This window comes from Eublepharis macularius, chromosome 5 (genome assembly GCF_028583425.1).
Source record: "Eublepharis macularius isolate TG4126 chromosome 5, MPM_Emac_v1.0, whole genome shotgun sequence".
NCBI classification, from domain to species: domain Eukaryota; kingdom Metazoa; phylum Chordata; class Lepidosauria; order Squamata; family Eublepharidae; genus Eublepharis; species Eublepharis macularius.
Genome location: NC_072794.1, coordinates 31,932,540 through 32,076,718, shown reverse-complemented (window position 1 = coordinate 32,076,718; position 144,179 = coordinate 31,932,540). Strand labels below are relative to the sequence as shown.

General features: G+C 42.9%; 3 protein-coding genes across 3 annotated transcripts; 2 read left to right on the top strand and 1 right to left on the bottom strand.

Annotated features, from left to right (window-relative positions):
- Positions 1–19,031: 19,031 nt before the first annotated feature.
- On the top strand, positions 19,032–25,086 carry APOBEC4 (apolipoprotein B mRNA editing enzyme catalytic polypeptide like 4). Its single transcript, XM_054979347.1, has 2 exons — positions 19,032–19,167; positions 21,751–25,086. Exon 2 carries the CDS (start codon positions 21,787–21,789, stop codon positions 22,774–22,776), a length of 990 nt encoding a protein of 329 aa, XP_054835322.1. The 5' UTR covers positions 19,032–19,167; positions 21,751–21,786; the 3' UTR covers positions 22,777–25,086.
- Positions 25,087–25,990: 904 nt separating this feature from the next.
- Positions 25,991–119,264, bottom strand: LOC129330308 (adenylate cyclase type 10-like). Its single transcript, XM_054980342.1, has 32 exons — positions 119,108–119,264; positions 116,527–116,631; positions 114,574–114,612; positions 112,193–112,336; positions 111,056–111,261; positions 108,531–108,630; positions 106,398–106,486; positions 104,893–105,084; positions 101,691–101,812; positions 99,718–99,794; positions 97,838–98,027; positions 91,228–91,283; positions 89,456–89,609; positions 88,181–88,373; positions 85,404–85,490; positions 83,109–83,392; positions 80,024–80,160; positions 76,383–76,505; positions 73,611–73,892; positions 72,461–72,796; positions 57,818–57,866; positions 54,445–54,673; positions 52,595–52,702; positions 49,338–49,513; positions 41,671–41,830; positions 39,563–39,767; positions 37,285–37,381; positions 33,578–33,693; positions 32,821–32,938; positions 30,856–31,051; positions 28,905–29,087; positions 25,991–26,193 (listed from the first exon to the last, which is right to left on the bottom strand). Exons 1-32 carry the CDS (start codon positions 119,262–119,264, stop codon positions 26,011–26,013), a joined length of 4,893 nt encoding a protein of 1,630 aa, XP_054836317.1. The 3' UTR covers positions 25,991–26,010.
- A 12,315-nt stretch (positions 119,265–131,579) lies between these two features.
- ARPC5 (actin related protein 2/3 complex subunit 5) lies at positions 131,580–138,312 on the top strand. The gene is made up of 4 exons (XM_054981844.1): positions 131,580–131,855; positions 133,579–133,650; positions 134,776–134,952; positions 136,978–138,312. Exons 1-4 carry the CDS (start codon positions 131,712–131,714, stop codon positions 137,038–137,040), a joined length of 456 nt encoding a protein of 151 aa, XP_054837819.1. The 5' UTR covers positions 131,580–131,711; the 3' UTR covers positions 137,041–138,312.
- Positions 138,313–144,179: the final 5,867 nt, after the last annotated feature.

Genomic DNA, 144,179 nt, shown 5'->3' with positions numbered 1-144,179 from the left:
AGGAAGCATAGTTTTAAAAGACAGCTGGTGGAGACCGCTTCTCACAGGGTTTGTTCATTTCATCTTCACCTCCCTGAAGGCTCTGTCAATTCCATCTCTCTACAACACAGTAGTTTTTAAAAAGACAGAGCCAGTGGAGATGGCTCCTCAGAGGGTTTGTTAATTTCATCTTCACCTTCTCCAGGGGTCTGTCAATTTCACCTCCCCTTGGGGAAGGCAAAGATGAAATTAACAAACCCTCTGAGGAGTGATCTCCGGCAGCTCTGTCTTTTTAAACTATGCTTTCCAGCTAACATTGCATCTCCCTGCACTTGAGCATCCCAGTGTAAGATGTCTTGTGTAGAGAGACTCATAGTGACCAGCCTAATGTCATCATGTAAAACTCATGATATGAACACAGCTTTCCCTGTCCTAATCTAGCGCACCAGACACACTGGCTCTCGTAACAAGGGGCTGGTGCTTCTTATTCTAGTGCCAAGTTACAAACAGCAAATTAGCCTGAGAATTTGCCCAAGGAGGAAGAAAAAGGGGAACAAAAGGAATGAGCGCTCCCCATTTCCTTACCATGATTAGGAACAGGGAGGGACGGAGAGAGACGTAGCTGGTCTCACCAAACAGCTGTTTGATAGGTTCTCCTTCCTTTAAATTTTAAAGGGCCATTATTTCCTATGGGAGGACCTGGCCTCTGAAATCTTCCCGCACATGAAATAATGTCATTTTACTATTTAAGGAGACTGGAGGCCTCTGACTAACAAATGATTTGGGAGGCCTGGCCTTGGAGGCTAGGTTTGCCACCCATAGAAGATCATGGAGCCATTATTTCCTATAGACAGTAGAGAGGCCTGGTCTACAACCCATAAGAAATAATGGGATCATTCTTTCTTATAGTTAGACCTGGCCTCTCTACACCCACAGGAAATAATGACTCCATTATTTCCTATAGGTGGTAGACCCAGCCTTAGAGGCCAGGTCTACCTGATTGGCTGTTATTTGAAGTGGAGAGGTCTCTAGTCCATTTAAATTTTAAAGGAACATTATTATCTATGGGGGGGGTAGATTTTCCCATAGAAAATGATTTCCCATAGAAAATAATGGCCTTTTATATTTAAAAAAGAGGGAGACACAGCAAAAATAGTTGTTTGGTGGACGAGCTTCCCCTCTCTCCCCTCGCTCTCTCTAACTCAGAACACTCCCAAAGGTCTAGGAGGTACATTTTTATTGCTCCCTAAATTTGGGACTGTTTGGGGTTATTTCAGATATCCCAGAGCCGACCCAAGATAGCTAATTACAAGTTTATTTTCAGCTTGGTATATCCAAGTTCACACCCCTAGATCAAAGCTATTATCTGTATTTTCAAAGGGAAGCCGATGAAATATAAGACAGGAAAAAGCACGCTCCCGCTTCTGCAAATCCACTCCTCTTTAACATCCCACCAGAAGACAGATACAAGCGACTGAACAGACCTCTTTGTTTAAAATATTATAAAGCAGCGCCAGAGAACTCTGTGCCTGTCCCAAGCACAGGAGTGCAGAGTCAGCACTGAGGAGGGGACCAAACATTAATAGCACTGTATGCAAGCAAGTTCATCTTACACCAGCTTAGTGAACCTTATGTTGTGTTGGGCTGTGATCCAACCCCAGCATTTCCTGGTGATGCAGAGGAGCAGGATGCCTTAAGAAGTTTGATGCGCCTTGGAATGAGACAACAAGCATCCATCCCTCGCGGTGCAAAGGAACCACCAGTCTGCATATTAAAGGGTTAAAACATCCCCTATGACCGCAAATCATGCTCAGGAAAGTACCCAGACTGCCAAATATGCGTCCTTCCTCCTTCTTCTACAATGTTATTTCCATTTCTGTATCCTTCCCTTTCCTTCCTTTTAGCAGATTGATTTGCATGTACAAAAAGGAGTTATGCATCTATAAACAAACAAAAAAATCTCCATGCACTGCAAAGTAAACACACACATAAGGAGCTGCAATGTACAACTGCCTAGAAGGAATAAAGACTGCATATTTGGTACACAGTGGTGGCCAGGACACTAATTCTATTTATACACACATGCATAATACATACAGAAAAGGGAATCCGTCTGCTCACAAAAAGGTTTGAAGTAGAGATGTTCTGATCCTCAATTCGATCTGGCCACATTCAAAGCCAGGGCTGCAGCAAACAGGATCGGCAAGCTTCAGAGCCTTAACAGAAAGCGGGCTTGCAGCTGCAGTACCTTAGCGAGGAGGAAGATTTAAGAGCTACTGATCCTCCGGCTCTGGGGGCATCACCTGGTCAGGTACAAAGTTGCACAGTTAAGCAAGGGTAAGAGCATTCTTTGAAGCTTTGACATTGGGTTCTAGCGCACAGCCGAGGGTAAATCAGGCTGGCCTTTGATATATTCTCAGGTCCCCCAGGGACAAAACCTGTGCCATGCAGAACAAGAAAGAAATGGAATGAAATTTTGTCCAGTCGATAAAGCCAGCATCATTACACTTGAAAACGTGTGAAGATGCCTTAATTCATTTGCTCAGGGCCCAACTACACATGCAGGTTTTTCATGAAATGAACCTGGGTTTCCAGGACCCAACTCGGGTTCCTCACAACCACACAGCAGCTGCAGGGAAGGGCTTTTAAAAAATAAAGGAGAACCAAATGGGTTTGGAATGCCACCAGACGGGGGGGGGGGGGAACTACTCCTGCCTCCTCCCCAAGCTGTTTTCCCACACAGAAACAGTGCTGAGGGGGGAGTTTGCCCCCATTTTTGCTACTCCACATACACAGAATATGCCACACTGAGCAGCAAAAATGTGGGGAAATGGCTGGGGCGGGGAGGCAGGAGCCTTTCCTCCCCTGTTGTGGCATTTCCCTGCAGTTGTTGAGTGAGGGTGGGAGACCCAGACCAGAACAAACTCATTAAAAATCTGAATGTATTGTTTGGCTGTAAGCCCCCTCTTTTAAATATTTATTTCATGTCCCTTGCTTCACTAGAAAGCTCAGAGAAGCATACATGGGGTACCATGTTCCCTCCCACCACTGATCACAAACACTTGGCCCGAACAATGCCCCAACATTCAGTGCCCCCAACTGTGGCATCATCCCATTTCCCAGCACCCCTGCCCCCCCCCCCCGATTCCACTTCACTGGCTGTCACGCGCAGGGGGCAGGGAAATGCTGAACTCAATGATGTCACATCAAGAGTTTATTTTGTTAGTAATGTATGATAAATAAGTAAATAAGTAAAGCAAAGCAATTCAGAGAGCACAGCGTAGAGTTTCTGCATGTGTGCTGATGAGGCAATAAACTCATACAGAGTCCACTTACATCAGGAAAGAAAATAAGAGTCCTTTTATTTAGGAACACCACTCAGAAGAGGAAAGAGGAGAGATAGAACGGAGGGGACTTCCCCCGTACGATTTTGATGTGGGGGAAAGACCTGAGGAGAGAGGGGGGAACTCCTCCCCCCACCACCACGGAAGCATTCTGAGGTCATTTGGGCTCTCCTTTATTTTTTAAAAGCCATTTACTTTTTAACTGTTGTGACATGTGGAGATGAGGTTTGGCAACAGTAATGTTTCCCCTCTGTCTAGGGTTGCCAAGTCCCCTGGGGTCCAAAGCTGGGAATGGGGGGTGTCTGTGGGACATACTGGGGGGGGGCACTCACTGTGCGTGCATGTGAAGCTGATTTTGGCCGACTTTAAGGACTATATCCCTACATGGGGGCCTTCCCTTTGTCGTCGTGCTGGGAATGATGTCATTCCTGGCACAAGAACAAAGGATCTGATTCTGCACTATGCGAGAGCACGCTTCAGAGCTCCCAGGCCCATTCCCCACACCTTTTCCCCCTGCTAGCCAGGTAAGAGGCAGTGGTGTGTAGAGGCTGGGAGTGGGGAATCCCCTGCTCCCACTGGGAGACTGGGAACCCTACCTGTAACACCTCTCTTTAACAAAGCCAAAGTATGTGCATCTCTTCACACTCACACAGAGTCAGCTTTGCCTCCCTCTGGACCCTCCCACATCTTCCCCTACTTGATATGTAAGCTCTTCAGGGCAGGGGCCTCTTGTTTGCTTGTTGGTACCATCCTAAGCAGAGTTACACCCTACTAAGCCCATAGTCTTTGGTGGATTTAGAAGGGTAGGGCTTTTTTTCAGCAGGAACGTGGTGGAGCGGAGTTCCGGCACCTCTTGAAAATGGTCACATGGCTGGTGGTCCCGCCCCCTGATCTCCAGACAGAAGGGAGTTTAGATTGCCTTCCACACCCAGCTGGGCGGGGACACCGGCCATGTGACCATTTTTGCTGAGGGCAATTTAAACTTTTAAAAACTCCCCCCTTGTTCCAGCTGACTCAAAGTGATGTCATTGTGCAGGCCTGGGAGCGTGCGTGCACTTTGCATGCGCACATGTGGTACCAGGGGCACCACCTTCCACCAGGAGTTGCCCCCTGTGCTGGCAACCCACTGAGTTCCCACCACCTCTTTTCCCAGAAAAAAAGCCCTGTAGAAGGGTATGTCTCCATTTAGGATTCACTGTATGTTAATCTATAAAACTCCATGTACACTGACTGCAGTAAACATTAATAATAACTAATAATAATAACTTATGATTACAGAGGTGTTCTGCTGAGGTAGCAGAAATCATGACGTGCCCAGTGCAGCAGCTCCATCCAGTGCTTTTATCCACATTCTTCCTCTCTGACCATATGCAGAAAATCTCTCTCTAATTAATATATTCAGCCAAATCAGTCCATGAAGTGACATTATCTGAAATAACAACCTAATCAAAATGGAAAATACCATTTGAAGGAAAAAAGCAATGCTCACTCTCTTTGCTTTCTGGTAATTAGCCCATCTGAAATGCCATGGTTTCCCCCACAAAAATAACACTTGGCTACAAAAAAAAGCTAAAGTGCAGATTATTTTTGGTTCACATTTTCAAAAGCAGAGATCCAAAGAAAAACAGCATTATCATCTTGATTGGTGACTGCATTTTACAAAAATTTAAATATATAAACTGGAAAGATAAAATCTCAGAATATATGGCAATGGCAAAGGTGATGAATTATATAAAGAGAACTCATTAAAGCATTTGAAAAGAAATGGAAAACTTATTTTGCCTGTTATAGATTAAAAACTGAAAATAAATAAGATAAATTAGCTTTGTAAATTTGGTTATGAATTTTGAATATTAGAGATTGTAGAGATGTTGTTTGCTTTAAGCTTCAAAGTATGGAGATGGTGTATAGATAAATAAGTTACCTATTTTGAACAATATAATATAACTACTAGAATATAATTTATTATAGCCAGTAGGTTATGCATTCCATATATAAATATTAAGATAAATGTAATAGATAAATAAAGTGTATAGATAAAAAGTTACTTAATTTGATTAATATAACATAATTAGTAGAATATAATCTATAACAATCTATTATAGTTAGTAATGAAATCTTTTTAGGATATATTATGTCATAATTTGAATGTGATGTATAAAAGCAATAAAATTACTGTATTGTAATGTATTTTAATAGTCTTCGTAAGAGGTATCTTAACCTTTTTCATTATAACAATCTTGTATTCTTTTAATTATAATAATTTAAAAATATATACATATAATGTTTTAAAAATTATAATTAATATTAGCTAATGTTGAATAATTTTTTCATCAAATCAACCAAATTATATAATTTACTAATTATTGGTTGATTTAATAATGAGGTCTTATTTGTGTTGTATATCTGGAAACTATATTTCAAATGTTATATGGTCATTGTATTTTGACAGTTCTTGTAACAGATAATCTTCAATTTTCTCTTTTTAATTTTTGTTTCCCTTTCCCCTTTTCTTTCTGTACCCCTTTAGCTGTTCTAAAAATATATACATTTGAATGCTACTCAGGTCTTTTCTGCATGGGGCTTTTTCATCGGTTCTGGCCCCATATTGCATCAATTTCTCTCCGGAGTTCCGCATGCATGGTCAAAACACCCGATTCAGTCTCAAAACTGCTTCCCAAACTTCTTCACATTCTGCATGGAGAAAGGCTGCATCTGCTGCAGAATCTGTCTTTCGTTGGCTTTTCTGCGGCTTTTCTCCCTGAGCACGTGCCCGGTCTTTCATTCTCCCCTTTATCACCCGGCATCCTGATTGATTGAACAGTAACCAATCCCATTTTTTAAAAAAACAACATTGCAACATTGTTGTTGTTGTTTTTAAAAAACTCTTGCAACTGATTGGGGGGGGGGGCGGATTCTTTAATATGGCTAACAGGAAAACTCTGCAGACAGCCCTGAATCCCTCATATTTTAAAGTTTCCCTCCAGAACACCTCAGCCGAGCAACACAGAGAAATGTCATTGTTTGTTATGTGCTGCACGCTAACCTTGGCAGTAAGAAGTAAATCATCTTCTGACCAACACAAGATATGTAGGATGACATTTTGTACAGGAATCGCTGTGTTTCCTGTACTTTTTAGTTCATTCTTTTTGGCTTAAAAACAACAACACTGATGTTTAAAATAAAACCAAAAAATCTTCACAAGTTTCTTCAGCTGATCAAGTGACAAAACTGACGTGCCCTCTTTCCCCAGAAAGCCCACAGAAGAAATGGGGCATCTTTATAGTGCAGAAAAAATAAACAGACACTACTTTGGTTCAACTTGCTCAAGTGTAGAATTACAGCACTCCAGACTGGATCCAATCCTCACAGATCAAATGCCTCATTCCAGTACACATTGATTGACCTGTTATCATAAAATGTCTGAACAGGAAAGCCAGGTGCCGTTTCCCCCACACAAATTGTGCAAGGCTTATTCACAACCATTTGGTATCATTTTGGGGATTGCTGAATTGGTCTTAAATCAATTGTAGATCACAGTTAATTGGTTCCTTTAATAAAATCCTCCCAAGAAGAAAGAAGGAAATGTGCATCACCATTTTCTACATATGCAAAGCTTTATGAGAACACAACCTCACTTACACTGACTCTTCATTTTTGTTTTATCATTTGCCTCATTATGTACCAAAGAGCAATGAGAGAATACTCTTAAGGGTACCAAAGAGCATTAACTCTCAACAGGGAACAGGATAGAAGGTATGTACAAAAATCAGATAATCAGCAGCAAGAGGAGATTCTTAGTTAGTTAGAAGCACCCACTAGAAGATCCAAATTATTTCTCTATCACCTCCCACTCGTTGAACATTGTCACTTTCCTGAACTCAGACAGGTATTACATGACTAAAACAGAGATTTCCAGCCACCGGGAGAACATCTCACTTTCCTAAGCTCCTACCTAATGTTTAATTAACTGGCCACCCTGGACTACCATCAGTTTAATGGGTGATGGGGGCGACTTCCCAGCATCTTTAACAAAATAACCTAAACGAGCTCTGACATATGCAAACTCTCTCCCTTCGCGACCCAATCAAGCCTGGCTATGCACAATTTACAATTCTTCCAAGAACAAAGTTGTTACATTTGGACTGAAAGTAGGACACTGACAAATTATGCAGCAAATTGCCAGTGATTCCAAAAATAACACACATTATACTCCCTACTGGTAACATGTATGAAGCTGCCCAGTAAAAACCCTCTAACTTAACTTTAGATGAATTTTAGATTAATTGACAAACCACTGAGTACAAGGCTATTTTCTTGAAAAGTAAACGGAACTGTATGGAATTCCAGCATAAAGAGTCCTAAGATTTAAATACTGATGAGTACTATCTATCAGCAATGCAGAGAATAAAAGGAAGGAAGTAAATTGACAGAATAGAGCTCAACCAGCAGTTCTTCAAAATGTAGTCCAAGGACCAGTGTGATGCAAATACCAGACAAAAATGCTGAGAAGCCTGAAACCTCTTAAAATGTCTGCCGCATGCAGAAAATATTTTTTTAAAAAAAGATTAAGCTGCAACTGCTTATGCTGCTTAAGGTAATGCAACTTTTCCTCAAAAATGTCAAAGCAATCTCTTTCTATATGGACTCTTGTCCCTAAGTATCCCCCCACAATTACCCAGCTCACCAGAGGAGAGTGAGAAAGACCTGCGACTGCGAGCACAGATTTCATTTGGATTTCCACCTAGCCCAGACTCATGATTTAGAGGCTGCTGTTCTATCACAGCTGAATTTTAGTTCAGAAGGTGTGCCAGTGGCCTCCCCATGATGATCTGAAGGTAAAACATGATGGAGTCCATGAAGAATGACTGAACCAGGAACAATAGTTTAATGAAGTATAAAAACCATCAAGCTAGGCTGGGAGCGGCACATCCAAAAACAGGATGACTTAGTAATGAAATGGCAAAAATTTTAACTCTACTGTGACTTTGACCTAGAAGACTGGACTTCAAGCTGTGATTTTAGGAATCTTTCAAGCCTTTGAGATATTCCCAACCCTCCACATTATGGAGTCCACAGGTTGAGTCCAGAGTATGGAGGTCAGTAAAAGATTCCCCCCTTCTTCCCTCCCCTCCCTTTTTCTTGAGAGGTGGTGGGGAATCTGAATGTGTGTGAAAGACAGAGGGCTTGCCCCACTTGCTTCCCCTGTCTCTTACCTATCTTCAGTAGCTGCCACTACTCAAGGTCCACCCTTTCTTTCTCTATCAATGGAGGAGGGAAGGTTGAAGCTCCCAACAGAATCCAAATAAGGCACCATATGCACAAGAACTGAGGAGAACATGTGACTCTAGACTCAACCTGTATACTCCATAATGTCTTTGCTAGAAGACAGCTTGCTCACCATTATTGCTCTTCCTTTGCAATGCATCGCCTCAGGGGTATGTTGGGCACATTTTTGGGTCCAGCCTTGATTCGCCCATGCAAATGTATCTTAGAACACATCCAGAATTTTCTGCAATCCAGAAATTCCTCAGCAATCCCTTCATTCGTTCGTTTGTTTGTTCGTTCGTTTATCTTATATTTATATGAACTTTGGCACTATGACCATCATAGCTTTCTGTGATTAAACTTCTCGTTCACGCACAAGTCAAGTTCTCTTGCTAGACCACCTTGATGTTTTGCCCAATGTTCATCTTTGAACACACTGCTGAGCCACTTTGTGCCTGTGCAGTCGTCACATGTGCTACGGAGTCATGGCCAGGCCATACACTGGTAAATAAACAACATTCATAAGTTTATGTGTTTCAGCTTACAGCCACTTTGGTATTTGTGTACTCATTGGACTAAATCTTGATCACTTGAGGAAGCAGCCAACATTGTGTTGGTGCATGAATCTTCTTACTTTTCAATGCTAATGTTGCAATCAAGGAATACGGTGGGGGAAATTGTCAAGAGACAACTTTTTCTTATTCAACTAAAAGTTTTAAAATCAAGATGTGAGTGGAGGGGAAGAAAATACAGCTCCTTCCTATGATGCAGTGCAAGAAAGTGCATGCTTGAGTTTATACAGATCCAGATAGCTTAGCAGCTATTAACCAACCCTGAGTGATGCTGCCATAAAGAACACAGGGCCCGAAACTGGGCGATGCATTGTTACTGCCGCTAGAGGTGCCATTACTGTGGGTCTGTCAGTGGACCTCTGACATTGGTATGCATAGGGTACAGAAGCCCTGCCCAACATACTGGGATTTTCCTGGCCCAGAGACAGTTGACACCAGACAGCCAATACCATCTCTCTGATATAAAGTTCCCAGATTTATTGCAATCCTTTCATTTGGATCATTTGTTCATGGAGCCATCAATTTATCTCTATATAGTGCCAGACTGCTGATCTTGATCTCTGTGCGAGTAGTTCCCTCCTGACCTTATTGCCCCAGGGTATTTTATCCACCTTATCTCAGAGCTAAACCTAAACGAGAGAGGTGGAAAGAAAAAACTCTGACTGGGAGAAGAGGGAACCGCAATTGAGAAGGCCAAGAACAAATTTTCCAAATAAAGCTAAGATATTAAATATACGGTTAGCTTAAGGTAACACTCTGCTCCTTTCTTCACTTACTCACACTTGTCAATGAAGTACTCATAATGTAACATAGAAACATTAAATCTCCAATTGTTTGACAGTCATATGACACTCCTGGACTTTGAACTCTGTTAATTACCCACATGAAACCACGCATAAATCTACTGAAGCTCATTTGAGCACTACGAATTCTCAACCCACAGACTTCAAAAGTAATCAAAGAAAGGACTTCCCTATACAGTCTGCCACGCCAGCAGAATCAAACAAAAGTTCCTTCCTTGCATGCAGAAATGTATGCATATATTATTTGGACTTGCTTACCAAACATAAAGTGGCCTCCATTTAGCTAATGAAAGGAGGTGGTACTGTCACACTTTGAGGAGCTAAAATTATACTTCAGATAAACTTTCACCTAGTTCTATATAAACCCTTAATCTAATTATATTCTTTCATGGAAAAAGAAATCTTTTAAAATCACATTATCCCCACTTTAAGCAACTAAACCCCAGCTTGAGAATTCTTGCATTCTGGAATAATACACAGAGTGGAAAGGCATGATTGCTTCCATGTCTAGCGTGGTGCAGCAGTTATACTGTCAGTCTAGACCTGGATTCAAACACCTGCTTGAGGGCCAATCTTACATTACATTTTTCCTTGGTATATCATCAAATCGGGTCAGCAGATGTGTTTGGGAAGTCCATGCCTCCCAGGTGCAGGTGTGACTGATTCAGATGGTGCGCCAAAAATGGGTGCTTAGCCTCCCCAGGCCATTTTCCTGAGCTGAAACACCCCCAGGTGAAACTTCTACCCCCCCCCCACAGGGGCTCCATTAGGAACAGATAGGTTTCCTTTTAAGAAATTAACAGATTTGTCAATTAAAAGTAGTTGTTCACTTCATTTACAGTCTACTTTTCTCAATGAAGGCAAATTAAGCAGTGAGCAAAGTACAAAATAGGATAAAACAATTCAGCCCAACGCAAAGATTCTTAATCTTACTATATAATTGAGTAAGCGTACTTTAGACAACTCACTTTACCACCTGCTGCACCATCAGAAGGCGCTGCCATGGAGGGAAGCATAGGCAAGGCATCATGTCCCTCCAGAAAACAGGAAGCCCAGGCCGGGAACAGGATGGTAGCAGGCAGTAATGCCTCTTTGGCGCTTTCACCCAGCTGGAATTAAGAGCAAAGCAGGTGGCAATGCCCTCCCCTGCCTTAACGAAGCTGGCATTAGGAGCAGGTGGCAATGCCCACCTCCACCTTAACCCAGCTAGTATTAGAAGTGGAGCAGGTGGCAGTGCCCTCCCCTGCCTTAACCCATCTGGTATTAGGAGTGGAGCAGGTGGCAATGCCCACCCCACCTTAACCCAGCTGGTGTTAGGAGCGGAGAAGGTGGCAATGCCCACCTCCTAATTAACCCAGCTGGTATTAGGAGCGGAGTAGGTGGTGATCCCTGCCTTAACCCAGCTGGTATAAGGAGCAGAGCAGGTGGCAATGCCTTCTCCTACTTTAACCCAGCCAATATTAGTGGCAGAGCTGGTGGCAATGCCCAACGCAATATCAGCCCAATGCAAAGATTCTTAATCTTACTATATAATTGAGCAAGGGTACTTTAGACAACTCACTTTACCACCTGCTGCACCACCAGAAGGCGCTGCCATGGAGGGAAGCATAGGCAAGGCATCATGTCCCTCCAGAAAACAGGAAGCCCAGGCCGGGAACAGGATGGTAGCAGGCAGTAATGCCTCTTTGGCGCTTTCACCCAGCTGGAATTAAGAGTGAAGCAGGTGGCAATGCCCTCCCCTGCCTTAACGAAGCTGGCATTAGGAGTGGAGCAGGTGGCAATGCCCACCCCCACCTTAACCCAGCTAGTATTAGAAGTGGAGCAGGTGGCAGTGCCCTCCCCTGCCTTAACCCATCTGGTATTAGGAGTGGAGCAGGTGGCAATGCCCACCCCACCTTAACCCAGCTGGTGTTAGGAGCGGAGCAGGTGGCAATGCCCACCTCCTAATTAACCCAGCTGGTATTAGGAGCGGAGTAGGTGGTGATGCCCTTCCCTGCCTTAACCCAGCTGGTATAAGGAGCAGAGCAGGTGGCAATGCCTTCTCCTACTTTAACCCAGCCGATATTAGTGGCAGAGCTGGTGGCAATGCCCAATGCAATATCAGCCCAACGCAAAGATTCTTAATCTTACTATATAATTGAGTAAGCGTACTTTAGACAACTCACTTTACCACCTGCTGCACCACCAGAAGGCGCTGCCATGGAGGGAAGCATAAGCAAGGCATCATGTCCCTCCAGAAAACAGGAAGCCCAGGCCGGGAACAGGATTAGGAGAGGATCAGGTGGCAATGCCCTCCCCTGCCTTAACCCAGCTGATATTAGTGGCAGAGCTGGTGGCAATGCCCAGCCTGCCTTAACCCAGCTGGTGTTAGGAGCGGAGCAGGTGGCAATGCCCTCCCTTGCCTTAACCCAGCTGGTATTAGTGGCAGAGCTGGTGGCAATGCCCACCCCCACCTTAACCCAGCTGGTATAAGGAGCAGAGCAAGTGGCAATGCCTTCTCCTACCTTAACCCAGCTGATATTAGGAGAGGAGCAGGTGGCAATGCCCTCCCCTGCCTTAACCCAGCTGATATTAGTGGCAGAGCTGGTGGCAATGCCCAGCCTGCCTTAACCCAGCTGGTGTTAGGAGCGGAGCAGGTGGCAATGCCCTCCCCTGCCTTAACCCAGCTGGTATTAGTGGCAGAGCTGGTGGCAATGCCCACTCCCACCTTAACCCAGCTAGTATTAGGAGTGGAGCAAGTGGCAATACCCTCCCCTGCCTTAAACCAGTTGGTACTAGTGGCAGAGCAGGTGGCAATGCATAGCCCCCACGTTAACTGAGCTGGTATTATTAGCGGAGCAGGTGGCAATGCCCTCCCCAGCCTTAACCCAGCTGGTATTAGTGGCAGAGCAGGTGGCAATGCCCTCCCCTGCCTGAACCCAGCTGGTATTAGTGGCAGAGCAAAAGGCAATGCCCCCCTGCCACTTTAACCCAGCTGGTATTAGGATAGGAACGGCCAATAAAGAATCGACATTCCAAGCCGATCCCATCAAGAGCAATCCGGCTTCCTGACAAATCCAATCAACCCGCCTGGCACTCCTTCCCTTCCTTTTGTCCCGTCCCCAAGGTTGTCTCAGTCACACAATTAGCCTCTAAAGTGGTCCATCAAATTCCTAACATTAACCCATCATATCTTTTGTTAAAACATCCTGAGAACCATTCCAAGGCAGCCCCAAAGGGCCCCTGCCTCAGGACATATTTTCAGCTATTTAAGCAGGCTCTGCCTGACACAAAGCGCGCCTACCCTTCCCCGATCCAGATAGACCATCTGCGTGTATAGTGCGGGCATTATACATTGCTCTCCCCCATCCTCGCTGCTGGAATCTCTGCTTCTTGCTGTGATCAGGTAATGTATCGCCCCTCTCTCTCTTGGGCATCGATCTTAAATGGGAACCTGCTAATGCAAATGTCTCTTTAACCCTTTCCAACTGTTGTTTCTGAGTTCTTGTATGTTCAGTGTATGTAAGTGTTATATTAGGCTTACTCAACACCTTTAGTAAACATTATTTATTTGAGTATTGGCCTCCTCTTTCTTATTTGAGTAATCTGGAAGACTGACTCTGGTATACATTGGCTAAGGATCTGCACTAGCTCTGACTGAACTGTTTGCTAATTTCCCCTCAAAAGACAGTTCTGGTAACAGATTTTTCTCCCATTATAGATACTAATTTTACATACTTCGCACCTATGTGCTATCAACCTAATTAGAACATGTATTATAGCCAACTTCCTGACCCTCCAATTTGCAATACTCCTCCTACCCTCTGCCTGGACTTTAAAGACTCTTACCTTTATCTACTCCATGTATCTGATGAAGGAAGCTTTGACTCTCAAAAGCTCAAACCCTGGAAATCTAGTTGGTCTCTAAGGTGCTGCTGGACCTGAATCTTGCTCTTTGATTATAGACCAACACGGCTACCTACCCAGGACATCAAGTGGCACTGCAAATGGGTAAAAATATGCAGTCCCATAGTATCACTACTACTATTTGCTTCAATAATAACACATCATTCTTTTCTGCTGCAAAATAACTGTTATGCATTGCAGTACAAAGAAGATGGCTAAACTGGTTTCTCCATTGCATGCAGCAACATCTTGTTGCAAAACAGTTTCACAGGCTTTGATGTGGGAGGCTCATGCAAAGTTATATTCAGCTAACTGGGTGGCCTCAGGTCTATTTTGAAGCAAAGTTGCATCCTTTGTTGTCAAAAAGGCTACAACTGCAGATTGGGTTCAAATACTGAAGTTCTCTCTGCTTGTACGACAGATGTCTCTGTTTTTCTAGTAGGATGTTTTTCAAAAATTATATTTAGGCATGTCCATGGTTAGTTCATAAGACATCACAACTTACAGTAGTAAGAACATATGAAATGCCCACACTCGATGAGACCAAAAGAGCGTCATATCCGGCACTGTGTCTCTGATAACATTCTCATCTCTGGGCTTGGAAATTCTTGGAGACTTGGAAATGGAGCTTGGGGAGGGAGCTTGAGATTTAGGGAGGAAGCTCAGCTAGAACTAAATGCTAGTTTCTGCCCTCCACAGCTGCCATTGATAGAATTGATTTCTATCAGTTGCAATTCTGGAAGAATGCCAAGTCTCACCTAGAGGTTGGCAACTCTAGTTTCCAGGGATAACCAACTAGATGTTCTCTAGGAAGTTCAGAAGCAGAGCAGCATGGAGACGGGCAGCTTTTTCTGTTTGCTTTTTCTGTCTGGTAATCAAAGCTACAATGCCCCTTGTAATAAATACTTAAAGGGAGCGTTGCCAACTATCCCCTAGTAATTAGTGGGTGTTAGGGGGTGGGGTGGACTTGTGGGAGTTTGTTTCATCTCTTTCATTTTTAATCATTAATTCCCAAAGGGGCTGTTTTGTTATTGGATTCTTTCCTATGGCTTTGTTTTGTTACTGCGTTTTTCATTACTGCTGTTTCATTTTCCTAATTCTATTTCATGATTATTTCCCATTGGGTTCAGTGGGTAAGAACTCATCCCCCCTCTTTTTTGGGTCTGTCTGTATCTTCCTGGTTTTCCATCTGAACTGGACAAACCTCAGGGGGGCTGCACTAGGACCTCTACACTGCCAAATATCAGACAGACAGAATAAAGGGTGACACCTTTTTGAGGCAGCAAAAGATACCCATGTTTAATGTTAAAGTCAATGGGAGAATTGATAGGCATAGAAAACAGAAACACATAAAGCCGCTTGAGGAATTGGCACTGCAGCCACTGAGCTTGAAGAACCGCAGCTTAAGCTTGCTGGGAAGACTTCCGTTGCTAGGTAGACTGCTACAACTGTTGGCTGCTGCTGCTTTTTCAAACTCACCCCTTCCTCTCCTTCTCCCCTCTCCCAGATCTGCACATTCCCCACCATGCTGCACATTCTTCTCGCCAGAGCTAGGAGATCCCCTGCCAGTCATGATTTACTGTGTTTGTGCACAAATGTCAGATAAGATACTGTAAAGTGTGTATAAAATGTATTTAATTATATTACTGGACTGTAATAAATTACAGAGTTCTTGAGTTCAGCATTTTAGCCAGTAATCCAGTGGTTTTCAAAGTTGTGTTGATAGGAATCTTGAAGGTTCTTAAAAAGATACGAGACATTTCTTGATAATAAGGATGAGTAGCAGTGGACAATCTCCATAAAAGACTGTCGGGAGGTGGGCTTTGCTTGTTTCACTGTTCACCTTGCAGAGTCGGAAAGTTGCAGGGGAACCACAGTGTGGGAAATGGCCTTTTGGGCCCATTGGTCGAGCAGCTACACTCCAACACTCTTAGGACCGCTTCTCCTGACAGTCTGCAGAAGAAGACCTCTCCCCTCCCCAAGTTCTGCAAGAGCCCTGCAGCTTGCTTAAGAGACTCTGCAGTGCTTTCATTCAAGTTGTGACCTTATTGAACTCAAGCTCACATGTCACCTGGTCCTCCTGGGATCTACAGGCAATTAGGGCAAGAAGTTTGAAAACTTCTGCATTAAGACCATTACCTAATACTTACACTGGGCTTTGGAGACTAAAAGCACCACATGAAAGCCCTGGATTATCAGCCATAGAGGCATACTCATTCAGGACTTCTTTCCCCCACCCCACTAGAGTCACAAAATGCTTCAAAGGCTTGACCTTTTAAAAAAAGATTGTGCAAATAACATAAATGTAATTTTTACACTTGCAACTGGGCTTCCTTTCCCCCCCCCAAAAAAAGTTAACAACCCCAAAACCCACTAGATTATCAGTTTTGTGATGCTGAGCACCTTCCTTGCCAGGCTTGTTCCTTTGACACACAGCTCCTTGTTCAGGGAATAGCATCTGTAGCGAGCAAAATCAAAAAGTGTCCAGTAGCACCTTTAAGACTAACCAATTTTATTGTAGCATAAGCTTTCGAGAATCAAGTTCTCTTCATCAGATGCCTGATCCAAACTGGTTTGGATCATCGAGCAAGAAGCGGACTCTCTGTCTGCACTTGCCAGTTCGTTTGGACTCTGCTCCTTGGCCAGCTCCCTTCTTGAAAAGCTGGCAAACGGCTAGGTTCAACGAGAACACCACACTGGAAGAGCTGAAGCGCAGGGCCCTTCTCATCTTCAGGCCCTGCTGGCTTTCAGGGATGTAGCTGGCACAGGAGCAAGAGACTGGCACAGCAGGCGGTACAAAGCATAGGCGAACTGAAAAGCAGCACCGACGACTGAGAGTCAGTTGGGCTCCCATTCATCACATGTATGTACTTTGTCCCAAAGAAGAGGCACTGGAAGATATGTTGCCTACCGCTTTGAAAAAAAATTCCTGGTCTTTTAAAATATGAGTAAGTACAGCTCAGGACACTCTTTTGGGTCATCTTGCACAACCAGGATCTTTACATATTCTTGCTGCCATCTTGTGGTGATTTGGGCAGATATTTTATAAGAGATCACCATTCCATATTTTGTCTCACTGCTTAGTAACGGAGCAAGATTTGGGTCTAGTAGCACCTTAAAGACCAACTAGATTTGCAGAGTACGAGCTTTCAAGAGTCAAAGCTCGCTTCATCAGATATGAAATCTAGTTAGCCTTTAAAGTACTACTGGACCCGAATTTTGTTCTTCTACTATAGATCAACACAGCTACCTGTCTGAAACAGCTTAATAATAGAATTCTAAATATGTTTGGAAAAGGTTTGTCATTATTTGCCTACAAAAGCAAAAAAGAGAATCATGGGAAGCAAGAGCCAAGGGAAAAACATGCTGTGATCAACTTACTCAAACAAAACAGATTAAGCTATGATATAACAATAAAGAATCATTACAATCATTTATGAAGTGTCATTTATAGTCAATTATTCTAGAATGCACACAAAAATAATAATTACTGAGCACAAAAGTCATTGAGGCATCAACAGAATACACAGAACATATTTAAATCATATTGGTAAACCAGCCCAGTAGCGTAGGACGAATACAGTCATAAATTTCTAAAGTGCATAGATTTAATGGCTGGTAACTTCCATTATAAATTAGTATTCTTTAATAGCAGCAATCCCGAGGTGCTAGTGCCTGTATAAAGTGTCTGTGCTACTCAGAGTGAATTACATGTAGATATAGCTATACATTTCATACAAAGAGATAAGATGCAATCCAATTTAGAGAAGGGATATATCTTCCGGATTTCTCCACTTGTGAGCTACAACAGGACCCGTTTCACAAGTCTTCCTCAGGGTAGTCACAAGAACAGTAATCCAAAGCAATTATTTATATAAAGTCATATTGATGCTCAGGTTGCTCACATGGAGTCTCTAGTAAGGCATTATTATATCACAGCTTAATCTGTTGTTTGAGTAACGGCACGTTTTTCCCTTGGCTATTTTTTGCCTACAGCCTGTACCGAGATTTTTGGTACTGCAGCTCAGTGATGGTGTATCTACTTTGTATATACAAAAGGTCCCTGGTTCAATCCCTAGTTTCTCCAGTTAAAAATGGTTAAGTAGTAGATGATATGAAAGATTTCTGCTGGAGAGCCATGGCACGTCAAAGCAGACAGTACTGATGTATTGTTGAAGGCTTTCACGGTCGGAGAACAATGGTTGTTGTGGGTTTTCTGGGCTGTATTGCCATGGTCTTGGCATTGTAGTTCCTGACGTTTCGCCAGCAGCTGTGGCTGGCATCTTCAGAGGTGTAGCACCAAAAGACAGAGATCTCTCAGTGTCTACAGCCCGGAAAACCCACAACAACCATCAGACAGTACTGACTTAGATAGACAAATGGGATAACTCTGGATAAGGAACCTTCATATGATAATAGCTCTTTGAGGTTTCAGTTTGGACAAACAGCTTGCGGCATCCCTACTGTTGTCCTGCTCCCTTTTCTTCATTATCAGAACAACTTTACTTCTCCCCACATGATTTTGCATGCAAAATGACTCTAGTGAAGTAGAAGTACCCCCTCCCTCCAATACCTGATTTCATTGTCAAACAACAGTTACAGTTAGATGTGTGGGTTCCTAAGATGTGAAAGGGTTTAAAGGTAAGAACTGGCACTTTTAATTGAACCCAGAAATATATATGTGATCAGTGAAGCAGTTTTAAAGCAGCAATTATACAATCATATCAAAGTGCTCTTCTCTAAGTTAGTTTTGTGGAAATGTACCAGTCTCATACCTCTGCTGACATTTATGTCTGCTATCTTGATTGCTTTAATTTCTCCACTTTTTAAAAAAAAATCCCACCTTTTTCTTCTCTTTCTTTTTTTGTATCCTGCACTGTCATAATTCAGGCAGTGACACATTGCTTATTTTCTTCTAGAGCATCATGTACACTGGACATTACACTCAATAGTGTAATAACTGTAATTACATTTTAAACAGGAACACAGGAGCTGATCTCACCAGCCTTTCAGAGCATAAACAAGGCCGAGTCTTCTGTTTGTAGGTAGGTATCCTAGCACTTGAATGTTGACAAAGCCATGTCTCCTTTGAGCCACTGAAATTGCCACACCCCAGCAATGGCAATATATATATAAAGAGAACGAACCACAACCATCTATGCTAGAGGCTATCTGAGGAAGAGAAATAACTGATTTTCTCTTAAAATAAGTAATTGTTGAAAAAAGAAACAGAGGAACTGGCAACAGAAGACAGCCAACAACGTACCACTGAATAACTGCTCACTGCTGGCAATCTGACCTAGAGATCCATCAACGGTAAATATAACTGAAGAATCTAACAGTATGCTCCATTTTTGCAAGTATAATTTCTGGTAGGAAATGTGGCTAGGGTTGTAACTTAGAGTGGCATAGCATTTTTGAGGCCAAGCCATTTTTGAGCAATGGACAGGCATGTGTGTTAGGGCTGCCAGCCTCCAGGTGAGGCCTGGAGATCCTCCAAAATTACAACTGATCTCTAGACTAGAGGGCTCAGAAAGCTAGAAGCTGTGACTGACCCAAGGTCACCCAGCTGGCTTCAAGTGGAGTAGTGAGGAATCAAACCTGGGCCGTTTCCACACTACTCACCTTCATCCGGAACGCTGTGGAACGTCGTGAAAAAATGTGGAAGATGTCATGCAAAACTCACGTGAGAAGACGCTATCTTCTGCGGTTTTTTCGCGATGTTCCACAGCCTTCCGGATGAAGGTGAGTAGTGTGGAAATAGCCCCAGTTCTCTAGATTAGAGTCCCATGCTCTTAACCACTACACCAAACTGGCTCTCAAGTAAAACTCTCCCCAACACCAGCACCACCTTTAATATTAGGGCAGCCGCATCACCCTAGAGAATTAGTCCAGAGGAAAAGCATTAAAATTCCCCGATGCAACCTGCAGTATAACAGGGAGGGCAGATCAGAGGAATTCCTAAAGCCCATGCATTTCCCTCTCTTGGCTAGAAAAGGAGTTCCGTACTGTCCCAGAGGTGCAAGAAGGATGCCTTGCTAATTGCTCTGGAAATCAAGAAAAAGGTAGATTTCAGCTTGAGTGTACAATGAAATTTGTCCCAGGTTTTAAACCCAGGGAAAAACTTGTACTGCAGGTATCAAATGTTCAGAAAACCCTACTAATCCAAGAAGATGTGGAGTTTTGAGGTTGCCACATCTGGCCCATGGGCTGAATGTCTCTGGGAGCACGCAGAGTTTTCCATCCCTGGAAATAAGTTTTGTACTAAAGGACTTAATGCATAGTTTACCTGCGCACACATAGGGTATTCATGTGAAAGAGAGAAGGGAGCATTTCCTCAGTTTGTTTTCTCAGTATTTGTTTTACCATTTAATACAAATAATCATAAGAATGATTGCATCAAGAATTTAATGTATATCAAAATAAAAAATTTTACTGTGTGGGATCCATTCTCTCCCCACTTCCCAGAAATTCAGAAGGATTTTTTAGGGTCTTTGGGTATTTTTAAGATGGTGGTTGCTACAGGTACATGGAGATGTGGTCCATGTCTAAAGACTGAAGTGAGTGTAATTTGCAAATATTTATAGCAGTGTACACATGAGGCCCTCATTTTTGTTGCAATGTCAACTTTTGACAATGTTTTCTTGTTATATATGTCAGTCACAAAGTCTAGAGAGCTAGTAATCATGCCAATCGAACATTTATTCGTCCAGGTATTAAACCTAACGTTAGGGTGATTTATAAAGGGGGAAAGTACCCAGCATTTGGGGCCAGGTGTTTTCTCCAACTATCCCATGCTTGGAGTGGCTAAAGTTCAAAGAGTTTTTTTTATCAAACATATACTCTGTCTTGATTGTTTATGCTGTATACTCTCTTGGATAAAGTTAAAATAAACAACAGAAAAATAATGAAAAGAACCATAAAATACAAGGCACTGCAAAATTATTTCAAAATATCTTATAGTAATAGCCAGTCCAGCAGTAACATACTCAGAAGTATGATCTTTAAAATATAGTTAAAAGCAGCGAGTGAGAAACTTGTCCAGGTATGCTTGTAAAACTGGAATCCAGAGCCTTACTTTCAGTCTGCCTCGGGGAGGCAGTAGCTCTACAGCCTTGAACTACCTGAGAACCTGAGATGAGATGGCAGATAGAGGTAGTCACTCACCTGAAAAAGAGATTCTTGGCTTTTATTTTGGGATGCATGCCAGCTGAGGCACACACATGTAGTTTAACTAATGCAACATGATGCCAACTAGCTTACATACTCCTCCCATTCAGAGATTGCAAAGAGAGAGCCATTTTAGTCTGTTACAGCAAATGAAAACAAAAATCCAGCAGCACTTTAAATACTAATAACATTTATTTCAATTTGGGCTTTCATGAGTCACTGCTGACTTCCTCAGATATTTGAAGGAAAATCAAAACAGAGGTCATTCAAAGCTCAAGGCTGCCACTGTGTAATGTGCATGCACATGCCTTCAGAAAAACCAATGGCGCAAGCATGTGCACTGCACAACCCCTCCATATCATGCCTTAATGCACATTTTTGCTACACCATGTGGCAATGGAGTTGTTGCAGTGACTGGCCACAAGGAAAAAATTACCATTAAAATTTTGTTGGGTGGACACCTTAATAACTCTCTCGGGTAATGCCTGTTTTACAGATTTAAGCCTTTTATGGCTTCCATCTAAGGAAATTTGGAACTGTGGTTCTATGAAAAGGCTAGAATTCTCCAACAAAAATCCTCATTGTAGATCCCGGAGATCTTGAGTGGAAACCATGCCTACTTACATTGGCTTCAAACTGGTTGAATTTTGTAAAAAAGATGCAGCCTGAATTTCAAAGCTTTCAAGTAATGAGGACAAAACTGACCGAGAGCCTCTTTTTGTTTTTCAGGACTGCCAAACTAAGCAACTTGGGATTCCTGGCAGTATGGACTTAGGAAGGGCAACATTTTGCCAAGAATACCTTGCACCTAAAGGTACAGTAGTGAAACCCTATTACTGGCTAACAATGGGCCAAAGCTGTACCAAGTGCCCCTATCACCTGCGGACAGGTGAAGAAGCAAGAGTCTCTTACATAGAATTTCACAAAGCCTTTGGATTCCCATATGGGCCCATGCGGGACCCAAACAACCACCTTATCTTTTATGAACTGAGGCACTTCTCAGGCAACTTAATTCAAAAGGGCCATGCTACAAACTGCACAGAGTATGACATTCATCCAGAATCAATGTTATTTGAGACGGGCAGTTATCTCGACTCCAAGCTACAGGGCTACAAGAATGCCAAGTATATCATCCTTTATTCAAACTACTCCCCTTGTAATGAGGCTGAGCATGGCTGCATAAGCAAAATTTACGATTTCTTGACTAAATATCCAGATGTCACTCTCTGTGTTTACTTCTCACAGCTGTATCACACGGAAGAGGATTTCCCAGTCTCTGCATGGAACTGTGACGCTTTACAGAGCCTTGCCAGTATGTGGCCTCGCGTGAGCCTCAGTCCATTGTGTGGCAGCCTTTGGCACACCCTGCTCCGCAATTTTGTGGCTGTTATGCCTCAGGGATCTTTTTACCACCCAATTTTGCCAGCAAGAGCATTGGCTGATAGACAAAATGCACAGCGATTTAACAGCATCACTGGGAAGACATTTCCTTTTATGACCCTCTTGCCTCAGCCAATGCCTTGGAACTCAACTGCCAGGCCTAATATACAACAGTACCATTTTTTCAGTCCGTGGTCTCAGCTTCCACCAAACATGACCAATGGCAGACTGCCACAAATGTTGATGCCACCACCCCATTCAACACCTTCCATTAACATTTCTCACCCTTCCGTAAAGCAACCGTTGTATCCCAAATTGACTGTAAGGCACTTAAGAATGCCAGCCAAAATATTAGATGAAGCCAAAGATCCATAAGGCATTCCGAAAAGGAAATCCATTTGTGAGGAAAGAATTCCTGAACAACTTCCAGTTAGCAGGTCTGCAGAACATAAAGACCACAGGAAGAAAAAGAATTAAATGCACCTCACCTAAAAGTCTAACACAGGCATAACCAATTAAGTCAGCGCTAATAGGCCACACAAGAAATATACAATAAGCAGGAGGCCTTGTGCTAATTTGCCAGTGAGAAACAGATATTATTGTCATGTGCACTGCAGATGTCATGCGAACAGAGATCAACCAGCAGCAGCTGGCAGAACCAAGGCCAGGCATTCATTTGGCATCCCTACTGTTGGCACACGGGCATCAATTGCCAACAGTAGGCAGGGTAGCCAAGGAAAACTCTTATTTTGTCAACCCAAAGGGTCCAGCGAATTACATTAACTGCCAGCAGCAGAGAGGGAGCCAACCCTCCATTTTCTGTTTACAACCGTTGTCCCCATGAGACTTGTACCTTTACAACAATTTTATACCGATTCGCACAATTTTGATTCTTGAGCATGCTCACGGGAAATTGAGGTAGACCTTTGATAAATAAAGCCATTGTAAATAGACATGCTGCTTAGTGGTAGAGCAGCTGCTTCGAACACAGAAGGTCTTGTGATCAATCTCAGAGATCTCCAGTTAGAAGGATCAGGTAGCAGGTGATGTGAAAGATCTCCACCTGAGATACTGGAGAGCCCCTGCCAGTCACGGTAGACAGTACTGACCTTGGGTAGACCACAGGTCTGATTCAGTATAAAGCAGCTTCTGGTATATGTTTCTGTCACCTGAAACAGAATCAAGAGGAGCTCAGAAACTGAGATCTAACAAGCAGTTAAATTTTCTTTTCTGTGGTTTCCACTTTTTCAGCTTTTGCCAGATATTGCTTATCAGTTCTCAAACTGAAATTGTGGAATAGACTTTCAAATGCCAGCAGTACACAGTGCATCAGACACTATAGACTAAGCGAATTCCCCCAATCTCTGTGGTAAAACTCTGTAGAGATTGGGGGGAAATTCTAAAGTGTCGTGGATATAGTTACTAGAATTGGTGTAGCCTTGTCTGCAATGCCATTTCCACCAGTCCATTTTCTCACACAGCAAGCCAATGGAGATGGGAAGTTGAGCACTCTTAATAGTGCTCTGTTGGGTACTCATGCATATAGATATGCTAACAGGTAACTGGATTAGGTGCCACCATTGTTAACAAGAACTGTCATCGCCTAGAGAGGGCCCCAATAATCGAGCATATTTGTCCAGGCCCATCCCCTCTGCACAAATGCCCATGGGGAACTTTTAAGAGGGGTATATATTTGAGATTTAAACAGAATTCATAGGCAGCAGCTACTGTAGAAGCAACATCTACTGGACAGGGGATACCTCACTGAAGCATCCATTCTCTGGTAGTTTCAGCACCCAGATGTTCTGATTTTCATGGCCTGCCATGCCAGAATTACTTCCTTTTCATGGTTTTGTACAGGTAAGTAACTCCTACCCTAGCTAATTGATCCACAGCCTGATTGTACAAGGCCTCTGGAGTATCAGTGGTGCATTCAAGCACATATCCTAGAAACACCTATATGCTTGGTTATCAATACGCTGCCATCGTTCCTGACTCCACAATGGTTGGTTGTGTAAAGTAAACGCTTCTCATTTCCATTTAGGAAACTATGTCATGAGGCCTTTGTACAGGAATCTATGTGTAATTAAATTTATTTACTTACTTACTTAATTTATACCCTGCCTTTATCCCCAGTGTGGACTCAAAGTGGCTTATATTGTTCTCCTCTCCACCATTTTATCTTCAACACAGTGATGTAGGCTATGCTGAGAGTGTGTGATTCGCCCAAGGTCACCCAGCAAGCTTCTGTGGCAGGGGGAGATTCAAACTTGGGTCTCTCAGATTCTAGACCAACCCTCTAGCCACTACATCACTGGCTTTTCCTGTTTTATTTTTCTCTCTGTTTTATTGGAAGAAGAAAGACTGAATCCCCCTCATAGGGACAACAAGGTGGCACATACCTGTAACTGTTGTTCATTGCCGTGTCTTCTGTGCAGTCCCACACTGATGACTGTGGAGGTGCAGGCCTGCCACATGGAGAAGGTTTTTCTACATTAAAAGTTTCTGGAGGGGGCGCCTCCTCCCGTTGGAATACGCAATATGTTCTTTCCCCACCTTAGTGTCATATGATTTGAACAGAGAGTGCCCCTCTTTCTCTCAGTTTCTCCTGAGATGCTGCAAGCCATCAATGTAACTTATTTAACAATAGAAAGCTCACAATGGGGCAGGAAGGAGGGAATGTGTACCTGGTGGGGTGAAGCTCTTTGTTGAAATAAATAAAACTGCTTTCCCAAATGCTGATTCCTTTCTTGTATTAACATCAACAGAATAGCGTCTGATAAGGGAGTCCAGGGAAGATTAGAAAGGAGTTGTAGAGAGGAACACTTGAAGGACTGTTGAGAGCCTCTGCTCTCATTGAATGAGCATGCAGCTGACAGGGACAAGAAACACCCGCTTGTTCATAGCATAAATGTATGGTAGAAACAATCCACTCAGATAATGTTTGTGAAGAAATGTGGTTATCCTTATGTGGGCCTGAATGACAAACAGTTAGATGTCCATTGCCTCAGCCACTCTGCACTCTGAAGGGAAGGAGGAGGGATAACAGTCTGCCACTGTACTGCAGCTGCGGCATTGCTGTGCCTGGAGGAGTCAGCCAGCTGCCCTCCCCTTCCCATCTGCGTGTGCAAAGACAAGGTGCAACATAGGACTCAATCCCCCCGTCTTGGAGGACCTGGGATAAAACTTGGGCCCATCCATCCACAGGAACTGCATGAATGAGTACAGAAGGCTAATGGGAAACAGTGTAAATTTGTTCACTTGCACAAACTCAGGTAACTCATCTTGTGTAGTTCCACTCCCTGACAAGGCAGGAAATGAGTGACTCTACCCAGGAGACAGAAAGTCTAGAAAAACTTTAGTCCTGCCTCCTTGATTGACTGATGGGAATCACCCAAGCCATGCCTTACACCTCAGAGGTAGAAATAGTAATCCATATTAAGGGGGCGGGGGGAATAGTTAATAGGTGTGCAGATTAGCTATTATTTAATAACCATAGGGTAAACCAAGCGTGGTTATCTGGCATCTTTATTTGTAGGTTGTAGGCCAATTGCTTGTAAATCTGAAGGTCTCTGAGGGGATATTTTTGGTCTGAAGAATGCTTCAGAACTAGTCATCATTCGTTATTATGAATGAACTGTTACTTTCCTGCTCTGGCAACTTCAGTAGGTACCTGTTTCTTTCATACACCTCAAGATCTTTATCTGACATTCCTTCTTTCCACACAGGAAAATCTGGAGCTGTCTTTAACCACTCATCTTCCATGGCAGTTTCTCCAGTGAACCACCACTCCTAGGAGAAATGAGGAGATGGGCAACTGATCAAAATAAGACTGAATTGAACCAATCTTGAATGTTTTTACAGAATGGAAGCCAAGGTCTCCATCTGTTTTTGTGCGCTGTGCTATTGATATTTATTTCTTTACTTACTTGATTTATAGCTCAACTTTCTTGCTGAGCAAGGAGGATTACCTAGTAAAAATTAATGCAATAGGAACAGCATGATGCTTATAACAAATAATGCCGTAACAAATGGATTATGAAAGTGGTTGACTAGGAAAACTGTATAACTAGGAGCAAAGTAAACAAAACTGCCTAATATTTCACAGACAATAAAACAGGATTGTGAGGTAGCAAGCTCATGTACTGAAAGAGGTGGGTGTGAAGCTCTCAAAGTGAGAGCCGAAACAGACGAGACGAGTTCCCTCAATTCAACCTGGGTTGAATTGCCTCAAGGTTTGATGGGAAATGTAGGCATTTCTCCTTCCTGTTGTTCAGAGGAGGAGAGGGGAGGAGGAGGGCTCCTCTCACCTGGCCGCTGCGGTTCCCAAGCGCGAGGAACTCGAGGAGCCTGGAAAGTGGCGGGGGATGCTCTTAGGCTGGGGCGCGGTGGCGCTCTTGCTGCAGCCGCCCCCACCCCCCACCCCAGCCTCTTCCTCTTGTCCTCCTTCCTCTCGGCTTCCTTCTCCAGCGGTGAGAGAGGCAGCAGTGGCGAGCGGCTGCCGCGCCCCAGCCTAAGAGCATCCCCCCGCCACTTTCCAGGCTCCTCGAGTCCCTCGCGCTTGGGAACAGCGGTGGCCGGGCGAGAGGAGCCCTCCTCCTCTAAGTGATGGGAAGGAGAAATGCCTACATTTCCCATCAAACCTTGAGGCAATTCAACCCAGGTTGAATTGAGGGAACTCGTCTCGTCTGTTTCGGCTCTGAGAGACCGTGAAGGACCACAGGTGTTTAGTTTCTCATTGACATTCATTCAGAGGTACTTATAAAAAAGCAAGGAGCTCTCTACCAATGTCCCTGCTGAAGTACATCAGGACTGTGGCAAGGAAAAACAGCACACTGGTGGAGAAAGTCATGCTAGGTAAAGGGCACTGAACAGTCATGCACTCAAGATACAGTGTGATAGCCCCTACCCACCCACAAAAGAAGGGTTGTGTGAGGATATTGCCAGGTCCCTGCTGAAGCCTGAATGACTATACAAATAATAACATTTTGAGTGCGTTAAAATTATGAAACTTTATGAATGGAGGGAATCCACACTGTCCTCATTCCACAGGAAGAAGTGCTGCATGCTAAAAATGAAGCACCAGGGAGGTGAAAAAGGTTAACAAGGGGCTACAGCCCTACTTGGAATATCTTTGGAAACCCAATAAGGAAGAGGAAAGTTTAAAATGTTTCAGTCCCAACTGGTGGCCAAAATGTAATCAATAGCACAAGAGGCAGAATCTTGGAATAAAGATACAAATTTTGGGTATACTGCTGAATTGTTGCATCAATACATTACTATAGTGCAGAAGCTGGGACCATTTTTTTAAAGTGTGGTGTCAGAAAAAGCAATATAGACACAAATTTGTATGCAATTTTTAAACAGGTGTAAATTGCAGAAGTCACTTAACAGAGGTGTCTTAACTTTTGTGCAGACAAATTGCAGAGGTGATGTCAATCAACTAGACCCCAGTACGTAGCTCCTGGCACCTAACAATTGTGTCTTCTATAACCTCAATAGAAAACCTTACCCACTTTGTGCTGCTCACAGGGCAATCTGCACAGCAAAAATGGCAAGGGGAAAAACCATAAAAACATATTACCTTGCCAATAAATTAGAAGGGTATTCCCCAACAATGGGGTCCCTGGCAGCAAAGGAGCAAAATAAGAGCAGGACATGGACTGTCACAGTTTGTGACAAGGCCAAATAGTCCATGCCTCTGATCACAGCATCTAGGAGCTGGCACCAGTTAATTGAGGAAAACATAATTGGAATGTATTACATGACAACATGAAGCATTTGCACTAAAACAAAAGACAAAGAAAAGTAAGGTATGTCTAGTGATCTACATGAAAGTCGTAGCAGTTTGACAAATTTATTTTGCGAATACCAAGAGCCACCTCAACACACACCCTCACAGCAGGGCCCTCACACAGCAGGGGCAGCTCCTGCGATGGCACTAACTTCCAGAATAATGCACCCAAGCACACCACAAAGACTACAATACACAAAACTAGATCACCTAGACCTAAAATAGGCCTTTTCACCTGTCCTCTTTAAAAAGTAAGGAGCACTCAAAATAACACTCATTTTTCTGTCTCAGGGGGAGTACTAATATGACTAGTTCAATTAATAATAATATTCTATTTATATAACATTTGATTTTATATTGCCCTTCAGAACAACTTAACACCCACTCAGAGTGGTTTACGAAGTATACTATTCCCACAACAATCACCCTGCAAGGTGGGTGAGGCTGAGAGAGCTCTGGAAGAGCTGAGACTAACCCAAGGTCACCCACTGGCTTCAAGTAGAGGAGCAGGGAATCAAACCTGGTTCTCCCGATTAGAGTCCTGCTGCTGCTCATAACCACTACACCAAACTGGATCTCCCCTGAGAGGTGGGGAAGATCTTGGGTCTGAGCCCACAAAGCAACACAGATGTGAAAAAGAATTGTAGGAAACTGTGAATGGCGGACAAGGCAACAGACTATTCAGATCGATGAATTCTCAAGACTTTACCTGGCTAATTGTCAGCCAAGATCTCTCCAGACAGTTTTCACAACAGTATTTGGTTGCCATATCAAGAAAAGCTTGGCTCTCTTCATCGTTCCCAAACAACAGTAGGACATAGGCCTTCAGGTGGTAAACCCTAGGATAGTAGACTGGGCTTGTGGAGCACTGGGTCATCGCCTGCTCCAGGTTCTAATAAGAGATCCAAAGAGAGTTGTGTTAGGCAGAGTCATGACTGACCAAAGGCATGTTGAAAGTGAAGGACAACACAACATCTCTTTGCACCTAGCACACCAGTACTATAGAGGGGGCACTAGAGCTCTCAAGGTGGCCAAGTCAATTTCTTCTGACTGCTTTCCTCTTGTCTGTTCACTGCTGACCCTTCATTACTTAAATTGCTGTCCTGAAGGACTTCCTACCTTCTGGCTGCCTCTCTTCCTTGTGCCTTCTCTCTCTCCAGCCTCCAAGAGGGAAACATATGCTCTAGATAGACTACCAATTAGGGGTGTGCATACACAAAATCCTGAGTAGCAAAAATCATGAACCTCCCCCCCCTGTTTTTGAGCATTTCTTGTGACTCTCCAGAACAGAAACACTAGTCTTGACTGCTTGGTAGTCATAGAAACCCTCCCACACAAATTTCATGCTCCCCCCCCCCAAGTTCCAGTGTTTACCCGCAGGAGCTTGCATTTCACTTTGAATTATGTCCCGAATTTCTCCCTTCCAATCAGATCTTTGCAAGAGAGGAGTCAGTTACAGTACAGACTGCAAACTGGAGAGAGGGGAAAACTTGAGAGTGTGTCCAAAAGAACCTTCCCTCTTGCTTTCTGAGGCCTTTCTTTGGGTTGTTAGTCACTTAACTGTCTCTCTGCAAGTCTCTCTGAGTCTTGCTTGCAATTGCCAGGTCTGGCCAGGTTGGTTCTGCAGCGACAACTTGCTTAGTTCTGTTGTGGTACCACATTAGCCCTGGGTTCAGTCTGGCTTCTGTGAGTGACACTAGTTCTGTTGGACTAAGTTGTAAATGTCCCTGACTTTCGGTTGGTTCTACTGATTTTATGTGGTTTGATATTGGTTCTGCAGTGATTGTCTGGTTTGAGGTGGGTTCTGTTGGGCCTGTCAAATTTGCCCCAGGTTCTACTTGGTTTCTGTGAGTGACACTGGTTCTTCTCAGCTTGCAAAAGTGTCCATGGCTTGTTTTGGTTGCTGGGATTCTTTGGATTGGCATAGATGCTGCTGGGATTCTCGGGTTTGATGTTGGCTCAGTTGGGTTTCGTTGGTTGCATTTGGGATGGAGAGGCTTTTGGCCAGAGTTTGCTCATGTGTGTTTGGCTAAGGCATCTTTGCCCTGGAAAACACTGGATTCCCTCCCTCCCTGTAGGAAACAATGGAGTGTTTGGGGGGGCATGTTGTTCAGGGGCTCCTAGGATTGGACTCCATGGTCCAATTGACTTGAAACTAGGAGGGTCTGTAGTGAACAGGAAGGACTAGTTTCCTGGAAATTTTGGTGGATTCTGCTGGAAAATTGGCTTCCCTGGCCCTCAAATCATTTCCTCCACAGGGAATAATGGAGCTGAATATATTTGGATTCCTGAATAAAACCTGAATCTGGATACTATACTGGTATTGTTGGGTGCAAATGTTTGGAGCACAGGTATTTATTGACTTCCCAATAATCAAATAAAAAAACCCCTTTTTAGTGCACACCCTTAGCAAGAACATCTGAGGAAACCCTATCATTGCAGAAACAGAAGTAGAACTGGTGGTGGGCCTCCATCTATGACTTGAGCAAATTACCATAGGCTCGAGCAAATTGCCAATGCAGAATGACAAATAACTCTACAGGTGAGCCCTCTCCCCACGCCTGTGAATCAGGACCTTTCCCTGACCTTTACTTCCTCAGACTAATGGGCTTTGGGCCTCTCAAGGACAAATACACTCCATGCCTTCCCATGCTCTTCACCTTTCCCATTTTGTTGCGTAGCTCACGGACTCGGTCAGGCCTCTCTCCCATATATTTTTGCAACAACAGAGTTTCGGACTCCAGAAACTTGCAGAATCCATAATTAGCAGTGAGCGAGGTGCTTGTTCTCCTCACCAGCCTTTTCACTTGTTCGAACGGCTCTTTGAAGTGATCCCATAAATGAAGTCGTGCAAACCTTTATTTCAAAGACAAACCCACATGCATCCCATTTTAGGCAGCTGAAGACTGGTCCTTTCTCTTTCTAAATACGCAATATGGAATCCAAGTGTTTTGGCCCTAAGTCTATGCGAGATTTGCCAGTCTGCAAGCACCACCAGCCACCCTCATATTGGCAAGGAGTCCCAGTGGGCACCTTCCAGTAACAGGGACAATGAGCCAAACTAACTGTTACAGCAGTCATGAATCAGACCTGTGGCTGCCAACACCATTTTAGGGAAGAATTTGGGCATTTAAAAATACCATGAGAGCCTGCAAGCTCAGTGGCACCAGCATTTAAAAAAGGTTACTGGGGAGGGGGAGATCACCTGGTCCTGCTGCATCACCTTTGCAGCTTTTCAAAATGGCCAAATTCTTTTCTAAAACTGTGTTGGCAGCCACAGGTCAGACTTGTGGCTGCCATAACAGCTAACTTAATTGTTCAAAATGTAGAACTTAAAACATGAATTTGGATGCATTTTATTCCAAATTTGTTGAGATTTTACTTTTGGTAAATGAAAGATTCCCCTCCACCCTCAGAAACTTGTTAGTGGTGGGAAAGGAGAGACTGGGCATCACTTGATGGGCAGGAGCTATGGGGTGAGATTTAGAGAAGCACTAAATATATCCAGGCTCTATTTAGTTTCTTGCCCTTCAGCAGAAATAGTCTACCTGATTTCTCTGCTACCCGTCCAACCCAGATTTCAATGAAACTCAAGTTACTCAAGGTTCTTGGAATGTACAAGTATGCAAGCTAGGGGACAAAAAATAAATCATGGGGAGGGATAGGATAAACAATCTGGAAATTCTCCATTCATCCATAAATCTCCCCTAGAGAATGCACTAAATTTTCAGGGAAATACACATGCTATTTTTCCCTCTCGTTTCTTTTTTTTAACTGGCTTGTTTATTTAGATTTATATGCTGCTTTTTTTCCCCAGTGGAGACCCAAAGCAGCTTACAATATAATTCTCCCCTTGTAATAACAACCCTGTGGGGTAGGTTAGGCTGAGATATACTGTGACTGGATTACCCAGCAAGCTTCTTGACTCTCGAAAGCTCACATCCTGGAAATCTCGTTGGTCTCTAAGGTGCTACTGGACCTGAATGCTCTTCTACTAAAGACTTACACAGATGCTCCCCTGAAATTGATTCAAAGCTGTGTCTCTCAGATCCTAGTCTTAAACACTACACCACACCAGCTCTCTCAGCTGCTCTCAATGTCCCGTGTCTCTTGGAGCACATACAGGTCTCATCAGGTCAAGAGGTTTTTGTTGTTGTTGTTGTTGTTGTTGTTGTTGTTGTTTTGAGGATGTGTTCTTTTCCCCCTTTTGATTGACTTGATTTTTCCCCCTGTATAGCTGGGACTCCCTCAACTGTGATAGCTCTATGACTGTCACTGGAATGGAAGATCCAGTGTTCCAGAGAAGACTGCTGCAGACCAAGGCTAATAGGTTGTAGGTCTGAGCTCCAGTAAGCCTTGGCTCAAGCATGCCACAAAAAATGAGATACTCCAAATCACCCCTGTCATTCAAATTCTTCAGTACAACATGGCTGCACCTGCTTGCTACCATTTTAACAGCCCAGTCACAATATTCTTTGTGCTCAAACAAGTGGGCTTTGTGCCTTAATTCAGAACATTTTGAAGCATGGCCTTTTGAGCCCATGAGCTACCTACATCTACAACGTTCGGCTGGCAACAGCAGTTTTGGACTCAGATGGGAAACACAGGGTGCTATGACATATTACCAAATGGCCATAGAAGAATACAGGCTGAGCATGATGCCGTTTTGAGACAGAAGGATGCAGTTTCCTTCATTGGCAAGAACAAAGTCCAGGCAGTATGCAAACGGCTTATATGAAAAACCTGCAAAAAACCCACAAACTTGCATTAGTCCAAATAACAAAAGGCCCAAAAGTTATATGAGAATACTTAGTAAAAGGGCTGAGTGGAGCTCACTGTGGACTGTGAAACACTGGACTTATGTCCACCCCCCCCCCTCACGTTCACATGTTTATCATAATGGCGCTGACTTTTTAGAGCAGGTAATCCCAGAGGACTGCTCAATGAATGAAGGAAAATATATTCACCACAAGCCAACATTCAGTTGAGGTGGGGTAATCATGCCACACCAGTACACACCCAAAAGGATTGTGCTGTAATAGCAACCAAAGCTCCTACCATTTCTATAAACCAGCACTTGAAAAAACTGGGATGACGTCTAGAAAAGAAAACAGCTTGGGAGAAATTCTATCTGCACACTCAGAAATTAATAAATGAGCTTATGGTATCAAGGGCTAGAGTGGAAGTATCCTAGACCGTAAGAGGCAGATGAATTCTACTTATCACATCTGCAACTTGAAAACTATTCCCTTGAGTACATGCTTCGTCTCCTTCCACCAGTTCCTTCCACAGATACTCTTTGATGGCCCCATCTTCCAGTTTAACTATTTGTTGCATCTACCTTGTGTGCTCAGGCATGTTGAGAGAAGCACCCAGACTTACTAGCATAAAGTATGAGATCCATGCATCCAGAAACAAAGCAGGCCTTCCCAATAATATTGTCACCTCGAAAAGAGAACTCTTCCAACCAACTCAGCACTTGCACAGATTGAGTGTATCTAAAGTGGAGCAAAGAAAAAATAACAGCGTCTGTGCGCAATTACGGTAGGATCCCGGAAGGGGTGGTTATATTTGTTGAGAATATCTTCAAGTTGTGCATCATCTCAACTATGGCAGCCCCGTATCTACTTCATATATAGATCATGTATGGCTTTGCTTTTCTTTGATTATAGAAGTTGAGGTGGCCCGTGTAGGGTTTACAGAAGGTCTCCCCTGCAGGAATGGATCAGATACTGAACCTTAAGCAACACAAGTGGCGTTGCACTAGAGGAAAGCATTTTTCCCTTCTTCCCTCTTGATGGGCCTAAAGGAACACTTGTGGGGGGGGGGGCACAAATTAGTAATCCACAGCAGGATGGGGAAATCAGCAAAGGTCACCTTTTCCTCCTCCGCAAATGGAAAAGCTGTCCTGTTGGAGAAGTTGCTGCTGTACTGATGGAACACCACCATCAGATCCAAGCTTTATTGTAAGCAGTTATATCCTTCTACATTCAATTCAACTCAGTGGGCTTAGAAGAGTGTAACTATACTTAGGATAACACTGTTAGTTTCAGCAAAGTTCCTGCATCATGTCCCCTCCTCCAGCTCTACCCTGGACTCAAAGATCACCATAGCAGAGATCTTCATATGGATAGGGGTTTGGTTTATCATAGTAGACTGTCCAACTAGTTTTTGCCTAAATGGTTTGAACACAAAACCTAAGCTGGCCAGTATGTTTGTTCTTATTACAAGTGTCTTTTCCCCCTTTTTTCTCATCCACTTGAACCACAGTCTGTTTATTCACAGTAACAGCATGGAATGTACAGGCAATTTAATCCTCACATAATAAAAGAATCCAAGAGTTTTATATATGAAAGTTACATTTTTGTTCCTGAAAACACAGGCAGTACCCGACTACTTAATACCAATGAGCCGTGCCACGATTGCATTTTTCCACGCAAAGTGCAGGTTGACTCTGAGAGCTAAACCACACGAGACGAATTACACGAGGACGCTCAAGTGAAGGAAGACACAGTGTTAGCTGGAAAGCATAGTTTGAATTTCATTTCTCTCTACAGAGCCTACTAGATTGTTCCTCAGAGGGTTTATTAATTTCACCTCTTTACAAAGCCAGCAAAGATCTTTCCTCAAATGGTTTGTTAATTTCCTCTTTGCCTACCGTAAGGCTCTGACAATTATTAACACTGGCCAGCCTCTGCTCCCTGCCACCACTCACTTGGCCTGCAATGGGGGGAAAGCCTCAGGAAATGGGCCTGGGGGGCAAGAAACCTCCTGGGCCAGTGCGCAGGGGGCGTGCTCCCCATGGACACTATGACAGCACTTCAGTGAGTGATGTCATTGCACGTTACAGTGGGCATGCTCCCACCCTCCACAGGGACCCAAATTGGTCCCGGTGAAGGGTGGGAGCATGCCTGCTGCCAGGCACAATGACGTCACTCTTGGAAGTGACATCATCAGGCCACAAATGCACAAGAGAGAGAAGTGTCAAAAGGTGAGTGCCAGGAGGTAAGGGGACCTGGCAACCATAGCTCCAGTTGGTGAGGTAGCGAGGGAGTAGTTACCACTGAAGATGAGGGTAGGTCTGGGTTTATGCTCTAAGCCAGATACAGCCTACCTTTCTTGCTGAAACTCAAAGCAGATGACAAAATTTAAAACAATGCAATGGTAACAGTACAAGACAAATACTAAACAGTATAATAAGAATGGATTACAAAGTTAGAAAACAACGCAGTAAAAAGAAAGGTTCCTTAAGAAGATCAGCAGTGACATGGACAGCTTGGTCAAGAGCTTGCTTATCTCTACCAGCCTCCCCCTGCAAACGAAAAGCTCCACATGTGTGTTTGAGTCGAGAGCATTCCCAGGATGAAAAGATACTTCTGCCATTTGGGAGCGATTGCAAAACTCAAAGAGACCATTTCATTCCTCATTTCCTTGGCTTGAAATAGATATATCCTGCTCCCTCAATGTAAAATTCACAAAGTGGTTCAAAAATGAGAGTTTATAACAACACACACCAAGTGGTATCAACATCAATGCAAAACTATTTAAGAAGAAAATTAGAGTTGTATTACAAATAATAAACAACAAATGGGACATAGCAGTTAAATTTATATTCATAAAGTACAGATATAACTATCTTCCTAAATGTTAAGAATCAATAGGTCTAAAACTGGGGTGGGATTGGGGGAATACCACAACTCTGGGGGGATTGGGGGGATACCCAATTCTGTCATCCTGGAAGATTCTCCAGTTCTCGGAAGAATAAAACTTTCTTTGCCCAGTGCATGAAGTTCCATAAATGTAATGACTGACAAGTTCCAAAGGTTCAGTGCCAAAGGTGAAAAGTCCCTCTCTCTGGTATTCCCTTACCTCAGAGTGGGGGCATGTGAAGCAAAGCCTCAGTAGATAATATTGCAAGTGGGCAGGAACAGATGGGATGAGACAATCCTTCTGCTATCTGTTCCAAGACTGTGAGGGCATTATAGGTAATAACCAGCACTTTGTTTGTTTGTTGCGTTATGTGCCATCAAGTCGTCTCTGACCTATGGCGACCGTATGAATTAAAGACCTCCAAAACGTTCTCTCTCTAACAGACCTACTCAGATCCTGCAAACTGGAGGACGTGGCTTCTTTTACTGAGTCAAGCCACCTCGTTTTAGGTCTTCCTCTTTTCCTGCTGCCCTCCACTTTTCCCAGCATTATTGACTTTTCCAGAGAATCTTATCTTCTCATGACCAAAGTACAATAGCTTTAGTCTTGTCATTTTAGCTTCTAAGGAGAATTCAGGCTTGATTTGATCTAGTACCTATTTATTTGTCTTTTTGGCTGTCAATGGTATCCGCAAAACTCTCCTCCAGCACCACAATTCAAATGAATCATTTTTTTCCCTGTCAGCTTTCTTTACCATCCAACTTTCATGTCCATAAATGGCAATGGGGAATACCATAGTTTGGATTATCTTGGTTCCCAGAAAGACATCTTTATTTTTAAGGATCTTATCTAGCTCCCTCACAGCTGCTCTTCCAAGTCTCAATCTTCTTCTGATTTCTTCCTTGCAGTCTCCCTGTTGGTTGATGATTGAGCCAAGGAATAGAAAATCTTGAACAATTTTGATTTCCTCATTGTCAATTTTAAAATTGTGTAATTCCTCGGTAGTCATGGGAGGTATCTAAAAAAAGTGTAATTCCCACAAGGCAGTGCAAAAATATACATTTGTCATTAAGAGTCTCCAAGTTTGGCAGCAATAAAAGATCACTGGGAGATGTCTAGCAAATTTAACTCTACTCAAATGTGTGTTTATAGAATGTGTCAAAGAGCAAATAGGGAGGTTTCTTGTCTTTTTTGCCTGATTGATCATGTGCTAACTGCTCAGACACAGTTCGTCAAATGTTCAACTGCTGGTTGCAGCTGGCGAACAGACCCTGAGCCAAACTGGCAGGTGATCAAGCATTCCAAGGCAGAACGTTCATGGCAAACACACCAGGATTCCACAGTAGAAAAGGTGATGGGAAAAGGGTTCTCTGAAGGTAGAAAGCTTGGAAATCACTACATAGAGTTAAATATAAGACGATATAACAAAAGCAACGTACCTGGCGCTGAGAAAAAGAGCAGTGAAAAGGTTGAAGAGGATACTACAGTTGAGTTTAGATTTCTTGGTCTGTTCACAAATTTCATGCGCTCGATAGCCTGCAAAGAAAGGAAATGCATGAGTTATTGGCAAAACTAGTCAATGACAGATTACAGAGACTGAGTTTATCTTTTGACCTTAAAGCAAATGGAATATTCTTCTGCATGTAAACTGATTAAATCCAAAATGTTACACTTCGATAAATGGAGCATCAGCTGTAGAGCACCTGGATCTCCCTACATCTTTGTACTACCTGGGTGTCCCTAATCCAAAGATTTTACCTGCATACTGTAAATTTCTAACCATTCCCAAATACAGAATACTTTTTACTAAGGCCAGATTAAATGTTCTGCCACTAGGGGAGTTAGCATGCAGACAGGTTTTTAAGGATTCTCTTTTCTAACCATTTTTGTGACTGTAAATCAGGAAATCTAGATACTATTTGGCACCTTTTTACGGACTCTAAGAAGTATGTACTCTCCAGAGATAAATTGATCTCAGTACAGATCCAGAAGTGGGGACGTATTTTGAAACGAGAAGTAGTTGCAAAGCTTTTAGCTGATATCGACCCGAGTGTAACTCATGCTGTGGCATAATTTTTATCTATGGTTCTTAACTATTTTTTCTCTTAATGACATATTCTATACTCTGTATTTAGCATTTTTGGTTATTTGGTCAACCATTACTTTTTATATATATCAGGTTTTATTGGGTTTTTAGTAAACAGGGAAGGGTTACAACAAGACACAAACATTTAGCAAATTCATATACAAGACATATATCCATCAATCCAAATACAAAAAGCCACTAAATAAGTAATTAACGTCCCATATACCTTCAAGTTTCCCTTTTATTTTCTATAGTCATTATTTAATTTCTATGCTTTTTAATCTACTTACTCTATTCCTTATGTCATTTCTAATAATCCTTTCTTTTGTGTATATTGTAGATAGATCACCTTTCCCATCTTTTGCATTTTAGCCAGAGATATTAATCCCTTAGTCATTCCAGGAGTAGGAGATGGAAATAGTAGAATAAAATATATCAGAAAACAATGGTATACATCAATATATAAAGGGAGCATTTTTGTGCTAATTTCCCCTCTTTCTTACATCTGTTCTGGCCAAGCCTTCCAAACTTGTGTACTTGGGTTTTCATAGTAATAAGGGTGGGGAGGCCAAATCAATATTTGGTTTAAAGACAATTTTATATTCTATAGGAAATATCTCTTTCCTCTATTTTGTTCCAGCCAAACTTATTTACTTGTGTTTTCATATTGATGAGGCTGGAATGGCCACATAACTATATGGGTAAAACACAGTTTTACATTTTAGAAAGAGTAGCTCCTTCATCTGTTTTGTCTTAACCATCTGCACTTATTTACTTGGGTTCTCATAATCATGAAGTTGAGAAGAGCAGATAGTCGTTTATCTTAACCACTCATTTATATTCTAGAGAGAAGGGCTATAATTTAAGAATAGTTAAAAAGCTCCATGGGCCCAGTTATCACATTATCACTATCCCTTTGACGGTAGATATTCAAAATCTATTATAATATAGAGCCTCTAAAACTTTCATTAAATCTGTATTGTATATCATTAAACATATAGAGGAAATCTAGGTCATAATCTGTGTTTCTCCTTCCTAATCTGAGTTTTATCCTTGTTTTTTTTTCTTTCTTCCTATAAACTGGAACATCCAGTCCTTATTCCACCTGCACTGCCAAAGGTGGATTTCTTTATCTTCCAGCCAATTCTGATGAGGGTCGATAATAATGTTGTCACTTCTCCCTTTATTTTTCTGCTTTAAAATCCGCTGCACTCTTTTTTCCCCTTTCAGTAGTAGAATGCTAGGTTCTCTCTTTGCAGGTCTGCTTTGTGGCTCCGCCCCTTTATTGCTACTGCCTTGTATCTTCAAGAAGACATACTGGTACAGTTGTCCATTTTGTAGATTATATTTTTTCTCATTTCGCTCTATTTTTCTTTCAGTTAGATCTGTCTCTTTAGAGATGTCTTCTGTACTGTAATTTTTTGTCTTACTTTTATCCATTTCTACTCCAGTTATTTGGTTAACCATTATTATTGAACTAGATCATTTTGTAGTTTGAATTACTGAACCTGTCTATTTATGACCTGTTGGTCTGTGAGCATGAAATAAAGGACTTGGACTAACAGTAAGGCATGAAAGGGTCTCTCCTGATTGCATAGACACAATTGTTAGGTGTTGTCTGGCTAACTTACTCAGCTTGCTTGCCAAAAGCAGGTTCCCCAAACAAAGCTTCATGTAGGCCAAGGAGGCCACCACCTTAGCTAAGATAAACAGTTCTCTTCCAACAACTCCAAGGTGCAAACTACGTTTGATGGCCATTTCCTCGTATTTCATCCATTCCTGTTGACAGCCAATCAGCTGACAGCAGAGTGAGAACTCCATGTACGAGGAGATTATCTGTGAAATGAGAAAATAAGGGATGTTTGTTGTTTATTTAGAAATCTCTGTCAGGGAACACTCACCCCTGAATTAAAAAGAGGCATCATAAACTGGCAGCCATGGAGTTTATATGACAGCAAATGAGCGAAAAGTAATGCTTATGCTTTTTAAATTGTGTGATCAGGATCTATGCAGAAGAAAACATGTATGCTATAACGTCTGAATGGTGGCAGAAGTACTCTTTAAAAGATTTCTATGCTACCTCTCCAGAGTACCTGCTTGAGGAGACTTACAGAGTAAAACATTATGATGGATAGCAGGGATAGAGGGTGTCTTCTGGGGAAAAATTTCTTTGATGAAAGGTTCCCTGAAAAGGACATTGTAATGACTGCCACCACTCAGAGTCATCCTGAGACCATCTAGATAGACCCACTGAGAAGATATCCTACTAGCTCAGTACTAGACCAATAACAAGGGGTAAACCCTAGAAAATACCTTCTAGCAAGCTATGTAGCATCTGTGCTGTCTAGGATGCAGGGAAGAGATTAAGAGAAACATGCCAAAGAAATATACTGTACTAAACAAAGCCAAAAATGGCTTTATATAAAAAGATTTATTATAAAAGTGGCAGGAGGGGAGGAAAGGGGTGGTTGGAATCGAAAAGGGATTGAAAAGGGGGGACAAACACAAAACAGGAAAAAGCACACAGATTTGCAGAAAAAAAGCAATAAAGTTGATCTAACTCAACTAAGTACACATTATCTAGGCTGTCATAAGTTCCTCAGAGCATGTAGATTCCCTGCAGCACCAAGAGATGGAGGAGTCTGTAACCCCTGCCCACCATTCTCAGGGTCACTCTATTTCACACTTTTCCAAATAAAGACAAGGAAAGATCCAGAGCTCCCAGATATTTATGGGTAATGGAATCTAACTTAAGACAGCCTCCTCTGTAAGACTGACTAGATGAGTTAGTCAATCCAAGGTAAACAGGTATCTCTGATGTCATAGGCTACTGTTACCAACCAGAAAATTACCAAAATGCTAATCCCACATGCCAAGTACCTGTTACTGACTCTGAACTTCCATGACAAATATTGCATTTGGCCTAAACTGGTTGGTTGGTCCTTTGTTTAAAAAGGATTAAGTTTGGTAAGCTGGCCCAATGTAGAATGGGAATGAAGGAGTTATTCTAAATAACCCCAAGAGTCCAGGATTCCAGATGCTTTAGGTGGCCCTCTTCAGTCATACTGAATTTAAGGGGGTTTGTCACAATAATCAAAACATCAAACACCATAGAAGCCATTAACAATTACTAAACTATTTAAAACACCGCCATTCAAAATCCAACCCGAGAACAGAAATAGCATTAAAAAGCTTCAAACAGGTCTTATTAAACAATCTGCAGGCTACAAGCAGACTATAGAAAAGGATCATTCTCTTAATTAAAAATTCATACTTGAAATATTAATTCATTTGGAGCTAAGTACATACTTGTTTGGGTCTTTACAGTAGCCCTCTACACATGATATCCCCATGCACCGAATGCATGCGCACAGAGCAGCAGTGGCCACAAGCATGCTGGCCCCACCCCCTGCCTCCACACAATCGCTGGCGTTTGAGCATGGCACCTACGCATGGAAGTGCCGTATGTAGAAGGTGAGTTATTAATGTGGATAAGAATTCTCACCTCGTCAATAATCATAAATTGGAAGAGGGAAACAAATCTACCCTTTCACCTTTCTTTAACCATCCTGGTTGTGTATGTGACTTGGTAGAAAACAGATGTCTGATCCCCATCAAACAGTCTAGAATACATGCCTTCAGACATTGCCAGGTACTTGTTTTCCCTGTGACAAAAATAAAACAAGACACGGGCAAGGAAACCCCTGGAGCCAGAGGGCTTTAGTTATGATGGACATACCTGGGCCTCGTCCTGAGACTCCTCTGCGCAGTTTACTGTCATGAGAGCTGCCAAGTGGGCGAATTTCTTACTGTTTGTAGCAGGATCCAGGCTAAAGACCTGCCAGAGTATGGAGAGGCAGCGGCCTTCCTGGTAAAGAAGAGCTAATCTCTTCTCTCTGCTGCAAAAGATACCACAAGATAATCACTGTTATTTCCTAGTGGAATTGTCACCCCGGAGGAATTACATGAAATATATTAGTGGGGGTTTGGTGGGCAAGGAAAAAATGTAGAAATATCAGCTCAACATATATAACCCTTCCCTCCCAGACATTAATCACAGAGAGCTAAGCTACAAGAGATGAGTTACACAAGGATGCAAATGTGAAGGGAGTTGCAAAGTTAGCTGAGAAGCTGAGTTTTAAAAGAGATCGGAAGGCTTTGTCAATTTCCCCTCTCTACAGAGCCAGCAAAGATGGCTCCTCAGAGGGTTTGCTAATCTCCTCTTTGCCTCCTGAAGGCTCTGTCAGTTTCACCTCTCCTACTAGGAGGCAAAGAGGAAATATACAAACCCTCTGAGGAGTGATCTTTGCTGGCTCTGTAGAGAGGGGAAATTGACAAAGCCTTCCGATCTCTTTTAAAACTCAGCTTCTCAGCTAACTTTGCAACTCCCTTCACATTTGCATCCTTGTGTAATTCATCTCTTCTACTTTAGCTCTTAGTTAAAGGCATTTGATACTTGCATACAGTTATATACCTATGATTTTATTTACTTATTAAGATTATTTCCATGCTGCCTTTCCATAAACCTGTTTAAGGCAGCTTATAAGATAAAACAATAAAAACATAACTCCATAAAAGTAACTGCAATTGAAAATCAAATAAAACCTCATTGTTAAAAATCCAACTAGTGCATAAAAATAGCCTAAAACATATAGTCAAAACAAGTATCAGAAATGCTTTAAAGGCAAAGCAGACCATAAAACAAGTTTAAAAGATCAACCTCTTAATTAGAAGTCTGGGTGAAAAGTTGTGGGGCCTAAAAGATTGGAGGGGAGGTGGCCAGACTAGCCCCAAGGATAAAGATATTCCATAGATGAGGTGCCATCACTGAAAAGGCCCTGTCTCTGGCCACCACCCACCTTACATCCTCATAAGCAAGACAGAAAGAGCACACAGATCTCTCCGTCCCAAACCTGGTCTGGGAGCAAAGCCAAGAGACATTGTTATGGCATTTGCAAGAGAGAAAACAAGAGACATTGTTTATAAAACGCTAAAAAGCCAGAAGGACCTACAGTTTAATGGCTCTAAAGTGATAATAAGACAGGACCTTTCTCCAGAGACACTGCAGCAAAGAGCATTGCTAAAACCTTATACTCAAAGACTCTTTGACAGTGGAATATTGTTTACATGGGGATACCCAGTGGTAATTTTGGTATTTAGAGAAGGTAAACTCTTACGTGCAAAAAACCCAGAAGAGGCAAGGAGAATGATGGAGAGACTGGGAATTAGTACGGCGTCATTAGAACCAGAAAACACGGAGGATCAAGAAGCTGAGCAACAGGAAGCTTTTGATATTACTACAACTAGCACCGAAGAAGAAGAAGGGGGGTCAAGCCAGTCATTACAAAGCAAGCCAAAACGCTTGAGAAAAGACACTAGTCGCTCTTAGGTTACATCTGGTACTTCATAATAAGGTTTTGTTTGAAGATATAGCACTGATGTTAATCTATTTTTGATTTTTTTCATTGTGAATGGATAAAATATGAAATAAGTAAGGTGGCTTCTATTGAAACATGCTTAAACTAAATAATAAGGGAGGAGGGGATGGGAACGTGACCCTCAAATAAGCAACGAAGAGGTCAGGAGGCGTATGTCACTTGTATACCCCTTAGGGGATGCTCTTCGAGAAGGGGGAAGGGGAATGGGGGTGACCATCAAAGTAAGAAAGGACAGAAATGAGCACACATATATTAAATTTACAAAAGAGAATGGTTGAGATAATTAAATTACTTTCTTTGAATATAAATGGATTGGCTTCAGATCTAAAGAGGTACAGATTAAAAAATTTGATCAAAAAACAGGGAATAAATATAGTATGCCTACAGGAAACACATAAAGGCAAAAAAGATAAGAAACCTTTGCTGAATTCCCCATTATGGGAAACAAAGGTGGAGGCAAGAGGAACTAAAAAGGCAAGAGGGGTAGCTATCCTTGTACACTCAGGTTTAAAGATACAAGTATTAGATCAAATATTTGATTCAGAAGGGAGATATGTTTTTTTGAAATTCAAGCTGAACAACAGGAAGTTCACAATAGCTTCTATATACGCACCAAATACAGGTCAAGTAAGGTTTTTAAACAAGGTATTTCAGAAATTACAGAATTTCTACGAAGGGGAATTGGTTGTAGCAGGAGATGTTAATTATGACTTTAAGAAAAGTAAAACTTTGAAACTTAAGAAATGGAAATTGAAGGACGCATTTACTTATGGAGGGAAAACACCACAACCTACATATTTTTCTAATAAATCTAAGACCTTTTCATATATAGACTATATTTTGATAAAGGAAACAAATGAGACGGAGGTGGTGAAAACAATAACTGAACCTATATGGATTTCGGATCATGCCCCTTTGATAGCACAATTCAAATTAAGCGAAGACCAGAAAGAAAATATGTGGAAATATAAGGCTAATATGCCGTTAACAGAGAAGGATCGTATGGATTTAAGAAGAGATATAGAGCTCTATTTTAGAGAAAATAGGAACTCAGTTACAGAAGAATTGCTCTGGGATGCTGCTAAAGCAGTCATAAGAGGAGTTTATATTGCTAAAGAAATTAGAATTAGAAGGGAAAACAATAAGGAAAGAAGCAGGAAAGTAAGTGAAATTATACAAAAACAAAAAGAATTGCAGGAAAATTACAGTAGACAGACTCAAGAACTCCTAAAAAAACTTAAAAAAGAACTAGAGAATTTAGACTCTTTATCTATGTGGAAGAAAGAAATATTAGTGAAAAATGAATATCACAGAATCAATATAAATACAATGAAAAGAATGGCCAATTACTTAAAGACAAGGAAGGAAAAGCAAAAAATTGGATGCATCAAGGGGGGGTGGGGATAAACAGCTTTTTAAGAATACTCAGATAAGAGAGGAATTTGCTAGATTTTATCAACAGTTATTTAAATCTGGAGAAAATCAAAAATTTGATGAACGGTTAGAAAACAATTTAACGACAGAACAGAGGGAGAGCCTGAATAAAGATATCACACGACAGGAAATAGCAGAAGTATTAAAGGGTCTAAAAAATAGAAAATCCCCTGGTTTAGACAGATTTACTGCAGAATATTATAAAGAAATGGCGGAGTTACTGATACCAGAAATGCAAAGATTATTTAACTATATATTAAAAGAAGGTAAAATGCCAGATTCATGGAAGAAAGCTGAGATCCTTCCAATTCTAAAACCCCAGAGAGACCCTTTAGATACAAATTCTTATAGGCCAATTAGTTTATTGAATCAAGATTACAAAATATTCGCAAAAGTTCTAGCTAATAGATTGGAAAAACATTTACCAAAACTAGTTAAGGAAGATCAATATGGTTTTGTCAAGAATAGATCTATAGCCCATCCATTGAGAAATATATTAAATGTTTTGTTTGGTAAAGAAAAGAAAACCCTAGCTCTGCTAAAATTAGATGTTTATAAGGCGTTTGACACCTTAAATCATAATTATTTAATGCAGGTATTGGAGAAATTTGGTTTTACTGGACCGTTCCTAAATACTATAAGGGAAATTTATAGGGGTGGTAAAGCAGTTATTAGAATAAACGATAGACATACTAGAGAAATTTCAATCCAGAGAGGAGTAAAGCAAGGTTGCCCATTATCCCCGATGCTATTTGCGTTAGCAATGGAACCCCTAGCAGACAGGATTCGAAATAGTGGTAGAATTCAGGGATTTCAAATAGGTAAGGAAGAACTTAAGTTAAATCTTTTTGCAGATGATATTCTGCTGACAATAAGTAATCCACTACAGGCAATAAGAGAACTGCTAGTTATTTTAGAAGATTTCAAGTCAAGCTCGGGGCTTGGTGTCAATATTAAGAAATCTGAAATAATGTTTCTTAACGTAGATAGGGAAACTAAAAGAGAGATATTAGTTCTAACGGGGATGAATTCAGGAGTAAGTAAAATTAAATATTTAGGAGTATATCTTACTAGAAACATAGAGAAGCTACAAAAAATCAATTATAATAAGGTCTGGACAAAGATAACAAAGAAATTGAAGGATTGGAAGAATAAACATTTGAGTATTTTAGGGAAAATTAGAGCAGTTAAAATGTTTATATTACCCAAGATGTTATATCTACTTCAGGTACTCCCAATAGAACTGGACCAGAAAGATATAGGGAAATGGGATGAAAATATTAAAAATTGGGTGTTCGGCCGGAAAAAAGCAAGAATCTCAAAAAAATTGGTATATATGCCCCAAGATGATTTAGGATGGGGACTCCCACATTTGCAAGCTTATTATGATACATTTCAGTTGAAAGCATTGATGGAGCTAGAATGGAGGAAAGGGGATAAGTGGGTAAGATTAGAATCTGCAATCAATAAGGGAGCAGGTAGTTATGGAATTTATACTAGAGATCTGCAAAAGGAGATAAGACAAGCAAAAGGCCCAAGAAAAATAGCCTTGATTGCTTGGAAGAGGTGGAAAACGGCTATGATGCCACAGAACTCAAAATGGACTCCACTTAAGTATATCTGGGAGAAGGAGATGAACCCGAAATTTTGGGAAGATCTTAAGGCAGAAGGTATAACTAGAGTGAATGACATGTACAATGGTCAAGGGGATTTGTTACCACTTCAGGAATTGAATCAAAAATTGGGGGAAAGATATTGGTTAAATTTAATGGGGTTACACCAGTTAATTAAACAAGACAAATATAAACAAGCTATTAAAAGGGAAGACAATAATATAGAACACGCATTATATGTGGATGAAATAAAGAAAGGGCTGGCAGGGAAAATTTACCTTGAATTGGTGAGGGATAAGGAGTTTATGTTTAGAACTCTAAAAAATAAATGGAATAAAGAAAAACAAATAACTTCTGAGGAGGTTAATAAGTTAATGGTCAATTTGAAGGCAATTAAGCTAGAAAAGTATAGAGAACTTGAAAGGAAGATTATCATGAAGTGGTATAGAACTCCTGCCCAATTGGCATACATGCTTAAAGGGATGAAACCTAACTGCTGGCATTGCAATGCAAAAGAAGGGTGGTACTCCCACCTATGGTGGGAGTGTCCAAAGGTCATAGATTTCTGGGACAAGGTACGGGGAAAAATAGCATTGGTATGTAAGGTCAACCTCAATATGGATGTAGATCTAATATTCATGGGTGTATTGGAAAACACTAGAATTGAGAAACAAAACCAGGATATTTTCAAAGCGATGATACTAGCTGCACATGCAGTGATTGCATACGGTTGGAAGGAGAAGTTAAAATGGACCTTAGAAAGATGGAATGATTACTTGTATGAATATATTCAATCGGATATGTTGGAATGTTTAAAAAAAGATAAGGCATGGGATGGGAAAATGGAGGAGATAAAAGAGAAATGGTCTGTATATTTTCAATGGGTATATAATGGAGAAGCCAATACAACTATATTTGGAAAATTGAAAAAAATGTGCTCGTGGCTAAAAATTTAATTTGTAGTTATAGGATGGTCACCTTGCGGGGGGGAGGGTTACAAAAGGGGTAAAAGATGTATCATAGGAGAACTGTGACTGTATTGAAATGTAATAATAAGTGATGCATCAATAAAAAAAAAAGAAAAAAAAACATCCTCATAAGCAAGACTGATTGATTGATTGTTTACCGTCAATGACCATTAAGAAACATCAACAAAAGGTTACAACAATCCTAAATTCTAATATATAAGAAATCAGATATAGTGAATACCTCATAAAATTTAAAATTTACTAAAAGGGAAGGAGCAATAGGTCTCTATGTGTGATCTTGGCCATTTTCACACATCTTTAGAACAGTGCAACACTCACCGAATGCTGGCAGCTTCATCGTGCAATTTCTGACGTCACCCGGATGCAGGCAGTTACAATGGCACCCCAAAAACAGAATCATGACGGGGTGACGTCAGAATTCACATGACGAAGTCACCAGTGTTCAGTGAGTGTTGCACTGTTTTAAAGACGTGGAAATAGCCCTTGTTTGCTGACACAAGCAAGATTTTAACTAGAGTGTCTCCCAAACTACTAGGTTCTAGTCCAGCAGCATCTTAAAGACCAACAAGATTTTCAGGAGATAAATTTTTAAGAGCTTATACCCTGAAAATCTTGTTCATTTTTAAGATGTTACTAGACTTGAATCTTGCTGTTCTACTGCAGGCCCCCATGGCTACCACAGGAAATGATCCCAACCTGCTGTGGTTTTCAATGGCATTTCCACATGACTTTATCCTGCTTCCTTTCTACCTCCATAGTTTTCTTTATTGCTTTGTAAACCTGCTTTAGTATTTTTTTAAAGAAAAATTGTACTTGAAACAGGTACTGTCTCGTTGTGGACAGAAAGGTGCAGCTTTTCAGATATCCCTTCCCACATCAGCCATTTTCCTGTATCCCCCTTGTCCCTGTGATTTCTCGCTCTCCCTACCAGTGGCGGGCTTTTTGCCAGTTTTTTAACATTGCTAGCTGATATATCAGTATATAGCCTTCTAACACTATATCAACAAATCAGCTACTGATTTTTTAAAAGTCACCAAAAATCTCAAAGGCATCACAGTGGGGGAATGGCGGGCATGAGAAGAAACTTGGAGAACACTTATATGCAGACGATCCCCATTGCTGTTGCCAACGCAGATTTTGCAGCTGCGATGAGAGCACCCAGGGAATTATCTCCACGTGGAAGCAACCACTGGGTTACATTCTCACGTTTGGCCTGGTTTGTGGCCCATCCAGACCGTATAGCTCAATATATGAGGTGCTGGTTTTGACACAGAATAGCAGTGTTTCTCAAAATTGTGAATTCCCTTCCTCTTGAACGTACTCTGCCTTCTGTCCTATGAGTCTCACCAATAAACACGTAAAGATCTGCGTATAAAATTGTGTGTGAGCAGCCCTGTGCATAAGCAGCCCACTGCAGCTTGTGTGAGGAGGCGTGGCATTAATCCAATAATGGCATTAGAATAAAACATCCTCCAAATGGCACAAACAGGGAAACATTACCACAAAACAGTACTCTTGATGGCTCCCCTTCTTTCCAGACTGCTGATGGAAAGCAGGGCAGTAAACGTACAGTAACTCCCAAGAAAACAATGCAAATTAATAAAGATCCTCTGCCAGGGAATCTTCAACCCATCCAGTTCTCATCTCTGGAATTTTGCTCTTCCCTCCCCTGAGTCTTGCCTCTTCCTTGGAGAAGAGGAAGTTGGCTGCCATGCTAAACCTCAACTGAGGGGAAGGAGAATCTAATCAGATTAATATGCTGCTGAGAGAGAAAGGGAGGGAAGTGATATAATCCCGTGACTGGAAGTTTTGGTGGTTTTTGTAGAAAAGGCCATCTATCCCACCCAGGCTTGAGTTCTAGAAGCAGGATTGAATAGTGCATGAGATCCTTTTGAACTCCATGAACTCTAAAAAAGTTCATTGGCATCCTACCCATCAGACATTTGCCAAGAATTCTGCTTCTTCTGATGCGACATGTGTTTAGAAGTTTCCACCATGGACATGAAAAAGGCTCCAACTATGGTCAGCGGGAAACTTCTGTTTAACAACTCCAAAGCTTTCTTCACCAGTCGTTTTGCTAAATTAATCTGACCCATATTGTAAGAGACCTACAGAGACATGTGAGGGACAAAAAGGACAATGATCAGAACATAATCAGGCTAGTATACTGACGTTCCTCAACCAGAGATAGTCTGGTTCGTAAAGAGGTGTGTAAGTGTATGGATTTGGGTCCAGTGATCAGCCTTTTTTTTTTGATGTTCAATGAGGACCCCCTCCTTCCTTTTTCAGGAGCAGAAAAGCAGGCTGGATCTAATCCATTGTGTGCGCGTACAAGTCAAGAAGAAGGTAGGCCACCATATAATATATTTGTTATTTTTTCATTTTAAAACTCTTTGCCCTTTTTATCTCCTGCTTTAGAATATGAAGCCACCACTACCATAATCCAGACTAGTACTGCGTGCCACAACTAGAGTTGCCATGCTGAGACTAGCAACTGGATTTATCAGTCTCAGCTAGGATTTCCGACTTTTAAACTAGTCCCTGAGGCTGTCCCTTTAATACCAGTTTTGTAAGAAGTGAAGGACTTTACGCTGCCCTTCTCCACACCTTCCATTGCAGGAGCAGGGAGGGAAGTCCCTGAGAGTTGCAATCTGCATATCACAGGGCTACCTCCAGTAGGAAGGTGGAATGCACAGGCCCTGACCTCTCTATCTCTCTGTCTCTGTTGCATGTTCCACTCTGAAACCTGAGACAAGGAACAATGTAAAGTCCTTCATTTCTTACAAATTTCCTCTGCAAGAAATTATCAGTTGATATTGTTTTTAAATTCATGCCATGTAAATTCATTCAATCTCTATTAAAGGGACAGGACATTCCCCCCCCCTCCTTCCTTCCATCCTGCAGAGCCTGCCTTTACTTCAGTAAGGAAAAGAAGAGTTCTTTTATTTTAGGAACACATAAGACAGGAAAGAGAAGAGAGAGAATCCAATTCATTTGTCTAAGAGCCAAGTTACAAGTGATGCCTGACACAGGTTGGACACTTGTCAGCTTCCTTCAAGTTTTGATGGGAAATGTAGGCATCCTAGTCTTGCAGCTTGGCTCTCCAACTGCTGTCCAATGGACTTTTCAACTGTCACTTGTCCAACATTCCACCAAGCTGCCTACATTTCCCGCCAAAACTTGAGGGAAGCTGACAAGTGTCCAACCTGTGTCAGGCATCACTTGTAGTTTGGCTCTAAGATAAGATGCCAGTGGCAGGAAAATGATTGCCATGGGGGTGGGCAGGACCAGGAAAATCCCATGCACGCAGCAGGCTTTGCAGGGATTTCTCTCAAAACTCTGGATCAAAGCAGATTTGGGAAAGATTGAAGAAAAGCCAGGGCAATCCCAGAATTGCATGAATGCACCACATTGCTTTTGGAAGTAGGGGGGAAAAGACTCCCTCCAGTATTGAACCCTGGGCAAATAACCCATGTGGGGAAAGGCTTTAATAGGCAGAGGAGAGGAGAAAGGTGGAATCTCTCTGCTCTGATTCTTTGTAGGATGCTTGCTTATGTTAAAAATTAATTGAAAATATTTTAATGAATATTTTTAAATTTTGTTTTTCTATTTTTATTATTTTAAATTGCAGTTGTAATTTGTATTATAAGTGGAAATAAATTCTAAGAATTAAAGAGTAGGCGTATGCGCTTCGGGTTTCTGATTCAGGTTTTTAACCTGAATCGGGCCTGATCCTAAATGATTCGGTATTTCCAAATTGGCCCCAGCATTGCTGAGCTACCAAAGCAAAGCTTTCCAAAGTGCTTCAGAGGGCTTTGGAAAGCTTTGGGTAGAGCGGCAACAGCCACAGCACTTTTCTTGCTGTTTATAAACAGCAAGAAAAGAGCTGCTTTCAAGCTTCCCGTCACCTTTTTTTTACCCGTTGGGAGGGTGAGGAGGGGGTTCCCTTCTCTCTTCTCCCATTGGGTAAAAAAAGGTGGCGGGAAGCTTGAAAGCAGCACTCTTCTTGCTGTTTGCAAACAGCAAGAAAAGTGCTGCTTTGAGCCCCCTCCTCCCTCCTCTGGGCAAAAAAAGACGGTGGGAAGCTTGAAAGCAGCACCCTATTGCAGCTGAGCTATTATCAGTGGCTGGATCGGCAATGAGCAAAGCACACAAGCCTGTCCCTGTGTGGAAACCACCTAAGAAGACATGAAGCAAGCTGCTTACTCTTTAAGCTGCAAAGGGCCATTCCTCCCAAAGCACTTTAAGAATCAGCAAGTGTTTTTACTTATGTGTAGAACTGGGGCTTATGGCTCAGAAGTAGAGCATCTTGCTTTGCATGCAGAAGGACCCAGGTTCCGTCTGAAGGTTGCCAACTCTGGATTGGGAAAGTCCTGAAGACTTGGGGGTGGTGCTTGGGAAGGGCAGAGTTGGTGGGGGGAGCTCAATAGGGGTATGATGTTATGGAGTCCACCCTCTGAAACCACCACTTTCTTTCTCCAAGATAACTGATCGCTGTTGTATGGAGATGAGGTGTAATCCCAGGAGAACTCCAGGCCCAATGTGGAGGTTGGTAACTCTATTCAATCTAAAGTACTGTATATCTGGTTAAAAGGATAGGGCAGGATGTGATGTGAAAGACCTGAGACCCTGAAGAGATGCTGTCAGTCAAAACAGCCAATACTGACTTTGATAGACCAACAGTGCCATGCCCTTTTGAGCTGATTAGTTTAGAATGGTGTGGTTCTGCTTAGGATGGCACTGGAAGGATATATACAGGACTGTGCTCACCACCACCCCAGTTTGGTGTAGTGGTTAAGAGCAGCAGGATTCTAATCTGTAGAGCCAGGTTTGATTCCCCTCTCCTCTGCTAGAAGCCAGCTGGGTGACCTTGGGTCAGTCACAGCTCTTTCAAAGCTCTCTCAGCCCCACCCACCAAACATGGTGATAATAATAACACACTTTGTATCCTGCTTTGAGTGTGGCATTAAGTTGTCCTGACGGGCGGTATATAAATCAAATATTATCATTTCCATCCAGTATGTTTGCTTACCTAACCAAAGCTCAGTTTCTACAAGAACTTGTATGGGACTTGCTTCTGACAGCAAGGAGGCAACACAAGGATGGGCTTGCTGGAGAGGGGAATAACAGCTGGAAGTATCCAGAGGGTGCCACATATCACAGTATTAACTAATACATTGGTTTCTTACCTCACCCTTGAGACAGTACAAAACAGACATCTCAAACTGGTTAATGATTTTCTGCTTGGGGTCCAAGGATTTCAACAAGCACTCTGCTGTACTCAGGTAGGTAAAGGCCTTAAAGAATACCACAGAATAGAGAATTTACTTTTTGTAACTTTCTTTGTCAAATCATGAAACCAAAAATTATGGCAGCTCATCAGGGCCTGGATAAAATCCAAAGTACATCTAGAGATGGCGTATATATGTGTGTTGCCCAGGCTTTCTCAGTTCCCACTGGGAGTAAGGGAACCCCTGCAGCCAGCTGCTGCTACTCATCGGGGTGGCAGGAGAAAATGTGGCAATTGGCAGCATCCTGATGTGTTGACATCACTCTCCATGAGCCCAGAAGTGATAGCAGCTTGTTGCCAGCGATACTGTAGTAAGTTTTGCCCCAAATGCTAGAGTGCCCCCAGCAACACACTGATGTCATTTCCAGGCACACAGAGAGTGATATCAGTGCATCACTGGCAATGTCATGTCACCAGCAAGATTCCCCCCCCCCCACACACACACATTGTAAATCTGTCTCTGGTTGACAGTCTTGTTTGTTTGTTTGAATTTATATTCCGCTCTCTCCGCAAGCGGGCCAAGAACAGATCGCAGTAATATAATACACACCAGCCTTGTGCTGGCAACATTATTGAGAACAGAATGCAGTGGGATTTGGCAGGGCTGGGCGGGGAGTAGAGCCTAGTGGCTCGGTATTGTGATAGAAAAAGAGTAGTATTGGCTGGATTTGTGGCTGGGCATTGACCAGGTCCATCTTTTCTAAAGTGAACCACTCTCCCTTGCAAACAACCTCTCTGCTGAAATGTGAGTATATAACTACGCACTTTCACTTTTTCCGTCCCTGCTCTGGCAGTGAAATATGCATTCCTGGGTGTTGTAAAAGCCAAATGTGCATATTTTACAGAGATCAGCTGGTGTTTAGTTCTCTGCTTCTGCCGCCACCATCACCCTTTGCTGCTACCCATTCTAACTGGATACGGTTTGCATCCCTTTCTATTGTAAATGTTGGGCAGAGCATTTTGTATTTTTTGTACAATCCCTAGCAATGTTAGAAGCTTTAACAGTGCAATTTGAACAAGACTTCCCTGGGAGTGTTCCTGATTCTGAATATACCTGCTTGGAATTGCTTTGCCGATCATCGTCACCTGTCCCACAGGGAGGTTTAAGTAGGAACTGATTCTGTGGTTGGTAGCTTTTCCGGTTCCTGCGCCAAGTTCCTGGTGATGTTGGCTTAGGTTCAGCTCCCTGCTGCTTCTTATTTCATGCAGCTATCTCCATAGGGGTTGCCCACAGGCCTGGAGAAAAATGTCTTGTCCCTTCAATAAAAGCTTAATGTGAAGAAATCGGCACAGCAATAACATTGCCTAGTAAATAACAGCCTCTTTTGAATGGACAGGATATTTTTTTTTCTCCAGGCAGCTGGCAACCTTGGATAACTTAAACAAAAGATCTGTCTGTGACCTGTTGTGCCTAACCTGGCTTCAGATCTGGAAGCCAGCAAGATAGGAAAGCTGCATCTTGTTGCTTTCCTCCAGAAGATCTGTTTAGGCATTTTAGTTTTTAATTAATTGCCACTGTGCAATTAAGAACTAAGAACTGAGTTCCCAGGAGGGAACTTGCAGGTCTCGTCTGGTAGCAGGTCCTCTCGGCAGGTCTGGAAATGCCACAAGGACTGTGTAATCTGTAGTTCAGCTCTTAGAGTTTCACAGATATGTCCCAAAACTGTGTTCAGTATATCTGGGAGTCAGACCATCCTCTGACAATACATTTGATGGGGTTAGGGGACTGAAAGGGGATCTCCCACTCACCATGTAGTTGTTGGAGAGGTATACATAGGCGGCAGCACATTCCAGCAAGTAATAAAAGGCACGGACATAATTCTCAACAGCCATACAATGGTGAGATAAGGGCACAATGACAGACTCCACAATCTTCTCACAGTAACAGGAGTCCATGTTTCTGAAGTGGGTTGTTGAATCAAAAAGCCGGATGATTTCATCCAGCCTGGCTAGAAATGCCTTTTCTGTATCTTCCACTCTGGCAGAAAGGAGAGGACGGGAAAGAAGGATCAGTGGCTTCTAGACCAAGCTTCATTTCTCACCCGAACATGAACAGCAGCAGCAGCAGCAGCAAAACTTGGAGCTTTCATGACCTTATGGGAAAGTCAGGGCGCTTAGTATGTGGGAATTAACCAGGGAGAGCAAGGATGAGGCTTGCTGGCCCAGTCAGGGCCACGTAAGATGTGAAGATGTGACAGGAGCAGCCCTCTCGTTCCTAATGCTTCTGCCCCATTAACTTCTCAGAGCCAAAACACACGTTAAGAAATACCTAGGTTCAGCACGTATTCTCTTACCTCAAGGTTTGCCGGGATCTGTAGGCGTCCTGGAAGCTTAAAGTTTAGCATTTACAGAGCAGCAAAAAGGGGAAGGGAAATACAGACGCCTGTATTTTAAGCTTTAAGCTTCCAGGACGCCTTTAAGCTTCCAGGACGCCTACAGATCCTTTAAGCTTCCAGGACTTTAAGCTTCCAGGACGCCTACAGATCTTTAAGCTTCCAGGACGTCTACTTTAAGCTTCCAGGACGCCTACAGATCCCAGCAAACCTTGAGGTAAGAGAACACGTGCTGAACCTAGGTATTTCTTAACGTGTGTTTTGGCTCTTAAACATGTGTGGGGTTCTTATTTTAACAATTTTTTATAGCATATAGACAGAACCTCTAGATGGGCTCCTGGTATACATGGTTATAAGAGAACCTCTAGAGCCTCCCAGACCAAGATTTCCTTTGGGCCTCCTTCACACCATCCTCAAACTTGAAGAATTTAAGAAACATGGCAGATCATTCCACATACCATTGAAACTCATTAACTGCACCAAGAAAACTCATATTCTAGCTGAACAACAGGGATGGGCGGAAGGAGGTGGAAGCAAATACTGGTATGAAGGCACCTGATGTCATTCCACTACTGTAGCTAAGGGTCAATTTCCCCAAGATGGAGTTCACATGGTGGGGACCCCAGACTCTGGAACAGGCCAAACATCTCCTTCCCCAGACTGTTTCTATTTGGGGTAACAGAACGGGGCGGGGGGGGGGGGGGGAGGCTGGAGAGCCTTCAGCATTGTGCCACAGCCCCAATCTCAATCTGAGAGAGAAGAACATGCTAGTAATTTGTAACTGTGATGCTCGTTCACAGTTGAGTCCAGGGTTCCCAGCACTTCATGCCTTGTGAACTTTGTCTAGTGGAAATTAGCCACAAGCACACCTGGCCCTGTAAACTTTCTGATGGGAGATGGTCTGGAAACCACATGCTAAAGTAGAACAAGAGCTTGATTAGACATTTGGAATCCCATTACCCATATGGGAACAGCTGTCTTCATCACAGGACAGACAGCACTTGGCTTGCAATTTCCTAATTTTTCTATGGAATTGGCCAATATTTTATGACAATCCCTCCATCACCATGGCAGCCATTTTGTTGTGGTACTCACTACCTGTTATCAAAATCCCCAAACTGCCCATGAGTTCAACAAAGGGACCACTGCAGGTGCCTTCCGTCTGCTATAGTATATAATTCTGCCCTAAATGCTTCTGATTTGTGAAAGAAAGTTCTGTAGGAGTGTAACTATTTAATGTTTTTTAAAAAACCTGAAAATATAATTTATTGGAGATCAATCCATGAATATGACATTTTCTAGCTCTTTGAAGACATGGATTCGTAGGAGACAAACATCTACCTTTTGCTCAATTCCTTGCTATCTTGGAAGAGACATGGGCCACAAAATGATAATTTGTAGTCAGGGAATTTGTATTGGAACCTTCAAATTGTACACATCAGAGACAGTGTGTGTACTTGGCATGTATAAATTACCCTAGTTTAATAGCATAAATCTCCAAGGTACGGGATTGTGATAGCAGAGTTCCAAAAGGGTTCCCAGGTACACGGCAGGGGTGGGCAAACTCCCGGGGATCTGCCCCCTTGCCCACTGGTCACCTAGTGATCAGTGGGAGGTAGCAAGTCCCCTGGAGATACCCACCATCAGCAGGCACTCAGGGAACATCTGCCGTGCATGCACTTCCTGGGGGTGCAGCGACTTCACTACATCACTGCGCTAGCCGTGGGTACATTCCCGCGCTTTGTTTGGGGTTGATTTGGGCCCAAAACGGGCTGAATTGGCCTGTGCGGAGCATGGGAGTGCTCGCACAGCCGGTGAAGTGACGTCACCACATCAGCCCCAGGATGGGTGCATGAGGAATAACCTCATGAACAACACAAGGTAAGTACTAGGGACTCTACCCTCCTGGTGGAAAGGTAGACAGACCTGGCAACCCTTTATGTGGAACTAAATACATGTTTGGGATGGTTGGTTGCTACCAGTAGTCTCTGCACCTTAATAAATCTTGAACCTTAATAAATCTTGAATGTTATGTTCCTTAAAACAGCATAGGTGAAATACTGCATTTCCATTTCCATTCAACAGCCAGTTTCAAACCCAAGGTCCCATTAGGTGAGGTAAGGGGCATTTTAAAAATCATTTGTTTGATTTAGCCTTCCTCATCTGTACCATACGGACATTTTCATTATGCAGGGAGTTTTCTGCCCGCCAAAGAGCAATGCCTCAAATTGCCAGAGTGCTACAGCAGTTAGGGTTCTGGACTAGGATCCAGGAAACTCAGGTTCAAACTCCCATTCCACCATGAAATTTGCTGGGTAAACTTGAATGCTCTCTAAGCCTAACCTAACCCACAGGGTTGGCGTAAGGATCAAATGGAGGAGGGGAGATTGATGTACAGCCTCCTGAACTCCTTGGAGGAAAGATGGGATAAAAATGTGACAAAAATGTGATAAGTCAATCAGTTGCAACTACAACTACAACTACAACTAAATAAATGTGAAAAGTCAATCAGTTGCAACTACAACTAAATAAATAAAATGCACATACTAGCACTTTCTCATCCTTCACTACCACCAGGTACCATCTGGATAAAGGCACAGTACATCTGGCAATGAAAATCAGGCTCAAACAGAGAGCACACAGGAGAACTCGTGCATATCTAAAACTGATACCATACAATGAGATTTCAGGAATATGAAGACATGTATAAAAATGAACACTAAATCAGAGCTGATCAAAATGCTGATCCCATCTTATATCCCTGAACAGAGAAGTCTTTGCCACCAAACCTAAAGGACTCTTGCGTAGTCAACGATGTCCGGATGGCCTCTGCTGATCCTGAGTGGGGGGAAAAAGTTAAGACACATGCATTGGTCTACAACACATTCTGCCATTTCTCCATAAAGTAAGGAAGAGGGATATAATGTATAGATACAAATATTAGAAACCACTCAGCATTCACTTTAGATGGTCTTCTGTTAAATTCTCAGACGGAAGTTAAAGAGCATCTTCTCTCACTGGGTCCGAATCCAGAAAGTTTTTTTCACTCAGAGCAGAACCACAAGTGACAAAAGGCACAGATTGGACACTTGTCAGCTTCCCTCAAGTTTTGATGGGAAATGTAGGCAGCTTGGCGGAATGTTGGACAAGTGACAGTTGAAAAGTCCATTGGACAGCAGTCGGAGAGCCAAGCTGCGAGACCAGGAGGCCTACATTTCCCATCAAAACTTGAGGGAAGCTGACAAGTGTCCAATCTGTACCTTTTGTCACTTGTGGTTCTGCTCTCAGTCTTGTCAAATTCTGCTTCTTATTACAGTCCCCATCCCACATAGCTTTGATCCACACAGGTTCCATGGTCTCTCCAGCATGGACTTTTTGGTGGTCAAAGGGACCCCCCTCTTTTCTTTTTCACCATCCAACCCATCGGATTGGACTTCACTGCTAAGAAACTAACCTAGGGCACCTGTGCATCTGCATCTGTTGTGATTGGGCTTAGGGCCTTGTAATATCAAACAGGCCTCTGATTCACCTTTTCATAATCAAGCTCTGAGTTAGCCTGGAGAGTCAGGAAGAGGAGGGCAACTGAGGTGCCATTTGCTCCTTTGGATGACTGGGGAAACTGACAACATGGGATAAATAACTGTTTGTTGTTATAGCCTTTTGGTACCATCACAAAACGAGAAACATGCGAGGCAAGGGTTACATGCCAGGAGAACCAGCTAACCATGGCCAGTTAGGAAGCAAACTGGATATAGGAGAGGGAACTTTCCACACACACACACACACCCCACACAACTTGCCAGGCTTGCTCCCTCCTCTAGGCACCAGTCTCAAGCAGGAGGTGAATAAAGTAGTCTGTGGTAACCCTTAAGCTGGCAGACAGAGGCAACTTTTTTTCTTTTCTTTTGTAGTTGCAAACTTGCGCAAGATCTGTTTTTCCTAAGGAAAGCCTTAGATGGGAGTGGTAGTGGTGCTACTGGAGAAACTGATGGGATCAGGGGGAGGGAAGAAAAGAAGTGCACACACACAGATCCATAACAGCATCTATGGAGTACGTCTGGCAATATGTAGCCCCTTCATGTGAACATCTATGTCTGTAAAGCAGACAACACTAAACAGTCCAAAAAGAGCATGGAGAAAGCTTCTTTTGGAAGGAGCCAAAAGTAGTCTAAAGGTGACCCAATTTCATATTCAAATTGGCAGGGTTGCTACTAGAGATGGGCACAAACTGCATTATGAACTTCAAAAACCCATGAAAATGGCGATCACGTGATCACGATCCGGCGGTTTGTGATCGTCCACGGTCAACGAACCAGCGTTTGGAAGAGGCCTGGTTCGGTGCGTTCAGCCGCGGTTCAGGAAGCCAGACAGTAGGGCGCCAGCAATCAATTCCCCTGGAAATGGAGTTGGGGGAATGCCTGAACTCTGTCTGCGCTCCTTCTGTCGCCCTGGAAACCTGAATGGAAGCCCAGCTTACCTTGATCGTCAGGTCTTCCTTCCAACCATGGAGCTGCAAAGTGGTTACAAGTTGGGAGAAGACACCCAGGGGAGGGGGGGGGAGGGGGTGTCCTGTAGCCATGGGCACTCCAATCTCATCCCTGCAAACCCTGATAGGCAGCTCTGACGGCCAAACACAGACTTCCTGCATTGCTCAATGAGACCTGTGCTTATAAATAGCCGTGGGCTCTCAGGCTGGGTTTCACTTTCAGTGAGCAGTGGAGTGGGACAGAGCTCTTGCTTGCCACTTGCTAGCCTTTGGGGAGAGAGACAGTATAATTCAGCTTGGATTTGGGGGATAGGGATCTATCTCCTCTGGTTCCAGGGCTGCTGCCTGGCTCTGGGGCCAAGCTCAGTGGGCACACTGGGCCAACGTCAACCGGTGGCTCTAACTGTGTTGAGTGGGAGTTTCCTGGGGGCCTTGGATTGGAGAGGGTATAACTCCAAGATCCCTTTTGCAATCTTGTCCAAACTTGGATGATGGCTGTAGGAGAGCCTGCAAAAGACTCCCCGGGAATATGGGCTCTCTAAGTGCCACGGGGGCCGTTCCGCACCCCACAAACCACAAACCGGTTCGGCAACGGAAAATGTTTGTTACGGTTCACAATCTCGGGATCATCGTCAGCACCGAACCGTGAACCACTGGTTCGTTAAATTTTTTTGGTTCATACCCATGTCTAGTTGCTACTTTCCCATGTGAATGATGGAATGGTAACGTTGAGCCCAAAGAGATCTTTTCCAATGTCACCCAACCAGAAAGTATAAGGAAAGACATATGTGATAAATCCCCTAGACCCAGCTATACCATTCAAAGGCACTCTGCAGTCTCATGAGAACCCATCAGAGAAAAGCATTTTTTAAACTGTAGCAACTCTTGGTGAAGAGATACAGGGGAGATATTCTCAGCCAGTTTATAATTGCCAAAATAAGCAAGACTGAAAAAAGAGGGCTGTACTATAAGGAAATGCTGTTGTTTTAAGTATGCTCCTACTAGGTAACTTCTATATCATTAAAAAAAAAAAGATGAGCCTACCGTTTTTAAACATGTGCTTTGATAATTTAATTTCCTTGAAGAACGCAGCAGTAATTGAGCCTAAAGTGAAGAAAAGCAGATAGTATACTTTCAACGCAGTTTATCATTCAAAAAAGAAAGTAAAAGGGCTTTGTGCATGTGTGCACTTCAGGAGGAGAGATAAAACATTTTTACCTGTACTCGATCCTATCCAAGACGAACGTTGAGAAGCAAAATTAAAGGAAAAGGACCCTGGTGCTAGAAAAGAAACAGAACTCATCAGTAGGTTCAGAATAATTCTCTTTTTGAACTTTAGTCTCCTAATGCAGCATTAAATATCCTAATATCTTTAGCCACTGTTAACATCAGAGAAACTACACCAAAAGTCAGAGACCAACAGCTGGAACACTACTACTTCTTAGCTTTCCTCTTACTAAAAACCAACAGCAGCTCCAGGTAGACTTCTGAAGACCCATGTTCATGCCTGGGCATTTACATTCAAGGACAAGTTTGCAGCTGTCCCTACAAACAGGAGCATACAGTATATGTTTGGGTGTATGCACCTCTTCAACCTACAAAGATTGCTCACTTTTGAAATCATGTAGATCCTTTTCTGAAGCCGGGAGGATTTGAAGCACGGTATCTGTCCTGAGATATTATCAAGCATGTGTGGTGTATGACCAAGGATGGAGGGACTGCAAGAACACTCATCATGGGAAATAGTGCCCAAAATGCCTGCAGCAGTAGAAAGAGGCCACACTGCTCTACACAAGAACAACCCTGGGAAACTCAAATTACTGCCCCCCTGGAAGGAAGACTGTGAAATGCAAGAGGATCTTCAGGGCCAAGCATGATGTCAAAGGAGTGATCCAATGTTACAAAGCCAGGTTAGTTGCAAAGGGGTACCTAGAAGTAAAGGGAGGACTCTGATGAGACATTTGCCCCTGTAGTAAAGCACACAACACTCCTCAGTAAAGATAAGTTTACTGATCAGTGTTGCAGTAAAGACAAGAATTCAAGTTAAGCACCTAAATGTAAAGACTACATCCCTGCATGGAGAAACAGAAGAAGAACTATACATACCACATCCTTCTGGGTTTGAGCAGCCAGGCAAGTGAGGGCTCACATGCAAACTTCAGAAAAGCACCTATGGTCTGAAGCAAGCAGCAAGAATGCAGAATGAGAAGCTGAACCAGATGTTAATCCAAGAAGACTCCATGCAAGACTAAGCTGGCCCTTGCCTGTGCACAGATACAGAGAGGACAAGCAAACCTACGCCCTGACATATTTAGATGACCTGATTCTAGCATGTGAAGACTCAGGTGACAACAAAGAAGCAGTGCATCACGTGAATCAACAGATAATCAACAAATAGAGGTAGAACAACCAGGCAATGTCCCACGTTACCTTGACATTCAAAGTGAAAGGTAGAAAGATGGAAGTTATCTCCACAATGAGAAAAGTGGACTATAAATAAGTAAATAAACAAACAAACCAAAGACAAAAAAAAATCAAAGAGCATGGATGCCTGAGAATGGAGGGTGTCAAAGAGACACCAGTGCCCAATTATGTTCAGTTTACAGACTTGTGAGATACCCGGAAGGGTCAACACGTGAAACTGAAGTTAACAGCTACCAGCAATAGTGAGATATGTAGGTGCAGACTGACAGTGCAGATGAAAAGTCCTTCACGGGACACAGATTTTTCTATGGTGGAGCTGTAAACTGGTCAAGCAGGCAGCAAGCTCGAGTTGTGTTCTCCTCCACTGGACTATGGCCATTTCCACACATCCTTAAAGGAACAGCCCACTCGCCAAACGCTGGCAGTTTTTCTCCTTCACTCCACACGTCCTCAGTTTCAAAATGGCAGCAGGCTGTTTGGCTTCCATTTTTATTGAGAACACAATTTCCTGCACTTTCCTGCATCCCTGAAAAGACGCCCCCAAAATGGAAGCCAAATAACCTGCTACTGTTTTGAAATCAGAGACATGTGGAGTGAAAGAGAAAAGCCGCCAGCGTTAAAGGGAGGGGGCCATCCCTTTAAGGACATGTGGAAATGGCCTATGTCTCACCTGCCCAGGCTTGTCAGGAAGTATTCTGGCTACACCTGCTGGTGAAAGCACAGTACAGCCACAGCCATACAAATCCTGGAAGACAACCCAAGTTGCATTAAGCTTTCACAAACAGAGAAAGTCGATGCATGTACCAAGAATATTGATGTGAAACATCACTTGGTGAAAGACATGCAAGAGGTTAACCAAGGTGATTTATTGCCCTACAGAAGAAATGCCAGCTGAAGCACTCCCCAAACCACTTCCTAGAGAGTCCATTTCCAAGCCCTACAAGAAAAGATTAATCTTGCTGATTTAGGCATGCAACATTGAGTGGAAGTAGACATTGCGAATTACATGGGAATGCTCAAGTGCACGATTATATATGCAGTCTTCAATTCACATGCAGGCTGTTCATGCTCTGCACACGTGAATGCTGCTTTCATGGGAGCTCCCTTCATGTGATTGCATCGACAAGTGATTCTGGAGGGCAGAGTACCAACTCAGCTCTGTTTTCACTGTGAGAACAAGCACTGTAGGCTCCTTTGACTTGCCAATTTGCGTTTCTTTAAGGCATGAGAAAGTGTCAAGATCTGCATTTCAATGAATGGATGGAGGGAAACTGGGATACGTTTAGCAGTTGAGAAGGAACTGGAATTGATATGTATTCATGTGGAGCAAATTGAAATGTGAGCGAGTGCATGGAAAGCTGGAAGGGGGACAGGTGAAATTAGGTTCAACTGAGCATCCCTAGTTACTTAGTAACATGTATTTCCACCCATTGCTGAGCAGTGTTGGAAGTGAAGGATTGTGCAATGTCCCTTTGCACCAAGCAGGCCAGTACTTCAGAAGGGGCAGTAGAGCTAATAACGTCGTCCTCTGCATCCTTCCTCTTGTCTGGTGTGCTGTTGTCTCTGTTACTCAGAATGCTATTCTCAGAGCCAAGCTACAAGTAACGCCTTACACAGGTTGGACACTTGTCAGCTTCCCTCAAGTTTTGATGAGAAATGTAGGCATCCTGGTTTTACAGCTTGGCTCTCCATTACAGCTGCAAGACCAGGATGCCTACATTTCCCATCAAAACTTGAGGGAAGCTGACAAGTGTCCAACCTGTGTAAGGCGTCACTTGTAGTTTGGCTCTCAGGGTCAAACCACACGAGACAAGATACACTTGAATTACACTCAAATTACAAAATACACTCAAATTACCCATGTAATTCGAGTGTATTTTGTCTCGTGTGGTGAGACCCTCAGGGAACTTCCTTCCTTCCAGCTGCTTCCTTCCCTTCCTCTCTTTGTGCTCTCTCTGACCTCCATGAGACAAATGTGCACTCTGAGTTTCTTTCCATCTTAGCTTAGACGGATAGGTAGAAGGCCTCTCTCTCTTTTGTTATCACAGTATGGATTTATTTAAGAACAACAATATATTTCTTAAGGCAACAAGCCTTGCATGGACTTTATTCAAAAAGCAGCCTCTCCCTTCTTTTAGCGCACAGCCAGCTCCTGCTAACAATGTACACAATGTGTGCATATATAATGCAAATATCTCTGCTGTTCCCTATGCGAGAAACAAGTCAGGAGGACATTTCCCTAAAGATATGACATTCAAACGAACTGTGAGCATCCAGAAGTAAAGAGGGCGTTGTCCCCCTTTAAAGGAGCAATCTGGACTGGGGAAGGAAATATTTAACTCTCTCTCTGAATATTCTTACAATTGGAAATGTCCTTCCATCCAGCTAACACATATATGCCCCCCCCACACACATCATGCTTAAAGAGGCCTGGGGGCCCATTTCCAGGTGGGGGACCAGGCTTTTGTAAGCATTACAGCCCTGATCCATATCACTCTCACACAGTCTGGCTGCTTCTGAGAGCTCAATTTCACATCTGGGAATGCCAGTAGAGATCCCCAGCATTGCATCTGTTTTGGCCATCAGTATTTAGATTTGCTAAGGCAAGCAAGCAAAAATGATGCTCAGAGCTGCATCTTTTTAAATGTCTAGCTCATAACTTAATGGCATCTAAAAGGCTATCTTATGGTTAGTCAGGGCTTTTTTTCAGCTGGAACGCGGTGGAACGGAGTTCCGGCACCTCTTGAAAATGGTCACATGGCTGGTGGCCCCACCCCCTGATCTCCAGACAGAGGAAGTTTAGATTGCCCTCTGCACTGCTTGAGCGGTGTGGAGGGCAATCTAAACTCCCCTCAGTCTGGAGATAAGGGGGTGGGGCCACCAGCCATGTGACCATTTTTGCCGAGGGCGATTTAAACTTTAAAAAACTCCCCCCTTGTTCTAGCTAACCCAAAGTAACGTCATTGTGCAGTCCTGAGTTCCATCACTGAGTTCCACCACCTCTTTTCCCTGAAAAAAATCCCTGGGGTTAGTCAACCTAAACAGTCGGGGCAGGTTTGACAGGATCCTGTCCCCCCGAAAAACATATGCAGAGGATGCAAATGTTTACAAACCTGCATTTGCTGCATCCACACTCAACATTGTTAGGTGAACACTTTGAAAATTTAAATGGGGGTCTTGTGGTACCTCAGAAAACCACAGCCCACTCCCTCAGTTCCAGTGAACATGATGGTGACATTTTAGAGGAAGCATGGAAAGAAGCAAACACCGGGTTCAAGAGGTCTGGAAATGTAAGCATGACGGAAAGAAATGTAATTATATAAAATTCAAATCTATATTTCCTGGACCTTGACCCTATTCTTTTTTCTTTTAATCCTGTTATGTAAAATGTCTGATCCATTGCACCTGAAGAAAAGGGCTGAAGTCTGCAAAAGTTCATACTGGAATTAATTTTGTTAGCTTTTAAGAGGCCACCTGTTTATTTTTGCTGCAAGAGACTGAGTTGTTGCCTTGCTAGACAACAAACAGGACAGAGTGCTCAAGGTCATCCTCTGATGTTGCCTCCTGGCACTGGTATTCAGAGGCTTACTGCCTCTGGATGTGGAGGCTCCCCCCCTTTTTAACTTTTCAAATATTTTATTTTAAAATATAAATAGAGAATTATCAGTACAAGTAAAATAAATCTTACAGGTACCGTTTTAGTTATTAGATACAATACCATATGCGTAAACCTTACATATAACTATATAATTTTAGCTGCCATTATTTATGAAGTTTATGAAGTCTCTTCTCATTTGAGGAATCTGCATTTCGCAAGACTGGCCGTCAGCCCCAAACCTCCAGAGATGTGCAAAGATCTTAAGACAATAGAGTCTTCCAGGAGTTCCTGATTTAATCACCTCCACACCCTGCCGATCTACCCTTATCCACTCTCCCATTCTGTGCTACTTATGGATCATCAATCAGCCACTCATGGACACCACCTGTCCAGCTGTACTGGATCATCAAACACCTTTTTCCTTTTAGTAACACCTAGGAAGGTGTTACTAAACCTTTCCCGGTTTTATTGTCTCTCCTCTGGAGACAGCCATTAAGTTATTGTTTTTGGACAGAAGAGGCCATCTTGCCCCAGGGTACATTTCAGAGTATAATTGGGCTGCCCCCAGCCTTGTATGTGTGTTCTGGACCCACTCATCCTTGGACTGCATGTCTGAACCCCCTTCTTGCTGCAAAGCACTGGTTGCTCAAGCTGCTCTCTTCTACAGACATCCTCCTCTTCTAGACTGGTAACTATAACCATCCCTGTAACTGGTTTATGAATTTAAAAAAGACTTTTTGTTAAAGTACTTAAGTGTTAGGAGGCTCCCTGGCTGTTCAGATTATATTTTTAGATTGTTTCTGGAGGATGCTAACCCCCAGTTTACAGTTTGCTGTGCAAATTTTCTTGCAGCAGCCAGTAAAATCTGCAATGATATGTGCATGGGACCTAAATTTTAGCCAATTTTCTTTTTTAAATATCAGCTCTGGTTTCAATGGTATACTATATCCAGTCATGTCAAATATGTGATTCAAGACCGATTTACAACATTCTTCTAAAAGGGAGCATTTCCCCCAGCAATGTGAATAAGTACCTGGTTCGCCACATCCTTTCCAACATAAAGGTGAACTTTTGAAGTATATAGCAGCTAGTTTGGGGGGGGGGGGTAAGATACCACCTAGTTATTATTTTATATGATTGAAGCTTGATATTTACTATTGACGAATTGAGTAGTTTTGACGACCATATTGTCTCCCATTGTTAAAGTATTATCACAATCACGGAGCCATTTTTTTGAAAACTTAAATTTTTAGATTTAATGACCTGTAGAGGTTCCCCTTTTAAAGCCATCTGTGTTCAAAGCCATTACTAAAATTGACATGGTTGGGGGGTGGGTGGCGAGGGTTCCTTTGGGGCCAGACGCGTGCTGAGAGAGCTCTGTCCCTCCCAACTCCCAAACCTTCATTAAACAGCATACAACGAAACAGGATTGACAAAAAATATGCATAATCCATCACAAAAAAGAGGAAAAACAACTCCAAAGTGACAAGGAACCTACAGACGTTCTTTTCGACTGTTAAAGAACCGGTGCTAGCAGACAGCAACAGGGAAGAAACATCCAAAATGGTGGACGATCTTTTTAACGATGCCACAGAAAAGGTAAATCAAAATGAAATAGCTTTAAACCCGCAGCTAGCAAAACTGAGACAAGACATTATTCTGTATATAACTAATCTAATCAACCCAATGACTAATCAGCTTGCCGAAATAAAGCTTGACTTGCAAACTGTTAACCAAAAAGCCGAGAAAGCTTTAGACTCTAGTTTGCAGTCTCAGAAGGTTGTAATTGTTATGCAAAAAGCAATTGAAATTCAACAGGACAGAATTCTTAACCTCGAGGCTGCAGCCAGGAAAAATCGCTTTAAGCTAAGGGGGCTTGATGTATCAAGTACCCATAATGAAGATCTCACAATGCTCCTTTCAAAGTGGCTTGCAAAATATTTTAAGCTGGAAAATGAAACAGCCCCGCTCATTACTAATGCTTACTGAGTCGGCAGAGTATTACAAGCTAAAAGTAAAATGATCCCAACAGACGTTATTATTGAAATACCAAATCAAAGCATACAAATGAAAATATTGGAAGAAGCAAGATTAAAAGGATCAATTCCATATGAAGGCATGCCAGTCTACGTATTTGTGGATCTCCCAAAAGAAGCTCTTGCTAAAAGAAAAGAATTAAAGCCTATAACTGAAGTGCTACGAAAGACCAACACTTGCTATAAATGGTTGAACTACACTAAGCTTTTGGTGATATATCGTGGAAAGCTGTATGTTGCTACAGACACAGACACAGGAACAGATCTTTTAAATTCTATTGAGCTGGAAATTCCTATGGAAAGAGAAATGAATAAATCCAATCAGAAAAGGAAATCAGTTGACCTGCTTTCACCACAGAAAGAGAGCAAGATTCCTATCAGACATATTTGATGTTCCCTTTTATGCCTGCAAGAACTTTAGGAGGAAATTTAAGCATACTTTTATATATATATATAGTTCGTTATAATACCCATTGATCGCCTTAAAACAAATGAAGGTTTGGGGGAAGGGAGGTTACAGTCCTCTCAGCATAGCTCCCCCTGTTTTATAGCTCTACCTTTTTGGGGGGGGGTTAAGTAGCATACCCAAAATTGGTGTGTGAAGTAACACACTAATTCAGTAGAGCTATACATATAGCTAATAGATATTAATATATTAAGATTATATACTTTAATTATCAATCAAGATGCAAGGTTTACTTTTATGCAAAGGGGTAGTAAGGGTTAGGGAGGGGTGGGTAGGTGGCTTAGGAAGTACATAATTAGTATTATAATTCAATTAATAATCATCTGAATAAAATATTTACAAGTTAAGTGGTTAAAGTAGATTTAAAAGAGTAAAAAAGGTAAAAAGATTGGCTTCAATATAAATCATTGTTGTATTAATAGTTAATAATTAAGAGCAAAACATTAAATTTCACTATAGTTATTTAGTATGTTTATAGCATATTAACAGTAAAAGAAAACAGAATTTTACTTTGGGAAAAATAAACAATGATCTGTATAATAAGGAATATTTTTTAATATTCCATTCATCTATTTGTTAAATCTATCTTCAGATGTAATGCGGAAAATTTCTTTCATCGTTGTTATGGTTATAATACTATTGTTATATGTTAGTTTATTTGTTTAATACTAATTTTAAAAAAAATTTAAATTGACATGGTTGAAAGTGACCCATCTCTCCTATCCCTTTTCTTCCATTGCACCAAGCTTTCCTTTCTCATGCCTAGGAATAGTAAAAGGAAATGGGAGTTCTGGTACCGACATTGGGGCCATCCTCTCTTGGCTATGCAGCGCTCCCTCAATCATGCCCATGCAGGCAGGAAACAACAAGCCACCTATGGAATCCACAAGAGGATGAAGGCAGCAGTCTCTCCCTGCTTCTGTAGGAAAGCCCATTTTGTGTCACTGGTATTGTGAATCATTTGGTAATGTAACAGGAACCATGTCCTGAGTAGAGATGGGCACGAACAGCAATACAAACAAAAAAAAGCCCAATCTGCTGTTTGCGAACAAGCTGTTCATGAGGCCCCATTCTAGATGAACAGGTGGTCGATACAAGCCTTGTTCGTTGCTGTTCATCAAGCCAGACAGTCTGGCACCTGCAATCAATTCCCTTGGCAACTTAGGCAGGGATTGTCTGAACTCTGTCTGAACTCCTGCTGTTGCCCTGGAAACCCCAATCTAAGCCCAATTTAGCTTGATAGGCAGGTCTTCCTTCCAAGTGTGGAGCTCCAAATTTGTTACAAGGGAGCAAAGAGCAGGGGGGAGGGGAGCTCCCAGCTCTGGCTTAGTTTGCAGACAGTGGAGAGGACGAGACAGGTGCTGTTGGCATTTTGATAGAGAGAGTCAGGTTTCTGGGAGTGGTGCAGTAGGGATCTTGACCAAACTTGGATGATGGCTGGAGGAGAGCCTGCTGGCCCCCACGAACAGCCAACCACGAACATGTTTGTGAACAGGGCCATATTCGTGGTTGTTCATGAGCCCCTGTTCGTGGATGGCAATGAACAACGACCATAATGTTCGGGGTTTTTTTCTGTTTGTCCCCATCTCTAGTCCTGAGTGAAAATTCTCAAGGTTAATGCAGGATCAAGAGATGCACATTTTCCTTCATCTTGTGGAACTCCAAAATAACGCTATTTAGCCCAAAAGGTTTAAGCTAGCTGGTCACAGCTCATTCTTTACTTTCCCAGTAAACCAGCACTCAAGGTTTCCATCAGCAGTGCCATTCATCCACCCATCACATAGTTCCAGTGTCCTTTTGGGAAGGGAGTTTTACCTTTACTTTGCCTGTGGAGAATGACTGGCAGCTTTGACACGAATACCTCGTTTGAAGCATCAGAAACGCGTTCCTCCGAGTCTGTCAAATAGAAAAGGTGCTGATCTGAACATTTCTTGTGGTGGTATTTCACAACTAGGTCACAAGGCATGAACTCCCCCCCCCCCCACCCCACAACCCTGCCTTTGGGGCTAAACTTTTTGTTACAAGACATGTGCTACACAACCATGATGGCTTTTCCGTTGCTGCAAAGCTGTGTCAGGAAGGGGCAGGACAGGATTAAGACTTTGTTTACTGCCTTCATTTATAGTCCGCTAGTCAAGGCAAGTTACAGAATGAGAAGACAATGCAATAAAAACAATATAAACAAACAATTCAATATAAACAGGACAACACATCCGACAACCAATGCAAGAAGAAAACTGCTCAAAACGTTTCAGGAAAGGAAGTAAGAATCCTTTTTACAACTCTATAGTTAAAACTCTGTTTTATTACAATCCTATTCCTTTTATAAAAAAAATCTTATTCTGACTGATTCTATTTTGCTACAACCTGATAGTGCAATCCTAAACAGAGTTACACTCTTTTAAACTCATTGAAATCAATGTGTCTAGATGGGTGTAATTCTATTTAGGATTGCACTGTTATTCCTTTAGTAAGTCCCCTTAGACATGCTGAGGTCCTATGCTATATCCAGTCAGAGGCCCTTAGCATTAATATAATAATCTTACTATATAATTGAGTAAGGCCACCTCCCACTTTAACCCAGCTGGTATTAGGAGCGGAGAAGGTGGCAATGCCCACCCACCCCACCTTAACCCAGCTGGTAATAGGGGTGGAGCAGATGGCAATGCCCACCCCCTGTCTTAACCCAGCTGGTATTAAGAGCGGAGCAGGTAACAATGCCTAACCCCTGCCTTAAACCAGCTGGTATCAGCAGCGGAGAAGGTGGCAATGCCCGCCCCCCTTTGAACCAGTTGGGATCAAGAGCAAAGCAGTTGGCAATGCCCATCCCCTGCCCTAACCCAGCTGGTATTAGGAATGGAGCAGGTGGCAATGCCCACCCCCCTTCATCCAGCTAGGATCAGGAGCGGAGCAGGTGGCAATGCCCACCCCCCTTCAGCCAGCTGGGATCAGAAGTGGAGCAAGCATCAATGCCTGCCCCTTGCCTTAACCCAGCTGGTATTAGGAGCAGAGCAGGTGGCAATGCCCACCCCCACCTTAACCCAGCTGGTATTAGGAACAGAGTAGGTGGTAATGCCCCCCCTGTTTTAATCCAGCTGGTATTAGGAGGAGAACAGATGGCAATGCCCACTTTTCTCCTTAATCCAGCTGGTTTTGGGAGTGGAGCAGGTGGCAATGCCCACCGTCTGACAACCTAGCTGGTATTAGGAGCGGAGCAGATGGAATTTCCCCTCCTTCCTTAACACATCTGTTATTAGGAGCCGAGCTGGTGGCAATGCCACCCCTGACTTTAACCCAGCTGGTATTAGGAATGGATCACTTGGCAATACCCACCCCTCCCTTCACCCAGCTGGGATCAGAAGCAGAGCAGGTGGATTTGCCCACCCACTGCCTTAACCCAGCTGGTATTAGTGACAGAGCAGGTGGCAATGTCCACCTCCCGCCATCACCCATTTGGGATCAGGAGTGGAGCAGGTGGCAATGCCCACCTTGTACCTTCACCTGGCTAGGTGCAGAGAAGGAGGCAATGCCTTTCTTCCCTTCACCCAGCTGGGATAAGGAGCAGAGCAGGTGGCAATGCCTGCCCTCTTCAATCTACCAGAATAAGCCACTGAGCAGGCGGCAATGACCACCCTGTCTTCACCCTGCCAGAGTCAGGAGCCAAGCATGCAGCAATGCCTCCCCCCCCTTCAACCTGCTGCAATCAGGAGAAGAGCAGGTAGTAAAACCCACCGCCCACCTTCACCTGTCAGGATCAGGCATGGAGTAAGAGGCAATGCCTGTTCCTCCCTTCACCCACCGGGGAGCAGGTGGCAATACCTAGCCCCCTTCATCCAAGTGGGATCAGGCTCAGAGCAGGCGGCGACGCCTGCCCCCCCTCACCCACCTGTAGTCAGGCACAGAATAGGAGGCAATATCCCCCTTTACCTGGCATGTATCACACATGGAGCAGGTAGCAAAGCCCACCACCCCTTCACTTGGCCAAGATCAGGCAGATCAAGTGTGGAGTAGAAGACAATGCCCACCCCCTCCTTCACCAGCTGGAATCAGTGATGGAGGAGGAGCGAATGCCTGCCTGCCTGCCCTCCCTGTTCTCGAGCCCATTGTATTTTTTACCCACAACGGGCTTTGTTGCTAGTCTGGAATAAGTTGTTACTACCCCTAAATACCCCTTGTTATTGCTGCCTCATGGAAGGAAGGAAAGGGTTCACTTCCCTTCAAAGCTTTCCTGTTTTGTTCACAATCCCTCAGCAACTTGGCAGTAACGGTGAGCATAATTAGGCGAGCAGCAGCAACGGTCCCCATCTCAACTGCTTCTGGCGATAGTCAAAGTCTCTCCCCATTTCTGAGGTCTCCTGGACCCCATGACCAAGGGCAGCCCTCACAACATCCCCACAGACTTGTGACAATGAAGAACTTTACCTGCGGTTAGAATCATGGCAGAAACAAGGTCTGAGGCAGCCTCGCTCACGATATCCCTCTCTGCCTCATTTCTAAGCTCCTCCGAATCTATTTTCCACAGCATGCCATCCACAGCATAGCGATGGAAAGCAATGAAATCCCCTTCCCCACAGTACTTGCATTGGTGAGCATCGCTTTCCAGATAGCTGGCACACTTGAGGTGCAAAGCTCTTTTCTGGCTCTTGAGCCAGAGCTCATAGGCTGCTTCCTTCAACAGCGGAGTGCAGAAACCCATTAATTTGCACTGCATCACTGCCTCCTCTTGCTTGATCCGATAGGCAATGACTGACGCAAGATCTGAAAGACAAGTTGCTGTTCGGCCTCAGTGTCAAACTGGTAACTTCCACCCACCTACCCAAAGAAATCTACTGTGATGAGAGACTAAAAGGGTTTTTGTAAACAAGAACAGCTAAACTCATTTTATTGGGTAGATTCTAAGCTGTTTTTTCAGCCCAAACCTAAAGGCATTCATATTCCGCCATGCTTTACAAGATGGGGACAGGGAATAATCCTGCCTATATGATAAGGCTCATTTAAGATACATTTATTACCAGCGGCGTATCTATGTATGAACACACATGAACACATAATAATAATAACAACAACAACAACAACATTCAATTTATATACCGCCCTTCAGGACAACTTAATGCCCACTCAGAGCGGTTTACAAAGTGTGTCATTATTATCCCCACAACAATCACCCTGTGAGGTGGGTGGGGCTGAGAGAGCTCCAGAGAACTGCGACTCGCCCAAGGTCACCCAGCTGGCTTCAAGTGGAGGAGTGGGGAATCGAACCCGGCTCTCCAGATTAGAGTCCCGTGCTCCTAACCACTACACCAAACTGGCTCCGCCACTGGTCTATCAAGATCAGTATTGGTTACGCAGACTGGCAGCGACTCTCCAGGGTCTCAGGCTGAGGTCTTTCACATCACCTATTACTGAGCCACTGCCCTCTCGCCATTTCTTTTGATCCTGTCCTTCCTCTAAGGAGCTCAGGGAGGCACATACCGTTTTGTCTCCTGTTTTAACTCGAAATGCACACTTTAGGATCTTTCTGCATAAGCATTTGACTTGCGCGTTTTGTACAGCTTCCTAAGAAGGGACCTACCTGACTCTCCCTTAGCTGCTGTCTCAATAAAAGGGCAGTTGTAAAGTTCTTGGGAGAATACACCCATTGTTTGGCCACTCTGCTGCACTTTTCCTTCAACAAAACACTCAAAGATACGGGATTCCACCAGGGCTGCCAGCGTCTGGTTCATCTTCATCTTGGTCCAATCTGGGAGGATGTGGAGGAGCAACTCCGTGCTGAAAGTCACACCAATGATAGCTGCACATTTCACCACCATCTGTTCCGAAGGTGTCATGTTGTCTAACTCAGCCAGAGCAATCCCTACCCAGAAGAAAGTCAAGTCATGCAATGAAGACAGGAAAGCATTGGGGAAGGTTAAGAACACATCAGAATTTTGGCAGCCACGTGGGAACCAAAGAAATCAGGTTATACAAAGAGTGTTGGTCTTAGCTGAGAAAAGAGCTGAGTCAGAAAACAGACTATGCTTGTGTTCTGATTTTCTACATGGTGCCAAAACTGGGCAAAATGCCATACTGGATGCAACCAGTATGTAACTAGACCAGCAGCCTTCTGCAGGAACCATTTAGAATGAAATAACATTCGTAACAGCAGATCCAGTCAAGGGCGGACTGGCCATTTAACTTACTGGGAAAGTTCTGGTGGGCTACTGTCTTGGAGGGCCATTGGCAGCCATGAGCAAGCAGAGTCAAGCGCCAGCAGTGCTGCCAGTGCTGCAGAGGCTGCTTGACTGAGACATTTCGCCAGCACTGATTTGCTGTTTGCTTACTCACTGCCTACTCCTGCACTGCCACCAACCGGGAGGAGGCAATGGGTGAGCTGATATCCACCATCAGCTTTGTAGGCTGAGTCTCACCTAGATGGGAGTCTCAGTGTTGGCATGCAGTGCCATAAAAACCACTCCGCTTGGCTTGCTCCAGTGCCCTTCTAACATCCCCGTCCATACCCTGAACATGGTTTCCAAGCATTCCCACCTTATTCAATACAAATGCACTTTTCCTCTCCTAGATTGAACTTTGGAGAAAACAAAACTGTTCTGTAAGGTCTTGGAGGAGATGCATTAGGTACTTGAAGGACCTCCCTCCATACTATCCATCCTGCTAGTTAAGATCCTTTTCTCAAGCACAGCTCTCTGCAGAGACGAGGTAGGAGGCAACCAGAGACAGGGCTTTCTCAGAGTTTCTCTAAACACGTTACTAAGAACCTAGGCATGCTCAAGTGAATCTCATTTCACATGTCCCCCCTCCAACTTTCTATGCACTCGCTTGCACAATCACACTTCAATTTGCTCCACATGAATTCATTCATGTTTGATATCAACTGCTAAGAGTATCCCAGTTTCCCCCATATCCATTCATTGAAATGCAGATCTTGACACTTTCTCACACCTTAAAGAAATGCAAATTGGCAATTCAAAGGAGCCTACAGTACTTGTTCTCACAGCAAAAACAGAGCTGAATTGGCGCTTTGCCGTCAGGGATCACTTGCAGGTGCAATGACACAAGGGAGCTCCCGTGAAAGAGGCATTCACATGAGCAGAGCAAGAGTAGCCTGCACGTGAATTGAGGACTTCACATACAATCCTGCACTTGAGCATCCCTAGGTACTTAGTAACGTGTAGAGAGACTCTCATTGTGGCACCTAACCTTTGGCATGCCCTCCCACCTTTGAGGCTGACCTGATGCCTACTTCTTTAGGCATCAGGGCAAAAACACTTTTTTACTCAGGCTTTTAACTGGGGAGTTCCATCATTTAAAGCTGTTTTTATGGTCTCCTTCTAATCAAATGACCGTTTTCTGATTCTTATTCTAAGCTGCTGAATGTTGTTTCTAGGCCCCAGCTTTTTATGTTGATGGTTTTTGTAGCTTCTTCTCATTCTGTTTTACATGTTTACTGAACTGTTTTACTTGTCTCAAACAAGTTTCTGGAGAGATGGAATTTTCTAAATCAATAAATATTAAAGAAGAGCTGCCTTAAAAGAGAACATTTCACAGAACTCAGTGCAGCTGCTGAAACGGCTTTGCCTCATTAAGTTCTGTAATCCCTGTGACATGTAGCAACACTTACTCCTTGCTTTGGCATTTATCACATCAGAGGTTTCTTGTTTTTTGCCAGTCAGTGCTGTGGTGGAACAATGATGGCAATCCTGACACGATAACACACACCACGCAGTTAGTATTAGAGCTATGTGCTGCTATCAGCAGCGGTGCCAGGGTTTTCGGTGTTCGCAGCTGGCTGGCAGGCCGGGCGCCCCCGCACGTGCACAAGCACACACGCACAAGCACACACACGTGTGACGTCATCACGGGAGCATGTGCACCGCCGGCCCGATCGCCGCAACAGGTGGCAGGGACAGTGCGTGGGTGGCCTCCGAGCTCTCCCGCTCAGTTGCTTGCACTGCTGTAAATGCCTGCCCGCAGCTGCTGCGCCCGGCTGGGGGGGTGTGCTGGCGGCAGCGGCGGGGTGGGGCAGGAGGGATAGGAAGCTGCAGCTCTGTGGCGCGCGCTTCTGTCCTCCGCGCCTCCTCCGGCACTCCCTCCAGCACCCCACACCCTGAGGCCACCGCCTACCTGGCCTCAATGGGCTCACTGGCCCTGGCTGCCATGTGGAGGATCAAAGGCGAGCTTAACAAGGCCATTTTTTATTTTTACTAGAGGATCCGCATAAGGCCACCAAAACAACACCAAGGCTTACTTAGTATTGAGAGGTCCTTATAATTTTTGTACTGGTCCTCCAAATAGAGCTCTGACATGTTACTTTAGGAGACCAGGAATCCACGCAAACTGGCCTCACCTTTTAATATTGGAGGGAGCATTATGTTGTGCAGCTTCACATTCTGCTTGACAGTACAAATGAACTCGTCACTCTCTGAGTAGTCTACGTTAGTGGAGTCTTGAGGCTTCAGAACAACAGTGGCTTCATGGAGGAGGAAAAGGAAGAAGCAATATGGGAACAACAGTTCATATGGTGTTTTCAAAATATATGATTAAAAAACCCTGAGTTCGATCCTGGCAGAAGCCAGGTTCAAGTAGGCAGCTCAAGGCTGACTCAGCCATCCATCCTTCTGAGGACAGTAAAATGAGTACCCAGTTTCCCGGGGGTAAAGTGTAGATGACTGGGGAAGGCAATGGCAAACCACCCCGTAACAAAAAGTCTGCCAAGAAAACGTCGTGATGCGACGCCCCCCCCATGGGTCAGTAATGACTCGGTGCTTGCACAGGGGACTTTACCTTTACCATTACCTACCCCCGGGGCAGCAGAGAAATTTAGTACCATAACAAAGCACTACCCTTTGCTCAGGAGGGAGGTATGTGAGATCATCGTTATGGAGAATGAGCAAATAACAGTGTTCTATGCCTGGCTGTATGCTATGCCAAAGAAGTTTTCAAATTCTGTTCTATAAGTTCACAGTTAAAAGCAATACAGTTATGCAAGTCTCTTCTATTTTGTATAGCCTTGCTCCATGTGTGGTGCTTGTTTGGATGTTTTCAGAATTTGGGGTGGGATGGGGAATGGGTAGGGTGAAGTGTTTTTGCCTGGAGGTCAGGGGAATGAATGAAAACTTGGGATTCTCAGAGCAGCCCAAGTCAATGACTTTTAATGCAAAAAGTTGCTATTGTCAGCCGAGTATCCTAGTCAGCACAGCTAAGTGTGTGAATGCATGTTGTGGAGATAATAAACTTACATGGAGTTTGCTTTTACTTTACTAAGGAAAATAAGACTCCTTTTATTTTAGGAACTCCACTTACGATAAGAAAGAGAAGAGATAGGATCTAATTTATTTATCTAAACTAGGATGCTGGTGGGTGCAGGAGTTTATTTATTTATTTATTTTACATTATTTAGAGTCTGCCTTTCTCACTGAGACTCAAGGTGGATTTCACAGTGTGAGTTACTACACTCAGTTTCAAGGACATTTCAATAAACAATGTAATAGGGTCTATACATGCAAATTTGCAAGGATTTCTAACCAGCAGAAATCTAGTTCAGTGTTGGGAAAAATGCTGAAACAGAGTATAAGCAATTCTAAGAATGATGCATTAAACAACATAAAACGACCTATAACTACCTGGTAGGATCATACACAAAGCAACAGATAGCAAACCATAGCACATATTAGTAAAGTTTATGTCCCTATCTCTCTACTTATGCATCCCCCTGAGACTAAAGCATGTCCTGCCTCCATGTTGGAAAGATGAAGAAGAAGGAGACAGCAAGCAAGGATGAAGCCTGAAGGAAGGAAGTCCCTGAGAGGAGCAATTAGCATATCATAGGGATAACTCCAGTAGGAAGGCGGGATGCACAGGCCCTGGCCACTCTACCTCTCGGTCTCTATTGCATGTCCCCCTCTGTAACCTGAGACAAGGGGCAGCATAAAGTCCTTCTCTTCCTATAGCTAATACCCCCAGGAATGGCAAAAGATGCCCCAGGGTCGACTCTACTCTGACTGACTGATATGGACTGAGGGCCTAACTACACAACACATTGTGCTCATGTCCCTCCCACTCTGTGTCTGCCCTGTTTCCTGTATACAAGGGATGTGCTAGGAGTTCCCAGCCATGTGGGGACCCAATTTGGGGAGAGATGCCTCAAGTTTTCCCTACCTGAAAAGGCCCTGGGGAGCTGTTATTTGTCCTATTGTTGATGTTTGGTATGTAGCTCAGCAGTACACATAAATTTCCTCAACGGGGCAAACAGCAGGGCCATTTCAGATCAGGAAAAGAGTGCAGGGGTGAAGGTGTAAGCCCCCTCTCCATGTGACAGGTACCTTTTTACATCACTGGTGGTCATGTACAGAAATTCAAACCTTTGGGAATACAATTATAAAAACAATAGAGATTATAATTGGCAACACTATCCTGAAGTAATACTGTTAAACTTCTGGAACAACTCTTCAATACCAGCTGATAGAAAAGAATTAACAGTACCCCCAGGGTTTTTTTTCTGGGAAAAGAGGTGGTGGTGGAACTCAGTGGGTTGCCCTCGGGGAAAATGGTCACATGGCTGGTGGCCCCACCCCCTGATCTCCAGACAGAGGGGAGTTGAGATTGCCGAGGGCTGTCTGGAGATCAGGGGGCGGGGCCACCAGCCACGTGACCATTTTCAAGAGGTTCCGGAACTCCATTCCCCCACATTCCTGCTGAAAAAAAGCCCTGAGTACCCCTATTGACAGCAGCCAAATTCCTGATAGGACAGATGTGGAAATCGAACAAAATACCAACTATAGCACAATGGAAAAATAAAATCTGGGACATGAGAGAAATGGACAAAATAGAAGACCAGTTATCAATAAATGACAATCCAACTTTTCGATCCAATTTCCTGGAAAAATGGTTTCCATATTTTGACCTCATCTCAGATTACACATCATCAGAGACTGCTCTACAAAAAAAATACATGGACTTTGTATTTTATTAAAATCTGTAAAGTATTTGCCTCTTGATATGGGATTACTATAATGTATATAACACACTTCTGTCATGTCTTACCTTCCAAGCCCCTAATCCTCAACTAAGTAAAAGTCCCTCCCCTAGGGTTGCCAAGTCCCTATACTCTCCTAGGGAAAGGAGGGGCCCAGTACTCCCCAGGATGATCCTCCCAGAAGTGATTTCATCATGCTGGCCGCATTTCTTGAATTGGCCCCCTTGGAGCCAAAATCTGCCGAGAGCCAAACATGGGAGCACTCTCGCAGCTGGTGCAATGATGTCAATTCTGGAAATGACATTGTCATGTCTGCCGGGGCACACACACTGCACATGTTCCCGGGGTGCCTGCCGGGCAATTGCAGGTGGCTTGGTATCTCCCTCCAGTTTCCAGCAACCAGCAGACAAGCAGGCAAACCACCAAGAGACAATACACCAAGAGACTGCCCACCACCGGTGGACACCCTGGATCCCTACACTCCCCCCTGCCCCTTTGGTTGAAATTCAGTGTTACAGTGGCTGGGATTCTGTCTTCTTCCCCAACCCTTTCCAGTCACTCTGGGGATCCCTGGTCCCCCAGAGAATCAGGAACTGTGTTTGCATATGAGTGAAAGAGACAATCATGGAGGTGGAAGGTGGGGGGTATAAGAGTTTTGAAAACGCATCAAAATGTGCGCACTTTCAAAAAAAATTCAGAAGTAAACCATGCAAAAAGGATTGGTGGAAAGGTGGCCTGGGTCGGGGGGACAGAGGAGGAAAAGTTGGGAGTGAAATTGGCACAGGATCAACTGGCAAACTGTAGTGTCTGTAAGACTTGGGAAAAACCAGGACATCAAAGAAGCCAAGCAGCCACAAAAGCTCTCAGTCTCTCATAAAGGAGATGCTGTGATGCTGTCAAATGTGAATGCTACCAACAACCACACATACACGCCTCTCCCAAGTGCACTGACAGCTTGTCTCTGGTTTATGCCATTCCAGAAACACGTGGAGAGCTAATGACTAGTAACTTACTGAAAAGGCTGTCCCACTCATCCTCGCTTTCTTCGTCTTCTTCCAATACATGGTACTGAAGGACACTGTTTATGTGGAGGTTGTGGAGAAGCTCCTCAATATAAAATGGGTTCCCATGGCTTCTTTGTATTAAAAACCTAGAACAACATTTGAGCAACACATTTTAAAGAAACCTGGCCGAAGAAGGAATATGTCTAAAACAATTGTCAACCATTGCATGAGCAATCTGAGCATTATAGATGACCCGGTGTATTTGTCTTCTTTCATTTGTACCACTTTGAAAGAAGCATACATTAGTTATTTCTGTACAGAGGTGAGGATATTGCCACAAATTAGCATTGGATTCAAATCTAAGGATATATCATGAACTCATGGGGCAGCCCTATACTGAGTCAGACTGCTGGACTATCATAGCCATTAGCCAGTATTGTTTTGACTGACTGGCAGCAGCCCTCCAGGATATTGGACCGAGGTTTCTCATATACCTACTGTTGGATCCTGGAGATGCTGTGAACTTGGGCCCTTCTTTTTGCAAAACAGATGCTCTACCACAGTAACCACCACCACCCCTTAGCACTTTAGATATGTATTACCTAATGCTATTGGATATTATTGATTTATTCCCCCCCCCTCCACCAACGGTGGGATGCATTCTTCTCCCCTGCTCTATGTTATCCTCACAACATTATGAGGTCAATGAGGCTGACAGTGTATGCAAGTGAGACTTGTCCAAGATTGCCCAATGAGCTTCAATGCAGAGTACGGATTTGGATCTAGTCTTCCAGAACCCGCTCTGACACTTTAACCACTACATGATGGAAAGATCAAGACTTAATTCCATATGTAATGATGATAACAACAGGTACTGCTAACATGTGGAAAGATCCAGAAATATTAGAAGCAGCTTAAAATTTGGAATCTAGCTATGATGAAGATAGTGATCTATCACATGGAAAGAAAACCCAGAATTCACAAGAAGACTTTTTAGAGGAAATGGTATTTACTCATTGACTTTTGGAGGCCATGTGGCCAGTGTTATGGATTTCAGAATACAATAACTGAAACAGAAAAGAGTTTAGATCCAGAGGAGTTAGCTGTGTTAGTCTGTAGAAGCAAAATCAAAAAGAGTCCAGTAGCACCTTTAAAACTAACCAACTTTATTGTAGCATAAGCTTTCGAGAATCACAGTTCTCTTCGTCAGATGCATCTGACGAAGAGAACTGTGATTCTCGAAAGCTTATGCTACAATAAAGTTGGTTAGTCTTAACGGTGCTACTGGACTCTTTTTGAGAAAAGAGTTTGGGTTTACTATGACGATGCTTGCTATATGATGTCCTTTGTGTGTATGTTATAAAAGGGATAAAAATAGTTTCAATTAATAATAATTTTTATAAACTAGAAAGGAAGAATGTCCCAGGAGTTAAAGAATCATCCATAGACAGTACTAATGCATACCTCTTGCAAGAAGTGTGTGCTGGCAGTAAACCACAGCAAACCCCAGAGAACCCTCTTATTTATTTGTTTGTTTGTTTAGAATATTGCTATGCTACCTCTTCAGAGTCCTGCTTGAGGGAACTTACAATTACAAAACATAGTATAAAGCAATCAAGTCATTAAAAGAACAAGCCATTAGATGAAAGCATCATTAAACTATCAATAAAGAAACAGAACATTTAAATGCTGATAAGATAAAACCCCTGATTAAAAGTCTGGATAAAAAGAAGTGTTTTGGCTTCAAGCCACCCTTCAGTTAAGCAAAATCAATAGCTACCTGTACGTCTACATTCTCTCTAGTGGCCCCCACCTTACAGAATGGGCTGCCTGAAGAGGTCAGGAAAGCTCCCACTCTCCTGGCTTTCTGCAAACTGTGCAAAATTAAATTATTCAAGAAGGCTTTCCTACACAGATAATTGGGCTGTGCTGTAACAAAATGGTTCAGTGAGAAGCATTGGTACAGGGATAGGATCTGTAGTCTATACTACTACATACTGTCTGTTGCTGTAAATATGCTCCTAGTAGATAGTTCCATGTTTGTTTAATATGTCATATCAACCTGCTTTATGTTGTTTTTCAGAACTATTTTCCAGCTCTGTATCAGATTTCTCCTTGGCCGTCGTCACACGGGCATCTGTTCCGTTAAATTTACAGTATATAGCGTCATACCTGATATCGGCACAGTAACGTTTCTTTGAGTCACCTCACGGCTCTTTGCGCTCTGAGCTGTCCACACCGAAGCGCTCTGTTCCATTCTCTCTAATGGCGCAGAAGCAGCTCCCCCCCTTTTTTTATTTTTTTGCCGTTTAATTCCGCTATAACGGAATAACATTATATAAACATTCCCGTAGACCAACCCAGAACAACGCTGATAGGTTGCCCTTTTTTCCCGCCCATGGAGTGGTCAGAACATTGGTTGACCCTTTTGTTTTTCCAACTTTAGCGAGGTGTGGTTTTGGGTTAAAATATTTCTCCAATGGTGATTGAGTCATTTTTACTTCAGCAGAAAATTTGCATTGTGTTATGTCGTTATGGCGTTATGAGAATGTAATTTTTTTTTTTAAAAAAGGGAGTCGCGCGGAGAAATGGATTCTGGGATTGAAGGGAGGGCATAGGACGTTGCGAGGCAAAATACATCGATGTGAGGCATTCACACTGAGGCACAAAATATCGCGACTATCAAGCACAAAGCAGAAGAGAGAAAATCGCATCAGTGTTGGAATAAGGTGGGTGTTTGCTGGGAAATTGCGCCATTTTCGCGCTAAATAAAAGCCCGTGTGACGACGGCCCTTGTTTTCACATTTCTGCTACCCTTCCTTACCCAATTGTATTGTTTATTGAATGTCACAGCCATTGTTTGTATTGTCTTATTTTATATAATCCACCTTGAGTCTTGACTAAAAAGAATGTAAATCTAAATAAATGCATACATACATACATTTTATCCTCAAATCAACCCTGCAAGGTGGGTTAGGTTACAAGTACTGGCCCGAGGTTATCCAGTGAGCTTGGGGCAGACAGAGAATTTGAACCCAGATCTTCTTCCTACTCTCACTATAACCAATAGAATACATTGTCTTTTCCTACTTACGTCTCAAGTTCCCTTGCGATACTGACCACCCCGAGGTCCTGGCAAGCCTTCTGAACGATCACCGTAGGACATAACTCTTTTAGTCGAATGTAAGTGTTTGCCGTGCTGGCCAGGATTCTCCCTGGAGCAGAGCACAGCAAGTGTCTCTTGTGTTCAAAAGGAGAAAAAGAGAGGACAATAAAGATGGGAAGGCTTCTCAGCAATTTTTCTAGGTACTCCCAAGAGGTAGAATCGATGAACTGAGCTCCATCAATTACAAAGATGGTAGTTTCCTTCTCTGCTGCCTAAAAAGAAAAAAGCAAGCAAACTAGGCATCACAACAATAAAAAAATATGCAGAATAAGGCTATCTTACAGCCATAGAGTTGTAGTCTCCAGTTCAGTTGGCATACCAGAGAAAGAGCCAGTTAAAGTTAGAGGAAGACTTCTGAGACTGGAGGGAAGCTTCAGACTTTGTTGACCAAAGTGGTGGGTTACATGCACGACTTTGTTTGCTTGAAATGTGCCCTGCAGCAGAAAATGGAAATCCCTCACCCAAGTTGAGTTCCTTATGGGAAACATGTGGCTTTTTGTATTCTTTCCACTTCAGTCTCTTAATGTTCTACAGTAGAGAGAACAAAGTTTGGTATGCTCAGAGGCCACTCTGAATGGAATTGAGATAGCCCAATAGCCACCAAAGGAGGAAGAGGAGGATGCCACCAGCCCAACCCAGAACGAGTTTCCCTCACTGCCAGTCTGGGGAAAGTAATTCTGGGCCAGGTGGCAACTTCCAACCGGACTTGCCTTTTTATCTTGGCCCCACCAGAGAGTTTCATTCTTCTGGTGCATCACTCTGGAATAACATTTGGCTATTAGCAGAAAGTCAGATTGGCTGACAACCTGGGCAGAGGGCTACGAGTGTTTTATATTAGGATTTTCAGCCCCAGCAGACTTGGGAGGCTGTTCTCTTAGGTACCTGTTGGTCAAAATTGAGCAGAGGAAGAAGAGTAAAATTGTTTTCATTTATTGTGTTACAACTTATTAGCTGTTCAGCATATTGTATGTTTTTGCAGGGTAAGAGATGAAGGATACTTGAGATAGGTGAGAGCTGACATGGGGACCTGAGCTGGGTGAACAGGAACCCAAAACAGAGAGTGACTGATCAGCTGAAAAATATGAGGGTTATTCTTTAGGATGTACCTGGCTGCTACTAATTAGGGGGAGGTGCTCTAATATATATGGAACAGGGCCAGCACCCACACATGGTGAGGTGGGGCAGCAGCCAGGACTCAAAGGCAGGACCCAAAGGCAGGCGGGCATGTGGATGGAAGGGCAAGAAGGGAAGCCTAGTAGTGGACATAGGAGGAGCCCTGAGCGATTTCTGCCCAGGGCCTCCCAAAACCTGGAATGGGCCCTGATGCAGAAGATGTAGTGGTGGGAGAAGATGTACCAGGTGACTGGAAGGGGCAGGGGGTCAAACAGCTGCGATCTGTCCCTCGGTCCAGTTCTTGTGCCCATACCTGGAAATTTTATGGTGAGAGGGCATAGGAGGGGTGAGGGATGCCTGGCCCCTGTTATCTCAAAACGGTGATTTTTATTAGGTGGGCCTGTTAATGCCATGGGGGGAATCCAGTGATGTCACAGCATGGGAACTGGGGAGGTCACATTATCTAGCAGTATGAATGGTAGTACTTTGCACACCACTAGGTGTTGTACAGTCACAATCATGTGGCTTTGAAAAAACTGGCTATTTACTAGGCTAACTTTTTAAAAATCAACATGGAAAATACTTGTGGGCTCAGTATAAAAGTGGTGGAGTTGTAAGTGCCAGATTATTGCCTTCCATCTCCAACTTGCATATGCAGTCATTACCATAAGAAGGCACATGCTGAAGTCAAGTGTATGGGCTAGCTGACGGCCCTGAGATTTCAAACTGCTGCTCTGTCTTTGAAGCTATGTCTTTGTAAATTTGTGCTTATTTGCCCTATGGCATTGATTATGGAAATTTCCTTGATACTGACTGCACTAATCTCACACTGTGTAATCCTACTTGAGTCTCAGTGAGAAAAGCCAGCTATAAAAGACATAAATAAATAAACTGATGATGATGATGATGATGATGATGATGGAAATCAGTTCCCCTACAGAATTAAGTTCATACAAAATAATACAGGCATCAACTAAGACCAAAAGCTTCTGAGGAAGGTAAATAAGGTACTGATAAACTCAATCAGTATATCAGAAGTTGCCAAGATGTAAACTAGTGTCGTGTACTTTGGAGAACATCCCACCCCACATAAATAAAATTATTACTTACATGCTGGAGAATCTTTACGAAAATTAGTTCCAGCTCTCCCTTCCTCCTTAAACTATCCATGTTAGAAACAACTTCTGAAGCAGGAAACTGAATCAGGAAACAAATCAACCCACCCACCCCGAACACAGTTGATTAATGCAGTGTGCAATCTCTTTTTCCTTGGTCCACTTTGAAAATCTTTTCTTATTTTTTTAATTTTCTTGAAAGCTTGACAAATAATGTTTTTTTTAAAGAGGATTTGACAGGAAGGCTTTTTTTTCAAAAAATGCAACAAAAACAGAACAGCCAGTTGCATATTGTGCATATTCATTTAAAGATCCAGATTTAAACGCACGAGCATGTCCCAAGTCCAAAATGTAGAAATGTGAATTGGCTCCTACAGCAGAGCGGTCAACCCCTTGAGCTGCACTGGTGCAATCACAACTGCACCTAAAAGTGAGCTAAGGGCAGATCTGCACTTTATATGCATCCTTATATGGTCACATTTCCCCCATAATATGCATGGAAGCATCAAGAAGATCCAATTGGTATAGTGGGTAAGAGCAGCAGGACTCTAATCTGAAGAACCAGGTTTGATTCCCCACTCCTCCCCTTGAAGTCAGCTGGGTGACCTTGGGTCAGTCACAGCTCTCTCCGTGCTTTCTCAACCCTACCTCCCTCACAGGGTGTCTGTTGTGGGGAGACTTTTGAGTAGTGAAGGGCAGGGTAGAAAACCAACTCTTCTTCTTCTTTTCCTCCTCCTCTTCCTTTTGTATTCCATCTCTCTCGGTGGTGGGGCTTAGCTATTTCACTGGATGTACACCTCCCACAGCTGAGGGAGTAACTGGTGGTGGGAAAGGCTGACTAGATACAAATCCCACACAGTAAGTAAGACCTTTGAACTAGAATGAGCATCTGTCCCTGCCAGGCAACATGAGATTCTACTTTTCTGTGGCAAAAACGTCGTGGGAGTCAGAGAAAGCTGCAAATCTCATGTTCCCTAGCAGGAAATTTTGCTATTGACCATTCTCAGCTTGTAATCCTACTTTCACCCAAGAAGCTCAAAGATGCATACATCATGGTTCTCACTTCCCCATTTTATCCTCCTGTCCTGACTTGCGAGGTAGGCTAGCTTGAGAGAGCTGGACTGGCCCAAGTTCATCCAGTGAGCTTCAAGGCAGTCTGGAGAACTGGACAGAGGTCTGGGGTGGGGGTGGGGGTGATCTGGTATTCGTATACTGATTCATTAGCCTGATTTATGTACATTCAAAATAGAGATTCCCCTATAAGATCCAGGAAGCCAGAATCTGACCTGGAACAGGAGGCTTTGAGAGGCAAAGTGACAAATTTGGTTTGCTTCTCCATAAAGTATGAAACGTCTATGAAATACAACCTCTTGCTCAGTAATGCTATATAAGTACCAGTCTTGAAGAATAAATTATATCCTTGATCAGGAGAGATTCCTGAAAGCCACAATATAAGATTCCTGAATTATGTTGAGGAGGAGAAAAGCAGTCTGGAGTTACTTTGCAAGCAGGTCCTCAAAATTACAGCAAGTATAGAAGTTGCTCCAAAAATAAAGTTGAAAAGTGGGCCTCACTTCAAAAAAAATTGAAAACTAGTGTTCTTAACACTACTAGGAGTTTGCACCCAAAAAATCCAGATAAGCTGCATATGGATTTGGGGGGTGGGGTTGGAATCTGGGATCCTTGAAATCTAGGTCAGATTCTCTGATCTGGGTTAGAGGATCCTGGATTTAACTTGCCATTATTCTCTATGGGGGGAAACGTCCAGAGGGCAGGAGGGCATTTTTAAAACTAACTCCCCTCAATATTCAGTAAACCTACTCCTGACTATCCCCTAAAGACCACCCCAAATTTCAGGAGGGTTCGACCCTGGGATCTAATTCTATAGGCCCCTGAACAAGCTGCCCCAGCCACCCTCCATTGTTTCCTATGAAAGAAACATTTCCAAGGCTTTAAAATTCTGTGGCTAGCCTTCTTCCCTTTCTTGGGATTCTCTAGTTTGACATCATTCTCTTGCAAGCTTCTTGGCAGAGAATCCTAATGTCTAATTAAAGATTCTCAATGTCAAACCAGAGAATCCCACTGATAATCTCTTTTACTGTAGTGGGAGAAGGGGAGTGAGGTTTGGCAAGCTGCAAAGTTTAAAAGGTAACCACGGCAGTGGCAGCTTGAAGGTGCTCTTTTGGAACACAGGGGAGGCAGAATGGGATGGAAATCCCCTCTGCCTGTTGCCTCTTCCTCCTGCCCCACCAGCCTCACGCCGTTCTCCTTCAGCAGCACAGAGCTTGACTCTACCACCATTCAAGCCACTGCCCTCTCACTCTCTGAAGTGGTTGCTGGCTACTTCTGGTGGCTGCTTGTGGCTCCCGGCTGCAGCTGGATAATCCAGCCCAGCAGAATTTGGCCCCTGGATTGGATCAGGGGGTTCAAACCTGGGAAACCAGCAAAGATGGATTATGCCAAATTGGCATAAATCCATCTTTTTTGCTGGTTCCTGGAGCCAAAATGCACACCGGTAAACACTACACCAGCCTCCTACTTCCAATTGTTTCAAAGTAATTGAGACAACAGCCTTTGTCTGTGTGAAGGCATAATGAGCACTGATTGGTTATTCAACCAATCTTCACAGTGTGGGTGGAGTCACCACTAGACATTCCATGCTGAATGCTGGAAGTAGCTTTTGTGTACCTCTAACCAAGTGATGATCACCGTATTCTGACTATTGTGCTGCTTGCTTACTTTCCCACTGTTACTGCACTCTTACATCTTTACCTTAACGTAAAAGGGCTGGTTGAAGAGGCAATAATAGGAGTCATCTATTAGTCCACGGATTTTGTTCTGGAGGGTGTACTGTCGGGTGTCATAAGATTTGCAGGTATCAATCCCCAGGAACATTGCCATAAGTGTCCGCATGGTGAAGAAGCTCTGTGACACATTGATCTTTGTTAGCTCCACGGCTACAACCCTGCCCAGAATAGAGAAGAATGTGAAGTATCTTCATTTGAGGGAGGGGAAAATGAAAAAAGCAGGATATTATCACAATGCAACCCTTAGTCCAAGATACAGAGGCTGAAAGTATACTAGATTCAAGAAGGAGTTTGGAGCAACTGCAGAAACCCATGCGAGAACTCCTAGGGCATCGATCCCTGTAGCGTCATCCAAACTGCTGTTTTGCTTGAAAGGGTGAAAACACCATGCAATCCTAAGCAGAGTTGCATCCCTCTAAGTCCATGGAAGTCAATGGGCTTGGTAGGGGAAAACTTTGCTTAGCATTGCAGTGGACACAAAACAAGATTTGAGAAGACATTCTGGAGACAGTTTGCCTGGCTCTTGATATGCCCGCAATCTGTGGGATAAAAGTCGCACCCCTTGGCCTTTTGTAGCCGACAAACCAGAATTTAATGTGTAGTTCTTTATTCCCTGTAGTTTTCTTGGTCTAAGCAAGGATCTGGTATATTTTTTGTCCGTCACCAGTGAGTCAGCTGTTGCTGCTAAACCAGCTTGAGCCACCATGGCCAGTGGGAAGCGCAGCATACAAATGAATGAATAAATTGGGGGCAGGGTATTTGATACTTATGTGTATTTGGAGAGTGGTAGTGGATTAAAAATTAAGAACCACTGGAACAGACCCATTCCAAACAGACCCAAGGGAAGCCTGCCCACATTGTCTCTGACAAAAGAGCTACCTAGGAAAAGGCAACTCTCCAGCAAGGATCAGTAACAAATATACATTTATCACCCACAAAAAATAGAATCATTTAGTTGTACATAAAGAGGTCCAGGGAACATTTTCCTTGTGTTGGGAGGAGTTTTGCTTTTGAAGGAGAGAGCAAATAGACAGCTCCTTTTTTTCCCAAGTTCATAGGTAAACCCATAATTTGATACACATTCAACTGTGAACCCAAAGTTTGGGTAAGAGACACAGAGATGTACAGTTATAGACAAGGACTGAGTCCCTTTTGTGGGGGGGTTCATTTTTGAAGAGCAGAGGGTGGATTTTTAATGTGGTTGAAAACATGTAACAAAGTGAGATTAAAATGCTCTCACTTTTGATCAGCTGTTTGCCCTAAATAGGCAATTTCAGCCATTAATTGGCTTTTTCCATATCCAAAGTGTCCTTCATATATTAAAATATGGCTTTCTTTGAAGTATTTAAATTTTTCCAGCAATTCCTCAAAGATATCAGTTTCTCTCTTCCTACCTAGGGGAAAACAATAACATAGGCAAGAGGTCATTAAAACAGCAAAAATAGTTCGTGTTTGTTGAGTTCTGCCCCCCTCCCTACCTCCAAATGAAGACACAATATTCAAGAAGATGGGTTAAACTAGGGTTTCATTCATGGCCCATGTGCAGCAAGAATGTATATAACCTCCAGCCCCATTTTCAGTGTGGGTTACCCTAACTAAGAGCTAAGCTACAAGAGATGAATTACACGAGTACGTGCATGTGAAGGGAGTCGCAATGTTAGCCAGGAAGCTGAGTTTTAAAACAGATCAGAATGCTTTGTCAATTTCCCCTCTACAGAGCCAGCAGTGATGGCTCCTCAGACAGTTTGCTAATTTCCTCTTTGCCTCCCCAAGGCTCTGTCAATTTCATCTCCCCTTCTAGAAGGCGAAGAGGAAATAAACAAACCCTCTCAGAAGAGATCTTTTCTGGCTCTGTAGAGAGGGGAAATTGACAAAGCCTTTCGATCTGTCTTTTAAAACTCAGCTTCCCAGCTAACATTGCAACTCCCTTCACGTGAGCATCCTCGTGTAATTCGTCTCTTGTAGTTTAGCTCTCAGGGTAGTCTTCTTGACTACCAGTGATCAGACAAACCCTCCCTGGCCCAAATCTCAGTGCTGCAAAGTTACTATATTTTATCACTCATAGCTGCCAAGAGGGGCCTAGCCTCATCACCATCCTCCCCCATGTGACTAAGCAACTCGGATTCAAATGATGCTGTCCAGCCCCAGCTCTCTCACTAGTTCCTGCTACGTGCAAAATGCAGGAGAGGTTGGATTAGGTAAACTCCCTTTGTTCTCAAATGCCTCCGGGTGCTTACAAATTCCCCTTATGCTTTTGACTCAAAGCAGGGCTGCCGACTTGGAAGGCAGGGGGATGTTCGGAGGGCCCTCCACTCTGCAAATCCCACCCTCTCCAGTCTCTACTCCCCAAATCTCCAGGAATTTCCCATCTCAGAGTTGGCAACTCATGCATGCATCTCCCTGCACGGAGACATGGTAAGAGAGAAGGCACCACTGTGCTGTGTGTCAGGCAGATGGAGATTCCAGCAGCAACCCAGCACCTCCTCTTCCTTCCTCTTTCCCTCTTTCATAGGGGTGGCAGGCTGGATAAGCAGGCCCCCAGTAGCAGTGCTGGGGTCTGGAGCTGCTGCTTGGGCTTGCCACCCAGGTGCCCCTCCACCCTTCTGGCACCCTCGGCAATCACCTAAGGCTGCCTAGAAGTTGCGTCACCCCAGCTGGGAGCTTTGAATGCAAAGCATGAGCTCTGCCACTAACATATAGCCTCTCCCTTTCCCCCTGTGCAGAATTCCCTCTGAACATTATAAGAACTAATCACAGATGCTGATGTGAGTGCATTTGCTTGGTAATGCTCCTTAAGTGAACTGTATGGATTAGAAATATCTGCTAAAATCACAGCCTAAAACAGCAACTGAGGCACAAAACCCATCATGGTTGTTGATACCCCTTTCATGTAGTACTTCCCCACTTACTTGGTCTAGAGTTGCATTATGAGTAAATGCTCAGGAAAGGTAAACAAACCCTGACATCTCCCACAGACCCCCCTCTCCCTCTTGAAGCCAGAAATCTACTTACCCAGTAGAGGATAATCTTCACATCTCTCCTTGGTCAGATATGCTTTGAAAATCATTCTTAAAAGAAGGAAAAAAGCAAAGAAGTATCAGTCTACATTAAGCTCTAGCCAAATATTCCCTGCAGCTAACAATAGAAAATACTCAAATATCGAAGAGGAATTTTTCCCCCCCTGGGAGAGGGGAAGAAAAAACAACCGGAATGATTGAGGCTTATGAGCAGTCTCAACCAAAGAAACTTGGGAAACTCAATTCTGTGCTGAAATACTTCAGGAGAATTAGAAAATACTTAAAGAAAAATAACATGAAAAAATAACATTTATTTTATTTGTCATTTATAGTCCACCTTTCTCACTGAGACTTACAGTGGATTTAAATAGTGTGAGATTAGTACAATCTATATCAAGGACATTTCCGTAAATAATGCCATGAAACATTTAAAAGCCATCAATAATATTCCTGTAGCAGAAAATCATGGCAGTAAACAATATTATTTATCCTTAGCAAAATAGCAAAATATTTGGAGATCAGCATTCCATTATTACACACAATAAAGCTTCAGTCCTATATACACTTACAGTGCAATCCTAAGAAGAGTGACCCCAGTCTAAGCCCATTGATTTCAATGACCTAACTGACCTAACTTTTATTAGGATTACAGTGCTAATAGGGAGGGAGGCCCATTGAAATCAGTGGGATTTGCTTTCGAGAAAGCATGTGCAGGACCAGCTTGCAACACACACAGAAACTGAAGAGAATATCAGCAACCCAGAAACTGTGTTCCTTTCTTTCATTTACATTCCACTCCATATCAGTAGATAATAGATCCTTGAAAATACTAGCATAATTTAAGCTTATTTTCCTGAGTAGCATCCAAAAGACTCAGAGTATGGGATTCAGAACTTTAGCAAAGGGAAATTTTACATGAATTGAAACAAGCTTCTCTATTCTTTTGCCTGATAATGTGTTGCTTGATTATAAGCACGCATTTTCCAAACATAACTTTATTTCTCTTGATGCAAAAGAGAAAGAAACATGAGGCATAGCAAGAAGTGGAAGAAATTGCACTGTTCAAAAGCCATGCCACCAAATGGCAGAAGCAACAGCTTTGGCTCACACTCAGGGCTTCTAAGAACCACCATGGGACCCCAAAGATTCTACTTGCCCCCCCCATATGACCCTGACCCAAACCAAGCATCATAACAAAACAAATCACTTGGCTTGCCGTTACCATTAATCTATATTAATTAGAGAATTGGCTTGTCTGTCCATTTGTCTATTTGTGGCAGGCATAACTCATCAGAAAATAAAGTTAGGAATCTCAAAATTGCCACCAGCTTCAGGGAGATCAGAGGAGGTCCAGGGCGAAAACTGGCCCAGGTTATCTCTGCTCCACTAGCCAATGGTGCTATTTGCAAGAGAGGCTAAGGTCTCTGTTCGTGGCAAGCGTAATTCATCCAAAAAATTGGCCACCAGCTTCAGGATGATCATGGGGTTGCAGTGTCAAAAATAAAGGGAACTAAAACATACTGGACCAGATTACTTTCACAATATGCAACATGTAATAAGAGAACTTTTAAGTAACTTTTCATCTCTCTAATACTTGAATCCCTTTTCATCTCTCTAATACTTGGTGGAGAACAATGGAAGCTGCTTTGGGCTCCCATTAGGGAGAAAGGCAGGATATGACATGCTACTATATAAAAGGCTAAGCGTGTTCCAGACAACTCACTTCCTACCACCAGAGGGCGCTGCCATGGAGGGAAGACCAGGCGAGGCAGCCTGCCCCTCCAGAGACCTTGCCATGCATGGCAGGAAGACCAGGCTGGAATGAGGCACAGAGCGGGCAGCAATGCCCACCCCCCGCTTTCACACAGGAAGGGATCAGGAGCTGCGCAGGTGGCAATGCCCACCCCCTGTCTTCACACAGCACCCCCCCCCCCCAGTTCCTGAGAAAGTGGAGTAGGAGATTCACAGGAGGTGACCATCTGTGGAGTGCTATGACTCATTATACCTGTGGAAAGAAAGGTGGATCAACTGAGCAGAGCTATTGGCAGCTAGAATGGTGATACATAGACAGAATTAATATCACACTACAAGGGAGGAATATTGCCACTATTCACCTCCACCACTCCTTTCAGGAACAGCTTAATGTAACAAATACTCAGCCTATCTATTTTTCTACTTACCATTGTGTATTTGTATTATATATTTTATATACCCATATTTATTCTTACATTTATTCATGAATATTTATTGTCATTTATTGTAACCAATATGGATTTTTGATGGTCATTGAGTGTATGTATATGGGCAATGATTGTTCTATTGCTTTCAGTACCTCTGGCAGAAACTGATTTAAGCCGGTGGCTGATGTTGAAATTTACTTGGCAATTTGCACCTATGGTTCATGCACTTGCACTTTAATATCTATCTATATAATTTTTTTAAAAAACTATATTGTACATTTAGTGACTTATTGTATTAATTACGGGAATGGTTTGTTATTGATTGGAATCAGAAGCAGAGCAGGTGACAATGCCAGCCCCCCTTCACCCAGCTGGGATCAGGTGCAGAGCAGGGGGAAATGCACGTCCCCCATCTTTATCGAGCTGGGATCAGGAGCAGAGCAGGGGGCAATACCTGCCTCCCACTATCACCTAGCTGGGATCAGGAGCAGCACACAACAGAAGTACTCCCAGCATATTAATTTATTAATGTATTAAAGTGAAAACTGACTAGTGCATTTTATATAATTATTCATAAATATTCAAGATAAATATTCATAAATATAGATAGAAATTAATGCACATATTTAGGATACAATTCTCAAAAGAAGGTAGAAAACAAAGGTAAGTCAATCACATCAGCATATTAGTCCATAGTATTTTCCTCTTTTCTTGGATTTATAATCTCATACAGAAATACTAACTCATAACAGTATTCACCAGAAAATGCAGGGATATACAATAACATTTAACAGGCAAATGACCAAGTAACAGACTTCATCATATTCATATCTCATTGTCTGAAAATGTTGTTTTGTTTATAGGTGCAAAGACTCCGTAGCAGTCCCAAAGGAATCCCCGGACAGTGACGGTAAGTATACATAACATTATTTTCAAACTGCAATAGACATAATCTTGTTTTTCTTTTTTCTTATGCAGGTGGGTTAAGGTAGGCGGAAAACACCAAGGAATCAAAGACCCAACAAGGGACCGGTTATCGAAAATGCTTGTTTCAGAAGTATCACTTCATCAGGGATCAATGGACTTTGCAACCATGCATCTGCAATAAAATATATGCTTCTAATAAAAAAGTGAAACATTATGCCTCCTCTCTTATTGTCTTTTCAGGTTTAAAAACTCACCAGGACTGGCATGTGGTTGCTTTCTAGCGACAGCTGGGTGCACCCTCTAAATGGCCATGCACAACATAGTAACACTAAAGCAAAATTTAAAGGCACTTCTTAAAGGTGCAGTACCACATTAAAGAAACAATCACAGCTCGTTAAAGATACAACACAATTACCATTCACAGGAAACAGGATAAATTAAATTCATGATTCAGACCAAAAGGCTTCATACTGTTAAATGTTTTTGTATAGCCCTGCATTTTCCTGTGAATACTATTATGAATTTGTATTTTTGTATGAGATAGTAAATTTTGTATTTATTAACATTATATGCAATAGGTCACTTTAAATCACAAAAATACTATAAAAATATTTATATTTCTAATTTATCTATGTTTCAGTGTTCTCATAGAGCCTCTTAGATGTGGTTTTCTACTGTTGGTTAGGTTGCTGATACTAAGAATGCTTCTGTTTTTTTCTCTGGATCAGGAGTGGAGCAGGTGGCAATGCCCGCTTCCCCCTTCAACCCGCATTATAACATGAAGTTTAATGCTTACTGTAGCAAAGTAGCATTTACGGAGAAATATTAGATATCCCACCAATTCAATAATAACTGCCTGAACCATGTTTAAAACGTAATTAAATCTAATTAAATTGGGGTGGGGGGAGTTCTAACTTCTGCTCCATACATTTAACAACTAAAACAGATTAATATGTAAAGGTGGAGTCAGGGAGGCATCCTTTTGCTACTTTGATAGATCATGGGGAAATCGTTACTTCCCTCCCCCATTTCTGTTCATAATGTTAGCAAAGCTTTGATGCTAGGCTGTTATTAAGTATGTTCTAAGTTGCCAACCAGGAGAGGGATGAGGTGGAGTTGAAACCAAGACTGAAAAATAAAGGGTGAGGAAGGCACAGGAAAAAAATTAGAAAGAAGGGAGAGAGTAATTAAGGCAGATCATGAAAGGAAGAGGGCAAAATTAAGGAAGAGAAAGATGTGAGAAAGAAAAATGAATTAAGGAAAAGAGAAGGAAAGGTTGTTTTATCTTGTTACAGCACGGCAAAAGGGTTACTGCCCCTTTGCAAGATCTTCAGAAACTACAGGTGTGACCCCCAAGCAAGCAACAGCTGCTTGCCGAAAGAATGAACACGAGTTATATATGAGAGTTATTCTCTATTGCTCTGTTATTACACTTACTTGTTGTTGTGACACTGTGCTTCACTGTTATTCCTTTAGATGCACCTGTTCCTTGATTAATTCCTCATTACATATGAATTGTTTCTTGCCACTGACAACTTATATATTTGTATATTTTGGATTTTTGGATTTACATATTATTGTATGAAACTTTCTATAAGATAATGTGGCACTTACACTTTATAAGACTTAGAATATATTATTTTCTTAACTCTTTTTGGTCTTGCCCTCTGCCTTATTTTAGGCTTTCTTGATGTTCCTTTGCAAGATCTGGCTGAGCAGATTGAACTATGGAGTTGGATGGAAAGGCAGAGGGAAAGGACAGACACGGGTCTTGTTAGGAGGCCGCAACCTGGCAATGAGTGTAGCAGCTCTGATGCTGGCTTGGCTGATGGGCTCAGCAGAATCTCATGTTACACAAGTGCTTGCCTCAGCCTCCTTATAGTAAACTTTGCAGAAAGGTGCAGAACGAGCAGATAGTCAGAGCTAATGTTGCTTTGCTTTCCTTATGCTCCTAGTGGCTGTCAAGCTACCCATCAGTTACTGGGTTCAATCCAAGGTTTTGGTTGTCACAAACAATGCCTTTCATGGCCCTGGCCCATCATATCTACGGGATTGCCTTTCTCCCTATGTCACACCACGGAAGCTTCGCTCATCTGAACAGGGCCTTCTGCAGGTGCCCCCCCTGCAAATGGGCAAAATCAACTGGTACCTAAACACATGCATTCTCTCTAGCAGCCCCAATCTTATGGAACAGCCAGCCTGAAGAGGTCAGGAAAGTTCCCACTCACCTGGCTTTTCACAAACTATGCAAACCTGAATTATTCAAGAGGGCTTTTTACTCAGATTGGAGGGCTGTACTATAAGGAAGTGGTCTCAAAGAGATGCATCCACAAAGGGATAGGGACTATAGAATTTACTGCTACATACGATCTATTGCTGTAAATATAATCCTACTATGTAGTTTCTATTTGTTTAATACATCAGTCTTAGAATTGCTTATAATCTTTTCCAGCCTTTCTTTAACTCTCTATTGGATTTCTGTTGGCTTAAATCTTCGCAGATTTGCATGTATGTATCCTATCACACTGTTTATTGAAATGTCTTTGACACTGACCATACTGACTCACTCTGTATAATCTGCCTTGAGTATTAGTGAGAAAGATAGACTATAAATAATGTAAATAAATAATAAAATAATAAATTTGTTTTAGAACTGGTATTTTGTTCATTAACATGATGCACCAAATCTTGCACAAACAAGATTCCACACCAGGCAAAGATTGTTGCCTCCACAGCTGAGCAAGGAGTCCTCTAGCTGCAACAATATCTCAAATGATATAACTGCCCTTTAGACATCCTTCCAGAGCAATAGCCTGATGATAAATATGTTAATGGAGATATTTTCATATTAATTTTGAATATTTCACAACTTCCAATACGGATTTGTCCTTAAAATATTCTGTTTGACTTCTCCACCATATATACTAAAAAGAGCCCTCTTGATTCTTGCATTGCCCATAGAGATTAGAGTTCCCCACAAACATTTTTGCCAGTCAACTATGTCTGTAATATCATCTGCAGATTATTTTCAAGCAGTTCCGTCTAATTCCAACATTTCTAGACATACAAAAAAACCCTCTAAAAATTCTGTTCTATGTGTTTTAAGTTAACTCTTTCCTTAGATCTCTTTTCCACGTCTTTTTATATACAGTTTACACAATAAACCTTGCTGATTAAATCTTGTATCATGCATTACTTGTATGATGTATACGATATACATATCATGCATAATGTATGCTGCTTGCTGTTTCATACATGTTTCTCTGATCGTTTATTAGTCTAAATGTAGCTTTTCATCCTGGATAGTAAAATATCTTCCAAATAAGCAAGAATTTTGCCCTCTTTTCAAAACTGAATATGAGGAGAGAAATCTACTGGAGGTAAAGTTCCTTGAACGTGTTTCGCTCTCAGGAATGTTCCTCACTGGAGTCTGAGCCAGCCCAAGGAAATCCACCCTGTTCTTTCCTTGTCCATCTGTACGTGGAGGTGGCCACTTACGTTTTCTCAGTGATACCAAGGTATTGATAGATTGTCCCTGGGTTCAGAATGCCCTTCATGTCAGTAAATGGGACTTCTTGAAAGCAGTAGTGCGGCAGCTTGGATTCGGAGTAGGTGACTGAATCACAAGTCACTAACCCTGGATAGTACATCATTATCCGGGCAGCCAGGTTCACTTTGCGGCCAATGACTGTTCTCATGAAAGGAACAAGACAGAGGATTAATTTGAGCCTAGGTCCTCAATCAGACATTGATGCACTAGAATCCCTCTTCACTAAAACATTCAAGCAGGACCAAGCTTATGGGCTGGAGCATCCTTAGCGGCTGCCTATAGCAGTTTGAATTAGAGCGGCCTGAACTCTTGCCAGCCCACGGGTTGCAGCTGATACCAAGGACCAAAACCTGCTGTGACAATACTTCAAATAACCAGTAACGAATAAATATTGCAAACGGTTACAAAGATAATACATTTCTATTCCATAAAGTGCAATAAGCCAAGCAAATTCAAATTCACTTAAAGCGCCAGTGTGCCGTAAATACATATATACGACTACCCCACCATCATCCTATACATGTAAATCAATAAATACATATGTCACCATACAATCAACATTCATAAACAATGGTGGCCACATGACCCAGTTAGCAAGATATTCCATTTTTCTCTTGCAGGAACCACAAGGAACCCATGCCCGAAGGCTATGTTCTTATCGATCCAAAAATAAGGTAAGTTTCACAATGGATTGTTCAAATGATAATTAATGAGTTCCTGCTGTTTAATTCACTAGTCTGCGGAGGTATCAGCTCTTGGCTTTGTTCGCTTGACTTATTGCATTTTATTATCTTTGTAACCTTTTGCAATATTTATTCATTACTGGTTATTTGAAGTATTGTCACAGGAAGGCTTGGCCCTTAGTATCAGCTACTATTGTACCTGTGACGCTTCCTCTTAGGTGTATAGCCCACTGGTTGCAAGCAGGCAACTAACACCTCGACAGGCTCCTTAACAGGCAAGGAGCTCAACGCTCTTCATTGGACCGCTCATTGCAACAGTGTGGTGGAGTGCAATCAGCTGCACTTCATGCATGCACTCTGTCCCTCGGTGAGAGTTTGGTTTTCCCTTCCCTCCCACAGATGCACTGTAGCTGCTCTGGAAAACAGTGAATGGACTGGTGGGTAGATATGGAAGTAGCTTGCAAGGCAGAAGGAATCACTGCAATCACCAGTGCAATCACTGCTTAGCTGGGGAGTTGCTCAGTAGCCACCTCAGGCTGACCAAAGCCAGGCAGGGAAATGTGAGGCTCAGCTGACAGCCAGTTGCCACTATCAAGCATGGAGTGCTCACCTGCCAAACCAGCCTGCCACAAGGTTCGTGGCATCCCTACTTTGCACAGGCAATAGTTTTGCTAGAATAGCAGTTAGAAAAGCCACTCTCATTTGCCACGTGCTCAAGAGCGGCAAAGAAATGACAGAGGTCTTGCAGGTTTAGGAAGGCCAGAAAAGAAAGGGCTACAATTCAGGGATCCCATAGTGGAAGGAGGGGACAGAAGTCCTCTGGATCCATGGCAGAAGGGTGATAGCATGGGAGGATTAATAGAAACAACTGACTGATACCCACAGCCCAACTAAAAGATAAAAACCGAGGTGGTGGTCAAACCAAAACACGGAATGGCTCTCTCAGGCAGAAACATAAAGCAAGGAGGGTGAGGAAGAAGGCAGTGCTGGGAAACCGATGAAACATGAGCCCTGATGAATGAACAAGTGCAGAAGTTGTAGGAGTGGGGTGAGAGGATCCAAGGTTTCTCTTAGAGTGCCCAAATGCCAAGATTTCCTTGAGGTTTGGACACTGGGAAGTTACCAATGGTCCACCATGGCTGTACCTGTATATTCATGTCTCACACGATGACCAACTACTCCACAGAACACTGGCCCACTGGCAACCCCAATGGACACAAGCCTACAACACAAAGAGAAGAACATGAGACCACTAGTCCAAGGGAAGCTCCAGATACCCCTTTCACCCTTGGAGTGCCTCACTATGTCTCATTATGTCCATGGATGTCTCCTTATGACACACAAATTAGTGAACCATTCCTTTTATGTTTGTTTTAAACTACTCCCCTGTCTCTTGGAATCAAACTGATGGTCAATGGAAATGACCCTCCGTGTCCTTACAGGTGCTAAAAGACTTATACTTCAACACTGGAAAGACAAAAGCCCACCTCCTGTAAACCACTGGATTGAAGACCTTATAAACGTATCAACATTTGAACATATCACATACAGAAGGCAATTGCACATTGACTTCTTTTTAGATATTTGGAAATCTTTTATAGATATAGATAATCTTTTATAGTTATAGATAAATCTTTTATAGATAGATGTATCTATAAATCTACGTATAGATTTGCCAATAGTGTTTTTGTATCCAGCCCTGTTTTCTTTTTCTTTTTTTCTCTTCTGCTTGCTTTTTTGAAAAAAAATGTTATGTACTGCACCAATAAAATAATTTTTTTTTAAATTAAAACACATAGCATACTAGGAACAGAGAACACAACTGAAAGAGGGTCATGACTATTCAGGGTAGGTTAGTTTCCAAGGTAAATCTGAACCAGGAAATGGCACACTTTTGCAGACAGAAAAGTGCTGGTGGGGGGCAGTCTCTTTCTCTCTTACTGCCTGTTGGTTTCTAAAGTGCTACTGGACCTGAATCTTGCTTGTTCCATGTGTCTCCAGGGCAAACACGAGAAAAAGAGAGAAAGACCCTGCCCTCATGGCTCTCTTCCATCTGTGAAAGCGTGGTGGGTCGAAAGCAGGGACAGACAAAGCTGCTCCTGCCGTCCATGAGCACACGGGAATTCTTTTCCTTCCCCTAAACCATCTTGAAGGTCAGTGCAGTCACACATTAAACTAAAGTAGAGTTGAGGTTTCCACAATCACACATGAGTTTGGAGCATGTGTGACCAGGCCCTGAAACTCCCCTGCATTTTTCATGCGCTTTTCAATCTGAAATATATTCATGGCAGCAGGGAAGGGAATGTAGGGGACAACTCTGCCGGCTGCAGCAGATCCAGGGTTTTTTTTCAGGGGGAACGGAGTTCTGGAACCTCTTGAAAATGGTCACGTGGCAGGTGGCCCCGCCCCCTGATCTCCAGACAGAGGGGAGCTTAGATTGCGGCACAGAGGGCAATCTAAACTCCCCTCTGTCTGGAGATCAGGGGGCGGGGCCACCAGCCATGTGACCATTTTCTCCGAGGGCAACCCACTGAGTTATACCACCTCTTTTCCCAGAAAAAAAAGCCCTGAGCAGATCTATTCCTGTTGCAGGTACAAAAGCCTGGCGATAGCCAGAGGTGCAAGCTGAGCGGCAAGAGCAAAAGGGCCTTTGGCTCACAGCCAGTCGAGTGAATCTGGCACCCATCCAAATGATCACTATTATGTTTTTTCCCCCTTGTGTTTATTTATTGGTATTTTTGTAAGCTACTCTGGGATCCCATTGGGGAGAAAAGCAGACCAGAAAATGCATAAAACAGAAAGCATCAATTCACCTTTCCCAGAATGCCACAGCATTCCTGGGACCTATCAGGCCTGCGGCACCTGTCTACCTGGCTCCTGTTCCCTTACCAGAGCCACTGCTCAAAGACCTTCCTCTGCTGCTTGCATCCAAGAGTCTCTGCTGCCATTTGTTTTTATGAGACTATGCATGCACAGTGAGAACTGGAGAAGAGGCAGCCATGATAAGTGGCAAGAACACAGGATGCATGACCGTTCCCGCTGCGGAAGCAGGAGGAGGTGCTCTACAAGTAACTCTGTTAGATAGGCCTCCCTGGCATCACCACCCTCAGTCACTTACTTTACTTTCATGAGTGACGTGGAACAAAAGGTATGGATCTTAAGGGCACAATCCAGAGCATGTGTGCTCTCATCCGCTTGTTTGTCTCCAGGGAGACCAAAAATGCAAAGGAAAGTGCAGCCCTTTGAGGAGGGGAAGAGAAGAGAAAGGCATTTCAGAAAGGGCGGCTTCAAAGACCACTTTATCCTAGTTCCAAAAGATACACTCACAAACCAAATATCTACTGGCAAAGGGATCCGGATGCACTCCTCAACGTGACACGTTAAAGCTGACCAGACACTGATTTTGCTAATGGCTCACAAATGGGGTCTTCATCAATGATGCTCCCATGCCAAACTGGTAATTGCTTGTAAAACTTCCCCAATTTGGCACAAACATGCTTTCAGACAATGACCTCTTCCTCCTGCTGCACATAGACCTGGACACTGGTAAGGTCATAACACTGCCCCCCTCCCCCCCTCAAATGACTCTGATGCCGTGTGTCTTCTTGCAGCTTATTGATCCAATGCTCAGTGGGTCCCAGCTCTGGAAAGGTTGAAGACCACTGTCATAGGGAACACCCCACTTTCCTTACCCAAAGCTCACCCTCTTGACCTTTGAGCTATAGCAGTTCTCATTACTGTGATGTCACTGGGTGTCAAGGCAGCACAAGCATTTAGGATCAGGATGCAACTAGACAAACTCTAGAACTGTGGGTTCTGAGGTGCAAGTGGTGGCTCTGAGTGATGGTGCTTGCAGTTGCTCAACTAAGAAAAAATGGTCTGCCCTTCCATGCATTGGCATACTGGCATAAAAGGCCAATACAGTGCTCCCTTTCCCAACCCAGTTGTGTGGTGTTTTCTGCATATTCCTCCTTGGATGCCTGATAACATGAATGTATTTATTCACATTTCTAACATGTTCCATTCTGAGCACAAGAACATCTGGCTGAGAAACCAAAGCATGCCCTCCCTCCCATGATCTTCCTTTTCTGATGAATGCCACCCAACAGCTTGTCTTTTCCGTTCTTTGCTTGTTTACAAATGCTTGAGGAAACTGAGGTTTATTTTATTGATTTAGAGCTTCAGCCTTCAACTTTTCAAGGGCTGAAATCCAAGAGCCTGGAACCCCTTCCTAATGCAAAGTAGCACAAGTTGCTTTAATCTTAAAATCGAGGGTAGGCGAATTTACGCATCATTCACAATGCTAGTGTGTCTGTGTTAAATGCACATCTGGATACCCTTGTGAATTTCTTGGAGGAAGGGTGATACAAAATTAAAATAAAATTAAAAATCGCCATTGTTTCTCCTTAACAGTGTAGACCTGCAAATCAATGTATTTTATTTACTTTATTTATACCCCACCTTTCTCCCCAGTTGGGACCCAAAGCAGCTCACATGGTTCTCCTCTCCATTTTATCCTCACAACAACCCTGTGAGGTAGATTAGACAGAGTGTGAGCAACTGGCCCAAGGTCACCCAGCCAGCTTCCCTGGCAGAGTGGGGATTTGAACCTGGGCCACCCAGATCCTAGTCCAACATTCAAACCACTATGCCATGTTGCTCAGTGCTTCACACTGAGTAGACAAGGGACAATAATATTATTATTTGCACTGAGCAAGTGAAAAACTAAGGGCTAAGGTACTACATGAGATATTTGGCTATGAGTCAGATCACGGTTCTGTAGACTCAACTCCCATTCATCGCAGCTAGAGGGTAGCTGCAGAGAAATTTATTTTCCAAGTGCCACAGTGCCTGGTTTAGATTGGGACAGCAATACAGAGAGGGATTTCCCCCCATTCTTCCCCACACCATTTTCCTAACCCAGAATGCCCCTAGGGAGCACTAGTTAGCCCACTACATAGCTGCACATGCTAAGTCAGCTGAGAGCCAAGCTACAAGAGACGTATTACACAAGGAGGAGCACGTGAAGGGAGTCGCAATGTTAGCCGGGAAGCTGAGTTTTAAAAGAGATCGGAAGGCTTTGTTAATTTCCCCTCTACAGAGCCAGGGAGATCTCTAATCAGAACGGTTGTTTATTTCCTTCTGAAGGCTCTGCCAGTTTCACGTCCCCTTCTAAGAGGTTAAGAGGAAATAAAATTTCTGAGCAGCAATCTCCCTGGTTCTGTAGAGAGAAAAGATTTACAAAGTCTTCTGATCTCTTTAAACTCAGCTTCCCGGCTAACACTGCAACTCCCTTCACATGCTCCTCTTCATGTAATTCATCTCTTGTAGCTTAGCTCTGAGACACAGAAGTCTGCCCATGGCTATTCACAGATCTGGAGTATGAATTCAGCTCTTCTAGAGTGAAGGACATCTCTCAACTCACTGAACTATGCTGCTTCTCCCCAAGGAAAGTCCTCTGTTGAGGCAGAACAGAAGATTGGATTAGGGCAGTTTTTTTGTGGGTTATTAATCAACATATTAATTACATTAAGTTGTAATGCATGTAAACTTTCTGTCTCACGAAACCAGGGCCTGGCAGGATTTGCTGTCCTTTCACTGGGCCTGTAAGAGAGAGATGTTCCGCCAGGCATATGGTTGAGGCTGGGCCTGGCCTCCTCCAGCCATGCTGGGGAGGGGGGGAGAGGGAGTCGATAAATTAGTGCTTAACTCCCCCCTATTGGATGTTATCACCATTCCTGTTTTTAGAATTTTGTGGTATTGAGTGAAGGTAAATTAAGTTATATTGTGGTTACCGCCCTCTTGATATCTTTTTTAACTATTTATATGTGAATTGTAATTTTAATAATGCTTTTATGAAATTATGAATTCTTGTCCATATTGCTGATTATGTGTTTTAATTGATGTAATCTGCCCTGAGCCCATACAGGGAGGGCAGAATATAAATATAAATAAGTAAGTAAGTAAGTAAGCAAGTAAGTAAAGCTAGATAGTATTTTTTCAGCTATGCAAATGAAATGTCTTATACAGGCTTCTTGTTAATCTTTTGTTTTGAATTTTGACATAGTTGTGCTCTTTAATGATAAAAAGGTGTCCACCCCTATGCTAAACGAGGCTGCCCAAAATGTACCCTTTGGGGAAATGAATTCTGCTTTTTGCAGGAATGACATCATATCAGTACAGAACTCCAGATTGGTTTCAAGTTTCCTGCAGCAAGTGGTGGGTGGTAGGATTGGAACTGGTGAAACATCCCTTTGGAACAGCCACAAAAATTTCTGCTGTCCTCAAGAGTCAAATCAACCCATAATTAGAAGGCTCACTTTGTCAAATGTGAAGATCTTGTTGATCTTGCCTCTGAAGGGGTGTAACATTTCTGTGATGTAAATGTTGGCATCCTGAACAGCCTTGGACAAGTGGAGAGTATTGGCACTTTCATCAAACTGAAAGTTGACAAAGACAATGGTAACTGGACGAAGCTCCGATAAGTACTCCAGTGGCTGGTCATCATCAATCTGCAAAACAGGGTAATCTCTGTTCACATTCTATGATCTTCGGGACAAGGAATTTTCTACATTCCTCCACCACCATCTTTAACATCTATGTTAAAATACTGCTGATTTCACAAGAGGTATAAAATTAAAAGCTGCATTACCTGCTTCTGGACTGCAAAAAAAAAGCTGGCAAACAAGGATGCAGGGAGTTTCACCAGGCAAACTTGACTGAATGCAAAGTGAGCTGCTGACGGGATAGCCTCTATGTTTTCTACCAAAATTTGTCTCAAGCAGCATATGGAGACGTGTTGAGCCTGCACTGTAGTCACTTGTGCTTACAGGATAAGGGCAAAGTTGCCTTTTAGCAAATAAGTAACAAAGCAGAGTGCTTCCACTCTTGCACAGTTCACAAACTAAGTCTTCTCACTAACTGGAGAAGAGATACATATCCTCAAAGACCAGGGGTCATTTCGTAGAAAAAGAGCTGCAGGAACTCATTAGCACAACTCATTTGCATATGCCACGCCCCTTGCCATCACCGGAAGTGTGTCATCAGCATAACTGGTGTGCAGGTGCCACACCCCCTGACATCACCTATCCTGGCTGTTTTGAACCCAATCCTGGCCATTAAGGGGCGAAATTGGGCCCAAAATGGCAAAAAGGGGCTGAAAATGACTGAAAATGGGCCCAAAATGGTCAGGATTGGGTGGCTGCTGAGCAGGAGAGTGATCCACCACCCGCCAGAGGCCAAATCCTGGCCATTTCAGGACCAATCCTGGCTGTTTTAGGCCTGATCCTGGCCATTTTGGGCCCAAATTGGGCTGTTTCAGCCCCAATCCAAGCCGAAACAGGCCCAAAATGGCCGAAAATCAATTGGGCGGAGCCACCTGACATGACCTTTTTGGAGAACTACTGGAACTGCATTCCTGCGTGTTCCCCCACAAAATGAGCCCTGTCAAAGACCATGGTTGAGTCATTCAAGTGATCTACTTATGAAGCACAGATTCACTCACAGTTTATCCTTTCTTTGTACATGCCCAGTCAGATGTATCCCTCAAATGTCTTCACAGAGGATACATTGCCCCCTTTTTTTCCTGACTGCATCCAGCAGCATCTCTTATGAAGGGATCACAAGAACTGATCAGATGATTTAGTCATGTCTGTTCACGGGCAGTCACTAAGAGCTAAGCTACAAGCGACGAATGACACTTGCCTGGCAAGTGAACAGACTCACATGTATTCCTCCCTGTTCACTTGCCATTCACTTGCGCTCCACTTCAAGTGGAGTTACATCAATCAGAAAATAATTAGTATTCAAACTGTCATTGAAGTACCTTCTTCAAGACATTCCTCGTTACAAATTTTCGCAGTCTTTTCTCAAGTTCTTCATTTGGGGCCAGTATTGAGGCTTTTCTCAGGATTTCTGGGAAGGAAAGTAGGAAATTTTCAATATGAAACTTAAGGGCAGCATAGATAAAGTAGACCAGGACTGACGTTCTTTTCAGATTTAACGCAATAACCTTGTTGCCTGTGACTTGTAAGGTAAGTGTCTTGTTGCTTAGCACAGCCAGCCAATGAAACTGAAACTTTTACATCAAGAATTGAACACAACACTCATTACAAGACATGCCAGATTTTCTGCAAAAAATAAAATACAAAAAATAATCCTGTTCTCTGTGCCTGCCAGGAGCCATCACCGTGTCTGGCCCTATGCAGCAATGGAGCACGGGGCCTATGAAGGAGCATGGAGTGATGCAGTCATCATTACGTTGGTTGCTGCACTGAGCCCAACCAATGGGAAACAAACGAGCTCCGCCTCTTCCTTGCAGGCATTTTGCTGCAACCTGGCAAAGGAGGAGGCATTCCTCCAACAGTGACTACGTGTCCCGGTAGAAGAGCGACTGCAGAAAGTTCAAGCATTAGAGGGGGGCAGAATAGGCATGTAAAAATACAAAGGAGCCAATGATCAGTGGCGATTAGGAGAAACCAGGGGTCAGCCTTAATGGCTAAGGAGAGGCATGAGGAACATCAATTTGTGTTTAAAGCTGTAAGTGGAACTGAAGGTGCAGATCTTCTGCGCTCAAAAAGTTCTTGGTTCACTCAATCAGCCTATGAGTGTACTGGCTCAGAGTGTTTAGTGAGAGCTTGGAGCAGCCCCAGTTCCTGTGTGGCAACTGAGCATTTTGTACTGGGATATCAAGGAGAACTGCAGCCTTACTGGAGAGCCCAGCCAATGGGTGTGTGGGGTGGGGTCCTTCCCTGGAGGGGAGGAGGTCACTGAATACTAAAGGAATAGATGTTGCCTTCTCTTTAAGGGATCGGGGAGCACTGTAGCAAACTACCACCATCCCGCCTCTTAAGGACATAAGAAGAGCTCTGCTGGACCAGAGCAGGGGTCCATCTAGTCCAGCATCCTGTCTGACACAGTGGCCAACCAATTTCTCTGGAGGGCCAACAACAGGGCATGGAGGCTGAAGCTTTCCCTTGATGTTGCCTCCTGGCATTAGCCGTCAGAGGTTCACTGCCTCTGAATGTGGAGCTCCCCTTTAGTCACCATGGCTAATAGCCACTGATAGATCTTTCCTCCATGAAGCTGTCTAATCCCCTTTTAAAGCTGTTGATGACTGTGGCCATCACTACATGCTCTGGCAGCGAATTCCACCTTTTAATCACTCATCATTAACTAAAGAACTATTTCTTTTTGTCCCTCCTGAATCCACTGCCTATCAGCTTCACTGGATGCCCTTGAGTTCCAGTATTTTTGGGAAAGGGGAAGAGGTCTCTGTCCACACTCACTACACTGTTCACAATTTTATAAACATCTATCATGTCCCCCCCCCGCCACCCTTAGCTGTCTGTTTTCTAAACTGCAAAGTCCCAGACTCTTCCGCCTTTCTTCATAAGTCCAAACCCCTAATCGTTTTCATTGCCGTCTTCTGTATCTTTTCCAGCTTTCTAAGGTCATTTTTGAGATACGGTGACCAGAACTGCATATAGTATTCCAATGAGGGCACGTCATAGATCTGTGCAGGGGCATTATAATATTGGCCATTTTATTTTCAATTCTCTTCCTACTAATGCCCAGCATAGAGCCTGTCTTTCTCACTGCTGCAGCACACTGGGCTGATGCTTTCATTGAGCTATCCACTATGACCTCAAAGTTAGAATATGACCTCCGTTAGAACATACTTAAAGATGGGATTTTTTGTTTCACCCTACACTTACCTACACTGAACTTCATTTGCCACATTGTTGCCCACCCACCAAATGTGCAGTGATCCTCCTGGAGCTGGTTACAGTAAGCCTGGGTTTAACCATCCTGAATAATTTTGTATCACCTGCAAACTTGGCCACTACACGGCTCACCCCTAGTTCCAGATTATTTATGAACCAATCAAATAACATTGTAACCGAAGAACATAGAAAGCACTGCCTGCCAGAATTATTGACACAGTGGTAGGACTTACCCTGATTGTCACAGATGTGATTGTCAGCCAGATGATGTGTGCATCTCTCAAAGAACTTCTCTTCATCGAACTCTAGAGGCATGTGCTTAATGTATTTAACCTGAAGATGAAGAGATTTAGTGCCATTCAGCAATGTTCATTCCCATCCCCTTTTTTTAGGCCCATCCCTTCCTAGAACAAATCATGACACACCAAGCATATCATACACATTGTATTCAGTTTTTCTTTCTTCTCCTGTGTCCCTGAACTCTGGTCTATTCAAGATAGATGGGACCTCCAACCACCACAGTTACTTGGTGCGAAAATACTGTCTTTGGGATTCTGACCTGTAGCAAAAGAACTTCTGAATAATGGACATCCATTCTTTGAGTGTGTGGGGGTGGGGGACTTTTGCAGAGTGGTAAGCTGCAGTACTGCAGCCCAAGCTCTGCTCACGACCTCAGTTCAATCCTGGTGGAAGCCGGGTTCAGGTAGCCAGCTCAAGGTTGACTCAGCCTTCCATCCTTCTGAGGTCAGTAAAATGAGTACCCAGTTTCCTGGGGGTAAAGTGTAGATGACTGGGGAAGGCAATGGCAAACCACCCCATAAAAAGTCTGCCAAGAAAACGCCGTGATGCGACGTCCCTCCATGGGTCAGTAATGACTCAGTGCTTGCACAGGGGACTACCTTTACCTTTAAGAGAGCCAGTTTGGTGTAGTGGTTAAGAGCGCAGGGCTCTAATCTGGAGAGCCGGGTTTGACTCCCCACTCCTCCACTTGAAGCCAGCTGGGTGACCTTGGGCTAGTCATGGCTCTCTGGAGCTCTCTCAGCCCCACCCACCTCACAGGGGATAATAATGGGGGGATAATAATGACATACTTTGTAAGCTGCTCTGAGTGGACATTAAGTTGTCCTGAAGGGCGGTATATAAATCAAATGTTGTTGTTATTCTTATTTACCTTTACCTTTACCCTTGAAATTATGTGCTCAAGGCAGTTGCAATGATTTTCCTCCAGCTGTCTGTGCTATAGAGCTATTGTTGATTTGCTTTAGGAAATCACTAAGGGTCGTTCTAAACATTATTTCCTTTGTGGGTTTCCCACAGAGGTTCCGCTCATACATATAGCAGCTCTGCGGAATGGCTTGAATGAAAAAAGGAGAGCCAAAATGGGCTTGGAAAGCTGTCACCAGGGGAGGGAGAGCTCTGGCCTTTCTCCCAAATGTTTTTCCCTATGCAAAAACAGTGCAGAGGAGGGAGTTTTTCTGTTTCTGCTGCCACATGTGCACACAATACCTACATGTGCAGGGTTGCTTCAGCACCTGCCAGTTCAGCTGACATCCTGTTTTGAACATGAAGCTGATTTCTTGACCGATCGTGTGTTGGCCCATATGGGGCTGTATTGTGGGATGTTTGGCAATACTCCCAACAATGCAATTGACTTTTCATGCATGCGTGTTCCTGCTCAGCTTGATTGAATTCTGTCCTCCCCCTTGTCAATCACTGTGGCTCTGCTTAGCAGGCAATTGTTTAAATAGACAGTTAAATCAGTCTCAAATAATATAAATCAGTCATAAATTAAGTGCTGTGCATAAAAAAAAAACCTGATGAGTTGAATGTATGCACTTGCATTATGGTGACTGCTGTGCAGTTTAAAAAATTTCATCGAGTCGTGGAAGAAGTGAATAGAAGGATCTCTCATCACACGGCGGTGACAATTTATTAAATACTAACAACTGCAGCTGAGTGATGGGATGTATTTTCAAACTTCAGACCAAGGCACAGAGCAACAACCTAACAGAGAACATAAGGAGGCTACTATAATTCTGTCTAACTCAGGTAACCTCTCTCTATGAAATATAATAGGCTGTGAAATGAATTGTCAGTTTCAGAAACTTCCCCTTTTCGTTCACTTTGCTCCCGTTAGCCTGGTGTTTCTGCCTGGCTCCTCCTGAACTTCTCCTCCTAGGGATTTTGGCCCATTGACCCATAATGTGTTCTACGGTCAAGAAGGCAAAAGACTGGACAGTTGCTCTGTTACCACTGAGATCGTTTGTTTTGCAATATGCTATCCAAATCTGAAAATGCCCTTACCCATTCCCTCTGTCAGCATCAGCAGATTGACATAACTTCTTCCTGGCCCATATCAACATCTAAGCAAGCCAGTCATGTCACAATATCAACAACCACTCCATAAAATGCAACCACTACAACCACCCCCAGAAATGTCTGCTTTGCACCTACACTGATACCATTTAGATGCCAACTGAAAACTCTTATTTCTTGATTTGAATGCTTTTTCCTTAAAACGCTTCTAAGAAGTTAAGGAGGAACTACCTTATTTTTTCAGCTCTTGGTTTTTTTTTAATTATTGCTACAGTGCTGTACCAATTTGTGATGTTTTGAATGTTTTTTTTTTATTTTGCAGGCTGCTTTCAACTCAGCCACTTTCTTGTCCCAGACTATCACACTCTTTTAAATGTGTGATCCAAAACAGCATCACAGTAGAGAGCGCTTCTAGCAACAGCCCACACCACCATGTGCTCACCTTAACAGCTCGTTCATCTGGTATCTTTTGAACCTCAGTGATTTTCCGGTGACAGAGCTCCCAGCCATTTGGCGACAGAATAATTTCACCAGCTTTTGCTAGGCTCTGGGCCAATCGCACTTCATCCACTGCCCGGCCAATTACCAGAAAATATTGGTGCCTGTTATCTCCAACAACAACTTTTGAGATGTGGCCTGCAGATACTCCTGGCAAGATAGGAAACATAGTCCCTGTGGAAACTGATCACCTTGTATAAGGATCTTTTAGGAAGAACCCGCTTAGATCTAGCAAGGTTGCTGTAACATGTGCCTTCAAACCGCATTCTGGGCTCTTAAGTTCCTATGGGCTTGAGTAGATTGACCCTTTCTATTTTCTCCCCCTCCTCCCTTTAACTGATATTCAATTACCCGCAGTGTTCCATCCTCCTAGAAACTGTTCAGTCCTCCACAGGCCATTTTAGGGTGAGAACCATCCCCTTTTCTTAATTTACAAAGCAATATTTTTCTGTACACTTGGAAAATCCCCCAAGTGCACAAAAACGGTGGATAGAACCAGTTGGCTGCTATATTGATAGACCTCTCAAAACTCATTTGCTATTAGACGGAATGAGAGGCTCAGTTCATACATCCCATAAACGCATGACTTATTTTAACTATGCTTCATTTGAGAAAACATAATTCACTTCAATAAATGCTAGTTTCGTTGCCTCTTCTCTGTAGCCAGGGAGGGCATCCCTAGGGAACAAGCTAGGATTAAACTATGATGTCAGAATTCAAACATCACACAAAACCATAGTTAGGACTAACTGTGGTTAATAATCCCCTTCAGATCCTGGTTTGGTGGACTCCCGACTATCTGTAGTTAATTGACTGGCCTGCTTTCCAGGCAAACACAGTATACATAGTTTCATGTGATATCTGAATGAAGCCATCATCTAATCATTATGAGATACCTGGATAACAAGAGGAGTGATAAAGCCAGAAAGGCTGAAAACAAAGACCCCTGAATGTTTCTGCCTGACTACCGTCCATCTTTATCTGTGCTTCTGTTTCTCTTAGCATGTGCTGAGGGTTACATTCAGCCTTATAACCTTAGGCTGATCAGGCTATCTAAACTCCACCCTACAGGAGATAGTACCTATCTTCACTCGCAGCTCCAGCCCCACTTCTGTATCGCAGACTCCATAATCATGCTGGATTCTCAAGCTACATTTCAGGACCAGCGTGATGATGTCGTTGATATGCCTACGGTTGACTTTCCAGAGCGCCAACAAAGCATCCCCTGCAGAGAACAGAGGAAAGGACTGGACTCATTCATTTCTTTACAGGTGCCCTTTCTAAAACACTGTTCAGCTGTCATTCCTAAAGCTATGTGCAAAAGTACCAGACAAAATAACTTCATAGGGGGAGGAGGCATTCCCTGAGAAAACAACTGTCTTGACCATCTAGGACTGTTACAAGTTAAAACCAGCAACCTGCATTAAGTCTTGCAAACATTCTGACACATGGGGTAGTTTTCCAGAATGAGTATCATCGATATGCCAGTTACCACCCATTACAAATCAGGCAGCAGCACTGTGCAGCAACTCAAGTATGTCTACCATCTCCAGGAGCAGCCTCACATACAGGACATTACAGTATCACTGTGGAACATTACATAGGAAATAGTCACCACGTGGCAGCAGCCCAGGATGATGAAATGGTTGCAATGATTTTCCTATGAGGAAAGGCTAAAGAATTTGAGCCTTGTCCATTTAAGGAAAAAAGAACGGGATGGGCAAAATACAGTGGAAGCTAATAAAACTGTGCTTGGTGTAGAGAAAGTAGATAGGCAGATCAGGAGTCCTAAATGGTCCTGGAAAGGGGGCCTGCCCCTCAGCCCACCACAGTCCCCCACCCCCAACATAAGGAGGAAGCAACAGCCAGCTGGAAGAAGGAAAGTGCCATGGTGTCCTCCTTGCCTGCTCAGCCCACCCCACTCCACCACAAGACATCCAGGAAAGACAGCACGTTTTCCATATGAGATTCGGCCAGGCTGTGTAGGACTGTCCTGAGACATGCGTGACTTGGCCGGAACAGACAGTGCCCTCCTAGTCCTTGGGCTGGAGGTGCTGCCTAAACAGGGTATGTCATCTTCCACCCGCCTCCCCAATGACAATCTAACAGCAGAGAAAAGCTCAGATTTCTGGTTGAATTGGTTTCTGTTTTCTGATTTAATTTATTTTTAAGATGTTACCAGACTCAAATCTTCCTGGTTTAGTTGCATCATTCACTTTCAGAGCAAATTCCTGGGTTGAATAGCCACATCCTAGCCAGAAGGCTGACTCACTGTCTCAACCATGCTCCCTGGAATGGGTCATTCCCAAGGCTATGCCCATCTGTTACACCCAAATATTTATTTAAATAGCCTGCATCTGGACTATTTTAATGACTTTTAAAGATTATTATTGATTATATGGTTTTGATTGATTCACTGTGTTTTATGAAGTTTGTTAGCCGCCCTGAGCCCATTTATGGGGAGGGTGGGATATAAATCAAATCAATCAATCAATCAATCAAGACCTCTAGCTTCTGCCTCCAGCCCCTGCAACCTTCCCGTACAATTAAGCCCTGAGGACACTAGATTGCCAATATCCCAGGTGATGCAGTCTGCCCTATTTCCAGCCAAGGTTGCTGCCTCTCCAGGGCCACAAGGGTTTGGTTCTCCCAAACTGCAACCACTCCAGGCACTGCTGGCTGACATCCTTCCAGGTTTCCTGCCTTTGCCAACTAGCTAATTCTCTCCCTGCTTCCTCTTGGTCATGCCCTGCCTCTCTTAGCTTACTTTTTAGTAGGCTTTTGTTCCCAAGGAGGCTTTTATACCAGAGGAGGACTTCACTGCGGAGAAGGCTCGTGCTGTCAGCCGCTCCTTGTGCCTGCCCCACAGTTGCCTTCTGGGCCCAGCCCTGCCTTTCTCTCCTCTTTACCACTGAGCTGCTATCTCTTGTAGGGCTCCCCCTGGGCTCCCCCTGGTTCAGGTACCCTGTGGTGTAACAGGAACTCTAAACATCCCTAAGGAGATGCAAAAAGAGTTTTCTTAATTACTTTGGTCCTTGCCAGGGGAAATGAAACTATTTAAGGGTAATAAATAACTTAATCCTAATTCACACTTAACGTGAATCAATCACTTTGGACTAAAGGGCCAGCTTCTAGCATTCATACAATTTTAATTCATGAGTCAGATGAAATTTACTAGATTCCATTTTCAAACTTAGCCAGGATATTCCTCTTTCCAACTGCCTAATCATTTATTATTCACAATTTACATTTATTTAAAGAATTTACATCCTCAACCGCCAGGCAAAGAGTGCTGCTATTTTTAAATGTTTTAATGTTTTAATATGGAACGTTTTAAAATGATTTTAAGGTTGTTATATCTGCCCTGAGCCCGCTTGTGGGGAGGGCGGAATACAAATATGATATAAATAAAATAAAAAATAAATAATATCCTCCCAATCATCTTTTCTCTACAATCGGTACCTGCAAAGTTCAGTATGTCACCTCCAAAAACCATCACCTCTGTTGATGAGAGAGAGAGAAACATTATAGAAAAAAAACTTGCACCGAATTACTGGAGAAACTTATGATTACATTTGAATAGCCCATTTAAGCGTCAACAGTGCTTTGAATCCTCAAGTCAGTCAGCTGCATAATAATCTTCTGAGCTCAGATATGATTCCCATCTTAAATTTAAGGACAGGAAATCTCATGAGATAGTACATTTATCCCTCAGTGAATCTCTAGTTGAACTAGGATTCAAAACCTTCTCTAAAATCATTCATCTGACTGGGACTCACTTGGACTAATGTTTTCAGTGCCAGAATCTAGTTATGGAGCTTCTACAGTGATAACAACCACACACAAAAAAGAACACAACTTTGAAAACAAGGGAATGGCTCTTAGGACACTTCTGAGCTTCAGGGTGTCTAACTTGTTGAAGGTTAAAAACAAAAGTCATATAATCTCTTTAAGACAACCCAAACAACATAAAACACTGTGTAAACTTCACATATGCAAGAGATTCTCTGAACCAGAATTATTTGACCAGTGACTGTTCTGCAGCAGGTGAATGTCTGAGTAAACTAGGGAAGATGGAAATATCTATAGCACAGGCTTAAACTTGGTTAATAGTTATTTCCTCTATTCAAATAGATCAAGATGGGTAGCCATGTTAATCTGTCTGTAACAGTGAAAAAGAGCAAGAGCAGTAGCACCTAGAAGACTAACAAAATTTGTGGCAGGGTATGAGCTTTCGTGAACCACAGCTCACTTCTTCAGATACCAGGTGCTTATAGGTGCTACTGGACTCTTGCTCCCTCTATCCAGAGAGATTTGTGGGTGGCAATGAATTCTCAATGCTCTTAAAAATGAAGACAAAAATCTCTACCATTCCCAGGATTCTTTTGAAGATGACATGGTACTTTAACTGGTGAAAACGAAAGGAAGTGTGGGGTACAGCTGTGTTTGTCTAGTGCAGTCCTAAACAAACCTACATCCTTCTAAGTTAAACTGAAGTCAGTGTGTTTAGAATTTTTTTAAACTTCATTTGTATCCCATCTTTCTCCCCAATATGGACTCAAAGTGGCTTACATCATCCTTCTCTCCTCCTTTCCTCCCACTAACAACCCTGGGAGGTAGGTTAGGCTACCTATATTGCTCTTTGAGCACTTAGAATGTAATGGCCCAGTGTTACCCAGTAAGCTTCCATGGCAGAGCAAGGATTCAAACCTGGCTCTCCCAGATCCTAGACCATCACTCTAGCCACCAAACCAAACTGGCTCTCAATGGTGTAACTATGTTTAAGATTGCACCAATAGTCATCTTCTCATGGGCTTGAAGACTGATAGCAATTCTTTAGATTATATTGCCTTTTACTGTCCAGACTTGGTAGAAAAAAACAAGAGTCCAGTATCACCTATAAGACTAACAAAACTTGTAGTAGGGTATGAGCTTTCGTGAGCCACAGCTCATTTCTTCATCTGGCCTTGGAAATCCTTCAATCAGCAGCAATTTTCAACAGGATCCAAGCCCCATTGTGGTGCAGTGGCAACTGGACAGATGTCCCAGATTCAAATCCTCACTAAGCCAAAAAAACTCAGTGAATAACTTGCGCCAGTCACTTTCTCGACCTAATTGACCTCTGACCTCACAGGGGTTTTAAAGGATAAAATGGAGCAGAGAAGGAGGATAAGCATATAATACATGCAACCACTTTCCAGACAGCACTAAGAATACCTTGCTAACTGGGATAATTTTTCAAACAACAATATGTTGCTCTTTGAGCACTTAGAAAAAAAATGTGATATCTGCAATCATAACTGAATTATAGCCACACATTTTTGCATTGTAAGCCCCTCCCCTCTGAAAAGTTGTTTGAAAGAGAGGGAGGATGTTTATCTTGTGATAGACTGCATGCACTGCTGCCGTACTCACCCTCCACAATGTCACCCACATATCGATTAAGGGTTTGGGTCAGCTGGTCAGCTCCATTCTCCAAATTGGTGTTTGTGCTGTATTTTTCTGTTAGTGCTGTGAAACCTTTAATAGGCATAAGCATATGTCATCAATAACAGGAAATGTGAATTCTGAAGTCAGAAAAAGGAGAAGGGTGGCTGGCCCTTTTGACCAAAACGTCTAATGAACCTTGGGCAGTATCCTACCTGCTTTTCCTCTTTTTCATCACCCAAAAGGCTGTGCTGGGGTTCTTAATCATGTATTAGTTGTTACAACTTCTATGCTGTTTATATTCTTATTATGTTTTACTTTGTAAACCACCTCAGACAGGCTCTATAGACAGGCAAATAGCAATTATTCTGTATCAGTACTGAAGGGTATATAAGGCCCTCCAATGCTACTGGTCTTTACACATGTCTCCCCCTAATGGAAAATGTGTCTGGGGTTATTCCATGTAACAAATAAACCCATTTTCCTCTGTAATCACTGTGTTTAATGTCTTGAAATATATATGGGTTAATGGTAGTAGGGGACTTATAAATTGGAAGCTATAAAAAACTATTAAAAAATCTTCCCTAACAGTTATCACTAGAGGTGGGCACGAACCGAAATATGAACCAAAATTCACCATGAACTGGGCCGGTTCATGGTTTACGAACCGGTGGTTCGTGGGAGCTCATTTCTCATGAACCGTGATGAATTTTAGCCTGGTTCATTTGGTTTGTATTTTGGTTCATCACTGCAGACAGCCTGGCACTGATCAATCAGTTTCCTAGGCATTGGGGGGATGGGCTCTATGCAGACCTTCGGCAGACCTGGAAGTGACATTTTCATTAACCAAATGAATCATTTCGCAAACTGGGGCAAATTCATGAAAGTTCGTGGTTCGTGAAACACGACGAACCACACGATTTGGAATTTTCCTGGTTTGTGCCTATCTCTAGTTATTATCACTACTGTACTTAAATTCCTTAAAGGGGCAGAAACAAAAGGGTAAAAATGGCTGATGAAGTGGTAAACGCACACACCACATTGGCCATTTTCACACTAGTAACCTGTTGCAAAACATTGCACAAAATACGTGGAAGATATCGTCTTCTCATGAGAGTTTTGTGCGATGTCATGCAAAACTCTCACAAGAAGATGCTATCTTCCCTGGTTTTTGTGCAACGTTTCGCAATGTTACGGAAGCAGGTTACTAGTGTGAAAACGGCCATTGTGTGGCTGCCTTGAGTGCTCAGACTGTGCTTTCTGAAGTCATCTAGAATTCCTGGCAGTGGCATTAGTAAATAGACAACATCTCTAAATTTATAAATTAAATTGTAAATGTCAGCTATATCATACGTAATGCAACTAGTTTAAAAACAAGTCTGGAATCCACTTTAGGGCTGCCAACTCTGACTGGAGAAATTCCTGGAGATTTGTGGGTGATGCCTGGGGAGAAATCTCTAAAGCTGCCCTTTCCATTAGGGAAACTGATCCCTGTAGTACAGAGAAGATATAATTCCAGGAGAGCTCCAGCCCCCACCTGGATATTGGTAACCTTTGGGACCAATACTTGCTGCAAGTAAGACACTTACTGTCACCAGAATTAGATCTGCAATTTAATTTACTGAAATTTTCAAAGTATCAGCTCACTTTCATACAACTTAAGAAAAGAGTGTTTTCTCATCTGTGTTGCTTCATGTAATAGTAAGTTGGCTGGCCCCAGTGTAGATTATGAAAGACACAAAGCCAAACTCCCATAGACAAAGTAGGGGTATTTAACTATTGGGGGGAATTCTCAGGTATGCAGAAAAATATGACTTTGTAAATTAAACAAAAGCACAAAACCAGTAAAAGGAAGAAGAGAAACCAGCCCACTGAAGCTAGTGAAATCTTAGAACATCCTGAATAGGGAAGTTTTGAAGTGTGTGTTGGGATTTCCTCCTGAGATTGCCAAAAGTTCTGGACAAAAGTGTCCTGTTCCTTTAACAGCAGCTTTATCTGTGGAAATGGGCAGCCGAAACTTTTCATGGCATGGTGGTAAATAATGTCACCTGGTAAATAGCATCTCATTAAGCCTCTATTAAAGGAAGAGGACATTTGTTTTCTCCTGAAGTTGGCATCCCTGTTTCCAACTGGTCCTCCATTCCACAATTCTTTGGGCATCCAGCATCATGTCTAATAGCAAATTGGCTATGAATGGATGACAAAAGTTGCAAAACTGAGCTTCCCAGAATCAGGGCAGTAGTATCTACATACTGGGGAAATTCTAAGGTTGCCAACTCCCATGAGAAACAAATCTCTTTAGGATTGTATTGTAAGATTTAAGACCTAGAAATACAACTATTAACACAAGAGTTTGTTTTGCTGTAGATAGTATCTCACATAGATCTTTATACACATTGTGAAATCAGATAAAACAATCCTTATGGAAGTCTGGGTCTCTATGCAAGCTCTTTAATGTCTTTTACCTGTAAGTACAGAGATCTCAGTTTTCTTCATCCATTTATTTTACTTAGATGCTGTTAAAATCCATACACAAACACATCTCAGCATCAATTTGCCCTTTGCCTACCTGAAATGTCTATGAAGAGAAGAACTCCATCAAAAGTTTCAATGAAGGGCACTTCCTGTGAAAAATCACCATACACAATGAGGTCAGGGACATGGGCAGCTACTTTACCAAGGATAGAGTTCTCATTCTTAGTGGCCTGTGGACCTGATGGAGGCATCGTGGCACCTTCCCAGTACAGCTAAAGCATTAGATCTTCTGTGGTGATACCTGAGTGAGGGTCCTACCCATGTTTGGATAGTATCAGTGTTGCCTAGCTTCTGTCACAATGGACTGACAGAGGCTTCACCTCCACTCAGACAACTGTTGCTAAGCTAGATATGCTCATTTTACTTATAATGTCTGATCCACTCAACCCTGGGGCAATTTATAATCCCAGATATGGCATCCAAACTGCTGATTTCTGTTTCTCCGTAAATTATTTTGCTCAAGAAAGCAGATGCCAACCAGCATCCAACTGGCATCTCTTCCATCTTGTCATTACTTTCAGGTGGGTAGCCGTGTTCGTCTGTAGTAGAAGAGCAAGATTTTGGTCCAATAGCACCTTCAAGACCAACCAATTTTCTAAGGTGTGAGCTTTCAAGAGTCAAAGCTCCCTTCACCATTAGTCATCTTCAACTTATTCACAGCCATTTGACTGCAGCTGTCAGGCACTGGCCCAGGGCACAAGTAGCTGCTTCTGGTGGTTTAAACAACAAAATACAGAGCAGGGAGTCATCATCAGGATGTTCGTAACATCTAACTTCAAAATTACAGCTGATCTCCCCTAAAGGCTTCACTTAATGAAATTCTCAAGCCCCTACCTCAGTTCCAGCTCCTGCAGCGGCAGTCATTAACCAGGCCTCCACTACTTACTTCTGCAGCATGCTGCATAAATTATTCCTATAATTCTGGAGTCATTGTGAACCAAATGTGCAAAGGCGTAAGCACAACAATCAGCTAATTTTATATCGTCTTCAGCTCAGACTACAAAATATACCAAGACCTCTGTTCTACTGCACTGAAATGAGACAACTAGGTCTGCGTGCTCATGATGAGCATTATCTTTTGCTTCTTGTTACCTACACCCTCCCTCCTCCCACCCAAAAGCCAATCCCAGAACCTGCAACAATAATCTTCCCCTTTGTTCTCACTATGCTTGCGAGAGGTGGAATCCAGAATGAAAAACACACCTCAGTGCATGGTTCACTCAGTACAGAGTTGCCTAGGGGACAGGTTATCAACCGAGATATGGGAGGGTTGGCACAGGACAATAGTGATGGGCAGTGGATTATTCCTTTCACTGATTATATTTTTCTTTGCACGTTGTTACAAAAATAACACAGGTGCTTCATCCTCTTTTTGGCTGGCTAACCTCTTAATGCCAGAAAGGAGGAATTAGTTCACTACTCATTGTCGGTATTTCTAAAGCAAAAAAGACCAGCTAGGCCTAAACATTTCTTCTCCAGCGGGACCTCCAGACAAAACAGACAAGATTTCTCTGTATGGTTTCCAATTTACTATCTGAGTTAGCCTCCCCCACCCCTCTCCTTATTCCCTGGTTGGACATCAGGAATGTACACAGCTGACATTGTGCCAGATAGAAAGGAAACTTTAAAGCAGTTAGTATGTTACCTTCAACGTGAGTGGAAAGTACATTTGACCACTGTATACAATAGACTCTGGGGGACTAACTATATTTGAAGCTTTTCCCAGGTCTGGTCAACTGACATGGTCTGAAAACTCCGTGCTTTTGAGACACATGAGGACCTTGTTTGGACTGCGGGGGGGAGCCTTTGTCTCTATGCCATTCTGAATTGAAAATGGCCCAGGGGAGCTGCTATTTACCCCACTGAAGAAACTTAAAACATACTGGTGGGCTGCGTGCAAAGTTCTCTCCACAGGGCAAATAGCAGCTCACCAGAGCCATTTCAGTTTGGAAGAACAGAGGGGGGGAAGCCTAAGTTCCCTCTCCTCCCCATAGTGAAAAACATGGAATTCCTAGATTATGTCTATTGACCAAACTCAAGGACCAACCTGGGGAAAATATATCCTGTAGTTAGTGTTGGAATAAATCACTGTAGCCTAATTTGAATAGAAAGAGTGAAGAGTACTTGCGGAAGGAAAGGGGGCTTGATACTTCGTATAGCAGGGCTCCCCAACCCCCGGGCTGCAGACCGGTACCAGTCCGTGGCCTGTTAGCAACTGGGCTGCACAGGAGGTGAGTGGTGGGTGAGCGCAGAGCCAGCTCCAGGGAGCAGGCGAGGTAGGGACCGTCTACTTGCAGGAAAATAAGCTCAGGGCTCCCACTGATTCTGCACTGTGGTGAGTTGTATAATTATTTCATTATATCTTATAATGTAATAATAGAAATGTAGTGCACAGTTGTATCATCTCGAAACCATCCCCCCCCCTGAAAAATTGTCTTCCATGACACTGGTCCCTAGTGCCAAAAAGGTTCGGAACCACTGTTGTATAGTGTCTGTTTATCTGTTGCTATTGAACGGGCCCCTCCCTGCTGTGAATGAACATTCCTTTTGTGGCAGTTAAAACAGGTCTATTACTGTAACTGTCTATCTTATGTACAAGTTATGAACAAGTTTTCTCTCATAGTTTGCTGTTTGTTTTACTGTATATAGTTATTAAATGAAGTTCAATATTATCTGAACAGATATGTCAACAGAATATTACTTCTCACTAGATTCAACTATTGACTCTGATATAGACAGACAGACAGACAGACAGATAGATATAAAAGAAGGTGGAGTATCCTGCACCTGGTGAATGAAGGGATATTGCCCCATAATGAGGACCGATTGGGATATTTATGTATATCTCCCTCACGGTTATGACCCTGGGCAGCTGGGACTCTTTATGGGCGGTGGGGGTGGCAAGACTCTGAAAGGAAAGAATATCTGACTCAGCTAGGTGTGTGGGGAAAAGAGGAAAGGTAGGTGGCTAAAAAGAGATCCTAACTTAGGCAGATCTAAAGTAAATGAAGTCATATAGATCTGGACACCAGACTGCCCTCCTCTGTCAGGCACATACCCGTAGAATGACATAATGGAAAGATCCAGTGGCACCTTAGAGACCACCAAGATTTTCAGGATAGGACCTTTCCAGAGTCAAAGCTCTCTTCTTCAGATACAGGAAGGGAGCTCTCTGACTCTCAAAAACTTATATACTTAAAATCTTGTTGGTCTCTAAGGCGGTGTAATAGTGAGGGTCACTTAACTGTCACCTTCCCCATCATCTGAGGGGTTTGATAGGGGTGACTTTTAGCAGCATCTTTATTTAGTTTATATTTGTCTGATTTGCCAGGTTTTTTTAATTGATCCTTCTCTGTACCCACTCAAATTATTGGACATTTCAGTACCTCTCTTACTATATGCAGATGACTTAGTCTTACTTTCTCGAACCCAGATCAGCCTTTTTTGGACCTTTAAAGGTTCCATACTTACCATCTGCATGAGGAACTATCTATCAATTTTACTAAAACTATTATGTTTGCGTCTCACTCTTCGACTAAAGGAGAGACATGGATAGTTAAGATCTCACAGGTTTCCCCTTTAGGTATCTGGGTGTTTTATTTCAGTCTACCTTGTCCTAGAGATTCATTCATTTCATTTATTTATTCCATTTATAGCCCTCTCTTCCTGCAAGCAGGCTCAGGGCATGTTACAACAATATCAAATACAAATACAATTTATATTAAAACAATAAAACCAAGTAAATACCAACAGACACAGTGTACAGAGGTGTACACTGTAAATTCCAATAAGGCTGTTGTGGAGCTGCAAAATGCAACTAGCAGGATAAAACCATATCCAGGTGGGCATGGCAGAACATGGGCAGTCAGGAGGGATGACTCACCAATGCCTCAGCTATAAGCCTGGCAGAACAGCTCCGTTTTACAGGCCTTTCAGAACTGTAACAGATCCCACAGGGCCCAGATCTGCATTGGAAGAGTGTTCCACCAGCCAGTGCCAGAGCCAAAAAAGCTCTGGCCCTGGTCGAGGCTAGATGAACATCCCTCAGGTCAGGGAACACCAGCAACTGCTTATCTGTGAAACGCAGACTTCTCCTAGGGACATATAAAGAGAGGTGGTCCCGTAGGTATGTTGGTCCCAGTCAGTTAAGGGCTTTACATGTCAGAACCAGAACCTTGAACTGGATTCAGAACTCACCTGGGAGCCAGTGCAGCTGACCCAGCACCAGATAGATATGTGCCCAAATGGTGTCTCCATGAGGACATGTGCCACTGAATTCTGGACCAGTAGTAATTTCTGGATCAGGCCCAAGGGTAGCCCTGCATAGAGTGAGTTATAGTAGTCCAGTCTGGAGGTGACTGTTGCATGGATCACTGTGGCTAGGTCCTCAGAGGAGAGATAGGAAGCAAGCTCTGACCTGCCAAAGATGAAAAAATGCAGATCTGGGAACTGCCGCTACCTGGCCCTTCACTGTAAGAGTGGCATCCAAGATCATGCCCAGACTCCTCACCGTCGGTGTGGATGTAGGCCTTAATTGCGCTCTGTCAAGTGTCGGGAGTCAGATCCCCATACCCACCATCACATGACCCAGATGCAGGATCTCCATCTTCAGAGGATTTAATTTCAAGCTCTGTCTCAGCATTTCATCATAGCATCCAAGCCCTTGGCCAAGGTGTCCAGCACAACAGGCAGCCAGCCATCCTTCAACAGATATAACTGGGTGCCATCTGCCTACTGGAGACAACCCAGCCCAAAACTCCAGACCATCTGGACAAAGAGGCACATACAGATGTTAAACAACACCAGGGACAATTTGGCAAGCAATACTGGACACAGGCAGGTAAAATATATTATTTGAGTTTATTAAAGAAAGAATACAGGAACTTATGCAAAGCAGGAATCTCTCTGGAAAGGCATTTAGGCAAGGCATGAAAACAAATAAAGACTTGCTTTTCTAAATAACATCTGACTAAAATACTGCAGGCTAACTGTCTAAACATTCTCTGACTTGGTTCCAAGGCTGGTTGATCTTACCAAAGGGCCAATTCCAGACGGCCCTCCCCATTGTGAAACGTCGTGCAGAAAACATGAAATATTGTGTTTTCTCACGCGAGTTTTGCGCGACGTCGCGTTTTCTGCACGACGACGCACGATGTTTCGCAATGGGGAGGGCCGTCTGGAATCTGCCAAGGTTTAGCAACCAGTGCATCCATACCAGCTAACTCTAGGCATCCTGGTGGAGTGGCATGGAGCTGAGAAGCTCTTTCTCACATTGCAGATGGTTGGCAAAGGCTGAAAGGTGAAGGTTGGCTGTCCTGCCTAGAGACAATGAGGCTTCTTGAGATCTAGGGGGGCCTTGGTCCACCAGCTCGAACCAATCAGGGCTCAGTTACTTAATTAGCATTACAGCATGTGAAAGTATAGGGAGTGCACCAGACTCTGGCCTTCTCAAGGACACTTTCTCAGAGGAATGAAGCAAAACCCAGGTGCATCCAATTAACAAGGCTAGGGACTTTCCAATAAACAGGCCTAGTGAAAAGTTTCCAGGAAGAGACGCCTGAACCAAAGTTTCAAACTAAGCATTCTATATAAGCTGGTCAAAGTCCTGATCCTTATAGGAAGACAATTGCCCCCTGAAGGATGCTGCACACCAAAGAATGGTGTGACAACATCTGCTCCTCAAGCACTACTCTCTCTCTCTGATCATGGAGAAAGGAGAACAGCCACTTCAAGGCCATCCCATATATCCTGAGGTCGGCAAGGCAGTGGGTCAAAAGATCATAATCGACTGTGTCGAATGCCACTAACAATAACAGCAGTGCCAGCCCGCCCTGATCCAGGTGCTGGCAAAGATCATCTGTGAGGGTGACCAACGTTGTCTTCATCCCATGGCCATGGCGGAAGCCGGATTGAAATGGGTCCTGAGTACAGGAATCCTCCAGGAATACCTGGAGCTGTTCAGCCACCATCCTTACAATCACCTTACCCAGAAATGAAAGGTTCGCTACTGGGCAGTAACTGGCTGGATCAGTGGTATCCAAAAATAGTTTCTTCAATAGTTTCTTCTTTCAAAGAAACTAGAAAAAGTCCCAGAACTCAGGGACAAATTAATGATGTCAGTCAGGGGGGCTCGTATTTCGGCATTGCCAGTTTTCACCAGCCATGATGGGTACAGGTCCAAGGGGCAAGTAGTGGGCTTTAGAGCATGCTGGATCCTGTCCGCCTCATCCTGGGAGAGTTGCCTGAATCAATCCAATATCAACTCTGAAGACAGCCACAGGGTCTCCAGTTCACATACTGTATCAATTGTGGCTGGCAGGTCCCGGCAGAATGATAAGATTTTGTCCACAAAATAGCTACCAAACGCCTCACAGTTAATGGCTGAATTAACAGTTTTTGGGGGGCCCTGCGAAAGGTACATCACAGATCCAATTGTCCTAAACAGTTGAGCCGGGCACGAGCTTGTAAACACAATGGAAGCCACATAGAACTTGCTCTTCGTGGCTTTCACTGCCACCTCATAGGCTTTCATAAATGTCCTATAAGATATTCTTGTCACAGAGTCATCATTACACTTGCTCCAGGTGTCTCAACTCTCACTTCATCCTTCGCAGCTCTCAGTATACCAAGGGGGTACTCTGCCGTGGGAGCAGAGAGGCTGATGGGCACTTTGTCAATGGCTTCAGAGAGATGAGCATACCAGTCTCCTACCAGCTCATCTAACAAGTCACCAGGGGGCATCAATTCCCACCAAGCACTCCAGAAACCAATTGTATCCATCAAGCTCCATGGGCGAGCATAAATCATCTCACTGCCCAAACAAGGGGTGGAGGGATAACCGGACAAGCCCTCAGGACAAAGTGACAGGTCCATGGCACTGCTTCAATTGTGTCCCGGTTCACATCTATCCCCATTCCAAATATCAAATCTAGTGTGTCACCCACCTGACGCATGGGAGCTGATACCAGGGCCAGATTGACGGGGGGGCAGGGGGGTAGTCTGGGGAAAGGCGAACGGCACGGGTGGCCTCCCAGCCACCCGCGCTGCCTTTTGCCTTTCCCCAGGACAAGGGGGCGTGGCAAGCCGGCCACCCCTTGTCCTGGGGAAAGGCAAAAAGCAGCGCGAGTGGCTCGGAGGCTGCCCACACCGTTCACCTTTCCCCAGGACAAGGGGCGCGTGGCCTGCAAGGAGGCAGGATCATCAACATGGTCACTGAAGTCCCCCAGAACTAGCAATCAGGGGGTATTCCAAAGCCCAGCTAGCCCCTGCTTCCAGCAGGGTAGCTGCTGGTGTGTTGGGCAGTTGGTTCACTAGAAAGATAGCCAAACTCTCTTCAGCATCCCAAGCCAGGCCCACACAGTCAATGTGGGGAGCTGCCTGATGAAGACAGACTGCCCTGCATGAGCCAGTTTGGTGTTGTGGTTAAGAACGGAAGGACTCTAATCTAGAGAACCAGGTTTGATTCCCCACTCCTCCACTTGAAGCCAGCTGGGTGACCTTGGGTCAGTCACAACTTCTCAAAGCTCTCTCAGCCCCACCCACCTCACAGGGCGATTGTTGTGAGGATAATAATAACACACTTTGTAAACTGCTCTGAGTGTGGCATTATTAGGTTGTCCAGAAGGGTGGTATATAAATCAAATGTTGTTGTTATTAAAGCCTCTAAGAAATAACTAGTTTTAATCTATTGTACTAAAAGCTCCTTTCCTCTTTGTTCTAAACAGCATGAAATCCAGTCCTCAGTACACATCTTGTACTTTCAGTTTTTATTGGTCTATCAAGGTCAGCATGGTCTATGCTGACTGATAATTTTTCTCTGTGGTGTCAGGCAAACATCTTTCACATCATCTGTTCCCTTTTGACTTGAGGTGCTGGGGATTAACCCTGGAACTTCTGCATGCAAAGCAAATGCTCCGTCACTGAGCAATAGTTACTCCCTAAATATGTAGATTGCTTATTTCCACTGTTACACACATTAGTCAGTCCAGATAATACCAATAATCTTGCTGACTCTGTTTGCACAATTACATATCAGCATGTTAAGCATTTTAAAGAAGGGTGGAAGGGATTTTAATAAACCTTCAGTGGCCTGACCACACCCTTTCTCAGGCTTCCACAAAAACACTTTAAGAGTAGGTTTTTCATCTTGATGTGTTTATCCAGAGAGAGCCCTGGATGGCCAACAACTTGGGGAAACCCACAGCAGAGGCAACACCAGCATAAGCAACCATGATTCTAGGGGGAAAGACTGCATTTCCTGGGGCCAGGAAGTAGTAGCAGGAAGGGAACCACACCTCATGGATGCTTGAATCCCTAGCAAAAACAGCAGGAAGAAAGTAGTGTAAAGCCCCCTCTCCTTGAAGGCTGGGGCTTGACCCTCTCCTCCCTCTGCACCCCATCCAGCAGAAGAAGGACAAGAAGGGTAGGGTTGCCACCCCTCTATTGCTTTACAGTCCTGCCCAGAAGTTCACCCCTCAGAGCAAACCTCTGGGGGTAGAAGAGAAAAAAGGGAGGGAAAACAAGTGTATCTTGACATCTTAAAGGCTCATTTCCCCTCCATGTTCATTTTAAGACAAAGACATTTGTTTTCTTTTGCAAAAGAAAAACTCAGGTGCTGTTTTTTTCAAGTAGAAGGGTGTTGGGACAGTTTCCCTCACAGAAAGAAGTTGACCCTAACTCTTTCACAAAGCCACATCTAAAGTGTCCATCATGCAGCTTTCAAAGGCATAATAGCCCAGTAGGAAGTAAGTTAGCACCTCCATTCATTTGACTTACTTTTCTAAACATTTATCAGTTATATTTTCAATAAAAGTTTGGTTTATACTCTCCTCCATTAGTATTTATTAACTTCATTAATATACTACATTTCAACCCACTGGGGACCCTAAGTTACTTACATTATTCTGCACTCCTCTATTTTATCCTCACAATAGCCCTATGAGGCAGATTAGGCTGGGACGCATGACTGGCCTAAGGTCATCCAGGGAGCTTCCATGACAGAGGAGGATTTGAATCTGGGCGTCCCAGATGCTAGTCTGACACTCTAACCCAGTAGTTGCTCCATAGCTCATGAGAACCACATTCACAATTAACCATATGGCTACTCTATGCCTTGTCCACCATCCCAAATGCATACATATAATAACAACCACCACCACCAGAGTGTCCCACTATGTTTGAATCTTACCCAGTTCTTGTGTACCTGGAATGAAAAGAATGGTGTCGCAAACCCTTTGCTTTCTCTAGCTGGTACTGTCCTTCTCCTACTCTGAGGTAAAAAACATTCTCTCAAAGCATGTGCAGCTGTTTACTGGGCTGGGAAGCCTTCAGTAGCATGGTTGTGTTGGCAGAGCTTTAACTTTCTTTATTGTCCAACCCTATGGAACATTACATTGTGATTTTACCCAGCCAAGTTTAAGTAGAGAGAACAAGGGTTTACATTTCCCTTAGAAATGAAATGGCACATGAGCCTTATTGAAGTTTATAAATTAACAGAATTTACAGATAGGATGGATGGGCAGAAGTGTAGGCAGATACTTAAAAGCTGGAGTAAGTAAGAGGCATCGATTATTTCACTAGTGTGAGGCACAAAACGTTTGGTGTGATTTATTTTCTTAGGTTGCTGACTTAAATGAGAGAGATTGGTGTTATCAGACTTGAACACTTTAAAATAAAGTTCTTTCTTTGTCTGACATCCCTTCACAGGCTAGGTGCTCCAATTTATGCACACACATAGCACACCTTCCCTTTTACTCCAGATCTGAAGATATTCCACTGCCTGAGTTAAAACCCTCTCCAGATACTGGGCAGAAGTTATATCAATGCTATAACCCTTTTCCTTTGGCCAAAGAGGAGACTCCTTTCTACCCGCTTCCTTGGCCCACTACAAGTTCCCAGATCTCTTGTGTCTCAGTAAGATTTAGTGCTGCCTGCCCCACTTTAGTACAAGGACTAAAAGTGCTTCAGGAACTTGTTTTACTGTAAGGGTATACTTTTCCCTTTCTTCCTCACACAGAGAAGTCTCTGGCTGACCCTCTCTGGTCAGATGCCAGATTCCAACTCCTCTAACTCTTCAATTAACTCCAGCTCTCAACCCTCTCCTGTTAGCACCGTCAGCTTATCATTCTAACACCAAATGCCATTCTCTTTCAAGCTAGTCACAGACGGGGCTGTTTCAAGCCTTTACCTGCCTCTAGCTGGATACAGCATTTATAGCAATCCTGACATTTCCATGCCCAATCCATCGCAAAGGGCTTCCCTCTCAGCCTTCTCATTCTATCCTCAGCATGACACACAGCTGCTTGGGATAAAGAGCAAGGGTGCCAAGAAACCCAGAAGGCTGCCAGCTGAACATGAAAAAGGGAGAGTAAAATCACCTCAATACAACCAGCTTGCTCTTTTCTCAGGTGGCTAAAAGCAGGGTTTGTTGGAGATTATAGACCTTTTACTTCCTGGCATGAAGCCCACAGCTCAGGAAAGCTAATAGCTTACCTGTCTTACAGGCTCTCCTGCGGCGGCTGTTTCAAGATGTGAACCTACCAGACAACAATCCGCCCTACTTTCCAGAAACACAGGGAGGATATTATATTGGGAAGTGTGCTCTGAAGAGCCACAGGTGGCATGTTAAAAAGCCCCACTGTGTATTGCTGCTCTAACTACGCAACTCCTCTGTCTGTACTATTTGAGGACTGGTCCAGAGGGACCCTAACTCTGACCTACTACTTGAGTTATTACTCACCTCAGCTGCCTTCAAGTTCAAGCAAAAGCAGTTACAGAACGGCAAGCCTCCTCTTACTACAGTGAGTGGACGCTCACCATTTTGTAGCTACTTTTGCTCTAGCAAGGGGAAGCCACAAGAGTGCCCAGGGCTCACAATTTCCAGATTGCTACAAGTGTGACTAAGGAGGCATGACATGGAAGTGAGCTAGCTAATAAATAAGCTCGTCTAGGATAATAAGCAACAAGCAAAAGTAACCAGTTTAATAAGCATAGAGAGACAATGGCTGGACAGGAGGGAAAGAAGGGAAAAGATAGGCCTGTTAAATAATGTAGTTGAGTGGATGCCTGTCTCCACATTGTTTCTATTGAGGAACTTTCAGATATTCATGTCAGTGAGCCTTGAAAGCCCCTTGTCGGGTTTGCCACGAGCTGAGACTTGAAAGCACAAAAATACACAATACTATTTCCTGTGTTGTTTAATAGGCAATACTTTATGCTTCTGTTTCAGATTTCTGTAATCCTAGTCTTATTGCATTACTTATTATATCTCTCATGCTATTGGTCTGCATTGTTTTAAGATTTTATCAGATTGTGATTAGATGTCTCTGGCCATTGGATTACATTGTTTTACACCATGTAATCCGCCTTGAAACTCACCGAGAAAGGAGGTCTGTACATTAATTAAATAAATATTCTAGATGGGAATACACCAGATACTGTGGCCCATTTGCTAGAAATAAAGAGGGGGCTCCGGGTGAATTTTTGCCAATTGCTACTCTTACTGACACTAGTTTTACTATCTGGAAAGTTGGCAGGACTCCTGTACCTTCTCGAATACTCTATATTCAACATAGTTGCTAGCAAGCAGGGAAACATTGCCAGAGGTAGAAAAATAAGAGCTTCACTTCTGTTCCCCCTCTACATTTTCTCCCTGTACGAATCTCGCTCTTGGGAGTGGCTGGTGCGATCCGACCTGGAAATTGGCACGTCTATCGCTACACTGTTCCACTGTCAAAGAAAAAAAAATGAACACCTCTACTTCCTCCCCAACTTGAGAAGGAAGCAATTTATAAATCGTACTAAGGAGGCTGAAGAATTAAGCGGAGGGGTTAAGCGGTAACCATTTCGAAGAAGCCCACTCCAAGCATCGCCGGCCGACTTCATTCTTCAAGCGTCTATTAACTCGCCTGCAGCCCTACGCTTCCGCCCTCGTTAAATATGGAAGGCCAAGGCCGCCGCCCGTTTCCAATGTCCGTCCTATTTCTGTGGGAACCGTGTAAGGATCACGTGTTCCACAATCCTTCAACCAATCCTATCCAGTATTACTATTCACCAGTCTGTAGTGCGGCCCATGCAGATAGACGCTAGCTGGTTCAAGGGAGGGACGGGGGAGGAGTTGAAATAACGATGGCTACTCTACGCATGTGCACAGCGACGAAACGGCTTTTTGAGGAATTTTAAGACGAAAGAAAAAGCTGTTATGAAAACCCACTTTTAATACATATGTGTAATTTATTATACACACACATTTTATTTATAGTTTATATTTTATACATGTATATATTTTCTATAATTATATACTTGTGTTTATATATTTTATGTTTATATCATATTTTATATTGGATATTAAATTATGCTATATCTTCATATATGATGAAGACAGAGAAGACGTGACGCGTGTCAGTAGCGGTTTCTTTTTTGTTTAAGACGCCCAACGAGAAACTAAGCAACGGCTTGCTGCGCGCGCAGAAGAAAAGCGGAGCGAACGCCCAATGGCCTCCGTCTCCCACGCATGTGCAGTGACGACGCCGGGAACCCTCCACCCCGCGACCGCTTCCTTCCTTCGGTGAGGCCAGAGTGGGCGTCGGCGATCGCTTCCTTTTCTTTGACAGGCAGAGCGTCGGAGCTGAGCTGAGGCGATGGCGAAGCACACGGTCTCCTCCGCGCGCTTCCGCCGGGTGGACGTGGACGAGTACGACGAGAACAAGTTCGTGGACGAAGAGGACGGCGGCGACGGGCAAGTGGGCCCCGATGAGGGCGAGGTGGATTCTTGTCTGAGGCAATATCCTTCCGCCAGCCTACCGATAGCAGAACAAGAGCGGGGTGCGCCCGCCGCTTCCCTTCAGAGGGTGGAGGGAGGCCCGCCTGGAGTGTGTGTGGGGTCATGCTGCGTGTCTCAGCACTCTGTCTACTGCACTATGGTTGTTTTATTATTAGTTATAATGATGGTGTTGAGAATATAGGGTCTGCGAGCCTAGTTTTTTTAAAGTAAGGAACAATCTAATATGACGGTTTCAGGACTGCTGTTATATGACCTATACATTTTGCTTCACCCAGTTATCTTGTAAGCACAGTGTAGTTGCTAAATCTTTTTCCCCTTAATAATCTCCAAAATCAGCAACGACATGATAGTCTTCTATAATTCATTTAATGGTGACAAATTGGCTCAAAACTGCGAGTAAACGGAACTGATAAAGCTGCATGGGGCAAGTTTTTCTCTCTTTCCATTCAAAAACTTGCCTTGTAACACACTAAAGGATCTGAAGAGGAAATAGTTTAAAATTCTTTTTACATACTGTAGTGTGAACACCCAAATCTGAATTCTTATGAAGGCAGCTTTGCACTTTAATATTTATATCTGTGCTTATCCTAATTTGCTTGCACATCTGTAGAGCAAGTGTTTGAAGCTGCTTGTAATGAAACTGGAGACTAACAGCCTTCAGACTTCCTCCTGTCAGACTGAAGCAGTAGAGGAAGTACATGAATTCTGCAAGGGCTTTCCTTTTATGGAAACAGTTGCATCTAGTTAGTGATGGCACGACCCATTCATTCCATATGTTATAAATATATTATGTTGCAATTGTAGGCACTTGTTTGGAAGCAAGGCCTATATAGCACAATCCGTCTTATTTCTGAGCAACCGCACTAATGCATAGGATTGGGCTTTTATTTAAACAACTCTGCCGTTAAAACCCTGTTTTTATGATACATTTCAAAGGGCCTCTGGGATGAATCAGAACACAATAGGGAAGGGGGGATTTCCATTTCTAAAACAGAATTGCAAGTTGGTTGACATACAACGCTACTGTTAATAGGATATCTGCATTTCCTTTATCTCTAGCATGGTGTTGGGTTTCTTGCTTATCAGAGCTGATCAAGGTCACATTCTTTATAAGCAGGCCACTAAAATTGCACATAATTCTTGATGAATTTACATAGGTACCATAGGGAGAGAGAGTAGAAGCGTCCAAAGAAAATATATGTGTAGGCAAGAAATCTCCATAAACTTAAACAAAAAGACATACACCACAACTGGTGATACCTTTCTGTTTCCTGCACTACAGACCTTGCCTGTAAATGGGTTTTTAATTCAGGAATATTGGGAATTTGTTTGTCAGCTGCCAGAATTTAGCTGTACTATAGTGCCTCCATATCTAGGTACAGTGCTGTTTGTGTACTTGTTTCTTTGTGTACGTAACTGAGTTGTCATTGTTTTAGTAATGGGTTTAGTTCAGCTTTGTCTCTTAGGCCCATTAAGAGTACTGCTCCAACCCTTCATAGCATAGTGGTTAAGAGTGTTAAAACAATGTGAACCAGGAAGCCCCAGTTGAAATTTCAGCACAGCCCATAACTTCACTGAGAGGACTTTGATGAGCTACTTCTCAATGGGGATAATACTGTTGACTTACATTGTCATTGGAAGGATTGAAATTCACTATATAAAAAGTATCCTCTTATGAATTCTGATGCCTGTCAAGATTTTGTTTCCTTAACAGTTTTTTTACAGGGAACATGACAGCTGCTTTACAGGCAGCTTTGAAGAATCCTCCAATCAACACAAAGAGTCAAGCGGTAAAGGTGAGGTAATTGGAGAAACAGGCTATGACTGTATAATAGTAAATTGAAACCTGCTTTGGATTTTCAGAATGTTTTCTTTGACTCCATCTAAAGAAAACTGCTGAATTGTAACATCTCAGCAATAATTCTTTTTTTAAAAAAACTTGCAGAGCGCTAATGGTGGTTGTTGTGGGCCTTCGACAATACATAGAGCGCTAATGGGTTTGCTACTGTGCTTGAGCTGGGAATGTGGACATTTATTGAGTGTGTGTGTGTGCATGTGTGTCATCAAGTCGCTTCTGACCTATGGCAACCCTATGAATGAAAGACCTTGAAAATGTCCTATCATTAACAGACTTGCAGAAGATTCTAAAAAGCATCATTTTAATCATGAACAAAGTTCACAAACCAATTTTGTTATAAAGCTAGGGAGTGTGAAATTAATTATATTATTGTGAATATGCATACAGTTCTACTCAACAGTTTTGTGAACATTTCATTTCTGAAAATGGAACAATGAGGTGTTATGCTCTTCAGTGTCATTGGATCATATGTTTGTTTTGTTACTGATTTAAAATGTGTTTTTTCCTAAGTGCTAGTAGAGATGAAAACTCCTGGGGGGAGAAGGGGGGGAGAATTCCCAAAGAACTTTCCCCCCAGTTTTTCCGGGGGGAAAATTGGATGGCAGGGGCTCATATTTACTCTTTTGAGATGAGCGAAATGCTTTTTGTGACAAAACTTTACTCAGAATGTTTATTATGAAGATTTTTGTTAGATGAATATAGCTCCTTTGTATACGTAAACATATGTTTGAAAATATCTTGTACATGACTAATTTTGGCCACAGTTAACTGATAGAAGTATTGGAAAAGGTCTTTGCGGTTTTGAAACTAGAACAAGTCCATTTTTGCTCTGAAGATAGATACGCGATTGATTAGACACTTGATGCTTATTGAGTATCCACAAATACCTTTAAACAGTTACTCGGTTTAACAGTTCAATCCAGAGCCTGTTATTTCAGAAGTAAGAGTAACTGAATTCCATGAGACTTACTCCTGAGAACTTCAATTAACATCTCTGGACTGAAATGCTTTTTTAAGTTTTGTGATTCCTTCCCTGCTTGTGACACTCTTCATTTGCCCTTAGGATCGTGCAGAAAGCATTGTTCTCAAGGTTCTCATCTCTTTCAAAGCTAATGATATTGAAAAGGCTGTACAGTCCTTGGACAAGAATGGGGTCGATCTCTTAATGAAATACATCTACAAGGGTTTTGAGAGCCCATCTGATAACAGTAGTGCTGTCCTGCTGCAGTGGCATGAAAAGGTACGTGAAACAACGCACAACCCCTTTAGTCTGATAAATGCAACTCCCAAAATATTTTCTTGATGCCTTTAAGTGCTAAAGCTTCTCCATCTTTTGCTCTTCTCTATATCCTAAGGAAGAGAGGAAGAAGAAGGAGAGCCACGTTTATGCAAAAGATATAATGTCGTTGCAGGTTTTCACTTTAAACTCTCGTTTAGGATGATTTTGTAAAGTGGTCCTGAGAGTTTGCTTTTTAGTTTTTTGTGTAAATCTTTAAACGTGTTTAATATTATAGCTAACTTCAGCCTTGAGAAGAATAACATATGAATCAATGGGTTTATACCCAGAATAAGTCTTAGAACAAAAGGAAACAGAGTTTGCAACAATTACTCTTTGGAATGCTCAGAGGTGTCTAACATCATGCCTTCAGAGAAAATGATTTAGGTTGTTGAATAAAGTCATGTGAGGCTCACATAATTATGTCTATATTAGATAGCCACACTCTAAAACCCCTGAATCTCTCTACTCTGGCTTGTTGTGGAACTATCTTTTCTGGAAAAAGTTGGTGAGAATTTTAGAAATCACATTTATTTTTAAATGCTGGCTAGGTGTCAGGTGCTCAGGGTTATACTATGTAGGAGAAGGGATGATATGTATGCTTTTTATTATTTTGTGTACATCTTCTAGTCTTCCCTGTATAATTGTGATTCTTGTTTATTTCATCTGTTCAAGGATAAGTAGAATGATTTTAAATGAAAGTTCTTAAAAGACAACATTGAGAGATCATTGGCTGGGTTACAAGGTGTTCCCAAAGACCTGGAATAAAGAACCTTCTGACTTCTCTTCAGTCAGAAGGCTGGTACCAGTACAGAATAATCATTGAAGAGAATGATCACTCATACCTCATGGTTTAGTGGTTAATGCATTGCTTTAAAGCAGTCAAAGAAACATTTGGTTTCCATGTGGCTGTTTTACGTAATCCCCCTCCCTCCCGCCATGAGTGGCAGTAACTGCATAACAACATGACTAAAAGAGTTGCATGGAAGAATATCAAAGGCTGATGTACTTTAGCTTTAAAAAGAGGCACCATGTGCTTGTGGAATATGAGAGAATAAAATTATGAATGAATTGGAAAGGTTACTTCTTCACAGAACTAGAGGACAGCCAGTTGAATGAGCAACTGCAGACTTCATCGTTAGTAAAAGGAATTTGTTTTTTTCTTACAGAAAGCACAATAAACCTCACTGCACTTTTACTTGGGCCTGGTCTAGTTCCCCAATACTGTATTAATAATTCCCTGTATGTAGAAAATTAGTACAATCAAAAGAGTAGCCCAGGATCTTTCACCTTTTATTTCCATTCTGTGCTTGTTTATTTACAGGGAGCTTTTGCATGGGAATATGTGACTCTCCCACCTACAGCCTCTTTTATCACATTACATCCACACCTCATTCTGCTACATGTGTAGACTAGGTCATAGTGGCTGCCCATACAGTTATTAGGGTTCTTAAAAAAAGAAGGGGATAAATTCATGGAAGATAAAAATGGTTATACCATCCATCTTTTTGTTACTTCGTTATAACTTAGAGCTACTATATTCATGTATGGCAGATTTATTCATGCATATCCCATCATTTTCTTAAGACATCAGAAGATGATTTCTATGTGGGCATGAGCCTCCACAAATCTAATTATCCAGATAAATGTTTCACATCATCTCATAGTTCATCTCATGCAGTAAGTTTCAGAGGACTCAGTTCACCTAGCTGTCAATCATCAAATGTTGACTGATTGAAAAATAAGAGATGAAGGGAGGTCCATGCATATTAGTGCACCAACTGCTATATTTCCTTAGAAATAAATGCTGTCAAAATCTCATTGAGTACACCTGATAGAAAAATGCTGCTTGTGTCTTGTGAAATGGATAGAAGTCCAGTTATAATTGTGACTGTGATGATCCTATTGGTTGGAACAATAAATTATGCTGATACTAGTATTGATATTCTGTGATTATTTAACTTCTTGTTTCTTGTCTTTGGTTTTCAGGCTCTTGCTGCTGGAGGTGTAGGCTCCATTGTCCGTGTCTTAACTGCCAGGAAAACAGTTTAAGTCCAGCAGGAAGTGCCCTTCTGCCCTGGGTTTGGGAAATGCTGGTAACAAAGACCAAAACAACCAAATGCCATCACTGCCCTGTGGGTAGCATCTCTCTCTCTGTCTCAGCTTGCCTTCTTGCTTTTTCATATCTATGGTATAATATGCATATCAGGTTTTTTTGTTATTAAATATCGGATAATTATAGAGGAGCAATTTCGTTTGTAAAAAGATTTGGTACTCTCAAAGCATTTCAGTTATTCATGTACAGTGTTTGCATAGGATGATTTGCATTTTCAGAGGTTCATAACAGGATACTTCCACTTTCCCCCTTTTTTGGCGAGACCTGAGAAGATGGAGGGGATTGCGGCCGATGTCTAAATTGTTTTGCTGATCAGGCAGCATTCCCTTACTAGTAATGGAAACTGGACTTTGTGTTTCCTGATCAGATTCTATCTGTACAACATCAGGCAAGGTATCCCTCAGTGGATGAACGTTATTCATAAGTGTTTCTCACAGTGTTCCTTTGCAGTCCATTATATGATGAACCAATAAGGTTCATCAATAAGGGGAGAAATGTCCTTATTTCTGTGATGAGCCATCAGAAGAGGGAAATGGAACAATTTTTCTGGAACTCCTTATAGTGGTTGCCTCTTGATGATCTAATGTGTGTGTTTAACATTTTAACACAGAACTACCTGTTATACTTGACTTGGGACCATGTCAAAAATAGCACCCTTGTGTCAGGTTCTCCTCTCTGTTATAAAGCATAGGATCTCTTTCCCCATATATGTTTCCCTGCCCACATTCCTCATTGGTTACAGGTAATGTAGAAACATGATGTGATGACAGCTAGAGATAGCACAACTGGCCCTGGGGGAAGGGAAATTTGATAAGGGTGCTGGTTTTAGTAGAAGCTACGTGTGTAATGTGTGGTTCTGCCTTAAGATGCAGAAATCAGTGTTGAGGTACCAGAGACCTAAAAAAGCTTGACCTCTGTTCCTAATCGGGCCAGGTTCCTTGTTGTATTATAGGAGAAAGTATTGACCAAGAAACAAAAATTAAGTGCTTATAAATCAAATGCAGGAGACCTAGTGCATTCCAGACCTGGAATCAGCATGAATATTAATTACTTGGGAGCAAAGCTGACCAGTATGTTTCATTTATACTTAATGCCAGTTCATATCCAAGAACTGGTAAGGAATTCTGAAACCTTTGCTCGTTTTTTATACCTGCTTTTTTTGTAAAATGAGAAAATCGAAAAATAAATGGTCACTGTTAAATATTTAATTTTTTTTCAAACAGTTTTGTTGTCCTGTTGGTCTCTTGCTTGTGGTAAATACTAAAGGAGAATTTAAGCTTTGAGATTTATGTTCTTGGAGGGAGTATGGTTAAAGTGATGCAGAAAGAAGCACAAACATTCATTTGCCTTTGCATTATTATTGGGTAGGAAATTAAGGTGCGCGCATGTGTATTTGTTTATATATAATTAGCAAGGGCGTCTAGAAATTGGCATGTCCAAGAATTGGAAGAGTTGTCAAAGCTCTTCCGGAGCACTGAGCATCTTCAGTTAAAACAGAAGTCTGATTATGAAGATTGCAAAAAAGAAAAGTGATCTACTTTGCTAAAGGTTTTTTTTAAAGCACCTGAAAAGGGATCTAGATGGAATTCCAGAGGCCAAGTGGCTGGATCTTTCAATTCAGTGTGATTCTTACCACCTAATTAATAATAATATCTTATTTATATACCGCCCTTCAGGACAACTTAACGCCCACTCAGAGCAGTTTACAAATATGTTATTATTATTCCCAGAACAATCACCCTGTGAGGTGGGTGGGGCTGAGGGAGCGCTGGAAGAACTGTGACTGACCCCACGTCACCCAGCTGGCTTCAAGCTGAGGAGTGGGGAATCAAAGCTGGTTCTCCAGATTTGAGTCCTGCCACTTCTAACCACTACACTAAACTAGCTCTCAGCCCATCTGGGGCAGGGTCCAAACAAGTGTTTTGTTCATTTGCTGTATTGCTCATGAACATATAAGTACTAAGCAAAAGATATTTGGCACTATTTTTGGCAGCCATTGTGTGCTCATTTCTAACATGCAGCTGGTCCTGGGATGGAGATTACTTCCGTAAAGATGCACTATTTTAGTTTTCCAAATGGAGACTATCTAGTGGAGGGTGAGTTTATGTAGATAGACTATTGCCTGTGTAACCAAGAAGACTCCACCACTTCACTGTCCTTTGCCAGTATGAATACATTTAAACATATCAGAGCTTTTACTAAGTACCTTGAAAAGGTAAAGATAAAATGCAGCTTTTATGGGTTTTCTAATGCATCTTTCATTTGCTCTTTGCTTGCCAAGCCCCACTATTGAAACGTCATCAGATCTTGACAGATGTCAGCTTTCAAGGCTCTCCTGAGTTGAAACATGTTCTTGAGGTTCTGGCTTGTTGCTTCTCTAAGAGTAACTCTAGAACACTCAGTACCTGTGGCTACACATTGCAAAGCCTGATAGTGAGGCTGCTAGCAGTGTTCTTCTCACTGAAGAATCCCTAATGACTTTCCATGGCGTCCCAGGATCCCTTGAAATACAGTTTGAAAGCTACTGTACTAATTCATAAGGAAGGAAAGGGCCCAATCAAAGTTGAACCTTACAGGACGTTTTCTTTATTGAAAGAGGGATTATAAAATTTGGATTTAAAAAGTTGAATAATTCCTTCCTTAAAGGTACTGACGTAGACAAAGTAGGATTTTTAAGGGGAAGAAAGTTACTGGACTTTAGTTGATGGGCATTGTATATGATAAACCACTGTAATATAAGGAAGCTGTTGGAGGGTGGACCAGGGAGATGCGGATTTAAATACCTCAGCTCTGCTACAAAATTTGCTGAATGACCTTAGGCTTTTTATACTAACCTAACCTCCTTCAGAGTATTGCTGTGAGCATAAAATGAAGGAAAAACGTGAGCCAGGTTGGACTCCATGGAGAAAAGGTGGAATGCAAAGAAATGCATTGGTGGCTGCATTTATTAAAAAAAAATGCCAAGAAGGGTGGAGCTCTGATTTAAGTGTTATTCAAGACTGAAGGGTCTGAGTGATAGAACTTGATGGTTGTGACAACAGGGCAGCTGTTGGCACCTTTCACTGCTTTCTCCATCACAGAGGACTCATGGGGACCCAAGACTACCACTGCTACGCCAGCTGTTGGCAGCTGGGGAAGAGGCATCCCGTTCAGTGGCTTTAACTCTGATGGAAACAAGCTTTGAATATGCAGAGGCAAAGCAAATACAAGTTTTAGATATTCTGGGGCAATATTTCCTTGATTGCTGGATATTTTCCGATTTAGCCTGGCATCGAAAACCAAAGATACTCCTAGGCCATGGTGATCTCTGGAGATATATAATTCCCCTTCCTAAAAGCTGAAGTGACTTGTGAAATAACTTAAACCAGTGAAAATGCGTAAGACACAAAAATTATAAAGACAACCAATAACAAGGGCACAAACAACTTCAGTTTTAAAAAGGAGAGTTCTACAGGTACTTATTTTAATGAATAAGGTTTTGATCTGCTGATTGAGCTCTAACTGACGAGCAGTTTCTTTGGGAAGCTGTTCTGTAAGTGATACGGCTAAGCCCAGCTACTCTGGCTGCCCATCCTTGTGTCAAGCCTAAGCAAACATCTTCTCCTACTCACTGCCAGTCACCACCATTCCTTCCGTTGTCAGCACATTAGCTCACACAGTTTTCCTGTCTCCCTCCTCTGCAACTCACCAAGCCCTAAAGTATGATGGCTTTAGGCAGTTAAAATGGACTGAGCTCCCACCCACACCTTTTAATGCTTTCCAGTAAATGTGTTCATGATGACCTCAGCAGAAATACTCAGGATGAAAATGTGAATAGTTTTAATCACTAAATTCAAAATGCTTCAATTTTTCATTGGAGTCAAAATCCTTTTGCCAGAACGACGTCACTCAGTCACATAAGGCATTCATAGCCACAAAGCAACCACTGGCTTCCATTGCTTTTTAAAGCTCTAGACACATTTCATGAAAGTAACTGTGGCACACTTGCAATGTTGCAGTTCCTCCGATGACACAGCACTGCCATCTTTGGGAGGGGGACATGATTTCTGCCAATTCTACCCTCCCACTGCAAACCTCCACTTTGTCCCCATGAGGATTCACTGTTACCCAGGAACAAAATCTTAATGAACTGCAGAAGGGAGGGAGACAGTATTTTGCTCTGAAAAGGCCATGGATGGTTGGATGAACACCAGTAGCATTTGCTATCATAGTTAAATGGAACCTTCATGTCTAGTCAGTATACTTCTGATGCACTCCTGATTCAGGTGGTTGGAAAATGAAGCCTAGTTTAGATTGCTAGTTAGAGCTGCAAGATCTTTCTTAATGTTAAGCGGCCTTTTTTTAAAGGTATTTCGTTTCTTAACATGTTCAGATCATCTCTCCAATTTTTTCTCTAAAGCACTACTGGAATAATATACCTTCCAACATACTCTGAAGGTTAAAATTAATTGTGCTAATTTTTTGCTCTTTGTTCCCAATTTTGAAGTACGTTGCAGAGGTAAATTAAGCCCCCCACCCCCAATGGTCCAGACTGAAACTGTAAAGATAGCGGATAATGTAGCACTATAGATACACAGCAAATAGGAAACTATCCTTTGCTTTTATTGTAAACTTATGAAAGAACTCTGCGAATGAAAGAATTCCTAGTCACACACCTTCACTTCCCCCCCTTTCTCCTCAAGTTGCCACCTGCCAATCCAACCTTACTTTTCCTATGATTTCCTCCCTATAGTGTTGTGCAGGGTTGCTATAGCAATCTCAGAAGCCAGCGTGTGACTTGATAGTTGCCTAAAGAACTCCTTGCCTATAACGTATATGAAAAAAAAAGGATTCAAAAAGATGAGGATTTTTTTTTCTTTTAATTTAAGAGAATGAGTCACTACATCTCAGGAGAAACGTTCTACTTTTGAAAGGAAAAATTGGACAAGGGAATCAGCCGCAAAGATAAATCTCTTTACCACTTAAAAGTTTTCGAAGCTTTGTTCAATTTGCAGAAGCTTTCCATTGATGTCTTTCAAGATAGGGAGGTCCATTCTCTCTGCAGGGCGGGCCTTCCCACGCAGCAACAGGGAAGCATCGTTTTCAGCAGCAGTTTTTACAAGGGCCGTCTTTTCCCTTGTCTCCAGTCCAGGTCAAGAGGGTATGGGTTTGACATTTTGCTTCAGTTATCTATGGGCAGCATCTCCCCCGTTATAGCTGGAGGGGAAATGAAGGTGAGGAATTGTTACCCATAAAACACTGCTAGAGAGTCTGTGCTGTTAAAGTATAAATTGTTTTATGGTGTTCTGTTCCAATCCTGTTCTGCCTATCTGTATGAAGAACCACAAACCCAAAAAACCTGCCACGTGTGTGGCTCCAGGCCCAATCTAGCAGATGGGGTTGCATAAGCAGAACGCGGTAAGTTCTTCAGTAATAGCCCTTACCATCGCCTAAAAAGGGAAAGCATTCGATGGCTACGGCTGCTCCTGAACAGGCAATCATCACTTTAACCAATTATATGAATAAGGGAGTCACACAGCCAGCATATTACTCCTTTCTTTCTGTGGTATTTCAAACATGCAAAGCAACATACCCTTTCAAAGTCATCTGCGTCTCTATTGCACAATGGAAGCAAAGGGAGAAGAACAGAAATACTGGACTGCAGTGACATCTGGGTTCTTCATAATAACCATGTGAATGAATGAGGACAATGCTTGACAAAATGGCTAGCGTGGAAAGCTGCCAGTCTCTCATGCGAGGCTATGGAATGAGTTGGTTCATATCTTTGTCAGGTCCAGTACGATCTACCAGCTGCTTCTCCAAGAAGAAATCATGTTCTGTAGGTAGGCATGAGCTGGAGCCTAAACTTTTATAGCTATTTTGGTCACAGCCAAATTCTTTTCCTTTAGAGAATGTCAAATTACCTCTTCCTGTCTTAATTGTGGATTCAGACTTCACTGTCCTATTTCATACCTAAACTGAATAGCGATGACAGGTGAATCTTTCATGAGATTTTCGCCTCACGGTACTCTTATTTTTCTCTTTCGAATGGCATCATGATTCTGAGGACTAAATGTGTCAGTTGCTGTCAATCACACAAGGATATTATTGGACTTAGAAAGAACCCTCTAGGGAGGGAAAGGGGAGGAACAGCTGTTGTCACATGGGAAGAGATGGTTGAGAAACATTTTAAATGGAGCATGTAAAATGCTCCCGAAGACTTCCTATAAAAAGGATCATTAATATGTTAGTGGCTAGTGCAGAGTTGTGGCTGCAAACCCGGAAGTCCTTTGTTTAAATTGCACATCATGTTAGAAATTGTTCTTCTCTCACCCCTTGTAGCCTGCAGTACATTTCAGATCCTCACAGCAGTTTTTCCAAAGGGATCACAATCTAAAAAACATATAATATTAATACAAATTTAGAGATGGCTATCCACTTGTAGATTACTGAGATATGAAGTGCTCTGTCTGAACTTCAAAAAGTGGTATATAAATGTTCATGATTATTGTCTGCAAAGTTATTCTGGGGCAACATAGATGCAGATAAGTAACCGGGGCCACTGGTGGTTTTAGTCAGCCAGGAGTGCAAGTAAGCTTGTATGAGCCAGTATGGAGTACTAGTGGCCAAAGAGATACCTCCTCTGTTTCAGTCCCTCCTCACTAACCCCCACAGAAACGTAAGCTACTTTTCAGAAGTCAGCAGAATTTGTTACAGCTATTTGCTTCTCCTCAGAACTAAGGGTTTTGTTGAGGCCCAAATGAGCCATGGTGGAAACCTTGCCATACGTGACTCTGCTTCCACTTCAAATGGGCTTCTCCTGAGTTAGAAAACTATGGTCAAATGCTATTATGCCTTCCCAACTAGGGTTGCTAGATCCCCTGGAGCCCAACCCAGGGGGTGGAGGAGGTTGTTGGGGGCACATACAGGAGCATGCACAGGGGGGACTTAATTTGCATGCGTGTGCTCTCTAGAGCTCTTCCTTGTCACGCCAGGAATGACGTCATTCCTGGCATGACGAGGAAGGGAAGGTCCCCACAATGGGCGCGCATTGGAGCATCTGGGCCCATTCCCTGCACTCCCCCCCCCACACACA

Excerpts from the sequence above, each read along its gene's own strand:
- APOBEC4 (XM_054979347.1), top strand. The coding sequence starts at position 21,787 with ATGGACTTAGGAAGGGCAACATTTTGCCAAGAATACCTTGCACCTAAA.
- LOC129330308 (XM_054980342.1), bottom strand. The coding sequence starts at position 119,264 with ATGCCTCCATCAGGTCCACAGGCCACTAAGAATGAGAACTCTATCCTT. Across the intron at positions 114,613-116,526 it reads TGTGGGTGACATTGTGGAGG|AGGTGATGGTTTTTGGAGGT; the intron begins GTGAGTACGGCA and ends TCTCATCAACAG. Across the intron at positions 39,768-41,670 it reads AGTCTCAGGACGAGGCCCAG|ATAATCTCCTCGTACATGGA; the intron begins GTATGTCCATCA and ends CTCATTTCACAG.
- ARPC5 (XM_054981844.1), top strand. The coding sequence starts at position 131,712 with ATGGCGAAGCACACGGTCTCCTCCGCGCGCTTCCGCCGGGTGGACGTG. Across the intron at positions 131,856-133,578 it reads TGGATTCTTGTCTGAGGCAA|GGGAACATGACAGCTGCTTT; the intron begins TATCCTTCCGCC and ends AGTTTTTTTACA. Across the intron at positions 133,651-134,775 it reads CAAAGAGTCAAGCGGTAAAG|GATCGTGCAGAAAGCATTGT; the intron begins GTGAGGTAATTG and ends ATTTGCCCTTAG.